A 144,179-nucleotide genomic window follows, 5' to 3' on the forward strand; every position below is an offset into this window, starting at 1 on the left:
TTCATTATATTCTGTTCATATTTCCAAGATTTTAATAGTCTTCATATATTCTTTTGTAATGGAAGAAAATAAAATTATTTAAAAATGGAACTTGGAAAATATTAATCCTAAAAACATTTTTAGTTAACTGGTACTAATAACAAACATTTTCTGGAAAACAGTAAAGATATTAAAAAGACAAGAAAAAAAATAGCTGAACAGGTAAATCAATTTATGGAATAAAACCTCAAATATAGGGAAAGAAATAATATTAATGCAGTAACTGTGATATTTTTCTGATTTTGTTTGTGGAAACTAACTTCAAATTGGTGTATTCCATAGTTTTTCTTATGACTTAACAATACTTTTGAAAATAAAAAGAAATAACATGCATGAAAGGATGTTCTTTGTAAAAAATAATACACAAAGTGTTGTTATAATTTTTTAGACAATAATAATTTTAGAAATATGCCTCTTATCCTCAGGTGGTAAGATAGTGGAAGGGTCCATCTCCCCTTGTCATCAGGCACGACGTTTTATACTGCACAGAGACTAAAAAGACAATTAATCTCTGAGAGGACAGTTTTATAGTTTCTCCAAATTCTAGGATTTCATGGCTTAAAATTTCCCCAAATATCTATCCTAAATATCCCTTAGGACAATAAACACTACCTTCCCCCTGTTCCTCCGTATGGTCTCATTATAATATCCTGTTTCTCATCTGAGAATGCTATTAAGATATTCATAGAATTATATAATGAGACAATTATTTTCATTAAACTATTTACAAAAATGATGTTTGCTTTTAAGATATAGTCAATTAAACTAATGGGAAAGGGGAAATGAATAAATTCAGAAGGGCTAAATGTTAGGTCTTCAGATTTGCATCTAAGTAAAAGGAGTTTGGACATGCGAATAGAAATCAAATTTCTTCCTTTTGCCCATGTGCTTCATTTCTTGGTACAGTTTTCCTTTATTCGATATCGTAATGTAAGTAATGTTTGCTATGCAATTTGCTTTCATTTTAGCTTTGACTTTTTTCCCCTGAGTTCCTAATTTCATTTCCATATGTGGATTGTTTTACCACCACTTAGTGCTAGATGACATGAATGAGAGTTTCTTAAAACTGTTTTCAATTCTTTTTGAACTACACAGACACATTAACTGTCAATTAGTCTGAATTCTCCCCTCATCCTCTACCCCCTTATCTCATCTTCTCTTCATGGAGCAATAGATTACCTTTGGGATGGCCAAAATTTAAAGTAAAAGAAATAAAAATAATAATTACAAAAATTGCTAATGGACCACGATGAAATCATTTATTTCTTTTAATATTTGTTAAATATAGATGGCTTGCTTAACAATGCTTTCTTTATTCTATAATTATCTTCTAATGATTCCACAGCAATATTGCAATGTTAATAGTAATTTCTTTCTTCCCTATATTAAAAAAAATAAAAATGCTATCACCACATGGCTTTCAAATAGCAATTTATAATCTTCAGGAAAATATGTCTTTGATTATCTGGAAAATAGTACCACTAATAATTAATAGAGGTGCTACTTGGTTTAAATATGCTTTCACACATATTATCTTATCAGGACCATAATAGAGTTCACATGGCTAATACTATCTCCATTCCGCAGAGGCAAATATAAGATTGAAAAATTTAAACAACCTCTGAGGAATCTCAAGACCTAAAGCGTGTCCACGTGTTAGCTGACCTTTAGCACAGTAGCCAGCACTAGAACAAAATGTCATTAGTTTCGTCTTCAAAATTGTTCGCTTACAGTGTATTTCCCCCTTCTCAGTTTTAAGTTCCACAAGAGCAAGAAAAGTGTATTTCATGAATTAATAGCAAACAATGACATGTATAGTGGGTGCCTAATAAATATATTTTGAATCAACCCGTAAATTTCTAATTGCTGATGCATATGTTTATTTTGCCATTCCACCATAGTCTCGCATAAGGAGTAACAACACACTGTCCCCATAGTCTGTTTCAGCAGCACTCTTAGCCTCCTCCTTCATCCGGGTCTGTGAAAACTCTGGAGACCTTAGGACTACAGTGTATTAAAATGACTGCCCCCCAACTCTCTTCCCTCCCACTCTGACATGGATCCCCTTGCATCTTGTCCTTGACGATTCTGATTCCGCCTTGGATCAGCCAGTGTCAGTGGCATACTAGCCAGGGTCTGGTGTCAGAGTAACTGTGCTGATGGACAATGGGCAACATTCTGACTGGTATGTCAGTGAGAGGAAGACATCCCCCTGAGCCAACCAGGGCAGCCGCGGAAGGACAACGCCTGCAGCCTTCGCTCCATGCCCGCCGTTGGACTGAGAGCCTTGGAGACCAAAGCAGATTCTAAACCACGCTTCTGAGGTTCCAGTTTCGCATTTTCCCTACCAAAGGAGATTGGAGAGGTCACTCTAACTCTCTGAATTAGTTCCCCACCTATAAAATGAAGATGATAACAGCTATACCAATAATCAGAAGGCTAACTGAAGAATTATATTTATATTTGTAAAATTATATGCAACATAATGTACGAACAAGCATAATAGTATGTTAATACCACTATTAGGATTTTTGCCATCTAGTTTGTAAGTGATAATGGTGTATAGTTATATTTCTGTGTGGGGTGTGCGTGTCTGTGTGTATATATGTATAAATATATAAATATTTAATTTATCTGAAAAGAATTGATGAGATCTTTGTAATTTTTTCTATACCCAGAATAATTGGTATGATTTAGAAATTATCCTAGAAAATTAGAACTCATTCTAAATCATTCTGGTTTTGGTATCATTAAAATGCAAAATATTTAATAAAATTTTTCTACAGTTTTTTATTTTATATTTTTATTTTTTATTATCTTTTTTTGTGTGTGTACAGGAAGATTGGCCCTGAGCTAACATCCATGCCCATCTTCCTCTATTTTATAGGTGGGACGCCTGCCACAGCATGGCTTGATCAGCAGTACGTAAGTCCAAGCCTGGGATCCAAACTGGGGAACCCCAGGCCGCCAAAGCAGAGCACATGAATTTAACCGCTGAGCCACCGGGCTGGCCCCTCTAAAGCTATTTTTAAAAAATTTATTTAGGTTTTTCTTACCTCTTCTTGAAGCAATTTAATTGTGTATATTTTATAGAAAAATCACCTATATTTTCAAATGTATTAACATAAATTCACACAAAATCTTTTGTAATTCAAATGACTCTTTACCTGTGGTTAGATAGATCTGATTTCCTTTTTTTTTTTAAGATTTTATTTTTTTCCTTTTTCTTCCCAAAGCCCCCCGGTACATAGTTGTATATTCTTAGCTGTGGGTCCTTCTAGTTGTGGCATGTGGGACGCTGCCTCAGCGTGGTTTGATGAGCAGTGTCGTGTCCATGCCCAGGATAAGAACTGATGAAACACTGGGCCTCCTGTAGTGGAGTGTGCGAACTTAACCACTCGGCCACAGGGCCAGCCCCGATAGATCTGATTTCTAATCACACACGTTACATATATATATATACGCATTTCATATTCAGGGGTATAGTTAAATTGTCTTTTTGATAAACTAATTTTTTAATCAAACAGACTTCTTAGTTTCTTGTTCAATTCATTAATTTTCAATTTTGTCATTAATATTCTATTGTTTTCTTTGGGTTAATATTGTTATTCTCTTTATAGCAGCTTGTGTTGAAGAGTTAGTATATTTATTTTCAATATTTTTTACTTAATAACACAAGTTATAAGGCAACACATTTTCCTCTAATTAAACCTTTAGCGACATCTCTAAGTTTTGATATAAACTAGATCGTTTGTTTTGAAGAAACAAGTGGTTAAAGTCACTTGGTGATTACTTTCTTGTTCTTTTCTGTCTGTACAACATCGTGGCCAGATAACTTAGACTGTTAGCTCTCTACTGTCAAAAATGTATCGAGATTTCCAATTTGATCATGGATCGATTTTAAATTTTTCATATGTATGAAATAACGCATATTTATTTGATGACTAGTTTCATCTAGAAGTTTGCATCCAATAGATTGAATGCATTGGTTCTACAATTGAAATTCTATATACCCATATTTATGTTCTGTCTCTTGGTCTTTTAAATTCTTTTAGAAGTGAATTAAATTTTTATCATGATTATGGTTCTATCAATTTCTCTCACGTTTCTAAGATATTTTGTCTCCTATCTTTTACCGATTTTTTGGGGGGCTGTATAATTTATTGTCTTTATTATAAATATTGTGATTATTACAACATACACTCATTACTTCCATCCCTAAACTTCTATTGTCTTTACTTCTAAAAAAATCACAGTTTATTTCCCTCAATCACAACTATTTAATCTTGTAACTAACATTTGCTGTCTCAAAAATTCACCCATTTCACTATCTTCCCCCCCACCACCCAGTATTTCTCACATTAGTCCAACACAATGCTCCAAACCAAGACTTTTATCTCCTGTTCTCATATGTTCTGTGCTCATATATTCTGGTCTGGTATAATTGTAGGTATCCAATACACTGCCCAGTTCCATTATTCATCTTTGCCATCTAATCTGAATTGGATCTTGACCTACTTCCCAGTCATTAGTCATTGTTTTCATCTTTTTCTCCCATTTCTCATGTTAGATATTCTGAACCTTCTCCAATCTTCTCAGTCTTGAACCTCATCCTTCGCACATTTACTCTTAAAAGATGTCTCAACTTCTAAACTTGCTGAGGCTACTTATACCATCCAAAATGACCTTCTTTGGGGCCGGCCTGGTGATGCAGTGGTTAAGTTTGTACATTCTGCTTTGGCGGCCCGGGGTTTGCCAGTTCGGATCCTGGATGTGGACCTACACACCACTTCTCAGGCCATGCTGTGGTTGGTGTGCCACATATAAAGTAGAGGAAGATGAGCATGGATGATACCTCAGGGCCAGTCTTCCTCAGCAAAAAAGAGGAGGATTGGCAGCAGATGTTAGCTCAGGGTTAACCTTCCTCAAAAAAAAAAAAAAGAAAGAAAAGAAAAAGAAAAAACAAAATGAGTTTCCTTTATTTCCATCTTATCCACTTAAAAATTTCAGGATATATGTTACCCTTGCCCCTTTCTATTCCTGCTGCTTCTGAGAAGAAATAGCCTTTCTCCTTCCCACAGTTAACCTCTTTGCCCCTGGCATCTTCTTTTAAAAACTTTCCCACTTCTGATTCATTGCAAATCTCTCCAATTCTTCTGGATCTTCTTATCAGTATGCTTAGAACTTATGGTCCTATAATTTGCTTTAAGGCGTATTACTGTTTTATATTTTATTGTCTCACTGTTTAGTTGTACTTTATATATTTTACCACTTGATTAGTAACTATTTCTGACAATCTCATCAAAAGGATGCTCAAGATTAGGGCTACTGTTTGTTCTAAACTCCCCACTCAATCAAATTACCCAAACTTACATTTCCTAACGCAGACCTTGGCTCATATCTGTACGTTCTACCCTGGCCCTCCTTTTGTCTCTATTCCAATAAAATCATTCCTGGCTGTAACAAAAGTTGTTAAAAAGAGTATCCACCTAGAAGTCAGAAAACTCGAAACCAAAATGCTCTATTCTTAACATAATTGGTGATTGTGCCCAATTAGTGTATTTTCTTGTGAAACAAGAATACCAATAACTACAATGGCCCGTTAGGTCTTTGAGAGGGACTTTAAAATAGTAAAAGGCTGTAGAAATATATTATTATTTTCCAGCATGATAACTTTCATATTACTTGTCTATTGCTTTAAAATATTGTGTGTGTGTGTGTGTGTCTGCCTTATCAATAAAACATATGGAGCAATGCCCTTGCTTATGAGTTCTTTGGCAATCATCTCTCTACATGACCTACATGAATGACACGTAATTTTGGTAAATTGTCTTTCTTAGTAGACTCCCTCCCATACACATACACCAACACAGATTTCTCATTGTATTCATAAAACTATTTTACAATCATCTGTTCATATACCCATTTTCCACATCAGATTGGGAGCTTCCTGAAGACAAAAAAAAGTGTGTTTTATTCAATTTTATATTCTCAGAAAATAGAATAGCAAATAATAAGTGCCAATAAATATGTGTTGAAAGACCTTTGCTAGGTGTAAGTCACTCTACCAGGTGAGAGGAAAAGACTGGAAGTCTTGTCAGTCCCTAAAGTAAGGCCTTTCACTTGGGAAATCAAGCACTTTCTCATCAACAGTGTGCTAACCTGCTTATCTCCTTGAATGACATTATCTCCTTAAATGCCATTACAACCTTCCCCTCACTGTCCCACTGATAATCTAAGTGATCTAAGCTAAAATAAACTACACTAGGATTTTTTGGGGGGAGGGGGGGCGTGAGGAAGATTGGCCCTGAGCTAACATCTGTTGCCAATCTTCCTTTATTTTATATGTGGGATGCCACCACAGCATGGCTTGATGAGCGGTGTGTACATCTGTGCCCAGGATTCAAACTTGTGAACCCCAGGTCACCAAAGTGGAGCATGCAAACTTAACCACTATGCCACCAGGCCAACCTCTAGGATTTCTTTTAAATACAGTTTTTTTCAATTTAACACCTAAATAATGAAACTATTTCTCTCTCACAAACAAAACAAAACAAGGAAAATATCTCCTGGCAGCTCAACTTCCCCCATAGAGCTACAGAATGCCCCCTGAAATTGTGTATGAATGCATAAAACTCTGCCGGAGGGTATATAGATTTTTTTATCTTGATTCCTTTTGTTGTGTTTTATAAATTGTTCAAGGACCACTGGGCCTCATTTTTAAGAGAAGAGGGAGGACTTTTGAATCCTTTCCAAATCCTCATTTCAGAGTAGGGGGAGCTGACCAGGAGATATCCTCAGCAAAATCTCCTCCCTATTTGGCTGACTAGGGGTGCACCATCCCTGGGCTCTTGCGATCCAGTTTGTAAGGCTGCTTGTGGCAGCCAAGTTTCAAAAACAAAGCTGTGGCTGGAAAAAATACCCCAAAGTTTCAAAGGCAAAGGCTGTTGTCTGAAGTTTTCTAACATTTCTGTCGGAAGTAGTGAGGGAGGAATGCTGAGAATACCCTGCAAATTATACAAAGGCGACTTGAAAAGCTCCGGCATGTCAGTTTTCAAAAGTCCTCCTGAGGCTGAGAGCCTGTGAAATTCTCATGTATGTTGATTTATGCAGTGATTTGCTGTGACCCCAGGGAAAGCTGCTTTATGGTTTGGACATCTATGCCTGCCACCTTCCACCTATCTGCAAGGATCACCAAACAAACGCGCAAGGGAAAGTGAATGAAGAAAAAAGGGAAGCAATCGTAAAAATAATATCTACTCAATTCAAAAGTTAAAATATATTTTTCTTTGTTTCTGTCTGAACATCCATGCACAGTGGGCCATATATTCCACTATAAACTTTCTTCAAAGCTGGATTTTTTCTGTGTGTGTGCATATACTTACATCTTAAAGAAAAAATGACATGGACAAAACGGAAATGTTTCAGGAGAGATTGAGAAGGCCATTTTACTTGAGCAATCTTCCCCTTTCCTCTTGGCCTTGTCCAATCTTGACCGTGTTTTAAGCCTTGTCTAATTTACTAATTTCTAGAGTTTTTTCTGACCACTGTTGTTCAAAATTTGGCCATCTTCAAAGTTCCCATATTGCCTATTATCTAAAACATATTTTGAAAATTAATCAAATTATGACACTAACTGTACTTTTTTCTTTGTTATTTTAAATTTTTCACTGTGATTTCAGTGACAGCTACGTTTCAAGGCTTCTTGACCATAGGATTTAAACATCTATAATAGAATCTAGCTCCCTTTTTTTGACCATGAGCTCTGGCAACTTTTAAGCCTCATTCCTCTCTCTTGCTCATTCTACCCTACATCTGCCCCGACTGATAAGAAAGGCCAAGTGCTCCCCTCTTTTGTGCCAGCAAGAGATTCAAATCATACAAACTCCTGCCCACACAAGGGAACTTTCACTCTGGCCCCTCCCTTGACCATAATAAAACCCCCAAACCATCCTTGCTCATTGAAGTCATTTGCATACCAGTTTGGGAGGCTGGCTCTGCTCTCCTCAGGAAGCCTCTTTGGATGAGTAATAAACCTTTTCATAATCCCTTAGTGTGAGTCTGAATTCATCAGTCTTGACATCTGAAACAAGTTTGGGGTTGAGTTTATCCTCCCTATGCAGAGCGATTACAATCCCTTGCCTGGTATCTAACCTGAGGGCTGTGCACACAGAGAGTGCTCAATATTCACTTGTTTAATGTCCTTCTGAAAGGACTTTCATCCCTTTAAGTTTTGTTTTAGCAAGCTGGAATTCAAATTATGTGGGAGGGGTACTAGCCAGTTATTCACCCCATCCCTCAGGTTACCCAACTGCTAAATGGATAATCAAAATAGCCTTTTGGTCTTCTCTTTGAAAAAGATCACATAATGGATAAAAAAAAAAACTAGGGAAAAATGTCAAAATGTGAGCTTTTCACCAAAATACCAGCTTCACGGCCCATGCCTTGGACCAGGGTCCTCAGGTATCAGCACATGATCAATACCTCCTGAAGCCCCTTGCCCACCTCACAGGACAGTCACCTCTTGAGCTTGCATTTCTCATCTGAATCTTTCAGTCAGCACTCTCAGAAGCCACTAGCAATCAATTGAAGAGTCACAAGATAGAAAATATGTTTGTCATCCTGGGCATAGTCTCAGTTTTGAAGTGTGGTAAAACAACTTTGTATATAAGACTGAGACATGCGGGATGGAGCGTGTCTCCACTTGTCCACTGCAAGAAATGTATCTCTATCAACAGTCATGCTTTAAACTTTTTATCATTTAAAAAAATATGAAATACACATTTGTATATTTACTTGTTTATAACCTATCTATTTTGAGAATAATTTGAAGTGTCCCTATTATTATTTTTTTTTACTGTTGGATCTTCACCCACACCCTCATGAGATAGACTAGTCAATTGAACTTGATATACGCAGCTGCTGAGAACCACAGAAGTCATGATTTGCCCAAGGTCAAATAGGTAATTTTCTGATCTTTGATCTATTACACAGCATAGCTTTCTCAGCATTAATGCCAATATGAATAGTAAGGTATAAGATGTACATGAAATGTCTGACATGTAAATGATATGGAAAGGGTAAGTCATGCAGCTACTTATGCTCTGTTCTTGTGACGTTCATGGAGTTCATGAATCCTGTTGATGTGAGTATTCTCGTCACCCGGCTCTGTGCTTGGCATGAGTCTCAGTAGGTCTCTGTTGAACTGAATGAGGATGTCTTATAAAAGCAAACAAAAACACACACAAAAACAAACATATATGGAGATTCATAATAGAGATAAATTGCTTCCCATAAAAAATTATGTGTGTGTGTGTGTGTGTGTATGTATTTCTCCTTTAGGAAGCTAGAGAATTGACATAGAGGAGGAATGGGGAGAGGAAAAGAGAGAGGGGCAGGGAGAAATCGGAAGAGGGAGAGAGATAAGAATGGGAGAGAAAGTTTATAGAGCTTTTGCTTTGCTTAACACACAAACTTCTTCCTCTCTGTATCTATATGAAAAAGACTTGCAGCAGCGACTGAAGTAAAACATAAACAAACATAAAACAAAAAATCAACAACAAACAACGAAACACACAGGAATTTTCAATTCAGGAGACAACTTAATACAATAGATTTCACAATGAGCAATGGAAGTTTACATCCCGTTTATTCCTGGGATAGGAAGTCTATCCAATTGCTAAATTTGTTGACAGGGCTATACAATCATCCTAGATTAGATAAATCAACTCAAAATGATTGGCGGTGTTTGCCAGCAATCAGTTAAACTAAGTTCTGAGTAAATATTATCCTTTTATTTATATCAACTCCTTGGGGGCGCAAATAAAAAGGCAGATACCAACTCCCTCTTGGCTGTTAGTCTAGTGTCCAACCATCTTGTCCTCCTTTACACTGAGCTCACCTGGCCACCGTCCACTGCCCACGGCTGGAAACTGTTTTCCCTGCTCGATGTATGCACTGAACTGGTTCATGCTTCGAAGCAGTTGGTTAATGATAATGATAATGATTTAGATTCCAGTGGGCAGTAAATATAAAATATTCCATCGTTAAGTGGCTTCATGAATGTAGGAGATTGTTTACTAACTGTGTGGGGAGGGGAAGGTGATTGAAGCATGCTAAAAAGTACAAGCAAAGAAAATGAGAACAGAAAACAAGGCAATGGGTGTTATTCCTGGAATGTAAACAGTGTAAAAAAAAAAAAAATGGGAGTGCAAAAAGCTTGATTCCCTCCAGGAAATTACATGCATGATGTAAATATGATAAAGCCAACATATTCCAAAATGATGCAAGGAGTGAATTACAGGTCTTTTAATTGGTCAATGTTTCGGTTACAATAAAGGAAGGTGCGCCCAAAGACTGATGAATCTACTGGCCATAATCATTTGATTGTGATCTCTTCCTTCAGAATGAAAACTATACATTTTTAAAAGTATGATTATTCAGACAGATCACATGTTTTGTTGCCTTAGCCATAGGAAGGTTATATTAGATCAAGAGACGTGTCAAATGTGGCTAATATAAGATGGAAAAAATAACTAAATAAACCAAATCCTTGATCTCAGTTTTCAAATCCGAAATGTTGAAATATAAATTTAGACAAATTACATTTTTACATTTTCTGTATTTGTCTTTCTTTCCTAATGTGACTCTAATAGCCCTTAGCACATGGTTGTGTTTCACACACAAGGTATCTCCAGGACCTTTCTCTGTGCCCTACCTATAGCAAATGCTCACTAAATGTCTGTAGGTGGCAATGCTGTCGGATACAACTCTCTAGGATTAAGTTTACTAATGTCTTTGGGACTGCAAGGACTTCAGTCATCATTTATTTAAAAGATGTAGCAGTTTTAAGGAAAACTCTTCTCTAGCTAAAGGAACCAGCCTCTACTCAGGATGTAACCTCAAGACCCAGTGAGCTTATATGCTTTTAGAGAAGAGTTTTAAAGCTGTCTTTGCTGTTTCAGAATCCCAAAGTAAATACTCAGAGAAATATCTCATTTTAAGGACCTCCCCTTCCAGACCTTACTTGGAGCCATTAACTGGGGGTGTTCAAGGGCATGTGCACCCATCTAAGCCACGAGTTCTCAAAATGCAGTGCTTCTCAGAATTGCAGATTACAGAGCCCATGGCCGAGACTGTGAGAAACCTGCCTTTTTGGCAAGTGCCGGAGGTGAGTCTGATACAATTCATGCTGAAATAAACATCAATCTAGACCCCTTGTAAGCCCTTTTGAATCACCTAGCCAGCTAAAAATAGAGTAAAAATACTACTAATAATAACGCCAAACCCAAAGATTCTGATTTAATCAGCTTGGGAACCCCCTACCCATCATCTTTTTAAAAGCCCCTTTGGTGGTTCTAAAAGGCAGTTGGGGTGGAGAATGATTTGAGTCCTCCCTGAATATGCAGGCCTCTGACAGCCGGCACTCTCTCAGGAAAGATTCCCTCACTTAAAACGCAGCAACATCTTTCTCCGTGGAATCAATACTCTTAATTGGGTAGATGCTTAAATAACAAAAGACAATTTCATGGAGAGGGCCTGCTAATATGGAAGGTGCCCTCATGAGAAAGCAGCCTTTAGCAACCATCCTCCATTGACACCAATTAAGCCCTGGGAACTCCTGTGACTGTTGTCCTTGACCTAAGCACAGCTCTACCCTCTTCTGCCACCGCTGAATGATGCTAGTCCTGCTCATCACAACCCTGACCTCCCTACCTTCAGTTGCTCTGTCTCTAGGACCTCATCTTTGCACACCTCCCAGGGTGCTATTCCATCATGCAGCACCAAAGGTTATGCTCAGGCAGTGGGCTTTTTCTACCTCCTACAGCAGTCTTCTCAAGCTTTTACTTTGTAATTCTGCACTCCTTAGCAGGTCTCACACAGGCCACTGAGCCCATTTTGTCTGACGTCAGAGCTTGGGTCTACCAGAGGAGGGAAGGCTGGCCAGGATTTGATTGCTCTCACTCTTTGCTTTTTCCTCTCACTCTGCTGGCCCTACCATAAATCAGGCCATCACTCCTTCCTTGACTTATAATACTGTATTCTACACTCAGTTCTCTGAAGGTGGGATTAGTAATTTGCCTGTTCTGGTGCTTGGTTTGCACCAGCATATACCAAGGAAGTAATTTCTAACTGACTAATTGGTGGAACCAATATAACAGTAAAAACAAATAAAGTTATCAGGAAACCTGTAATTAAAGCCAAAAGAAAATGTTATGCCCTTATGATAATATATTTTTATGTCATTGTTCAAGCCCAAAATGGAGATTTTAATCCGGAAACGCCTTTTTCTAAATAAAGGGAGCTGGTCTCATGCAATTAGCTCTCTCTCCTCTCTCTGTGCCCGCAAGGAGCCCAATGAGAGGTCTGAGTTCAAACCCACAAAAAGTGTTTGAAATGTTACTTGTTCACATCTGAGAAAATACTGCCTTCTTTGCCTCCTACCAGTGTAATCAACTGTAATTTCAAATCACTATCTTGCCTCACCATGGATTTCTCTGTACATACAGTCTTCTTGTTCTTTTCTGCCTCATTACTTATCTCCTTCACCTACTGATATTAGTTTCTCTAGATATTAATGCAATTTTCCCAGCGGTGTGAAGTAGATTCAGCTCGTTGACAGTCAGATCTGAGTTTTCCAGCATGTTACAGAAAACGTTTATTTTCTGGCTATTTGTTCTAGACTTTCAAGTATATTATTAAACTTAGTTGGAAAATGGGAACTCATCTTCCCATTGAGCTGGGGATGCTGCTCCAAATTAAAAGACTTCCACTGATCCCCATGGAGTCATTTCAGGGCAAAAGAGTGTCTGATTCGACCATTTTAGGACATACTGGGGATAAGTTGAAAGAAAGATTGTCTTTCACTAAATTGATTTTCTGCTCTTGCATTATTTATTATCATCTAAATATATGTGGAAATATTGCCTCTCTTTCCTTGAGAAAGTTCTCATCCATTTCTGGAGTTTTATTGTGGCCTTGGACTGATTTGGCATTTTCTTGGCACTGACTTTGTCTTTCTTGGGATAAACTCTTCCTTTTCCTAATCCTACCTCTAGACCAGGCCCAGCTCAGTCCTGCTTCATTCAGGAAGCTTTCCTTGATTACTCCATATTTCCTTCATTTTTTCCTTATCAAATCTTCTATAGCTATTGAGAGTCTTATCTGAATCCTAGGATTTAACTTTTGATCATGTTGCCTTATCTTGTTCTCTCACTGTCACATACTTTACGTCTGGTTTTCTCACCTGAACTATGTTTTGTTTATACAATCATCAGTCACAATTCTATAAAATCATTATCTGTTGACTCCCTCTATCTGTACATAGCCCTGTAATTATTATAATAAGTTAGCATTAATATGCTTTATATTTTTCTTATGTTCCTGAAGTAGATGGTTAGCTCATTACAGTCAACAAATTCTTCCTTCTGAAATATTTCCTCAATCCTGCTGCTTTTTCTCTGCATCCACTGCAATATCTTCATCCAGACATCATCTCTCATCATGAGAATCACAAGAGTCTTCTAGAATGTCTCCTTATATTTATCTCATGTATTCTCCATTGTGCCTCTGGAGAGGAATTCTGAAACACAAATTTGACTCAATTCCTTTACCGTTCAGAACACTTGGTAGACAACGTGAATGAACCTTGAAAACATGCTAAGTGAAATACATTAGACATAAAAGGACAAATATTGTATTATTCACTTATATGAGGTAGCTAGACTAGGAAATTGCATAGCAACTGAAAGTAGGATGAAGGTTACCAGGCCCTGGGGGAAGGAAGGACGAGAGAGTTACTATTTAATGGGTACAGCGTTCCTGTTTAGGATGATGAAACAGTGTGTAAATGGATAGTGGTGATAGTTATACATACTGTGAGTGACATAACGCTACTGGAATGCACACTTAAAAATAGTTAAAATGGTAAATTTTATGTTATATAAATTTTATCACTATATAAGCTAATTCATTGATTAATTGAAAAAAACACTCAGTGGTTTTCTCATACTTTCAGGATAAAGAACATACTCCTTATCATAGCCTTATCCCTAGATAGTCTGCGCTCTATGTACCTCTACAGTAACCCTCCATTTCTGCACTACTGGGTCTCCAGTTTGCTTCTAGTCTCTCAAACATACCTAACTCCTTTCCATTAAAGAAACTTCCCACATAACAGTCCCTCTTTCTGGAAGATTGCAAACAGAACTCTCTTGACCACCATATGCCCTGTGGTAGCCAGCACAAATCCCAGCTCAACCATTATTACTTCACAGAAGCCTTACCGGAGTACCCATTCCAGATTAAACCCCTCTGTGACACTCTCTTTGAGCACCATGTCATCCTCCTTAGTAGCCCTCGTCACACCTGGAATTGTATTTTTTTTTTAATATTTTTTTTTATTAAGGTTATGAAATTACAGTTGTGCATCATTATTAGTCATGTTGTAGGTACACCACTTCACCCCTAGTGCCCTCCCCACAGCCCCCTTTCCCCTGGCAACCACCAATCAGTTCTCTTTGTCCATATGTTAACTACCACCTATGAGTGGAGTCATACAGAGTTCGTCTTTCTCTGTCTGGCTTATTTCACTCAGCATAATACCCTCAAGGTCTATCCATGTTGTTGTGAATGGGACAACTTTGTCTTTTTTTATGGCTGAGTAGCATTCCATTGTATATATATACCACAACTTCTTTATCCAATCATCAGTTGCTGGGCACTTATGTTGGTTCCATGACTTGGCTATTGTGAATAATGCTGCAATGAAGATAGGGGTGTATGGAGCTTCTGAAATTGCTGATTTCAGGTTCTTAGGATATATACCCAGTAGTGGGATGGCTGGGTCATAAAGTATTTCTATTCTTAATTTTTTGAGGAATCTCCATACTGTTTTCCATAGTGGCTGCATCAGTTTGCATTCCCACCAACAGTGTATGAGGGTTCCCTTTTCTCCACAGCCTCTCCAACATTTGTCACTCTTGGTTTTGGATATTTTTGCCATTCTAACAGGTGTAAGGTGATATCTTAGTGCAGTTTTGATTTGCATTTCCCTGATGATTAGTGATGATGAGCACCTTTTCATGTGTCTATTGGCTATCCGTATATCTTCTTTGTTGAAATGTCTGTTCATGTCCCCTGCCCATTTTGTAATTGGGTTATTTGATTTTTTATTGTTGAGTTGTGTGAGTTCTTTGTATATTATGGAGATTAACCCTTTGTCGGATAAATAACTTGTGAATATTTTTTCCCACTTAGTGGGCTGTTTTTTTGTTTCAATCCTGTTTTCCCTTGCCTTGAAGAAGCTCTTTAGCCTGATGAAGTCCCATTTGTTTATTCTTTCTATTATTTCCCTCATGTGAGGGGTTATGTTTTCTGAAAAGATTCTTTTGAAGCTGATGTCAAAGAGTGTGCTGCCGATATTCTCTTCTAGAAGACATTGTTTCAGGCCTAATCTTTAGGTCTTTGATCCATTTTGAGTTTATTTTAGTAAATGGTGAAAAAGAATGGTTGATTTTCATTCTTTTACATGTGCCTGTCCAGTTTTCCCAGCACCATTCGTTGAAGAGACTTTCTTTCCTCCATTGTATGCCCTCAGCTCCTTTGTCAAAGATTAGCTGTCCAGAGATGTGTGGTTTTATTTCTGGGCTTTCAATTCTGTTCCATTGATCTGTGCATCTGTTTTTGTACCAGTACCATGCTGTTTTGATTACTGTGGCTTTGTAATATGTTTTGAAGTCAGGGATTGTGATGCCTCCAGCTTTGTTCTTCTTTCTCAGGATTGCTTTAGCAATTCGGGGTCTTTGGAATTGTGTTTCCATTGGTGTAACTGAGTACTGGCTGCTCCTTCCCCTAGGCTGTAAGTGGCCAAGAATGGCGGAGTGTCTCTGATTTTATTTCCAGGATGGTGCCTACCATGGTGCGAATGCTCAATAAATATATAGTGAACGAGTGAAGCCAAAGATTTTATCTTGTGCTCCCTGTTATCTTCTTTCTGTGGAAGCCCCAGCTCTTGTTTGTATGACAGCAAACAGATCACTTTTACTGGATCTTACTTCCCAAAATGTCAAATAAGGAACAGAGAACAAAGAATTTCTTCAAACTTTATTTTTTCTTTTTAATGATTGGCACCTGAGCTAACAGCTGTTGCCAATCTTGTTTTTTTCTTCTTCTTCTTCTTCCCACCAAAGCCTCCCAATACATTGTTGTATATTCTAGTTGTGAGTGCCTCTGGTTGTGCTATGTGGGATGCTGCCTCAGCAAAACCTGATGCGCAGTGCTAGGTTCATGCCTAGGATCCGAACCAGCAAAACCCTGAGCCACCGAAGCGGAGCGCGCAAACTTAAGCACTCAGCCATGGGGCCCGCCCCTCTTCTAACTTTAAAAGGTGAGATCTAAAACTGTTTTATTAGAGCAGAGTCTGCTTCTTGATCTGGCTTCCTCTCACTTAGGCAAAGACTAAGAGAAGAAGGGGCATCCTTGGCAATTTGTCTGCAATCAGAAGTCAGTGCACAAGGCATAATGCTTTCAACAGTCATAATTGTAAAGTAGTAACAATGGCTACTGCAAAGCCTAACACACACATAATGCCTACTCCATGTGAGGGACTCTTAGTTATCATAACAATGCTGTCAGCTTGTTGCCACTAGTAAGTAGCAGAGCTGGGATTTAAATCCACCAACTTAGATCCAGAATCTGGAAGAGAGGAAGTATTTATCTATTTATCCCTTTCCATTCTAACATATATGCGTTCTAACATATATGAAAAGAAAACATAAAATGAGGCAAATGAGTTTGTTTTTTCTAACTTACCATGTAAATCCATTGCGTTTTAAAAACAACTATTGCTTATCTAACTCAACTGTGAATTAATCCATTGCTCAGAAAAAAATATTGAAAAATGCATTAAGCACCTACTGTATGCCTAGCAACTGTGGGCTATGTATAAGGTAGATACCTAATCTCTACTGTCAATGAGATTACAAAATAGATTTGGACAAATTAGATTCTCACAGGTGAAACAATTAGAACATATGACAAGATATAGTAATATATGACCAAGTGTCACATGCATGCCACCATACGTGGAAGTTTTGCAAACACAAACTATGGTCTCAGTTTTATAACTTTGTCTATACTTAACTTCATGTTGCCTGTACAGCATTAATACATTTCTCTGTCCTCATCTCAGGAATGCTGCACAAAGTATTAATGCCAAAAATTAACATTTAAATCCTAATGAAGTTCTGGCCCCATGGCTGATTGGTTAGGTTCGTGTGCTCTGCTTCGGCAGATCAGGGTTTCACCAGTTCAAATCCTGGGCATGGACATGGCACCACTCATCAAGCCATGCTGAAGTGGCATCCCACTTGCCACAACTAGAAGGACCCACAACAAAAATACACAACTATGTACCAGAGGGCTTTGGAGAGGAAAAAGGAAAAAAAGAAAATCTTTAAATCCTAATGAAAAGCATTCAGCAAATATAAAATATTGCCAGTATCACACTATTTGCAGACTGGCAAATCCACTGTGGCATTCCTATTTTCCACATGTCTAAATTTTGAATTTTGATGTCCATTCTTGAATTTCCCAAGATCAGAAAGTGAGTGGCAGGACCTTTTCCACATTTCTGAAATAAAGTCATCCACAATTAAAATAGTTTACTGGAAACAGATGGACTTCCCGCAGAGATTAACCCAATTATCTTTGGTTTAAGAGCCAGAAAAAGCCATAAGATCATTATCTTACAAGACAAGAATTTTATCGTGATGCCAATCTCATTACATGAGTGAATGGAGGTGTTTAGTGATAGTTTTCCTGCATAAATATTCTTAATAGATTTAGTTTTTCAAACTCTTGGCTGCTCATTATTTTCAACTGAAAGAGCTTGACAGATGAATGGTGTTGTGCGTTACAGAAGGCCAGAGACTTTACTACATCAAGTTTCCCCACAAAAACAAGGGCACTACTCTCAGACAGGAGGAAGAGCTTCAGCTTATACACACTCCTGAAAATATTCAAACTTGTGTTACCTGTATTTCACTTAGGAACAAAGCTCATAGAGTTTAGATAGTTTACAAAAATAAGGTTTTTCCAAACACACAATGTATTAATAGGCCAATCCCATAACAATTTGAAGCTTTGATATGCATTCAGTTTTTCAAAAATAAATTCCCCTAAGGAAAGTTAGAATTTTTGCTTCCACTTTTTTGGAGGGTGGTGGGGTGGGAGCGCCAGTTATTGAAAATAAAACGCTAGGCTCATAAAGAGTGTTCTGTATGTTTGTCTTTACACTTTCAATAAATATGTATATTTTTGTGTCTGATCAAACACATATGAGGGAGAACAAAGAGCCTATGTTTCATATAAAAAGGGGAATTAATTTGTCTATAATGTGACAAAATGAGATGACCAAGCATAAAGCAGAAGCAACTCTGAATCTAACAGTGATCCTACAATGGGGAAAAAAAATTACTCTGGATCTTTAAGAACTAAGACATGAGTTTTTGTAACATTAACTTGCTCACTGATTTCTAGTTGCAATAGCACAACAACTGGCAGAACTTCAGTGTCAGCATTTCTAAAACTGGTGCCATAGAGTTTTTGTAAGTACCAAATAAGATAATGCCTAAATGTTTTACAAACTGTAAAGTATCACGGTGAATTGTTGATGATGTTGTAGTGTAGATAATCATCTCCTTCCCCTCACTCAGGGATGGCTTGTCTGTTGGGCAGAGTAGGCACAGTGCCTAAGGTCAACGACAATTTTAGGGGCCAGGAAAATGTTTAACTTTAATTTACTTTAAAATCAGAAGAAAAATGAATGTAACTGTAATAAATATATAATGAATCCATCTTGGATTATTATATTAAGCTTATGCCAAGAGAATCATTAAATATAATATATATTGTTGGTTGGTCGCTTTTTATAAAAATGGAGGAAAAGGCCCACAAAGGCAAAAATGCTTAGGGCACCCAAAAGTCATAGTGCAACCCTGTCCTCACTCTATATGAAAATTATTTACATATTTGAAGTGGTCTCAGTTCTGAACCTCTCAGAATTTGCACATTTCTTCCAGCCTGGGATGGAGGAAGGGTCAGATGTTGACCTTCTGCTTTCATACCAGGAGTGTGGGCAGACACAGACACCAACTTTTCCAAAAGCCCATTCATTCTTTTTTGAGTCATGTAACTTTCCTGGAAACACCTGACATTTACCAGCCAAGGATCACCCAATTGTTTGTTTGTTTGTTTGAAGTTTAAAATGAGGACTAGATAGTGAACAAGACAGTTTGGTTTTAATTGCTTTCTGCTACCCCACTGGTTCCACTAGTGACTTGAATGAGTCTGTGAGGTTTTTCCTGACATATCTATCTACTATCCATCTACTGTGTGCTATCCACCCATCTATCCATATCTCATTTTCTCTCTCTCTCTCTCTCTCTCTCTCTATCCACCTATCTCTCTATCTCTCTATTGATCTATCCATCTATTTATCATCTATTTATCATATAGCTATCTAATTTTTCCTACTGATTTAATGTATAATAACTTGTAAGAAGTAAAATAAGAAATATCACAACACTATATATATATTTAAAACTCATATACCCACAAAATAACACTCTAAAAATTTAATTGGTACATACATTTTTAAGGTTATAGATGAAACACAGAAAATTGGGTAATTATGGGGGAGATGAAAGAGGGTAGAGAGGATGAAGGGAAGAAAATCAAATAAAATATAACAAGATCACTTCTTGCATCCTCGCACATAAATAAATGAACACAGTATATTAAGTTTCAGGATCTACACTGGGTCTTGAGAATAATATATAGCAGTTCAAAAGAAGGAGATAGTATTGTGAGACAGTATAGAAGGATTGCATCAGAGAGAATGCAGAATTTGAATTATGTCTTGAAGGAGAACTACAATATGTGGACGTAAAAGGAGGAACAGGATATGATTCCTGAAAGGGAAGACCAGAGCAAAATCTGAGGGGTGGGTCAGTGTAAGGAAAGTTTTGGGGCAGTTAGTAAATGTATTGCCATTCTAAGTATGAAAATGGAGCCCCAGGTATGCTATGGACAGTGAGAGTGGCATTAGAAAGGGCTCGTCATCATTGTGAAATCATATAGGGCCTTTTCGAATAGAGCTTTTGTGGACAGACGCATAGATAATGGGGATGTTAAAATGGGCCATGCCTTTTTTCTGAAGGAAAAGAAAGAATATCCGCGATCCTTCCTCTCCTCTTGCTGTAACAATTCAGGGAAAGAAAAGAAGTCTATCATTCAACTGATCCCAGGGAAAAAGACAGGCAAGGTCATGTCCCCTCACACAGAGAGATACAGCCTCAGAGAGACCTGGCCTGTGATCTGCTCCCCATTAGGGCGGTGTGGCTTCTCTTAATAGGGCCCTGATCGTTTTTCAAGTAGCAAATCTGTCCAGCAGAAGGCAGTGAGCTATTGTTATCATTTATTCTGATCCATGGAACCCAGTTGATAAAAAGGTTAGAAATGCCACCTCCAGACATGTACTACATCAGATGTGCTTAAAACTGCAATTCAGACAGAGCTCCAAATAGTTTCTGCGTCTCCTGTCATCTCTTGGGCAGGAATAATAACCTACAATAACAGCAGCCCTTTTTGCTGCTAGGTTAGTGTTAAAGGAATGAATGTAATTTACAACCTATTTAGAAACACACATATCTACATATACTGGCAATACAATAGGATACCTATGAAGAGATTGAACTGATCAATATGAATAAATACAGGATATTATGAGAGATAACAGGGAGGAAGAGATAAAAAAGAACAGACTTTTAATTAAATTTCCTAGATCATGTGTTTTATTCTTATCTTTTCATAATTTTTTTTCTTTAAAACACTCACACTGACCTTTTCTGTTCTTTAAATTCATTAACTCCTCACATCTATATTCCATTGCAGACAATCAAGATATTTTCTAGGTGCTATTTAGTATTTTCTAGTTTATATACATATTCTCTTTTTTCCAAAACATTTCCTAAATACAAGGACTTGTTCTATATATTATTTTCATTATGATTCCTGAGGACAGGAGTAGGCAAAAAATTGAGGTTTACATAATAGATTTCTCTACAATATCACATATTCATTTCATAAGAATTTATCGCTAATCTATAATGTTGTCCAGCTCCATTGAGTATGAATTTTATGCTAAATTCTGCACGAGCTTGTCATTCCATGAAGAACATACACTCCAGTGTCTGACACTGGACTAATAAAGTAGAATAGAGCTATATAAGAGAACAGGCAATACACTGAAGGCTTACAGAAATACACACAACCACCCAATTAACAAGAAAGTAACCAATGCAATCAGATTGCCCAAATAACTGCCATTTTCTCCTTGATGCTGTTTCTCCACAAAATGTCAATAAACAAGACGCTGAAAAAAAACAGAAATACAGAAATAGAAGAAGAAGAAAATACTGTTCTGGTGTGAGCACACAGCTGGCCCAATCTTGGATACTTTCTCTGTTTCTGCAGAGATGTGAATTGATGTTACAATCACTAATCCTCAATCCCAGCAGGATGTTAGAGAACATATCCTCCGGCATGGGGGAGATGTTTGAAGCTGAGGAGCTTTCAGATGCCAGTTGAGATAACCCATGAAGTTTTTATTAGTTTCCGCAGAAAGTCAGTCAGTTCTTCCCTCTTTTAGCTTACTGCTAGAACAACACAGATTATTCCAGTTGGGTTATATATATAAGATTTGATCACTTACCCATGATAAAGCATTTTGAATGCAAACCAGGAACCTATTATGATGGGCTTGTATTGAGTGGATAGCCATGGGAATAAAAAAGGAAGAAAGAAATAGAACATACTACCGAGGTATAATGAGAAGCATTAGTATTAGTTTTCTTTTTGTGGGAGTTTAATGAGGTGTACAGGACGTAGCAAATCTAGGATTTGCGGCCCAGGCAACCTGGAGAAAGACAGAACCATGGACAAAGGAAAGTTGAGAAGAAGAGAGGACATGTTAAGACAAGAATATAAATCATTTTATTTTGGTTCAATTGTGGTTCATGTCATGTTGAGAGACAGAAAGACAAAATTGGGAAAGAAGGTTAAGAAATTAACATGAGGAAGGAAATTTTGAAACTAATTTGGAAAAGTTTACGAAGAAAGTTAATTTTGATCAGGTATGTAAAAGAAAGTTGATAAGCAGCTTGAAAGTTAAATAAAGATTTATGAAAGCTTATGTATGCAGCCTTAGATTCAAAAGTGAACCAGGCTTATAGAGATTGGAAGCCACAGTATCTTTCACTATAAACTTTTCCTTCATTGAGTCTTTTACTTAATCAAAACTGGATAAGGCATAGTGGACACAAGACCTAGACAGTAAGGAGAAGACAGTTAGAAGAGAGCCCCCACGGCCTCTGATGAGATTATTCTTTTGTATGAGGCCTTGGTAATACCTGAACCATCAGTAAGAGTTAGAGACTAAAGTCATCAAATATCATAAAAAGATCATTTTCAGTTTGTGTGTTGGACGGGTGCAGGCGAGGAGGGTAGACTTTGTACGTGCCTGTGAAATAAATTAAGATTATGCTGTTATATTTCAGATATGCTTTTTAAAATTCATATGACTAGTTATGTCATACTAGTAAATGTTTTCCATAAAAAATGAGATACATGATCCTGAAGCCAGAAGACAGCATCAAAACTTCAATACTTCTGAGTTAGATTCTTTGCTTTTCCAATGGCACCCTCCATTTCCTTAGAAAACTTAAATAGATGGCTGGCATCCATTTGTGACAAGGTAATAAGAGCAATAATACATACTTAGAAAACTCTTATGAGTGTTTGAAGAATTAATTAGCTAATATTTGCCAAGTACTTTGAAGATGGGAAGCGCTAAATAGTATTACTATAATGTCATGCTTGTTGAAGGCTAATGAGCTCAGAGGGAGATAGTCCCACCAAATACAACGTTTCTGGAAAAAGCATAGCATCCCTTCTCCTCCTCAAGGAGGAGATGAGAATCACACGCATAAATCTCCTCATCAACCAGCTGAAACATGGTAGGTGCCCCTGAAATTGTAGCAATTATCACCATCACCACCACTATCCTCATCGCTCTTGCTCTGCAATTAATGTCCTACTGAGGCTGGAATTTGGTTAGAACCAGCTGTTGAAAAAATCAATAAGGTATACCAGAAAAAGAGCAATAATTTTTGAAAACAGAAAGTCTTCAATAAATCAATTTGTTTTATCTCAACAATACTTAATAAATTTATTGTTTTATACATTAAGAATACAGACTTCTAACTAATAGGGGTAATTGATCTCTATGTTGGTATCCTATAGACACAGCATGAGGCACATTTTATTCTATAGCCAACGCTATTTTTGGTAAGATTTTAGGTGTTTTAGAAATCAGTTTTCCACTGCCATTGTTCATCACTTTAGAAGAGGATGGGCCTGAACTCAATTCAAATTAAATGCACAAAGTGAAGGAAACCACACACTACTGGTGCTGGGAGCTTTCTTATGTCCAAACTGCTAGCCCCTTTGCAGGTGGAGGACTGATCGAATCAGGTATTGCATTGATTATTTATTTTTTTTTAAGATTTTATTTTTTCCTTTTTCTCCCCAAAGCCTCCCGGTACACAGTTGTATATTCTTCGTTGTGGGTCCTTCTAGTTGTGGTATGTGGGATGCTGCCTCAGCGTAGTTTGATGAGCAGTGCCATGTCCGCGTCCAGGATTCGAACTAACGAAACACTGGGCCGCCTGCAGTGAAGCACGCGAACTAAACCACTCGGCCACGGGGCCAGCCCCTATTGCATTGATTATTGACCAAAGATTTCTTAATCTCTCACAACCCAGATTTCCCCTAAGCCCCACCATTCAAGCCACACACTGCTCTTTTTGAAGGCTATGACACTCTTAAATGTAAAAGATATTTTTCTCTTTTCTCTTATTCTCCATCATTCTTAATCTTTCTGTGTCCTTTAATACCTACCAACTTATATATATATTTTTTCCTTTCTCTCTCTGACATTATTCTTTCATGTTTCTGGCACCTTCTTTTTCCTCTCTATTTCTCCCAATGCTTTAAAATATATGATTCCTCAAGATCTGTCCCCCTCCTTTTTTTGTCCTGCACTGACTATATGAAAAATATAATCCACCCTTATAAATTCAAAATCACTTGTAGGAGAAATGCTGCAACTCTAAGCTCTTTCTTGAACTATATTCCTTCATTTCTAATCTTCCCACAAGAACTCTTATCCGGTGTGTTCTACAGACTTTTTCAACTTAATACATTTGAGAATAGAGATATAATTTCACCTGCAAACCCTTTCTTACTTGTGCATTCCCTTTCTATGTAATGACACAACCCTCCTCCAAGGATCTCAGATTTAAATTCTCACCTTTGTATCATTTTGATTTTTTTCTTCTCCTTGTCCATAACACTGGCTTTGTTTCCAATTCAATAGTTTCAGCCTTCCTAAAACATCTCCCATTCATTGTCTGCTTTCCATTTTAACTGCCTGAGTAGCATTTATTACCTCTTTTTCATCTGTATCCTCCCAATGGTTTCTTGACTGGTATCTCTACTTCCAACCACCGCCTCGTTCTATTCATCTTATGCTTTGCTCCCATAATAATCTTTCTGATGAGGAATTTCAACTGTGTTGTTCCTTCTGGCTCAAAAATGTCATGCGTTTCTATAACCTTTGCTCTTACTTTAGCCTTCATGTATCCTTTGCACTACCCAAACTAAACTCTTTTCTGTGCCCTGTAAATTCTCCAGGGTCATGGCCATTCTATTCTTTCCTCTTGGTGTTCTACTTGCTTAGAATATTTATGCTCTTCTCTCTGCTTGCTCGATTCTTATTCATTCATCAGGGTCCTGCTCAAGAGCCATCTCTCTTGAAAGTCTACCTTTGGGAAATAATGATTCTTTCTTCTAAAAGCCTACTGTGTGGCCTAGGCCAGTCTAACGTAGAAGCCGTAGTAAACTACTTTTGCCTTTTTTTTCTGGATTTTTTTCTCCCATGAATGTGGACTGCATGTGCATTTCTTCAATTGCAATTGTAAAATTTCAAATGCAAGTCTAAGTTTTGGTTGGTAATATAAAGTGTAGACTTTTAAGCTCATTTAGATCTAGATTTTTAAATCTAGAACTAATTAGCCTAACCAGAAAGGGGGTGTCTTCTTGAAGAAGCAGTGAAGGCCAAATCCCAAAAGAGCAATGCACATTTGTTTGGTTATATTTGTCCCCTCTGTTTGCGTATCTGTCCCAGTGTTCTTGCCCAGACAGGGGTGATGGTGGGAGGTGGTGGTGGCAATGTTTTGGAGGGGAAGAGAAAGAAAGAACAGGGGAAGGAGTCAGGTCATTTGGCTCAAGGTAAATTTTTTTTTTTTTCTTTTAGGCTTTATGCAATACAGCATTGTTCTAAAGTAATTAATAATCCCAGCATTCTTCTAGAGGCTCTGTTGTTATTTCCTCAAGTGACAAGCATGCTGCAATGGGAAAAGACATGACTGATATACATTAAATGCTCAACAAATAATTGCCAAATAAATGAATATACTTCTCCATTTTTTCTTTCCTCAGGCAAAACAAATAGGACCTGAAGACTGAGAGAGGTTCACCATAAACTTAATCAGCTAGTTATCCCAACAATGTCTACTATTTTAGATGTACTTTCCTTCTTGGAATAGAGTCACTGTAGCTTGATTTTCAACTATCAATATTTCTAGCACACTTTTTCTTGGTTTCTCATTTTCCCTGATTACCAAAGGCTCTTTTCTTCCTTCACTTGGCATGGGTGGCTCACTTACATCAGAGACTTTGCAAATCTCAAGTTAGTTCTGTGTCATAATCTGATTCTCCTTACCCTAGGGCAATTCATAATTCATCCTTCCACAGGACATCAAGATGTATAACTCCATAAATTTTTATATATATGTATCCTCTCTATTTTGGAAAATATATTGGTCTATTAAACTTTCACACAATTCCATGTCTGAAACACCTAAGGCGGTAGAAGTGAGTCGGTGAGTGGGTGGTTTTTCCACCACTATTGGAAGGGCAGCCTATCACACAGGTGGCAGGATGAATTTTGAAGGCCAATGAGTGTTCCATATTTGTCAATTTATCACAATTATAAAAACACCTGGGTCCAGTGATCATGTGCTCACCCACAGAATCCACTGGGGGGAAAATTCTCCTGTCATTATTTGGAGGATTTTACACTGATACTAAAAGATTTTACAGAACTTAGACCAGCTCTCTTGTTTTACAGATGAGGAAACAGAGGTGCTAAGATGTAAAGTGACTCCCCTAGGCCACATAGCCAATTAGTGGCAAGTCAGGAAAACAGAACTGGATATTCTCTGGACATGCAAGCCTGAACTCTTCTCAAGTCATTTACTCAAATGGTGTAACCAAATATGATTGACTGTAGTCCTGTGGTTCCAGACACTAATATCACCAAACTCTTTCTAATCAGGAGAGAAGAACTAGCTAATGGTCATGTACTTGGGCCTTTCCTTGCACATGCTATTAATGACAACTATATTTCCTTACATCCTTTTTCTCCCTGGTGAATTACAAGTAATTCCCCAAGTCCTAAATCTAATAACCTTTCCTCTCTGAAGGATCTCCAGATTTCCGAGACAGAATCCATTGTTCACCCCTAAAAGTTTCATAGCCTTGCTTGACAACTCTATTACAACATTGTGTCATTATGATTTGTACCTGTATCTATTTTACTCACAGACTTTCAAATCCTTAAGATCAGAGATGATGGCTATGATATCTATTCACTTCTGCAACTAAACTCTGGCTAGTACAGAGCAATTGCCCAAAGCATGTTTGCTAAATGAAAGCATTAACATTGACACTGAGAATAATCAAAAGAGATTTTCATTATTTTGTTATTCTGCTACATGGTTTGCCTTTCACACCCATCTACATACCCTGTAAGTCTCAGCCAGTGGTTACTGGTAGAGAAGTATGGAAGAGGAATGTCTTTTTTTGGGTATATTTCTCAGACATGGATCAGAATAAATGTTAAGAGAATGTAGAATTATCAAGAGATTTGAGTCATATCTTCATTAGCTTTGACAAGTCCTTTACTCTTTCTGTGTCTCAGTTTCCTGATGTTTCAAATGAAAATAATGTTAAGTATCTCAAAGATACATAGTGAAGGAGAAATTAGATATTGTACATGAGGCTATTTAAAAATATATAAAAGGCAAGGCTCATTAGGTTATTGTTAACAATGCCGATGACTACAGTGATGATAACGGTGCTCCAGAAAATTAGAAAAAAGTCACGGATCTGAACTGCTAATGCTACCCTTTTTATTCAGCACCAAAATTTCATCAAATTGTCTTATTGAATGTCATTGACCAAGAAGCTCTGGTTTTCTTGAATCATAGACAATCCCAGTTACCATTTAATATTTCATCCTGTTCAATCATTGTGATTTGAAATGCAGAGGTTATCATTTTCTACAGGAGACACTTTGGGCAGAATTTGGGATCTATCGAATAGGGCTGTAAGTTCCACTTTTATCATTTATCAGCTCTGTAACTGTATGTAAGTTAAAAAAAAAAAACAACACCTCATTAAAACTTAGACACTTTATCTGTCAAATGGGAATAATAATCCAAGATACCTTGTAGAGTTCTTTTTATAATAAAATAAACTAGTGATAATTTCATATAGTGCTTGGCACCAGAGTAAATAATTAGAACTAAATAAAAAGTAAAAGATATCATCAGTAACCTAAAATCATATCAACTATCTAAAATATCTTCTGTCACCTGTTGTCATGATACAAATTTTAATATTGTAACTTAACTTCTTTGTAATTGAAATACTTACATATTGAGGAAAGTACAAGATCTGGAAATAGACAGACCCACGTTCAAATATTGGCTTTACCTCTTATTAATTTGTAAACTGGATGATAAGTGAAATACATATCATAATGATGTTCTTCAGATAAAATAAGCAACAAAGGTAAATAGTTCACACAATACCAGGGATACAATGACAGTAACAATGCCGTGATAAATCGCAGCAATATGTAACACCCACGTAGTGAGACTTAAGATTCAGGCTCTTTGCACTGAATGATCTAAACACTGAAAAGATATTAACTCGCTGCAACAACCCATTTTACAGATAAGGGAAAAGAGGGTCTGGGTGGTTTAATGATTTGTCTAAAGTCTCATAGCCAGTAAGTGGAGGATCCACATTCAAACTCAGGCCCCCAAACCCCAGAGTTCATGTAGGCAGTGAACACTATGCATGTTATCCTCTCAATAAATGATAGCTGTCATTGAGTTGAATCTCCTGTAATTTTCACATATTCATAGGAAGGCTAGCACCAGCCTAGCATTATGGGGCGTCCCTTAGCAGTAAACAGAAGATGCACCTGAAGGAGAAGGCTGCCTACATATTTCAGAGTTAGGGAGAGATGAAAGAAACGGGAGGTACAAGGACCCCAAAATGAACTTTACCTTGGTCCTAACTTCTCTAACTCTTTACCTCTCTTTACCCCATACATTGGAAAATAAGTGAGAACCTCTCAGATTGGGACAAAGTAATTTTTATAGAACTGGCCTAAGGAGCCAAGCCCCAAGCCCCAAGCAGCCTTGGAGGCCCAAGGCCTTGGCTGCACCCTGGAGATGTGGCCTTGGGGGCAGTAGGACCAAACCTTGGCCATGGGTTCCTGCCTTCCGCATGTGCCCAGACTCTGAACAGCTTGTGGAAAGGAAGCAGTGAGCTGTAGGAAAAAAAGGCAAGGTTAGCCTGGTGGCGACAGACCATTTACAGTAGACAATTCCATGCCCCAGTGTTTATGACTTTTATATTCCCCTTTTTCTGTAATTGAAATACTGTTCCTACAATGAAGAGCCCAGGGCAGGGGACCTTAACAGCTTAACTGGCAGTCTATGGAGAGTCGCCAGCTCTGTCCCTAGATGAGCCTGGGGAGTCTCTGCGGGTTCGTGGAGGCCAGTCCAGCCTCCCCGCCCGGCAGTCTCTCCCCTTTGCTCCCGGCAAGCAGGAACGCAGGAGAATTAAGGCTGCTTCCACAATAGGCCGCCCACGGATAAGTGCAAACACTGGTCTCGATGATTAATATGGATTTCCAAAATACTCAGTTCTTGAGGGAAAACACATTATTAGTGGTAGGAGCAGCCGGAGGAATAATAAACTATTTAATTTGAGTTTGCTTCTAGGGCTGCAGCCCGGGCACTAACACCGTGCGTTCTCACTGACGTCTGTCGCTCAGGTTTTCACTTCTTTAGCGGTGACCCGCTATTCAGTGTATTAAATCTCCTTCCTAAATCCCCAGACTCATGCGAGGCCTCCGTTACTTTCTCCCTCCCCCTCCTGCCTTCAAACCTACCTTTTTAAAGCCCCTTTTCTTCCACTTGTTCTCTAAACAAAACTCTGCAGCCGTCGCCACGCTTCCTTTCCAGATGCTGCTAACAACAAATTATTCCCCACGGGTTTTAGTTAGGATTTCACCCCTGTTCCATTTGGCTCTCAGGACACATTTGTTGAACTCAAAAGCCTTTTAACTGCCTTTTTTTTTTTCCCTCCTCGGGAAAACTCATAACAGCACACTGTTTCTCTCCCCAGAGCAACTGACAGGCCCCAGAAATAATGAAACACAGGAAAAAAAAAAAATCTATCAAGCAAAGCTTTGACAGTTGACCTATTTGGCCACTATCTTTAACCATGACTCCATATTTTTTTTCTTTTCTACTTTTTGTTCCATTTAAAGATCTATATTTATATTCAACTAGTAAATAATAATGATAGGGCACCATATGATCAATGCTGAATATATAGTGACCCTGAACTTAACCTCAAATAAATATTCGTTTACATTTTAAAAACCTGAACAAATTTTTTTAAATTTTTTCCCAATATTCTCATAGTACTATAAATAGATAGCTCTACAAAAAGTTTTGTTGTTGTTGCTTATATTACATTTTCTTTTTGTTTATTTGTTTTGTTGTTCTGCATTTTGGTACAGACCAAAAAGACAAAGCCGCAATAAGGAGCAAACTAGTTACTTGAATAGACAGTTATTGCAAATAGAGTGGGGGCAGCTCATGATCACCTCCTGTTTGTCATGGTTCTGTGAAGCTGGTATTAGCATTTATTTTCTGATGAAAATTATGAACACCCTCACTCTCAAAAACTTAGCATACACGTTAATTTGGGTGTAATTTTTGAGACGGTTAAATCATAAAGTCCAATTGCAGACATAATATGGATCTGTGGCCCTTGGCTGAAGGACTCTGATATAGCCAGATATGATCCCTGCTGAGTGACAAATTCAGGGTCTGAGGTCAACATGGTCGTACACCTGGCTTTTTCCCTATGAGGTAGACATTCAGTCATATATGCATGTGTACAATGGGAAATAGAATAGTATAGTTGTATCTTAAAGAATATTTAATTAAAACATCTCTAACCTAAGCCCTAGAGATTTTCAGAAGAGATATGTCGTTGACCTCAGTAGGCTGCTCCACACAGTTCATAGAAGGAGACTAAGCATGAGAAATTGAGTGTTATGTTTTATATTCGTCTTTCCTTTCTCTTTAGTGCAAGCCCCTGGAAGAAAAGAGCCATGATTGTCATGGCCACTGTTGGTTAATATTTCCATTGAGCCTAGAACAGAGTTCTGTCACAGCAGGCACTCTGTAAGTGTTGATTAACTGACACAAACTAAGAAAGTAAAACGTGTCAATGGCCAACATCCAACAGGCAAGTTAATCACCTGGAGGGAGTGAGTTTGAGCCTCTAGTGGTGCAACAGAGCAGAAACTTGCAAGGAAAGTAACTGACTACTTCAAAGACTATTAGTCCTCGCCCTTTACCTTGGGTCACATAGAAGCAAAAATAGGATAGGAGCTCAGTCTGGATGCTGTCACATTGAGTTTGAAGCTCACCTCAACCACCTTTCTCTAAAGTGAGAGTTAGGATTTTCCTAAAAGATTTTGCAATTCATTACATGTTAATTATTACTTATTCTAATGATGTTCCAGCACCAGGAAGTTATAAGATGACAGACTTTTGATCAACATAAAAACAACTTTAGAAACATTAAAATGCCTTAAAATGTTTTAAGACACAGTGTGAGCTCCCTCACTGGAAGCATTTAAGTAGAGTCTGGAAGCCTATCAGGGAGGAAATAGAAGCCTGTGGTAGAATGTGGGATTAAGAAACCTGAAAAATCTCTACATCTAAAATCCCCCAATTCTATAAACCCCAGCAGGTCCAACCAGAAATATGAATGTCTTATGATATGATTCACCACTCCTTGTAGTCCCATAGTACCATGAAAATGTGTCATTTTCTAAAGGTCTCCTTTCACCCTTTATTTCTACTTCATTTACTTGGAAAGAAAATTGGTTCATAATGGCTTACTCCTAAGGAAATATCCTAGAGGACAAGAATAATGGAAAGATCTGAATTAAGTGCCCAAAACTTATTTGATAAATGAATGAATGAATAATTTTACAAACTCTGTGAAACATAAAGTACATAAGAGGACAGTAGTTTGATATCAAGGAATGCAGATAATATTAATGTATTTAGAATAAGGAGCCCATAAAAATATACTTATTCAAACAATTCATACATCAGGTAACCAGTGAGGACTTTATTAAATAACAGGAACCATGCTAGGTCCATGGGACATACAGATGACTAGAATAGGGTCCATCATCAAGATATCTCTGGTCTAGTGGGGAAACAATATACTAAAAAAAATTCACTGGAGTATTACATGCTCACCATGGTATCCTGAGTGGTAATAGTGGACCTGGCACATGACAGTTACTCAACAAATATTTGTTAAATGAATGATGTACTAAAATTGGGCACAAATGTGGTCTTGTGGAAGCAAAAGTACTAAGCCTAATTGAAAGAACCAGAGATATTCTTTAAAATGGAAGCAGTGTTTGAACTGAGTCCTAAAGATAAGTTGGAATTTGATAACAGAAGAGAAGAAAAAGAAAAAGAATTCTGAGCAAAGGTAACATGGTGTGCAAAGGCATGGAAGTTTGAAAGTATGTGTAAGTTAAAACAGCAGCAAAGATTTCATCAGAACCGGACCGTCAGATAGATACAGTAGGAGCAGGAGCAGTAGCTGAGGTTAAAGGGATAGGGCCTGGTTACCCGGTGAGAAGTCTCAAATAGCATGAAAATTGGATTTGTAGTTGAAATGCAGTGTTGAATGGTTTGCAAATGATTAGGAGCTGCAGTGGTCACAGTGAAGAGGGGCTAAATCTGTCTAATGCACTAAGATGGTGGCCCTTTCAACTCTATTTGCTGTCATTTGAATCTCTTCTGGTCTGTCTGGGCTATTCTGAAATTCGAATCAGCTTAAGGATCTCATTCATATACTAACAATATGGAAGTGTCTTCAGACCCATTGAATTGGATTTTGCCTCTGATCTTATCATTGCTATTTTATGAAGACAAAGATTGGAGATGGCAATCTCCTGTTCAAAACTGTGAATGGGTCTCTGTAGCCTAAGTACGTTGCAAACTTCTTGACATGGCTACTTCCAACCAAACCTTTGATGCTTCATTCTCAGCTATAGCTCCCACCTATCTTAAATCTGTATATCTCTTCTTTCTTCAAAGATGGAAAAACAAGTGTCAAGGGAAAATACATTTCTCAAATTGAAATCCTTCTCTAAACCCCTCACATCTCACAAAAATAAGTAGTCATTTATGTTTTACCCTCATTTACATAAACAGGTACTAGTTCTACCATGGTTATTCTATTAAGCAATCTAGAGGCCTTTTATTACAAGCTGAACCATATCAGTGAAGACAGATAAGTAAAAGTGCCCACTATTTCCTGGACACTGGACAGGTATTCATATGTATGAATAAAACAAGGTGCATATAGAGAGTCCAGATCCAGACATATAGATGAGTCATTTTAAAGAAGCAAATCCTGCCTTCTGGGCAAGGTATAGACACCCAGAACTCCCCTGAGCCTCAGTCTTTTTCTTTTGTTAGGAGAAAAGTATATTCCTGGTTTAATCTCTCTAATTAAATAGCAACTCCTTCCACAGCTCTGGAGGTGGTTACGTCCGAAAGCAATAAAACTCAGGATTCCTTCACTCAAAGAATCCCCCTAGTTATCTGTCTTCTAGGTCACATATCACAGGAGAGACCCTTAGGGCTGAATTTTTAAAAGGCATCTGGGCTTTTTCCTGTGAAGATGACAGGTGCGTTATGTATTACATTGGACAATGACATAAGAATTTCCAGCATGAAAGACTCCTCCTATCCCATCCTACCCTCTTCAAATGATCAAAGGTTTAAAGAATATTCATGTCCAATCCCTTAATGGTGCTGAGGCTGAAATATATGTGGAGATACCCAGGAGATTTTTAAAAAGTGCTGCAGGTGAAGTGCTCACTGTCAAAGCTTGGTAAAGCTTGCATCTTCGATGGTGTTCTTGAAATGAAGACAAAAGTTTGAGATTGATTGGCTCCCCAATTGCCAGGAAGTTGAAACTTTTCCTACCCAAGTTCTCAGGCATTGTTCATTGACTTTTATTTCAGAGCTTCGCATAAATATTACTTCTCAGAGTTTTTCCTGGTTTCTGAGAGCAGGCTAGAATTCTCTTTCATATGCTCTTATGTGCACTAGTTTCTATGCCTATACTCAGTTATAAACTTCATGAGGATAGAAACTTTGTCTGTCTTGTCTTTCAGCGTCAAGCACCGGACACAGCATATGATAAGCACTTAAATTTTCTTTGACAAATGAAGTCTTAACTAAATTGATGGTTTCCATAATGCTTTAGGTAGGTTTTCCAGTTGAATATAGCTCTTCTAGCGTGGAGTAACAAGGGAGATAAACAATTTTTTTTTCTCCTGATAAGAATGCTAAGGTGACTTTTTGCTCCTTCTGTAACATGAAAATAAAATGACATTATCACCAAGGATGTTGAGGGGGCCTTTGGACATAAGCTGTGCAGTAACTAAGATGTCTTCACTTCAAAATGACCACGTGATTTACATAAAGCTTTACCAATGTGTTCTCTCTTTCCCACATCTGATTTTTACAAGTTCTCAGTGGTTTGTACTAGCCAAGGGTTTCCTAAAATCATGCATACTAGAAACATCTTCATCTTCATATATATCCAACTGGGGATCAGATACCAGTCACCACTGATCAGAAGCCAGCTCTACTCACTATATATACAAAGCTCAAAGGGCTAGCTGGTGTTCGTGGAAGCCAGGCTGGAATTTTCCTTGTGGGCGATTGAGTGGTCCCAGTTTCTTTGTCTGCCTACAATTCTGTGATTGCTTTAATTGAGGGGTTTTTTTTATTATTATTATTACTTGAAAAGAGATGCTCCATATTTGGAATTTATCTCTCTATTTCTGTATTTTAAGAAGTTTGAGAGAATGTATGGATTGGCTTATCTAGGGATAAAGCCTCTACTGAAACCTAGACATTTATCTATTCTCATTAATAATTACATTTTACTGCTACAGAAAGATTCTACTTTACTGTTGTTTGATTGAGTGAACTGGCACAATTATTGCCATTTTCCTTTAGAAAACAAAAGCAAAAAACAAAACAAAACAAAAATTTTGTGATACGCTCTTCGATTATCTCCTGGATGAATCTTCTGCACCTTTTGAATCTGTCAATAACCTTAATATTCAGAATTGTAGAGCTAGAGACAATTTAGAGAAAATATACTTAAAATTTCTGATTTTCAAGATAAAGAAACTGAGAAACAAAGATGATATCTGGTTTACCAAAGTTCACGGTTACTTTGCAACTGAGCTGATATTGGAACTCAGATAATGTCCCACACTGTCCAATGGTTATGAGGCTGTGGAAAGTTCAATGAGCCTTTATCTGATACCCTTGTTTAAAATGCTTCCCCCTGCACTGAGGTCAGTGTCTCCAATGTGGGTCCCACAAGGCCCAAGGTCATGTGTACTCAGGGCTCCACCTCTTCTCATCCTGCTTCCATTCTTTGCTACTCTTACTTTGTATTCCAGTCAGACTGGTTTTTCACTCTCCTTGGAGAGTGAAAATCACTAATCACTTGGCTCACAGACCAGCAAACACAATCTGCTTAGAATCTACCCTCAATGCCTCTCCTGAGCTAGTCAATTCTTAGACTAGACTCAATGCTTAGTCATCACTTAAATCTTAGCATGATAATCAATGTCTTGGTGAGGCTATTCCTTCTCTCTATTGTTTCCAAACTTTGTCACATCATGTTGTACTTAGAAAATGAAAAGAACAACAACAAACACTGAAGTAAAATGAGGAGACTACTCACAGTAGGGGCAATTGCCTCTGGTCTCCATCCAGCCTGAATTCTAACCACTTGCCCTGAGGGCAAAGGGATCAAATTCTGGGCATGCTTGTAACCCATTTATACCCTACAGCCCAGATGTGGGAAATAGTGCAAACCACTCACCCTTATCGAGGAGGATAAAACCCAATTATCCTGTTTCGTGTTGTCTTGTACCCTTTAGCACTTCATAGAGTCAGGATTTTACATTTAGGCTGTTAGTCTCATGGAGGCAGGGACACTATCAATTTCTGTTCACTGTGTTAGCTCTAGAAACCTTATACTCTTAGAATTTGTTGAATAAATTAATGAAAGCTCAAAATACCCAGGGTTCCACAATGAAGGCATAGAAGAGTGGGGATATAAACCTGGGTTGTCTAGATTTAGAGACGATATTCTTAAAACTATACTATGTTTCCTCTCCAAAATATTTTATAGACATTATTAGGGAAACAATATTAAATTCACACTTTCAGTATAAATTTTTAAAATCAAGTTATTTTTCAGTTACCTCGGAATTTTGGATAACCAGGAAATCCCATCTATGACTATTTCTAGTCCTCAATACACCCTTGTGCAAAGTAGTTTGCTTTTTCCTGTGTCTCAGGCAATGTGCTATGCCATGCATCCGCAATAATGTGTCGTTATAACTCACTGGCATAGATTCTGTCCATCTGTAGTTGGACTTTATTAATAGCAGTGATCATTAAGCAACTATGATTTACACCCAGTCCCCCAACTCTGGAGACTGCCTTTATGGGAATTTATTCCCATCTCTCTTTCTTGGTGCTGTTAGGAAATATGGAGAGTTTACCCTTTTTGCCCCTCTCTCCCTTCTGCTTTTCTGTGTCATTTCTCTGTTTAGGACAAACCAACCTCCTCTGGGCCCTTAACCACTGCACCCCCATCCATTCTGTCAGTACTCTCCTGCTCTCTGAATCCCACTACGACTGCAGAAGGAAATCTTTATGTCAGGTGTAGATGACTGATTAACATATAACATACATTACTTTTAAAGGGCACATGAAAAAGATGACGCTTAATACAAGGATGTAAAATGAACTGAAACCTATTATGGAGTTGTGCTCATTATGGAGACCATTTTAAGGATTCATTTTAGGGCTTAGGGTTGCCTCCCTAGTGCCTCTCAAATCAACTTGCACCAACGGCTGGCCACCAGAGGCAGTCAGCACTTGCATGTCCTAGAGATAATAGAAAAATCTCACAGTGCATTCCCCAGACTCTTTGAAGGAACTCAGATCCATTGTATTCCTTCTTTGACTACTGCTTACTTTCAAATTCCCTTTTACACTTTAATTAAGCTCCTTTTGGACTCTGAGGAGTTAAAGAGCTTTTTTGAAGAATAATGACAGAAAGGAGGAAGAGAGGGAGAACTCCTTTTGAAGAGAACTTTTCTGCCTTTTTTTTTGTTATTATTCCATAGGAATCCTAGCTGTATCCATACTCTGCGTCTATATATACACATGTGGGAAAGGGGCAAAGTTAGATGTTGGCATGGGCAGAAAATGGTGCTCCCTGGGACAATGAGGCAGCTTTAATAAAGGCCATTGTGTTTGGAGCTGAGCATATGTGTGTGTCAGAGAGAAAGAAAAATAAAAGCAGAAAGATTATGAAAGGAGAGATGAAAAAGATTAAGACAAAGAAAGGAAAGGGGAAGGAAAGAAGAGAAAGGAGGGAGGGAGGGATGGGGAGGAGAAGAGACAGAGAGAGAGGTTAGCACCAGCTCACCTGGGATGCCCCTAATGGTAAATTTATAATAAGGAGATGAGGCTACTGAATGATTTACTGCTAATCCCATAGCAAGAGCAGGAGGAGGTGAAGGAACAAAGGTTTACAGTCCCTTTGGAGATTTGTTTCATCTGCACATCAGCCCACAATTAATGGCCATTTAGCTGTTGTTCTCCTGCTGGACACTGGTGGATTGATTCAGTAAATAAAAGTGACAGAGCGATGTCCCATGGAGGCAGGCGGCAGAGTCTCTGCACCTGTTATTTGTGAATCTCCGCTTGCCAGGTCGTTGACCTTTAGAAGCTGGCGAAAATTAATAAGTGAAAGCACAAAGCTGCTTGCTTCTAAAAAATGCAGCCAGAGGACCCTGGCAGCAGTTAGGCTGCCATTCTTAGGACCTGGCCAGTAACCTCTGAAGAGTTATCACCTCTCAGTCTTTAGACCAGTAGCATCCATGGGAAGTGAGACTGCTGGTCAAGCCTCTCAGCCAATCTCACCGTGTGGTCCAAGAAGGCCCGGGGACGTGGAAATGTTGAGATCCTCTGGGAGTGGAAAACAGTTCCTCCTGCCAGCTTGGGGTCTGCCCTGCCCTATTCTTCCTAAGGCACTTTGGGGTCTGTGGGGTGGGTGGTGTACCGCCCAGCCAAACTGGGCTGGTGCATCTGAGCAGCTGTGCTTGGCATGGCGATCTGGTGAGCAAACAGCTGCAGTGGGTAACTGATCATTTGCAAATAGTTAATGACAGATTTGTCCTTTGTGTTCACTGCCATAGGAGGAGAGGAAAATAAAAGGGAGGGAGAGTCAGGCCAGGGGATTTTATGGCTGCTGCTACTGCAACTGCTGTTGTTGTGGTTGTTTGAAAGTGATAGGAAGGTCAACTGAAGTTAACAAGGTTTGCTTCTTTCCTGGGCCAGCTGCCTCCAGACCACAGGCTGTGGGAAGACCATAGTGGTCAAGGAACGTGAGACCTATAAGGCCTAAATAAGGTTGCATCAACCCAATGTACTTTTATTTTCTTCTTTCTTTATTTCTCTCTACCCATTTTGCTTCTGTTTTTGTAACTTGGCTTTTTGTTATTCATTTCTCAGTAAAGTGCAGTCATTTAGCAAGCATAATTAGCCTTTGTTTGCCATGCAGATGAGGAAAAGGCTGGATTTGGTTAAGTGAGTTACTGAGCATTAAATAGTGCACTCTATCCACCTATGGATGTTATTTGAGGGATTATAAAAGACACCTGCCCTAATATGCCCCTAAAGAGAATTGCACCATTTGCAATGCATTCATCTGAGTTATGGCATTTCAGGCTTTAAGAGGCCTCCTTTAAATAGCTAATTCCACTGGGATGCAACTCACTTGTTTTATTGTAGGGCATCTATCCATCAGCAGGGCCTAGGAACCCTGTCACCAAAATATGTCGGGAATCTGGCCATTCCCATTTCCACCGCTATCAAACTAGCAAAGCCATCATTGTGTCTGGCCTGTATTTTTGCATTATGCTCCTAACTTCTCTCACATTTTTCTGTTACCCCTTTGTCATCTCCCTCTACCAGTAACCAGAGTGATCCTTTAAATCAAATCATGCCACCTGCTGAAAATTCTTTAGCAGTTTCCCAAGTACATAGAATAAAATCCAAACTACTTACCTTGACCTGCAGCCCTGACTCTTGGCTCTTACACTCCCTTGCCTCCCCATACTTACTATTCTCAAGCCCCCGGCAGGCTTTCTGACTTTTCCTTTTACATGAGAAACTTGTTCCTGCCTCAGCAGCTCTGACCTTGATGTTTCCACTTCCTGGACTTCTCTCCTCAAGAGCCCCACATGGCTGACTCCTTTTCAACATTCAGGTCTCATCCCAAATGTCATCCTAGAGAAAAGGCCTTCCTTGACCCCCTCTGTGTAAAGTGGACTTCTCCCTAAGGCTCTCTTACCAGGCCCCGACTCTTGGAGTATCCTCGTCACTGAGAAAAATACCCTCCACGAAGTGGCGTTCAATATGTCCTACTTGAATGAAGAAATTAATAAAATTTGGAAAATTACTTTATTAGAATTTGACAAAACTGACACTGAAAGATGGAAAGAAAGAATTAATTCTTCGGATAGAAACTGCAGGCAGAGAAGAAGGACAAAGAAAGACCTAGGATATGGAATTTACCCGAGAGAACTGGATGTGGAGAGGGCCTGGCTGTGCACCACAGTGGGAGGAAGGATACCTAGAAATCCAGGGGCCTTCAGAGGAAATATGTGATGTGTAAGAGGGTATAAAAAGTGAGAAGCAGTATGAAATAACTTGCGAGAGAGAACTAAGCACTAACTTGTTTTTGTGTGTGTGTGTCTTTGTGTGTGAGGAATACTGGCTCCAAGTTAACATCTGTTGCCAAACTTCCTCTCTTTACTTGAGGAAGATTGCTGCTGAGCTCACATCTGTGCCAATCTTCCTCCATTTTTTGTGGGATGCCGCCACACCATGGCTTGACAAGTGGCGTTTAGGTCCAAGCCCAGGATCCCAACCCACCAAGCCCAGGCTGCAGAAACAGAGCTCACAAACTTAATCACCACACCACTGGGCTGGCCCCTAACTTCTTTTTAACTGTAGTATTATTGGCAAAAATTGTTTAATGTGCAGTCTACTCAACATTAAATGTTGAATGGCTAGTTATTCCTTTTGACTAAGCCAGGATTAATAATATCTAGGTTAGGAACATTGTAAAAATATCCAAGTCATTTTCCAGGCTTATTCAATCTCTAACTTCCTGCATTCTTGAATAACATTATCAACCAACAACATAAATGGGAGCAGGGTCATAAAACCGGTCCCAAGCCAAGAAAGATGGGACCATTTCATGGCCTACAAATAGCTAAATAGCATCATCTACTCCTAAGTGCCTTTAAAGGTACTGGTGAGATCCTGGCTTCCTAGTTCAATGCTGCCAGATGCTTTACAGAACCCCAGAGAAGGCGAGAGGTGTTTCTGTGAGCCTTGGAGCCTATTACCTAGTAATTATCAAGGCTAACTCAAAAATATGCATAGTGGAGAAATACTACTTTTAAATTCAAAAGAGTTAAGGGCTGAACTTATTAAAAAAATAAAGTAATATATATAATATATTCTCTGCAATAAATTCTTCAACTTTGCTACCAAAGACACACCAACACACTACACACTCACACCCCCCCACACACCCCCACGTCAAATAACCTTTATCACCATACCATTACTCTTCTGAGAGTCCTGGGAATCTGGGGATTTTGAATCGGCTTGAGCAGTGTTTAAAGACTTTATCAACTACAGATCATCAGGTAGTTATTTTGAAGGTAGCAGAGGGGTAGACACAGTGAGCTGACACAGGGAGATGAGACCCAGTGATTTTTCAGTAGGAAAACGGATTTCAAAATATGGCAGGAAATAAACATCCCTAAAGTTTCTGCTCTAATAACTCTGGGGTGGGACCTATGAGTGGGCATTTCTAACAAGTTTCCAGGTGATGATAATACTATTGTTTTCTGGGTCCCAGACTTTAAGAATCACTGGTCCCACCCAGTTCACCCTCCTATTTTGACAATCGAAGTAACTAAAGCCCAGAAAGATTCATAGTTTCTGGAAAGATTCAAATATTTGTGTGGTAAAAGTATTTACTCTGCAGATATTTATCAATCACTTACTAGTGCCAAGGGAGTGTTCTTTCTACCCTTCCCATTAACAGAATGTGGCAGAGTGACCATCCAAAATTCTGAGAAGGAAATTGTGCTTTTGCCAAATGCCCTGTATGGACACTTTCAGAGGGCATTTGTCTGTCTTTCAGGTTAAGGAGGGAAGATCTGCCACCCAGTGACTGACCTCAGTGGCCTGGCTTCCTGCCCTTGACCCATCTGCAGGCGAACACGGCTGAGCCTGCTCTGGCTCTAGTACATTCTCTTTTCTTGGATGCCTCCACCTCAGCCAGGGAATTCAGCTGACAAAAGAGAATTTGTTTAATTTTATCTTCGAAAATATTATCCTTCCTTTTTATGACAGGAAACTTGGTTAAGAGAGGAGCATGTGACCCAGCTCCCCAGATGGGTGATCATCTCCTTCCCTGTAGAAAACTGTGGAATGACTTGCCGGGTAGCTGCCCAGCTTGGGGTGCTTGAATCAGTCCTCAGTGAGGAAAACATCAAGGCAAAGATTTGGGCAGGAAAGCTTACGTCCAACTAAGGAAATTGCTTCTAAGAAGGCTTCACTGTGGGGTTTCCTATTAGGATGTTTCCAGACAACAGGTCAATTATTTCTCATTCCGATGCTGAAACTAGTGGAAGGAGGAGATCAAAGGGTTACAGCAAGAGGTTAATGACTGAAATAAGTTTAACAAATAAAGACAAAAATTTGTTCTCTGCACACAGCATGGAGCCAACCCCTAAGAGTCACTTTAAGAATAGGTCACAGAGTCAAACACTGCAGAGCTTGCTATAGAGGGTTAGGCAATTTTATAATGAATAATGGCGTTTATATAAGATGATGGTTTGAGCTGGAAGCTGAAGGCTGCCGACATCAACAGTAAGTACTGACCTTACCACCCGTGAGAGAGTCTTATTGTGTTTTGACCAGAATGGGAGGCTCAATGCCCACACAGGCTCATCTCCAGATATGCAGTAATCTGCTCTCATTATCCAGGCTTCCTTTCTGATTAGCCAGAGGTCAAAGAATCTGGACTTGTACATGCTGACTCTCTGGCCTACTGACAATGGGTGGCAGGGACAGGGCAGCCTTCAGCCCTAAGTTAGAGAAAGTCCCTCTCCGTGTCCTCGGCTTTAACTTCAGTGACAAATTGCGGGGATAAGATCTGCTGATCGGAGTGAGGTAGGATTCTTTATAAAAGTCTTCTAGAGCAAATGAGTGCATGAGAATCTGACACAACCACTCACGTACTTTGACACAGAGAGAAAGATTGGAGCAGAGTGTGTGTGTGTGTGTGTGTGTGTGTGTGTTTCTGCATGTGTTGGGATTGGAGGATAAAGGAACAGACTGGTGAAAGATGCTTTCCCAGAGAAAGAATCACTTTTACAAGCATGAGAGAGATGACAAAGGTGGTGCAGCATTTGTTTTTGAAAATCAAATGAGGCCTTATGCATCCACAGGAGTGTTGTTCTTAAAAAATGTGACCCTGAGAGGATATACACTTCTAAATAGCCTCTGTTGTTCCAAACAGATCTGGAATGCCCCTTTGGATGTTGCCTTCAGAGCTGGTAATGTATTCCTTTCAAATATTCTTTATTATAATACAGTGTCAACTTTTTTAAAAGGTAAAATTAAGGGAAAAACCCTATGTTTATCTTGTCTTTGTTTCTTAGGATTGGGATGAACTTGGGCATGTCACTTGCCTTCTGTGGGCCTCAATTTCCCCATTTGTAAAGTTAGAATAAAATAGTATCTACCTCCTAGAGTCTTTGGGAGAATTAAGGGAATCAATATACTTTAATGGCTTCAAACAGTGCCTGTGATATAGTAAAAAATAGCTCTGTAAAAAGTTTGCTAATGCTTGAGTTGAGACTTGAAAAAAAATGCAAGTAACTAAATTGAGCAGTACATTTTTTGGTGCAAAATGATTAATGAGACATATGTCATGAGACAGAAACTCTTGGCATTCTTGTGTCTAGGATCATTATCTACCACCTTCCCCAATATTTTTATCCAGAACCTTTCTGTCAGACTTATGCATGACCTCAAGGGGTGAAAAATTCTCTAGCTTTGGGGAAAGTACCTCCAAACTTTGTAAATTTACACTGAATACCCTCTTCAAACTCATTCAGGAAACAGCTTCACGGGTGTCCAGAATTCATGACATTTTTCATTCCCCACAGATAATTAAATGATAACTTTAAAATTCCACAGAAAAGAAAAGTTTGCTTTTCTTTAAAAGCCACTGCCAGTTACGCTGACCCAGTATTTTAAAACTTATTTACCATGTAAAGAAAAGCCAGAGTCACAATGCTCATCTGAGTATAGAGGAGTCAAAAGAATGTCCTTTATCTTTAATAAAGTATTGCTAGGACAGAGGGCTAAATCACAAATTTTCGGCTATCCAGGCTACTATGCCCCCTTAGCAAATAAGAGTAATTTAAAACCAATGGAAAATCTCATATGCAGTCAGCTATTTTATATACATGTACATACACAGTTTAAAGAGAGAAGTAAAAATAAACAACTTAGATGAAATTTGGCTGGCTTTATAGTATACTCTGACCTAATCTCCTGCAGTAATAACTTCAAATCCAGCCTAATAGAATAGCATGAGTAACAGCATTTCATCTCAATGAACTCAGCTTGGCACTAAATAGGCTCGGGGCTATTCTGTAAAATTTTAAATACTTCCTCTTGACCACCTGCACACATTCCCTTGATTTGCATTTATTTGATTTTAACGTTTTTGTTTTGTTTCATTTTGTTTTGTATTTTTACTTTCTAATAGAGAAGGATGAGATGTATGGAATGGAAAATTGCTCCAAATATGCCCCAAATCTCATCCCCCGGGCATAGCTCCAAGTATCCTCAGTGGGAGAAACAATTGCTGAGGTCTATGGAAAGCGATTCATGTTTTTCTAAACATTCCTCTTTCCTTTTAGAAGACTAATACATGAAAATTTGGCAAACAAATCTCATAAAATAAAGCAAAAATGATTTGGGCACAACACTTTTGGGATACAGATTGCTAAACTTAATGGTCTGCAGTATCCTTCATGAGAAATGAAGTCAGTATCCTAGAACCAAGCAAGGAAACAAGCTATATAAATCAACGTGGAAAGAAATCACACTAATGACTTTCCCAATTTAAAGAAATGTCAAAGGCGAGCATATAAATGGAATGCAATCAATATGAATAATAATAAATAACTATCATGAGTACTGAACTTTCCATCAAAATTTTGTTTTAGTGTTCTGGCATATTCTAGCATTTAAATAATTCTAAAACTTTTTAAACATGTACAAACAGGGATGAATTAAAGTACTCCTTGTTTTGGAAGGGGGCAGATGTTGAAATGATGGAAGAATCACACACACAAAAATCATGAACATGTCATGGCAAGTTGACAACTTTTCCAAAAGTTTCTATACACTTGAAGATTGCGCATGTTTAATAAAGGATATTAACTCATGTGAAGCTGATTCATTGAGTTAGTACTTAACCTGTCACTAAGTATTTGAAAGATGATAAAAAAACAAAAAATCCAGGATGGTATTAAGATGATATCTTTCCAATGTTTTACTAGATTAACAAAGAATGTTGACAAAGAGTTATCAGAGACCAAAGATGCCACTAAAACACAGCGTTTACATATGTAACGTTTAAATTTACCTTCTCAATTTCTAAGAGTTTACTCTTCTTTCTGTGACCTAGTTTCTTATGGAGCAGATAAACAGGGAGAAATTAGGAAAAGAAATGGAGAACAAAGAACAGAATTTCTTCGTTGCTTCCATGTTTTTTCCCCGTCTATATAAATAGAACAATGAAATTCAGTGTGAAAGACATGAACATATGGAGGTCTGAATCTGAGTCTTGACTCTGCATTAATAGGTTATGTCATTCTGAATGAGTAATGTAACTTCTCTGAGTCTTATTTTAATTCTATTCAACATGTGGGTTTGGAACCTAACATAATTACCTTTTCACATTTTAATCACGAAATATTTTAAGAATATGGAAAAGTGCACCACATGATATTACAATCATACATCTACTGCATATTTTTAACAAATGCTAATATTTTGCCATATAATTTGAACATCATAGAATTTATCTATCTTAACTTTACAATTCAAAGAATTTTAGTAAATTTACAGAGTTGTGTAACTGCCACCAAAATCCAAGTTTAGAACATTTTCATCACCCCCAAAAGATCCCTTAAATGCCTTTCATGTCAATCCTCATTCCAGATGGGAATTTTCTGGACATCTCATGTATGGAATCATATAGTAAGTGATCTTTTGCATCTGCCTTTTCCCACTTAGCATAGAAATCAGCAAACTGCCACTCACAGAACAAACCTGCCTGACTCCTATTTTTGTGAATAAAGTTGTGTTGATTACAGCTGGACCCATGCATTTATAAAATATCTGTGGCTACTTTCCCCTACAAGGGCAGAATTGAGTGTTTGCAACCAATTGTATGGACTGCACAATCTAAAGACTCTATGATCTGACCCTTTAAAGAAAACGTTTCCGTATCCCAGACTTAGCATGTCTTTAAAGTTTATCACATTGTAGCACGTTTCAGTACTTCCTACCTATCTGTTACTGAACGGCATTCCATCTCATGCATGTAACACATTTCCTCTATCCATTCACCAGCTGATAGGATCGTTTCCAGTTCTTGGCTATTATGAATAATGTTGCCATAAATATTTGAATATAACTCTTTTTGTGGACATATGTTTTCATTCCCTTGAATAGATACCTACAGGTGGAATTGATAGTCATATGGTAAATTTGTGTTTAACTTTTTAAGAAGCTCCAAAAATTGTCTTCCAAAGTGGCTACACTATTTTACCTTCCCACCAGGAATATTGGAGGGTTACAGTATCTCCAGAGCCTCACCAATACTTGTTCTTTCCTGTCTTTTTTATTTCGGCTGTTCTAGTGGGGGTGAAATATTACATCATTGTAATTTTAATTTGTATTTCCTAATGACCAATAATGTGAACCATTTTTTTCATGGGTTTATTGACCTTTTGTCTATTGTCCTTTGTGGAGTATTTATTCAATTGTGTATTAAATTCAAATTCTGGACACAGTCCTTTATTAGATTTATAATTTGTAAATATTTTCTCTCAATTTGGCTTATCTTTTCAATTTCTTAATGATGTCTTTTGAAGTGCAGTTTTTAATTTTGATGGAGTTTAGTTAATTTTTTTCTTTTGCTTTTTTTTTTAATGGATTGTGCTTTAGGTGTTGTAGTTAAGAAATTTTTGCCTAACCAAAGGTCATGAAGATTTTTCCCTATGTATTCTTCCAAGACATTTATAGTATTGGCTCTTACATTTAATTCTACTATCCAAAGTAATTTTATATTTTGTGTATGATGTACGTGTTTAAATTCATCTTTTAGGATGTGGATATCTAATTATCTTAGCAAAACTTGTTGAAAAGGTTATCCTTTCTTCATTGAATTACCTTGATGTCTATGTCAAAAGTCAACTCTTTGTGTAACAGCTGATTTTTAGACTCTCAATCCTCTGTGTCTATATGTATGCCAATGACACACTATCATAGCTACTGTACTTTTATAAGTTTTGAAATTGAAAAGTATAAGTCCTTCAACTTTGCTCTTCTTCAGTATTGTTTTAACTATTTGAAGTCTTTTGTATTTACATGTAAATTTTAGGATCAGCTTGTCAATTTCTGCCAAAAAATAAAAACACTTGCTGGATTTTTATAAGGATTGCTTGAATCTGTAGATTAATTTTGGAATACTTGCCGTCTTAATAGGAAGTCTTCAAATCCAGGAATATAGGATGTCTCTCCACCCATTCAGACTTTTATTTCATAGTTTTTGGTGTTCAAGTCTTGCACTTCTTTTAAATTTATTCCTAAGTCTTTTATTCTGTTTGATGTTATTGAGAATAGAATAACCTACTTTTGTTTTCTGATTGTTAATTGATTAAATATAGAAATACAGTTGCTGTATCATGTACTGTGTATCCTTGCTGAATGTGTTTACTAGTTCTAACAGTTTTGGGGTTTGGGGGGAGGGTTGTTTTTGTGGGTAGCCTAGGATTTTCAACATAGTGAATGATGTCATTGTCAAAGATGGCTTTGCTCCTTTCTTATCTGAATGACTTTTATTTCTTCTTTGCTCCTGGCTTCACTGGCTCTATTACGATGTGGAATAGAAATTGTAAATGTGAACATCCTTGCCTTGTTTCTTATATCACAAGGAAAACATTCTTTCATCATCAACTATGATGCTAGCTATAGGTTTTTCATAAATGACCTTAATCATGTTGAGAAAGTTCCCTTCCTAGTTCCCTAGTTTCCTATTCCTAGTTTGTTGAGAGTTTTTACAACTTTGTCAAATGCTTTCTCTGTATCTATTGAGATGATCATCTGATTTTTGTCCTATATTCTATTACTATGCATTACATTAAATGATTTCCAGATGTTACATTCAATTCTCTAACATTGTGTTGAACATTTTTGTCTCTATATTGATAAGAGATATTGATCTGTAGTTTCTTTTTTTTAATTACTGTTTTTGTGTGACTTTGCTGTTAGATTAATACTGATCTCATAGAATGAGATGTGAAATGTTTTCTCATATTCTATTTTCTGGAAGAGCTTAAGGAAGATTGGTATTATTTCATTTTTAAATATTTGGCAGAGTTCCTTACCGAAGCCATTTGGGCCTGGGCTTTTATTTGTAAGAATATTTTAAATTACTGTTTAACTTCATTACGTGTTTAAGATCAGTCAGATTTTCTGTCTTCATGGTTCAGCTTTTGTTAATTTGTTTCTTTCTAGGAATTTGTTCATTTCATCTAAGTTACTTCCTTTGTTGATATAGTATTTCCTTTAATCCTTTTAGTCTCTGTAGGGTTTGTAGTGGTGTCCTATTTTTCATTTCTAATTTGGGCAATTTAAATGGGTTTTTTTTTTCTCTTGTTCTGTTTAGTTACATGGTTGCAATTTTGTTGATCTTCTCAAAGAACCAATATATAAAAGTGCCTCCTTCCCTAAAGTCTTATCAATAGATGTTCCCCAGTGTTTCAAATTTTGGCCTTTTGAGTCACAAGAAAGCATTATCAATATGATTTAATATGCTTTTTCAAAATTATACATAAGGTTAAGTATTTTTTTCACATGTATAAGATTTTTATTTCTTGGGGCCTGCCTGGTGGCATAGCGGTTCAGTTCACATGCTCTACTTTGGTGGCCCAGGGTTTGCAGGTTTGGATCCTGGGTGTGGACCTAGCACCACTTGTCAAGCCACGCTGTGGCAGCATCCCACATAAAATAGAGGAGGATTGGTACAGATATTAGCTCAGCAACGATCTTGCTCAGGCAAAAAGGGAGGGTTGGCAACAGATATTAGCTCAGGACCAATCTTCCTCACAAAAAATAAATAAATAAATAAAAGATTTTATTTCTTGTTCAGTGAACTGCTTATATCTTTTGGCTACTTTATATTAGATTATTGGCCATATTTTTACTAGATATTTAGAAGTTTTGGTATATAAAGACATGAGCCTTTTATTTGTACTATAAGTTGCAAATATCTTCTGATTGTTTGTCTCTTTTCCTCGGATTTTGCATGTGGTCTTTTTGCTATACAAAATTTTCCATTAAAAAAATGTAGTCAAATGTCTCTTTCTTTTTTATTACCTTCTTGTTTGAGTCACAACATTTTCTTCTCCCCAAAACAATGATATAATTTTCTTATATTTGTTCTAAAACTTCTTTATTTTCATTTTTACATTTAGACTTCTGGTTTATTTGAAATTTATATTAGTGTATAATGTGATATTTGGATATGATTCTATATTATTCCAGATGATTATTCAATTTTCCAACGTTAAACTATTGAGTTGAGATGGCAGCTTTATCATATACCAAATTGTTAAATGCACTCAAGTTGATTTCTATGTCTGGACTTATTCCACTTCCCTGGTCTGCCTATTGATAAATGCATAAATATTGCACATTTTTAACTTAAAGAGGCCCTATAATTTCCAACTGAACATAGTGCCTTGTTTTTTAAAGGATTTTCTGGCTATTCTGAGTTTTATGTCTATATAGATATAAATAAATATATACACATAAACTTTATAATCAACTTTAACTCCAAAAAGAAAGTTGACATTTTTAAAAAGATCAAGCTTAACTCAAAAAGAATTTACCTTTTTTGGGTACTGTTGAGCCATGATATAGAAAGACAAGCTTTCTTTCCATTTTTTTCAAATATAGGATTTTTTAACAGTGATTTAAAGTTTTCATTATATAGGTTTTGCACGTTTTTGTTAACTTTTTTTCTAAATATTTTACTAGAATACTTTGGTGCTCAGATTGATAAATATGTAAGATTTTGTGAAGTACTTTGTAAGAATTTATGGTGATCTCTATGCTATTTTTCTTCATAGATCTATCAATATAACAAATAATTTTATTGCAATCTCCTAATATTGAAAATGTCTTGTAGTCCTGGCATCAATCTCAGTTTGCTAAAGTGTATTTTTAATGGTTGTTGCATTGTCTTTGCTTTTATTTTCCTTAATACTTTTGCAACAATATAGATATTTGAGATCTCTCATAAATTTCATATTGTGTTCATTCTCAATCACATTTTTGTATCCACGGTTTATTTGCTTTATAAAAGAATTTGGAAGCTTTTTTTTCCCTCCTCTTTGGATTATCTGATATTTATAAAGTTGATAAAATTTCCCTGTGAAACTGTTTATGCAACTTACTTGTGAGAGATGCATTTTATAGTGTAATTCCTCAAATTCCTTTTGGTTATTTGTCAGTTTAGATTATCTCCAGTGCTGCTAGTTTTGGTCAATTATATTTTCCTAGAAAGTAATCTATTTTATCTCGATTTTCAAACGTGTAAGTAGAATTGTGCAAGAGAAATCCTGTTAATATTTTTGTAAATAGTTTTCCTTTTATATTTTATTTAAAATTTCTCTAATTTGGTTAATTTGTTTAGTCTCTTCTTTTTCATTATTTAAACTAGAATTTTGCATTTGGTTGATGTTTTTAAATGTCATTTTTAATGTATTTATTAAATTTAAGCTTTGTTTTTTTCTACTTATAATTTCTGCTTTTGTTTTTATTAATATATTCCTTCTGCATCCTTTTAGTTCCCTATTTTATTCTTTTCCAGATTTTTGAGTTGGATATTTAATTTATTTTTCATTCATTGATACAGATATTTAATACTAGGAACTTTCTTTTAACCATTACTTTAGTAATATTCTATAGATTTTAACATGGCTGTTTTATTATCGTTATTTTCTAGAAATTCTGAAATTTTGTTCTTATTTCCCTTTTATTCCCTGGGGGTTTAATAGAGATTTTATACAGTTCTAGAAGAAGTACATTTAAAATTTGCTGTTAATTACTATTTTTTCCTGACTGCTATTTTTATTGTTCCCATTTTTAATTCATTGAGGTCTTCCTTATGGTCTGATGTGTGAAATATTATTTGCAAATATTTTCACATATACTGAAAAGGAGTTGTACTCTCTATTTTTGGATTCCTAGTTTTAAAATATATTTAAAAGATATCAGAGGAACTAAATTGAATGGAAAATGATGTAACATGAGAAAAAGTATTGTTATAATTCAAAACACTAAAAGATTAAAGGCAAGTGATTATAAGATGTCTTTGAGAGATACAGAGAACTATTTGATAAAATCCAAACACTTTCATGTAAAGCAACACATATCCCTCAATAGAGCAGGAAACAAATTCTTAATATGGAAAAGAATATTTACTGTTTTCAAGCATTTTTAGATCCAATTTGTTTAATCACTTTCAAATTTGTCATTATCATGTGCATTTTTGTACTCAAATGTACATATTTGATAGATAATATCTTCAGTAGGGTAAATACTTTACTTCACCCTCATTTTTGAATATTGATTAGTTAGGTATAGAATTCATAAGTAAGAGGGTCACTCACAATTTTCAAGGTTGATTCTAATGCAAATTATCTTGTCATTTAACTGTTGTCCCTTTGTAAATAATCTGTCTCTGATACATGATAAATTTTCAGAATTTCTTTTTTGTTTCTTGATTTGTTTTGTTTTGTTTTTGTCTTTGCAATTCTTATTCTGTAATACTGTAATGAGACAGAAACACTTTGTATCCAACAAAATTATTCTTTCCTGCTTTGATAGCAATTATACCATAGTCAGGCAAATGGATAGTCTATATTCCCAGGCTTCCTTGCAATTAAGGGTGGCCAAGGGGTAAAATTCTCTACAATGAAACAGCTTTTAAGAAAGTAGGCATGGTAACGTACAGCTTAGTGACTATAGTTAATAATACTATGTTGCATGTTTGAAAGTTCCTAAGAGAGTAGATCTTAAAAGTACTCATCACAAGAAAAAAAATAGTTTATAACTATGTATGGGGACAGATGTTAACTAGACTTATTGTGGTGATAAACAAGAAAAGAAGGAAAGAAAGTACACATGTTTTTGTGACCTTTTCCATTCCACTGGCTAGCAATGGATGGTAGCAAGTCTGCACAAAGGTAGAACTATAAAATGTCAGGATTAGGGGTCTATAAATCGCTACATAAAAGAGAGCCACTCATAAAAGAGAGCACCTGGCCTGGATGGTTTTCCAAAGGAGAAATAAGCTTCAAAGCATTTGAGCCATTATATTTTAGGATTTATTTATAGAGTAATTTAATCTACCCTAACTAATAAAATGTATTTACAAAGGCATTGTTTTTATTTATCCTGCTCAGAACTCAGTGTAATCTTTCATCTGAAAACCCATGTTGTTCTTCAATTTTTAAGTTGCAATTTACACTATATTTTCAAGCACTTCTCCCTCTTTCTGTCTAGTCTCATCTTCTATGAGTTTTTTAAAACATCTTTCAACTTCCTTCTTTTTTTTTCCAGGTCTTTTAACTACTTTAGCTTGAGACTCCTCAAAAGCAGAGTTAGGCAAACAGTAAATAGCAACTGGTTTATTAGAGAATGATCCCAGGGAAGCATGCCTAGGCGCGAGGTGAGTATGAGCTTTGAAAGCAGTGTTAGGGACTGAATCTTGTCCCCCTCAAAATTCATATCTCGAAGTCCTAACCCCAGCAGCTCAGACTGTGACTGTGTTCGGAGATACAGCCTCCAAAGAGGTAATTAAGGTAAAGTGAGGTCATACGGGTGGGCCCTAATCCAATATGGGACTGATGTCCTACACAGACACTGTATTATTTTTTTACTCAGGCTGCCATAACAAAATAACACAGACTGGGTGATTTAAACAACAGAAATTTATTTTCTCATAATTCTAAAGGCTAGAAGACCAAGATTAAGGTGTTGGTACTTTTGATTTATCCAGAGACCTCTCTCCTTGGCTGGCAGATGCCTCCTCACTGTCCTCACATGGTCTTTCCTCTGCGTGCAAGCATTACTGGTATCTTTGTGTGTCCAAATTTCCTCTTCTCATAAGGACACCGGTCAGACTGGATTAGGACCCACTTTAGTGGCCACATCTTAACTTAGTCATCTTTTAAAGACCCTGTCTCCAGAACGCAGTCACGTTCTGAGGTACTAGGGACTAGAGGTTCACCGTAAGGATTTTGGAGGGACACCATTTAGCACAAAACAGATATACACAGAGGGAAGACCATGCAAAAACAATGGAAGAAGGTGACTACCTACAAGCCAAGGAGAGAGGCCTTAGAAGGAACTACCCCTACCAACACCTTGATCTCAGACTTCTAGCCTCTGGAACTGTGAGAAAATAAATTTCTGTTATTTCAGCCACCTAGTCTGTGGTACTTATGGCAGTCACAGCAGTCTAAAACAGACAGGAAGCCATTACTGGCTGAAATCAAAAGCAAATTACCACTGTGAGCAACTAGAGCTCAATACTCTTGGGGACTTCTAGGGAGGTATTGTTGAACATGGCTCAAAATTTGGGGCCTTTACCCACCAACTCCCATATAATATTTATTGAAGCTGCTCCCATGGACATTGGTTCCTTGACACTTGCAGCATTTTCTGTGTATGGTCTAGGCATGTTCTAGCAGCCAGGGAATGCTCGCAGGCAAAAAGCCGTAGGAGATTGCAATAAAAAAATCATCCACATGCAAATGCATGGTGTTTGTCGGGGGAGACATGAATGGGGAATTCACAGTGTAGGCTTCGCCACTCTCCAAATGTGTCATTAGTTTCTCTCTTTGTTGCATTTGAGTAAGTATGTAGCTATTGTCAAATCTGTCCTATAGTTCTCACCTTAGCTGTTTTGTATTTTGTTTATTATATCAATAATGCAACTGATGAGGAAATTTGGTTGTTTTTCTGGCATGCAAAACTAGAGAGTAAAATCAGTTACAAAAACAATTATACACAATATGTATAAATATGATTAACCTTGTCTTCATAAAAGAGTGGATATTATATCTAAATCTTGAAAATGTATAAAGTTTTACAGAAAAAAACATTTAAATATAATATAAAGTAATCATGAGACATAATATGCCGTGAATATAGCATGCAAACAGTAAGACTGTACACCTAGAATATAGCAAAAATAGCAAGTAAAGAGGCTCATTAAGTCTAGAGTAGGTCCTAAACATCTCTGCAATAATAAAATAAAAATAGGTAACTGATGTGGATCTGCATTTGAAAACGAATGACCTAGAAGATGCTAGATTCATGTTAAACAAATAAAGATGTGACTAATAAAATTTTGAAAAATAACTGAAATTATGACATAATTTACACTGTTGTCTTCTAATATCAGGCAAAACAACACCATGACTGATAAATAGAAACGTATCATGGGCAGTAAGGGCACTGACGAACCTCTAGGAACTTCCCATATGGTCTACAATTTATGAACTGTTTATATTAATATCATTTCATCTATATAAATGTAACCTACGGAATGCTAAGCATGTCTTTTAATTTGACACCTCCTCCTGTACAATTCATCAATCAGAACATATCAAATAAACCTAATTATTTCTAGCACCTCTCTTTTCAGACGACGAAAAAGCAAATTTTTGTAGTTTTCCAGGAACCCTCTGGGATATCTAAAGGACAATACTAGATGAAAACATATCATCTAGGACTTTATTTGGGGAAGGCAAATTATCAAAAGTTCTCAGGAGATTTGAACATTTGATTAAGAGAGGATCATGGGTTGCTGTACAATAAAAATTTACTACACGTTTAACCAAAGTAACAATAAAATATTTTAAAAAGTAACATGATTTTTAAAGAACTTTAGTCTTTCTTAAGTGAGAAACCTCTGTTTACTTAAATAATCAAGGATATAATTAAATAAATATATACCATGGAAAACACAGAATCTTTGTTATCCAGGCAGATTACACAGAAGGTAAATTATATCTTTTACAGCGTCGTTTAAGCAGAGACCAATAATACAAAATTATTTATCCATTTTAACAGAAAGAAAACCAAATTCTAGTTTTACATTGTATAATATTTGACACTACAGCTCTTTTTGAATGTCTTATAAATAAACCCATCAAATTCTAGCCAGCTTTGACCATAATAAATAAAATTGCCTTTTCACAAGGCTGTACGAATTTCTACGTCTATATACATTTCCTATGACAGAACTTTTCAAGGTCCGAAATGAACATGTTCATTATAAAGCCCAAATGTATATAGCCACTCTTCGCCAAATAAAAATGAGGCCAAAAATATGTAACTTAAAATTATGCTTAGCAATTAATGTTTCAGTATTCTATTCTAGTTTATTCTTCTAGGTATACACTGAATATCCACCAACTAACTCAATTTAGCATCAGTTCAAATTTTTCAGTTACCTGAAGATCTTCAAAATTATCTTCAAGCTAACATATTATAAAACATAATTGTTATTGAAATAAAGTTTATCAGAAAAATGATTTAATTTGGTTTCATGAATTTACATGTTTTTTTTCTTTTTCTGAGGAAGATTAGCCCTGAGCCAACACCTGTGCCAATCTTTCTCCACATTTTCTTTTTTTTATATGTGGGTTGCTGCCATGGCATGGCTGACAAGTGGTGTGGGTCCAGGCCCTGGATCTGAACCTGTGACCCTGGGCTGCTGAAGCAGAGTATGCCTAACTTAACCACTATGCCACAGGGCTGGCCCCACAAAGTTACATTTTTAATAATCTTAAACCCTTAATAGAAGTAATGATAATTTACTTAATCAGTAAGCCTATATAAGTTTAGAAAGAATAAAGTAAAACATAAATCTTCTTGTATGTTATACTTAACACTGACAAATCAGAGAAGATACAGCTGCTGTTACTGGACCAAACATATTAAACTAGTCTTATATGCCAAAAATTTGCATAAATTATGTGAACTTGAACTCTTAAAACATTTCTGAGTTAACAGTAACTTTTATTTTTCACGTTAAAAGCATTAGAAGTTTAGTTTCTTTATATTGTGGAAAGTTTAGGAATATTCATTAGTTAGCATTAGTGCTTATTTATTTCTACACTAATTAAAATAGAACTCCTTTAAAGGATTGTATAATTGACTTTGGGAATGCCTTTAGAGGTAGAAGAATATTATGCACTTATGCAATGAGAGGTAAGGGCCTTTCTGAGTTACATATAAACACACAGAAATATAGACAGAAAAAGCCTATGACTTCTATTGTAAAATTTAGTCATGGGTCAAGCATAAACACATAAACACAAACTTAGCCATTCAGATATACACTTCCTAGTAGTCATGAAATTCTTAACTTATTTGTGCTCAAAATAAACAAATAGACATGGGGCCACCTGGTCTCTGAATTGCTAAGTTCACACATTCTGCTTTGGAGGCCAGGGTTTCGCTGGTTCAAATCCTGGGTGCATACCTACACAGGGCTCCTCAAGCCACACTGTGGCAGTGTCCCACCTACAAAATAGAGGAAGATTGGTATAGACGTTAGCTCAGTGACAATATTCCTCATGAAAAAGATGAAGATTGGCAACAGATGTTAGCTCAGGGCCAACCTTCCTCATACACACACACACAAAACACAAATAGACAAGACTAACAAACTAGATTCTCCGTCTTTCTCCCAAGAAATGTAAGATTGCTATAAAACATCAACCAATTTTTATAGATATTGCCAAATGATCAGACAAGGAAGCCAAGAGATGCTGGTACCAGAAATCAAGTGAGTAACCAGAAGGCATCAAAATCAATTCCTTATCATGAAGGAGATAAAGAAAACTCAAGAGGGGCCAGCAGAGTGGGGCAGCAGTTATGTGCGCACATCCTGCTTTGGGGTCTGGGGTTTGCTGGTTCAGATCTGGGGTGCAGACCATGGCACCACTTGGCAAGCCATGCTGTGGTAGGCGTCCCGCATATAAAGTAGAGGAAGATGGGCACAGATGTTAGCTCAGGGCCAGTCTTCCTTAGCAAAAAGAGGAGGATTGGCAGCAGTTAGCTCAGGGCTACTCTTCCTCAAAAAATAATTAATTAATTAATTAATTAATTTTAAAAAAAGGAAAAAAAAGGAAAACACAAAACACAGGTAAAGAATTGGGTTCACGGTTGAGTCCCCAGATCACCAGTCAGGGGCAAGGCAAAGGGGCTCCAAAATGCCTCATTCTCTAAGCTGAAGAAATAGTGTTGCGAAGCCAAGGACCCAGCCCACCTCACTCACGGCACCAAATCAATGAAAGATAAAAAGCAATAGACAATGAAGGAGATAATTTTATTCAGGTTCTTACAGTAGAGAGAATATTCACTAATGACAAACTTCTCAAAGAAAAGGAAGGGGCTCCTTATGGGCGTCAGGAGGAAGAATAGAGGTCAGTCTTATCTCTGAATATGGAAGGAAGGGCAGGGCAGTCCTTTGCCGGTAGCTATTTCTTAGAACAAAAAGAAGTGGAAGTGCTCCTTGACCATTGCTCTTTTCTGGGAATGAGTCATTTGAAATTCAACATTGTCAGAGTTTTCTTTATTTCTTCATGTAATATTGAATTTTTGATTGTGTGCCTTTCTTTGGTGAGGTTGTTTATTCTTTGAAAGTCCTGTATGCCACGGTATATGAAAGATTCAGGACACAGAGGTTTCTTATCTGTATCAACTTGGGTCCAGAGATTTCATTCATTAGAGAACAATTTTAAGATTAATTTATTGTTTTTGGTTTACTCACTGCACAGGTAGCATAAACTCAAACCAAAAGTAAATGCAGGGCAATGTCCTATGGTTTCAATTTTTTATCCCTATTTTCTTTCTCCTTCTCTCCTTTTTCTTTTCCTTCTTTGACATTCAACGCCTAAACTAAAAAATAAAACGCAAACTTGCTTGTACCTTTGTGAATCTCTTTGTGTAGAGTTGTCTAGTAGAAGTGTTCTGAAGGTGGCATTCCCTGGGAAAAGGTTTATTAAGGAGTGCTCTTGGAATCAGCACCAGTTGGAGGGAAAAGAAGAATGTAAGATTGGGCAAAGGGAGGATTCAGGCTATGCGCTACCAGCAGAAGACTTGGCTGCCCCTGTGAGGAGTTCTGGGGGTGGGATAACCCACAGATTTGTCCTGAGTTGGGGTGAGAAGCCAGGCGTTTATGCCCCTATGCCCAGCCATTGGACGTGGGTCAGCCCAGGAAGGGGACATGAGTTTGGGTAAAGTGAGTCTTCAGTTGAGGCAATACTCGAAGGGGACTGATAGGTGAGTTATCTGCTATAGCTGGGGAAGTAAGTCTTTTATTCCTAAAAGGATCTTGACAGCCCAGTGCAGTGTCCACAAAGTATTTTCCAAAAATAATGGGGAAAGAATTTGGATCCCTGGGATTTATGCAAGAGACTCAGTTCTAATTTAATCACTGTGCTCAGGTTCAAGCTCTTATTTCCTGCCCCTGGTCTCTGAGTGTTAGAATCTTAGTCTGTAATTTTGAATCCTTATAGTTTATTGTAAATTTTAGGGGTGTCAGCTTCCTCTTAAAGCTTTTGCCTTGATTTCTCTCTTCGATTTTAGTCCATTGGTATTTCTCTTTTTTTAGAGTTCAATTCAAAATTTGTATTTTACTCATAGTTATTTTATAGCGTCTTCCAGATCATTTTATTACTTTATGTTCCTCGGGTTCTAAAACTCCAGCTTCCCATACGGACTCTGTGTCACTGAGTCTGCTTCTCGGTATGGGTTGTACTTGTTGCCTGTGACTCATTTCCTGTATTTTCAGTCATAGAGGGTCCTGTCCTCATCAGTTCAGTCCACTAAGATGATCAGTGTTTCTTTAACATAATAATGTTTACCTCTGATATGTTATGATTTTAATTGTGAAATGCTGCTCTAATTTCCTTTTTTTCAAAGGATTCCTTGAGAAGTAATGTGTTCCATAAAGTTTAGGAGACACACTATTTCAGAGATTTTACTGATAAAATCAGAATTAGAAACTTGCATTGTTTGACCTTGACATATGCCATTATTACTAAATAGGAAATCTCCATCATGTTAACATCAATTTTAAGTAAAAGAAGAGGGCACTATTTATCTAAAAACCAAGTTAGTCCCATGCCACAATCACATTTATTATCATTCATTCTTTGTATATATTGTTAAGTGTGACACCTGTCTTTGCCAATAAAATCTATAATCCTGGAGAGTAGATAATGTATTTTCAATTTTCTTTGGCCTCACCCACATTATTTGGGACAAAGCCCAAAAATATATGGGTATTTAGTCCTTATGGAGGCACAGAAGGATGCAGAGAAGAGAGAGGGAGAATGCCAGAGTGAGAGGTTGCCAGATATATTGGCAAGCATCTTGGCAACATCTTACCTGGGGCGGCAGCATGACGCAGTAGCTTCTGAATCAGACAGACATGAGTTTTCATCCCAGCTCTGTTGTGCACTGAGTAACCTTGGGCAAGTACTTAAAGTCCTTTCACCTTACTTTTTTTTCCACCTGATAAATGCAGTTAATAATAATACCTAACTCACATGGATTTTGAGTATTAAATGTGATAATGAATATAAATCGTCTTATCCCATCCTGAGAAAATTAGTCATTGCAGAAAACATACAAAAAACAGATTTCCTTCCCTTACAGCAGTATTACTCCAAATGTATTCCTGATTATGGTACTTGGATGGATAAAAATGCAGATTCTTTGACACCCTCCTGACTTTGTATCAGAATATTTGTGGATTAGGCCTGAGGAATCTGACCCCCAGCAAAGTGGAACCCTAGCTGCATCTAAAATGGTGAGAGTTGAAATAAAACTTTGTCTTTCTGTTTAAAAAAAATGGTTAGAGAGACAGAGAGTGACGGAGATGGAGAGATGTGCAGGCAGACGGCTGTGGAGGTCAGCAGGAAGCCTGTGACCAGTGATCATCTCTGCAGGACCTGAGAGAAGAATTGAATGGCTGAGCCCTTGCTGTGGCTTGGCTCTCATGCTAAACAGCCCTGCCCAAGGCTGAAGCCTGATCTCCAACAATCCCAGGAACAATTTGGAAATTAATATGCTTGGCGTTCCAATGGACTTTAATCAGTTGAATTACTTTAATCATTGTATTACTTGGCTTTTAAAAAAAATTGTTTAGTGGAAAAATTCTTATGGATAAAAGATAGGGATAAATGACCAAAACTACTGCAGAAAGAAAACTGAGTTCTTTTCTGGAATGTGAAAGAAGAAAGTTTTGTTTTTCTTCTTTGCAAATAGTGTTAAACTATCGAGACCATTCTGTCTGGAAGTGATGCTGCTTTGTGTCTCTGACCTTTATAATATCCAGGGCAACATTTCCCATCATGGAATATTATCCTTGCTGAGCACACCTCCTCACAACTACTCTTTTTTAACTGTAGGCTACAACAAGACACCTAACCTCATGGTTTTCCTTCAAACTACAGTAGATTATGACAATGCAAGGCATATGTTAGTGTCCAAAGTCAAGCTGAGCCCTAAATTCTGTCTCTAAGACAAAGAGTAGTGATTCCTAAACAGCAAACAAAGAGAGAAACAGGTTCAAAGATACTAAATAATTAAGTATCCAAAAATCTGACAATTTACTCAACATAAGGTTGTATCTAATGTTATTACAAGCTAGCTGACATTCTTACTCTGCACACAACACAAGACAGGTGCAAACGAAGACTCAAAATGAACACAATGAAACAGCTCTGGTCCTTGGGGCTCTGTCTTGCCTGATTAATTGGTGGAGACCTGGCCCCCACTGACAATTGCCAAGAACCTGATAGCAGCACAAATCAACCCATCGAAATGCAGAACAAGTGACAATCAGACCTAGGAGGCTGATTTCTTCTAAGCCAGTGGGCAGTGACAATAAGGGTGGTTTTGCCATGCTGAGAGGCAAATAATCGGTTGCCCACCCCCTACCCTACTCTCCAAATGTGTTTAGATTGCTAATGAAAATGAGTCCAGAGGCTTCCCACAGGTCAACATTTTGCACATCAGAAAAACACTATACAATTCAGTTTGAGCGACAAGTCTCCTTAGACACCACACAGGGCTGCTGGAATAGGAGTAGAGGCTTGCAGGTCAAGAGAGGCATGAATTCTTAATGCCCTAGGAGTCCAAGAACAGAATAGCAGGGGCAGTTTCATATTCAATTATTTATGAAGTTCATTTATAAATATAAACCCAATATCTAGACTAGTTGGTACATATGAGAGAGTAGCATGTATATCAATAAATAATATGGACAATTTTGCACTCTATAAAATATTCCTCCCCTTATATCTTAAGGATAAAACCTAACTCATCAGGCAGCATACAATATCTAGTGCCATATATTTCTGTCTTATGAAGAGTGACCCCAGACACAAATATACATGGGTATAAATTTACCATCCAGATATGAAGAAAATTTATTTATTCTTCTTAATTAATTTTTTAAATAACAATGATAGCAGCTGCAATTTAATGGATGCCAATAGAGTATATTTCAAGTAATATAAAGAGAAAATACATCAACTTTATATGCATATACATACATACCCACTTACATATATTTTTTAATCCTCATGAAAATGTTGTAAAGAAAATATAATATCCCCATTTTATGGATGAGGATTAAGAAATTAAGTATTTTGTCCAAAATTAAACAATAAGTGAGTAGCAAAGCTGATGTTAGATCCTAGTACTTTACATTATTTAACCAGAAACTGGTATCTTCAGATATGTGGGTCAAGAGAAGGGATCTCATATTTAGGGGGAGGGGTCTCATCACATTACCCTATTATTTATCTCATGGGAAGTTATAATAATAATTATTTATATCTCAAACATTTTATAGTTTATAAAATACTTTAACATTTAACATTCATTCACTTAAAAGTTATTGAGTACCTACGATGTGCAAAGTATTATGTCGTAGGCTAGAACAAGTGGGAAAAGTGATAACCCCTTCCTTTAAGATTACAATTTAGTGAAGAAAGAGAGGCAATAAGTTTTGTAGTAAGGGCTATGATAACTAAGATGAGCGCACACAGCAGTCAGGAAGTGAAGATGCGGGTCCTCTAAATGAGCTCAGTGGTCAGGAAAATCTTCCTAGTACCTTGTGCTGATTTTGAAACCCAAGTAGGCATCTAATAAAGAAAAGGGGAGATGTAGGGAGAAAAGGTAGACATTTTGAGCATAACATATAGTTTGTGCCATGAAGGTGTGAAATAGGATCATATCTTTATTCAATTGCAAGTGGATGATTCTGACTTGAATAAAGCATACCCATGTGGGAATAGGTAGGAGATGAAACTGCAGGGGCAACTAGAGGCCAGAATATTATTTTTTTAATGTGATAATGGAAGAGTTTTGGAGTTTGAGCTTTAGGCTAAGAAGGAGACTTTGCCAAATGTAAAGACACTGTGGTGCATGGATAGACCTCTGCTTTAGGAAGATCCTCATGGCATTACTGTAGGGATAAAAATGGGTAAATATGGGAGGGCATGGTGATTGTAAAAGATTTATTTGAAACAAAGAATCAAGATAGAAAGCTATTCTTGTAACCCATGCAAGAATAAAGGTCTTATCCAAGGCAATGCTGAGGAATGCCAAGGATGGGATGGGCCCGTAACGGCCTTAGGACTGTACCATGAGAGGTCTGAACTAATGGCTGTAGAGGACTGAATGAGACAGGGGGTTCTGTCGTGACCCTCTGGCCTCTGGCCTGGGCGACTGAAAGTCTATATTTATAAGAACATCAGGACAATGATCTTGTGAGGTAGGGAGACCAGGTAGATATGTTACTGTCATTTTACATCTGAGGGAGCTGAAATCTTGGAAAACTAAAACTAGGGTGGTCTACTATGCTATGCTGTCTCTATTTAAATTTGATCAAACCAAGTAGAGAAGAAAGCACTTACATGACAACATATCTAAATAGATTTGTTTATACTCCCAAGTTAATGGATGGATACCTTATGATACAGTCAGCTTGATCACATAATTAAATTACCTCTAAAAATCTATAAGATACAAATGTAGTTCAAAGAAGTATTAATCAATTCTAGGATTGGTAATTATATTTAATCATCTGAAGCGAGAGGTAAAATACATTGACAACATCCAGACCTTACCTATATTAGGAGGGAATGAGATGGGAGTGGTACTACAAGCCGTTAATTCCAACAAATATCTCCTTCCTCAGCCTTGGTAGAACTTCCCCTGTTAATTAAATTATTATTATTATTAATTTTAATTTTAAGGGAATCGGGAGCAAGGATAATTTATTGAGCTAAGATAAACTGATCATCTGTCTAATTTCCTTGGTTGGATCATAAGATGGATTTAAGTGTGCTATCACACAATCTTTATTCCTTGCCTTTCCGACTCTTTTGATCTTATAGAGGAGATAGGATCTATTCCACTGAGAATGAGACAGGAGGGCAGATTATAGAGGCAGAGGTTGAGGCAATCAAGGAGGTTGGTATTGAGTAAAAAGTAATAGGCCAGAGGAGCCCTTATAGCTTTCTGGGTGCAGGATCCAGGAGTGACCTGATCAGAGCCTAGTCAGGTAACAACCAGCCAGGATGGACTCAAGATCTTCCTTGTTTCCACAGGCTATTTTTGGTAAGATGCCATTTCCAACTGACAACTTCTTAGCAAGTAGATATTATCATTGGGCACATATGTGTTAAAAAGAAAGAACATTCCCAGATGAGAAGACTACAAAATTCATCTCCTACACTTTGATTTTCTGAATCAAATATTGTTATTGTTTATCATCCTTTTTATTTCAAAAATGGTATGTAATAGAATAATCGTCTTTGGTTGTGCAATTCTATAAGATTTAATACATGATCACATTTGTATAACCACTACCACAATCATCACCAAAATAATTTTCTCCTGTTTCCCTTTGTAGTAAAACTCTCCCTTAACCTCTGACACCTGACAACCACTGATCTGTTACTTATCTGTATAGTTTTGTATTTTCCAGAATATCATATAAATGGAATCACACAGTATGAATATTTTGAGACTGGATTCTCTTAGTCAACCTAACGCCTTTGGGATTCACCTACGTTGTTAGATGTATCAATGCCTCATTCTTTTTTTTTTTTTTTAGAATAGCTTTATAAGTTTCAAATACCATACAATTCCCTCTTTAAAGTGTACAATTCAACGGTTTTTTTTGTACAGGTTTTTGCGTAAACATGAGTTTTCAGTTCTCATTTCCTTTGGATAAATACCTAGGAGTAGAGTCCTGGATCAAATGGTAAATGTAGGTTAAACTTTGTAAGAAATGGCCAAACGCTTTTCTAAAGTGAATACACCATTTAACATTCCCACTAGTAATGTATGAAAACTCCGGTTGCTTCTCATCCTTGTCGATGTTTGGTACTGTTAGTGTTTTTTAAAGATATTCTGAACTTGGTACTACACTGTGGCTTTTATTTGCATTACCGTAATGACAAATGCTGTTGAGCACCTTTTCATATGCTCATTTGCCATTTTAATATATTCTTTGGTGAATGTCTTTTCAAATTTTCTGCCCATTTTTTTAAATTGAGCTATTTATTTTCTTATTGTTTTGTTTTGAAAATACTTTATGCATTCTGAATACAATCCTTTGTGTGATATGAGATTTGCAAATATTTTCATCCAGTCCATAGATGGTCTTTTCATTCTCTTAACAAAGACTTTGGCAGGCAGGAATTTGCTTATTTTTACATTTGATGAAGTTCTATTTTTACATTTATTTTTTATGATTTTTTCTTTTGTTGTCATGTTAGAACTATTTGTCTAACCCAAAGTCACAAAGATTTTCTTTTCTTATAGTTTTGCTTCATATTTATGCATATTATTTATTTATTTTGAGTTTATTTTGTATAAGTTTGAGTTACAGGTTAAGATTCTTTTATTTTTTTAATATAGATGTCTGATTGTCCCAAAACAATAATCTTGGAAAGTCTTTCCTTCTCCATCGAATTGCCTCTGCATTTGTCAAAAAACAATTGACCATAGTTGCGTGGGTCTAATTCTAGACTATATTCTGTTTCATTGATTTATGTGTCTTGTTTTCACAATGCCACACTATCTTGATTATAGAAGCTTTATAAGATAAAAATAGGCAGTATGAATATTCCTATTTTCTTCTTTTTCAAAAATTATTTAGTCTATTCTAATTCCTTGTTTTCCATATAAATTTTGGAATCAGCTTATCTATATCTGCAAAAAAGAAAATCCTTATTATCTTTCTTTTTATTGTCATCACCTGCACCATCCTTATACATAACAGAATTTGGAAATAACGTTTTTTTGCTTTTTCTTTTAATTATCATTTCTAATATATCAGAAAAGGATAATGTCCATGTTAACTATCTCTCCCTCATTTAAACTAGATCTCACTACACTTTCTTCCTTAGATCTAACTATGTTTTTCAATTTTCTGTGCATATTTAGATTATTAATTGTCTATGCATTTATATACAAATGTATGTACCTTATATAGTATTTGATGTGTGTGCCTATATATAAATACATAATCACACATTATCACAGTGTATAGTTGTATAGTATTCTTCAGCTTGCTTTCCACTCCCTCTTACATTGAAATCTATCTATATGAATATATGCTCTGATATTGAGCTCTATCGATATGAATATATCCTACCACATGGAGATCAAACCATATGAATATATACATATATACATTATATGTCTTCTGTATCTATAAGTATCAGTAGTCATTCTAAGGATTTTTAATCTCTTCTTTTTAGTGTTCAATAAAGAAGATACCAAAAGAGGATATGCTGGAGTTTTCTATCTTCTGTCCCAGAATGTAGAGATAGGAAAGAGTGACACTCCCACCCATATAGCATAATGAAACCAAACTAACTTCAAATTAAGACTTTTGCAAAAACCATTGAAGAACAATCATTTGTGCCCAAAATAAGAGGAAAGTTCCTTCCTGAGGGCACAGAGGAGACTGGAGGATTTCTTCATCTGGAGTAGATGTAACCTGACACTAGTAAGAAAATTCTAGCTAACAGATTTGACAACTTTATGAAGGCACAGTGTGGGCTGGTGGGAGAACATGAAACCCCTGGGGCAGAAAGTGGGAGTCACGTTGTCACACAGGCTCTTTCCTATAACCCCACTTAGTGCTCAAAGAAAAGATCAGAAAGAGCTTGAAAATATATTTATGTGGCACAGTCCTGGGGAAAGAGAACAGCAGTCAGCTTGAAGAAACTCCACTTGGATTATTCTCAATGTCCCCTCCTGAATAAAAGTCATCACATGTGGAGGGGAGGGCAGTAGCACTGCTACCCTTGAGGCATTGGTAAATACTGTTCACTGAGAAGGGTTAACGCACTGAGTCCCCCAGAAATCTTCCTGCTAAAACAGGCAACATGCTCACAGTATCCACTTTTATTTAAAATTTTGCTAGATGGATTAATTAAAGATATGGATAAAATAAAATAATTATAATTTAATGAGTTGAGAAGGAAGAAATATAACCAATTGGTGTGTGGGAGCCTGTCCATACCTGGTCATACTGGTTGGCTAGAGCCAAAAGTTAAATTTTCAGGAATTGTCGGAGTTGATTGTTAAACCTATGGGTAACATGAAATCAATTGTGGAAGGATTTACATTATGAAATTTGGCAAATCCTACAAATCAAGATTCTGTGTTTTTTTGGTTTTTTTTCTTCCTGACAGTCAATTGATAAAGGTTTGCCAGTATACCATTGAGTAGAAGTATCTCCATTTACAGATAATATAATAGCATATATAGAAAAATCTAAGAAAATAAATGATAATACACGTACATGATAAGTGAACTAAGTGAGATGGCAACATAAAGAATTAACCTACAAAAATCAATAACCTTCATATGTAACAACAACAATGAACTTAAAAATATGATTAAAAAAACTCTATTTACACTGACAACAGTAAATAAAATACTTAGGAATAATAAAAACTAAAAAAATGAAGTAAAACCTATATGAAGAAAACTTCAAAACATTATGGAAAGATGGAAATGCAGATTTGAATAGAAGAAAGACATGATTTTTCTTTGAATAGATTTTGATTCTCTCTAAGTTAATATCTAAATTTAACAAAAATTTAATAAAAATATCATTGTTTGGAGGTAGATAAATTAATTCTAAAGTTTATATCAAAACATAAACATGGAAGAATATCTAGGAAAACTTTTAAAAAGAAGAGCGACGAATGAGACTAGCCGTGTTATATACTATTAGAATATGTCCTAAAAATTCCCTATAATTAGACCAATTTGCTCCGGGAACATGAACTGACAGACCAGAGGAACAGAATCAAGAGGCCACAAATAGTTTCCAATATCTATAAATATTTGGTATATAGTAAAGATAGCATTTCAAATAACTGGGAGAAACATAGTATTTTTAAATAACAGTATTGGAACAATTTGATAACCATTAAAAAAAGAATAAAATAAGATCCACACTTCACACTACAAACAAGAATAAACTCCACATGGATGTACAATTAATGTTAAAAATAAAATTTATAAATACCAGAAGAAAACATGAGGGAACTGTTTATAACCAGGATGTAAGCAAAGGCCTTCTACTCAAAAATCTATGATTTCAGTCCATGATTTAAAAACTTTAAAACATCATGGATTTAATTACAAATCAATAAAAATAATTTACATGGAAATAAAACAATGTGAGTAAAGTTAAAAGACAAGTGACAAACCAAGAGAAAATATTTGCAACTTATGAAATGGGTAAAGAGATAATATCTTCTAACATAAAGAAACGAGGAATAAGAACACAAGCCCTATAGAATAATGAGCGGCAGACATGTGAATTGCACCACAAAGATATGTAAAAATTACCTTTAAACTTAGGAAAATACTTCACTCAAAGTAAGAGAAATGCGTACTAAAACTCATCTTTCATCTGTTGGATTAGCAGAAATTCAAAAACTTGACAACACACTCTATTGATAAGCCTATGAGGAAAGAATCACGCACTCAAACTTATTATCGGTAAAAGCATAAAATGGTACAACTCCTAAGGAGGAGAATTGGCCAATATTTAACCAAACTGCAAACTACATACGCATTTACATATGTATTTATCATTTGATCCTGCAATCTTCCTTCTAGGAATTTATCTTGATTATATAACTTCACAAAGAGAAAACAACATAAGTTCATTGCTTGGTATTACAAATTACTCTAGACCATAAGCGCCCATTGAGAGGTATCCATTTGGACAAACTTTAGTACATCTCATAATGAATACTAAAGAGCTGTAACATAGAATGAGAATCTCTATGATGTGATGTGGAGTGCTTTCCAGGTACCTATGAATATATATATATATATAGCATACTACCATTTTGTGTAAGAAAGAAAGAGAATTACATCAACAAGGTTATTTGTAGGCAATATTATATATTTAGTTATTTTTTGAAAAAGAAATTCAAAAGGAATAAGAAATAGTTACCTACAAGGGGTGGGTAGCAACACCGTGGAAGTGACATGGATAAGAGTGAAATTTTTCTGAATGTACCTTGTTATAAAACTATGACTTTTAAATAATATATGTTTTAGATTTTAAAAAAATATTACATAAAAGAGTGAAAGAAATGTTAACTTTAAAACTAAATAGAAACAAAACAAATGAACAAAATAGTATATCAATTTTATAATATCTCCATACAGATATAAAAATAATTCAAGTAATTAGTGAGCACTGTCCTATGACTGTGTTTCCTTTACGTGATATATTTTAAGGACAAAAAAAATCTAGGAGGAAATCTTAAATCTCACCGAAATGTTTATTCTTGGTGCTGGTACTTAATTGAAACTACTTTGTGAGTAATACAGAATAGATCAAATGAATGTCTATTAATGTTATTGGGGCCATGTTCTCACTATGATTGAAAGGTGATAGAAATATGGAAAAAGGAAAATGAGGAAGAAATCTGTGCTGATAGATTTCAATTGGTGATATCACTATGAACTTATGATTTAAGAAATGCCTACCTGTATTCATTAAAAGAATCTACCATGAGCGACTTAGCAGCTATATATTTATTTCTAAATGCCATTCTTCACTAGAAGAAACCAGGGCTTCTTAACGAATTGTCTGCTTCTATGTAAGGGCTGGAAGAGTACCAGAAAGCAAGGAAATGTTTGGACACTAACTGGGAACATAACAAAAGAGGCAAACAAGTCCCATATTTGTGACATTTGAGCATTAAAAATAATCATGATGATGATGCTTACAATACACTACATATATCTTAAAAAGCATGTATGAGTCCATATGATATCAGAGAAAGAAAGAGATAAAAATGAGGAAAAATAAAGGAGGAGGGCTCTAATTTTCAAAAGATTGACAGTTAATAAATGCAAAACAAAAACAAAATTAGAAAAATCATTGTGCAACATTTACCCTCCTCCCATCCATAAAGTAATTGCTTCAGGCCTGACATAGTAATAGATTCTAAAATCCCTTGTTTGTACAGGAAGAGGACTTTAACACAGTCTCAAAGTATAACTCCACAGATTCTTCTTAAATTACAAAGAACAATGATATTATTACTCTGGAGATCTCTGACAGATATCACCTTAAAAAGTAATCACTTTAAGTATCATCCATAGTAGAAAAAACTGACATTACAGGATTCCTAATGTGATGGAGTGGGAAGTACAAAATATCTATGAGGACTTTGTTTTAAAAAAGTTTAACCTGGGGCTGGCCCCGTGGTCGAGTGGTTAAGTTCGGGCGCTCCGCTGCAGGCGGCCCAGTGTTTCGTTGGTTTGAATCCTGGGCGCGGACACGCCACTGCTCATCAGACCACGCTGAGGCAGCGGCCCACATGCCGCAACTGGAAGGACCCACAACAAAGAATATACAACTATGTACCGGGGGGCTTTGGGGAGAAAAATGAAAAAATAAAATCTTTAAAAAAAAAAAAGCTTAACCTGAATGTTAGCATGAAGAAATAGTCATTTCAGACGAGCTAAGAATGTAGGACATTTTACTAGGCTACCAGTCAGAATTTTTCAAAAATAGCAATGTTATAAAAAACAGAAATGATTGGGGTACTGGTTGAGATTAAATAAATATAAAGAAACTTGACAAGCAAATACAAATACATAGTCCTTTCCTGAATTCCAGATCAAAGGGAACTATATAGATATAAAGGGTACTTTTTTTTAAACAATTAAAGTAATATGAATATGAAAACTATATTAGAATTTATGAATAATATTTAACATCTGGCATATAATAATGTTAACATGGTTGTGTAGAAAACTATACTTGTCCTTAGAAATAGCATAATGAAGTATTTCAGGATGAATGATTTTGTGATTTATTTTTAAATAAAAGTTCTCATCACAAGAAGAAAATTTGTAACCTTGTATGGTGATGGATGATAACTAGACATTGTGGTGATCATCTTGCAGTGTATACAAATATCGAATCATTATGTTGTACAACTGAAACTAATATAATGTTATATGTCAATTATATCTCAATTTAAAAAGGTCAGCAAGAAGAAAGAGAGAGGGAGATCACAAATGTGGCATTATCGAACCAAGGTGGGTTCGCCTCCAGGTGAGTTAAATCAGAGTCTCCACCAGAAGTAGTTGTCTCACAAAGTAAGGTATATTTGCAGCAAATAGGAGACCATGAGGAACCATTTCCAAAGTCGTGGCCCCCCCTAACAAAGGGATGCAGGGACATTTATTTCGGATGGAGAGGTGGGTATTCACTTGTGCAGGCTCAATTGGAAAGCATGCTTCCACAGGCACTGCAGGTTACATAAGGGCTGAGCTCCTCCTGGAGAGATCTTAGCGTTAAAAATGAGGCACGGGTCTTAGGCATAGCTATGTGGTGAGGCTTGGTCTGGTTCAGGGAGGCTGGTGATTGCATCTCCTTAACACAACAAAAGGAAAAAGAGCAATTTGGAAAAACAGTTAAAATATCCAAACTCACCCTTGCGTTCCTGGAAGGGGAGGAGGGGGTAACTAGTCAGTGACTGTGGTATAACTTTAACGCTTAGTGAATGTAACTAAAATGTGCATGGTTAATAACTGAACCATTCTTTCAGACTCTTTGTCACTTTGGCATTATAAAAAAGTGAAATTAACCATACAAAAATACAGCTCAATAGCCTTTTCCCAGAAATGAAACACACACACACACACACACACACACACACTTGAATAAACAAATTGAAAAGGCATAACTTATCCCAGGAATAACTGACACAGAATAATTAACTAACAAGTCACATTTTCACAAAATTACTGAAATTCAGGGGTAAAGGAAAGTTCTTTGAGTATGTTGATACAAAATCAATAAAGAAAATCAAAGGCTACTACCAGACAGCAATATTCATCCCTATAAGATAATGGAGTAAATTCTACAAACTGCAGAAAAAACAATAATAGCCCAAAGTTTTATACATAACCAAAGAATACTTCAAATATAAAGACAAAAAATAAGCCTATTTAGAAATTCAAGAATTCACATAATATAGTTGCCATAGACCCTTCTGGAATAAACTACCAGAGAAGACACTTGAATTAGCCAAGAAATAATAGTAAACGATGGCAAAAGGAATAATGCTGAGTATTGAACTGCAATTAATATAAAACTAAAACTAAAGTAAATGTGGGCATGATAGTTGCACAATAATATCAAAAATGGAGAAATTGAAAAATGAATAACAGGAAGGAAAGATGAAAGAAACAGAAACGTAGTATGCAAAATGGGAGGGTCAAAATATACAAAATTGATATCAAAATTAAAAATAGACATATTTGAAGATATAAAGAAAACCATAAGAAATAATATAATCAAATAAAATTGGGTAATGGAGGAGAAAGTAGGAATAAAGGATCAAAATCTAAACATTTGAATTTACCAGAATAAGCACAAATATAATAATGTAAACGGAACACAGCACAATATAAAGAAACAGCACATTTGTACACCAAATAATTAATAAAGGCAGAATGAAAAAACACAAAGACTGAATTATGATTAAACATTTATTCCATATCAATGCATATAAATGTTCAAAGCTTAAGTATTAAAAGAAAAAGATTGTCAAAATTGATCATAAAGTATAATTCATATAAGTCGTGAATTCAAGAGGCTGCAAATCTCAGGACTTTGGAAAAGTTAAAAAAGAAAAGAATGAGCAAAAGCCCTACTCACAAATGGAAACAAAAGAAAGTAGTGAACAAAGTCATTCTATCAGAAAATATAGAATCTAGGTAAAAAATGTTAAAAAGAGATGAAGCTTGCTTTATAATGACAAAGGGTACAGTGCACAAATAAGATTGATCAGTTATGACTATCTATATAACAAATAGCATAGTATCAAAATTCATAAAGCAACTAGAGAGAAACAGACAAAAACACATGAGGTGATTTTAGTTCACCTCTCAGTTCACAACAGATAGAAAAGAATAAAAATAAGACCAAAATAATAAAATATAAGATCAAAATAAGATATTAAAATGGTAGGTATAGTTAATTATCTTGAGCAGTATTTCTTGAAAATCAGAAAATACTGTTTTGAAATAACAGTGAAACTGACCCATATTAAACCATAAACAAAACTTTGAAAGTTGTCTACTTTGTTAGAAATAGTTCAGAGTCTACTCTATGATCATAACTCAATAAAGCTAGAAGTTAATAACAAACAAAAAAACAATAAAAATAGCAACAACAAAGAACTATACCGTATCAAAATGTTTTTAAAAATCTCTTAAAAATTCATGAAGCTAATCAAGAAATCAAAAGTGAATTTCCTAATAGCCAGAAAATAAGGATAATAAACGTATTACATAGCAGAATCTACAGGATACAGCTAGTGGAAACATATAGCCATGAACGTTTTAGCAAAAATTGATTTAAGCATTTATAAAGTAAAGTTTTACAAATCCAATTGTATGTTACAAACATGAATAAAATCTAATGCAAACAGAAAGGAGAACTGATCATATATTAAAGCACAAATTAATGATTAGGAAACAGAAAATTAATGGCACTTCGGTCCTTTGGAAGACATAATATACGCCTCCCAACAGGGTTGCTATTGGTGTTTGGGCAGGAGTTCATTTGTTTTATGAGGCTGTGAGATGCTAAATGAAGACCATTTAGCATTGCTGGCCTTGGGAAGTAAATATCACTCCTCTCAATTACTGTGGCAATCAAGAAGCTCTACACATTTTCAATGTTTTCGGAAGGAGAGAGTTTCCCTAATAACTGTTTGGTTGAAATAATAAAGATGAGGGAGCTAGGAAGCTGATACATTAACAAAATAAACCTAAATTTAGGGAACTAATCAGAGATACTGATACAAAGATAAGAAAATTAATCTATATGTTAATTTGAGTTTGCCCAGAAACAGAGCCTCAGAAAAGAATTTGGGTCCAAATAGTTTATTTGGGAGGCTCATGGCATTTGGTGGCAAAGAGAAAACAGTTCATAAAGGATTAGCATCAAGACTGCTATCACCATGGGGAAGTAACTAGAGGTTAATCTGAGAAATAATTTAAAGCACAAGGTTCAGATTTACCTTGCACATGGCGGGAGGGAACTGGAGTATGTACACATCGACTTCTGCCAATCATTGTTTGATGCTGCTCCGAGAAGTTATTAATGAACTCCTAGGCCTTTCCTGGCTGCCTTCCACAGCTTAGACAAAATTTCATGCAAAGAGAGGCAGACGCTAACTGGAGAGTGCTAGGAGATACAGGCAGGGTAGTGACCGTGGCTGCTCAATGGACTGCTTTGCTCAAATCTGTGTGAGAATGTGAAAAAAATGGATTATGTTCAGGACAAATATAAAATTATTAAAGTTGAACTCAGACCAACCTAAACAGACCAATTGCCACAGAAGGAAAAGAAAATAGCCAAATGATTTACTATCTCCATTACCAACTCCTACACTTGAAAACAAAACAAAACAAAAAAGAAAAATAGACCCAAGTTTCAAAAGAAGAATTTAACCAAATCTTTAAGGAACAAGTAACACCAACATGATTTAAAAAGAGTGCAGAGGAAAAGCAAAGACTCAGAAAAGCTTCTGAGTAAAACAAAAGAAAATAGCAAATGAACAGATATTGTGTTCCGAGTAAATATACTCAACTTCCTAAACATGCCAATCTCCCTAAGTAATCTATAAATTTAACTTAATCCTGGTGGAAAAAATAGCACAGCAGCTATCAAGAAAACTAGAGTAAAATTAAAAAAAAGTAGTGGAGAAAATTTTAAAGCATTAATGTCCAGGAAAAAATCTGAAAATAGAGAATAATGATTTGTGATTCTCTCATGTAATATTAAAACATCTTATAATTAAAATCAGTTGGTATTACCAGAAGAGACAGACAAAGAAAGAAATCTGAACACCTGGAAATGTATAGACAATCATATACACACGTACATTCATATACACTTACACACATATATATAAACATATGTATACATAGCATATATATAGGTAGAAGGACATAACCATGAATATATACGTAATTATAATTGTGTTGGTAAATGTTTAACAGGTTCACAGAGGAGGAAAAAGCCTTGACTTTTAACATTTGCCAATTCATGTGATGTAAATACTGCCATTATGGTAAATTCCAAGCTATAAACATGATGTTAGCAAAGACAGACCTGGAAACAGATATGTAGCAGCATACCATTATTTAGTATTTCTATCATATATATCTATAGATGTAAATAAACTCTAGTATAAATAATAAAATAATTAGAAAGAAATGAGTTTTTAATATTTACTACTTTTGTTTTTACTTGTTTAATTTTTTGTTTACTTTAATTTTATGTTGATATTTAATTTCTAATAATGACCATGTTTAAGAACTGACTTAATAAATCTTAGAAATTTAACAATTTGCTCTTGGCAACCAGTACAAGCTAGCTCCAACATATCAGGACATACATAGAAATTTAGAGTGGGATGATTTTGAAAACAAAACGAGCTTTTATATGGAAAGTGCTGAGGGTAGGCCTAGCCCACAGTAAGTATTCTTAAGTACTAGCTTTTACATTAGCATTTGGTATATGGTAAAGATGGCATTCCAATTTAGTAGGAAAATAGATAATTCAATATGTGGTTCAGAGACAAATGATTAGTTATCTGAAAAAAAATAAGCTCAATTTCTATTGCAAGTTAATATCAAAATAAAAACCCAATGGATTAAAATTTAAAAGTAAGACGGAAAACCACACAAAAGTACTAGAAAAACATAATAGCCTTTTTAATGCATTATTGGGATGTGGGAGAATTTGGGAAGCCATAAAAGAAAATATTGATAAAATTCAGTTAGATAAAAATCTAAATTTTGTGGAAAAGCTATATACACAGTAAGAAAATAAGACAAACTATAAAAATATTTGCAACTCACTACTATTAGGGATTAATTTCTTTAACAGATGAATAGCTTTTAACATATAAAGTGATTTCTTAAAAATCAATAAGTAAAAAACCAAGAAACTAATAAGAAAAATGGGCAAATGAAACAGTTCAAATTCACATTAAAACAATGAGATACTACTTATAACCTATCATATTGGAAAAGAACAAAATGCTTTATTAGTCTAAGTGTTGGTGAGATTACCAGACAATGCGATTCTTATAAATTATTGATAGAGTATAAATTGATACATTCTTCATGAAGTGCAATTTGACAACATTGAACCAAATTTTAAAAAGGAAAACATGCATACTGGTTGACCTAGCAAATGCAGTTCTATTTATTTATCCTACTGATATCTTCACACATGAATAAAATATAATTTATATAACAATTTCCTTCACATTGTTGATCATAGCAAAGATTAGAATCAACTTAACTATTACATTCACATAATAGAATTCTATGTACTTATTAAAAATGAAGCATCTCCTCACTTATTATATAGAAAGATCTACAAGATTTATTGCTCAATATAATAATCAAAGTTCCAGATAGTGTACATAACTTGCTTCCATTTATGTAACATAAGTGTTTATGTATATACACCTTTATATGCACAAAGTGTCTATGATCACACACATGTGAAACTGGGAACAGTGGTTGAACTAGATGACACAGGAAAAGGATAGGAGAAAGACAATTTTCTCTACACTTTACAGCTTTTTTCATCTTTTGAATTTGATATGGTGTTTACATAATAACTATTAAAAAGCAAGTAAACTAATTTTAAAAATAGGTGGGAAACTCCCTCAGACTCATAAAAAAAACAAAAGTAAATTAATTAAAAGGAAGAAAAATGAGTGGTTATTTCAGATGTATCTGTATATTGCTTTATAAACGCAATTGAACATTGCCTGAAATAAAAATTTTGCTTGAGAATTCAACATCTTGTAGCACCTGTATGGCTAGCGATCTTCTCATTATTGTTGAGGATCAACTGCATTGATGATGGCGTCCTGATGCTCAGAAGGCATAAGTTAGTTTGGGCACAGCTCAATTTTTCTTGGTGGAATTCCCTATGCAAATCTTACATGAATAGAACTGATTTAAATGGAACACTACTGAGAGGAAAAGAAAAGACTCCATGGTCTCCATAGTCCTCTTACTATGTGATGCAGTATTTTGTAGCACAGATCAAATATTCCGAAGTTTAAATTCAGGAAAAAAAATTATTTCCAGACTCCATCATTACTGGCTAACAGGAAGCAACCCACATCTGGTGAATTTATCGAATGTAAACCCCCAATTTTCCAAGCTGTGAAAGTTATGGTTGTCTCCATTTTAGCACCCAAGCAGTTAGACTTAGAGCTAACATACTTCCCAGACATGAAGAAAACTCCTCAAAGGTAGTTATTGTTATTAATAAATTAATAACACTATTTGATTCTCTACTTGTGCTCATTTTTCTCTATTTTCATAAATGAACTTTTAAAATAGCATCTGATTTTCTCAGGCTCCATTCTATCAAAATGGCACATTACTTTGCAGAATTAATGAAAAGCAACAGTTCCAGTAGATGAATAGGAAAAGTCCAACAAATGGGAATGGACAAGCTGGTTTAAGCAAAAATAAGAATTGCCCCAATCTCATTTTTATCCTGATGAATCTTAATTAGACTTATGGTAAGCTGCATTAGTGTTAATAAGGATTAATGTCATAGTGATAACCAGAGTCTACAAATCAATAAATGCTGCCGTATCAATATATGAACAGAGACACAAGCAGCCATTTTGGTTCTTAACAGTGAACTCATTACAGAGTTAAATATTTGCCATGTGGATTTGAAAAACCTCGAGAAGCACGAGTCATACTTGCACTGAAGAGTAATGCAGTGAAACTTCACAGATAGATGTAAACCTTAAATGGTTTACAAACTTGCCCGAAGGTGTTATTGTACACCTCTGCCACAGTTTGGAGTCTTGTCCTCAGGCAATTTTGGAGTAAAATGATGATCAATCGATCTAATGAGTTTTTATTAATTATTCCTACGGAGTGGGTATTGAGTTGTGCTCCCTTCTGAGGGGGGACAGTCACTTGAGCTTACAGTGTTGTTAAGGAAGAAAAATAAAAGAAACAGGAAAGTAACAGGTATCAATTAAGACTAATTTTGGATTCAAGGAAAAGAAGAGCTAAAAAATAATGGCTTAAACAAGAAAGAGATTTCTTTTAAAAAGAAAGCAGTCTGGAGACTATGAGTTCATGTGGTGGAGGGAATCCAGGAAACTTCCACTTCTCTGCTCAGCCATGCCTTTGCTGTGGCCTCCGACTTCACAGTCTAGGATGGGTCCTGTTCCAGGCAGTAGGTTGGGAGGGAATAGAAGGATGCGCCTCTTCATTTTGAGGAAGCTCCTTGAAGTTGTATACACCACTTCTACTCAAACCTCCTTGAACCACACAGTTATGTGGTCAGGTCAAGTTGCAAAGAGGCTGGGAGATGTAATTTTCACCTGGTTAACAATGTGAACAGATAAAAATGGAAGATTCCAGTCCTAAGGAACGAGAGGAGATTGTATACCAGGAAAAAACTTGCAGCTTTATGTGTATTTATCACTTTTTCCACTGATGTCCAGTTTTTGCTGTAAGATCCAGTTCAGAATACCACATAGCATATAATTGTCACATCTCTTTAGTCTCCTTGAATCAGTGACAGTTTCCCTGTATTTCCCTGTTTGTCATGAACTTACTTTTGAATAGCATTGGTCAGGTATTTTTTTAACGTCCTTCAGTTGACGTTTGCCCTTGATTAGACTGGGGCTGTGGATATATTTCGTGAAATATACTGAGAGGTGACGTGCCCTTCTAATTGTGCCATATCAGGGAATACGTGATATCAAAATGGATTATTCCTGGTGAGCTTAATCTTGATCACATGGCTGTGGTGGTGTTTGCCAGATTGCTCCACTGTAAAGTGACTGTTTTTCTCTTTCCATACTCTTAGTTTTTGCAAGCGAGACACTAAACCCAGCCCACAGTGAAGGGAGGGAAACTGAGCTCCACCTCCTGGAGGGAAGCGTATCAAAGAATTTGTGAACATATGTTAAAACCATTCAGTTATCAATACATGTTACGGGAAAGCACTTTAAGGATATGCAAATTCTCTCTCTCTCCTTCAAGTTTCACTTACTAATTTTAGCTTTCATCAGTGCATCTTGCCTGAAGTACTTATTACTGTGATGTTCTAATATTTTCTATTTCTCTCATTCCTTCTACATTTATTTACTGAAATTCTTCAGGGAGAAAGATTGTCACATAATTATTTACTTTTTCTAAAAGTTTTGTCATTTTCAGAATGTCATGTAAATGGAATCACACACTATGTAGGCTTTTGGGTCTGGCTTCATTCACTTAGAAAAATGCATTTATGATTCATCCATGTTTTTGTATGGATCAATAATTTGTTCTGTTTTATTGCTCAGTAGCATTCCATTGTACAGGTGTACCACACACAGTTTGCATCCTCATTCATCTGTTCAAGAACATTTCCATTTGGGGAATTATAAATGAAGCCATTGTAAACATCTCCAAACATGTTTGAACTTAAGTTTTCATTTTTCCATGGGAAATACCTAGGAGAGGTCGAGGTGGGTTTTATGGCAATTATATGCTTAATTTCACAAGAAGCTGCCAAACTGATTTTGAAGGTAGCAGCACCATTTTGCTTTCCCATCAGCAATGAATGAAAGTTTTTGTTATTCCACACTTGCCAGCATTTGGTATTGACAGTCTACTTGATATTAACAATTCTCACAGGAGTGTAGGGGTATCTCATTGTAGTTTCAATTTGCATATTCCTAATAACTAATGACATTGAGCAATTTTATACACATTTTTAATTTCTATATCTTCTTTGTTGAAAAGTCTGTTCAGTTCTTTTGTCCATTTTTTTGTAAATTGGGTTGTTTCCTTATTCTTGAATTATGAAGTTTGTGTACAAGTCCATGATCAGATATGTGATTTACAGTTAAGTCTATCACTTGACTGTTCATTTTCTTAACAGTGTCTTTAACAAAGCAAACTTTTTTTTATTCCTATACATTTCTTTTTTTTTTCAAAGATTTTATTTTTTCCTTTTTCTCCCCAAAGCCCCCCGGTACCTAGCTGTGTATTCTTCGTTGTGGGTTCTTCTAGTTGTGGCATGTGGGACGCCGCCTCAACGTGGTCTGATGAGCAGTGCCATGTCCGCGCCCAGGATTCGAACCAACGAAACACTGGGCCGCCTGCAGCGGAGCGCGCGAACTTAACCACTCGGCCACGGGGCCAGCCCCTCCTATACATTTCAATGTATAATTTTTTTTTTCTTTTGTGGATCCTGATTCTGATGTTATGTCTAAAATGTTATCACCAAACTTAAGGTCACAAGATTTTTACCATGCTTATTCTGAATGTTTTATGTTTTACAATTAGAGCTATGAACCATTTTAAGCTAATTTTTTGTAAGTTGGGACATATGTGTCAAGGTTCTTTTTTTGGCTTATAGATATCTAATTGCAATGGATAAGACTTCTGGTAGGAAGTCTAACATGAATCGTGACAGAAGACACATTCTTGTTGTGTTCTCAATATTCGGGAAAGTTAGCTGCAGAGGTTTTTTTAGTTTTCTGAGAGTTTTTATCATAAATGTATGTTGAATTTATTTATGTGCTTTTTCTGCAACTAGTGAGATGTTTGCTTGATTTTCTTTATATGGCCTATTACTATGGTGAATTTTATTAGCTGATTTTTGAGTATTGATCCAGCCTCAGGAATTCTTTAATTCATGCCTTGAAGATGTTTTTGTCTTTGAAAATTCTCAGCTATTTATTCTTCAAATATTGCCTGTGTTCTCCCTCCTTTAATTCTCATACTAAAATTAAATATGTATTAGAACTTTACATTGTATATCTTTTGTTCCATTATAGTGTTTTTGTTTTTTTGACCTCTGTGCTTTATTTGGGGTGTTTATATCTGACCTATTATCTACTTCACTAATTCTCTCTTCTGTTGCATCTAATTTCCTATTAATCCAATCATTTAGTTCCCACATTTAGTTTAGTTAGTTTTTCTTCAGTTCTAGAATATCCATTTTGATCTTTTTTATGGTCTCAATTTCTTTGACAAGTTCTTGGTCTAGGCTTTTATTTACTAGCACATAGTAAACAATTATCTTAAAATCATGTCTAATGATATTATTATTTAGATAACTGTGAATTTTGATATATTGTCTGTTATTTTTTCTGGATTTAATAATTTTATTTTGTCTCCCCTAACACTTGATTATTTTTGATTGACAATCAGACATTATTTGTGAAAAGAGTCTGAGATAATTTCAGGTATAAGATAATAATATTTTCCTCCAGACATCTCAAGAGCATTTACATTTTACCTTTTTTTTTTTTCTTGCTGAGGAATATTTTCACTGAGCTAGCATCCACTGCCAACCTTCCTTGTTTTGTATGTGAGCCATCACCACAGCATGGCCACAGAAAGACAAATGATGTAGGTCTGTGCCTGGGAATCAAATCCAGGCTGCTGAAGTAGAACATGCCAAACTTAATCACTAGACCACCAGGGATGGCTATACATTTTACTTTTTTATCTTGCAGATGGATAAGGAATTTTGCAATTCCAGTTAACCTGAATAAAATCAAGTAATTTTTCTACTCTGGGTTTCAGTTCCTAAGAGAGATTGTTTCTGCTCCATGTTCATTCTTACAACATAGACCCACAACCACTCCCTTCAGTATGAGGCCTTAAACTCTAGTTTTGGACTCCCAGCCACTTTAATTGATCAAAAGTTCTGTTCAGTTTCTCAGCCTTTCAGTTTCCTTCTTTGGGTACTGGCCAATACCTTAAGATGCAGTGGCTTCAAACACTTGTTTCTTCTTGCTGTATTTGTTTGTCTCCTAGATCTTGGCTCTGTAATTCTTCAATGTTTTGATAATTCTCCTGGGCCTTTAAACGTACGTTTTAAAAAACATTTTGTTTGGCCGGCCCAGTGATACAGCAGTTAAGTTTGCATGTTCCACTTCAGCGGCCTGGGGTTCACCAGCTCAGATCCCAGATGCGGACATGGTACTGTTTGGCAAGCCATGCTGTGGTAGGTGTCCCACATATAAAGTAGAGGAAGAGGAGCACAGATGTTAACTCAGGGCCAGTCTTCCTCAGCAAAAAGAGGAGAATTGGCAGCAGACGTTAGCTCAGGGCTAATCTTTCTCAAAAAAAAAAAAATTTTGTCAAGTTTTTATAGCAGTAAACACATGGTCCAAGTTACTTACCCCACCATTACTGAAAGCAGAATTTGACATATGCAATGTTAATACATACATAATGTTATTTTTCTTCCTAAAGTACTGAGTGTTTTATTAAATTTATCTGTTATCATGCAAGGTAACAGCCCATGTATATATATCTCTATTCCCCTCCTCTCTTCTCCCATTCCAGTAACATGCTAATATTACCTTATAGTTTATATCTATAAAACTATAATATATAGTTTTAATAATATTGAAATTATAATAATCACTTACAGTTTTATCTTTCTAGAGTATGACTTTAGCAATTCTTAGAGTCTGATAGCTGGGGACATTGACAATATTTTAAATTTTTGTCTCCCTTTAAATAACTTTATTTCATCCTTACATTTTACCAAATAATCTAGGGGAAGGTGGTTGTCTGGGTTTAAAATTTTTCTTTTAACTCTGATAATTTTTCTCTGTCTTCTTATATCCACTGTTACTGATAGAAAAATTAGTAGACAATCCTTGTATAGCATGTTTTTTGCTTATACTTGGGTATAAATGCTTATACTTTGCTTATACGTTACTTATACTTTGGTAAAAGTTTTCCTTTCAATATTCCTTTTCAATACACTGATTGTCTTTAAACATCTTTTGGTTCTTCTATGTGAGCTCACATAGATTTAGGCAATCCTTTAAGAATGTCAACTTCCTCCTCTTGGGCAGTCTACCTGGGATATGAAACAAACTCCATTGGCAGGGCAAGTGATCCTCATTGAGTTCCAAAATATTCAGGAAAGGATTGATTATGTTATTGTGTGGATGACTCCATTGGTGCTCCTTTAAGATCAACTGCTTCTCATTCCTTCCAAGGAATCCCATAAAATAGACCATGGCCCCAATGCTGTATCTGTAGTTCCTGGCAGACATCACACAATCTTGTTGAAACTGCTTTTATTCCAGCAATTAACCATACTTTGGGACTGGTCAGCCTGACTGCAACCACTATGGGACCCCCAGCCTCAGATAGTTGACCATCAAGCCCCTCATACTCATGACTTATACTGCCTGTAGGCATGAAATCTGTTGGCTTTGTTCTTGTCTTTACCATTCTTACCCTCCTGAAATGCCTTCAAGTGTTTAGGCTGTTCGCTTTAACCAAATCCTGTCTGCTTAGTTTCTGTCCTCTGATATTTCCCATCTTGTCTTCTTTCTACACATGATCCTTTCTTTGCCAAAATGCTTTTTTGCCTTTTCCAGCATATAGGGTGAGCCTATAGCATATATTTAGTATGCTATCTTGTAACTGGACCCATGAATCTAGGCTGGTATCCTATGCACATCTTTATTCATTCCCACAGAGTTCTAATCATATTGCACATAAAATCCTGCACCTTCTTGTTTATTATAAAATTGTGCCATTAGGCATATCATATTTTTATGTAATAAATATTTGCAAAATATCTGCTGGGTATTCAATTTAGGAGCTTACCTTAATTAATCTGGCAAGTTCTCAATATACTAGTTGACAATTTCATTTTCCAGAAAGGCAAGACAATGATAGGGGAACTATGGCTCTAGTCCTAATTCTGCAAAATATGGAGGAATAACTTGGTAAAGTGGAAATGACAGGAAGCTTGTGGGAAGTGATCATGACATCTTTTACAGCCTGATAACCAGGGAAGAAATATAGATTTACTTTAGCCTTACGAAAGCAAATTGCAAATGATTTAAATAAATGGTGGGCAGTTTTACATTTTTTTAATTAGAAAAACTCAAAAGAGTAACAAAATTCTCATGAAAAGATTTATGAATATTCTATTAAATAGTTCAGAAGACCCCATTTTAAAGTAATACTTACAAGCAGAATGAATTGGGAGTGGACTGTGAAGACAATGCAGTTCTACTGGCAAAAAGATGTTTTTAAAGAACATGTGTTCTACATGGAAGCAGAAAAACAACAAGATAATTTCATAAGAAGGTAGCACATCTCTCTCTGTGCTGATATGTATCTAAATGTTGTCTGAAATGTGCACTGAATGGTGTTGAGAAAGATTAAACTCAAAATGAGATAAAATTTGGGACAAAAACTCTCAGATCTTCAAAGTTAAATCTTAGAAATATATTCAGAACAAGAACATTTTAAATAATGAACAACGGGGCCTGCCTGGTGGTGCAGCGGTTAAGTTAGCACGTTCCGCTTCTTGGCAGCCCTGGGTTCACTGGTTCAGATCCAGGGTGCAGACATGGTACCACTCGGCAAAAAGCCATGCTATGGCAGGCCTCCCACATATAAAGTAGGGGAAGATGGGCATGGATGTTAGCTCAGGGCCAGTCTTCCTCAGCAAAAAGAGGTTTGGCAGTAGTTAGCTCAGAGCTAATCTTCTTCTTCAAAAAAGAAAAATGAACAGCAATCACAAAAACATATTAAAGTGTAAAACTGATCGGAAAAATAAATATAAATTTAATTTATTAAGAGTGAGATAATTTCATTGATCTTTTTCTAAAGATAACTTTTAAATCACTTTTTTAGGCATGCTTTTCTAAATTTTATCTTATATGATCTCTATCCTTGATTGTTTTTCCCTTTTATTTTTCATCTCAATTACGTCTTTTTTTTAATCCAATGTATTTATTGAGACGTGACACATTTACCCTAGGGAGATGTTACTTTATATTTGATTATTCACTTTAATTTTTTTTGTTATTCTTCCAGAAATTTCTACTGTGGGAAAGCTCAGTGCTGAGAGCTAGCATGCCCACTTATAGGACAGGGCTGATTTACCCCTGCTTGATAGTTCTAATCTAATAGAGCTTTGATGCTCGTCTATGGTTCCTTTTAGCATTGTCTCTTCCTTTCCATTTTCACCTCCTACTAATACAATGAATGCTGAGATTTTTAAAGGACTGCGTCTTTATGACTATAACAATGTTTTTGTGGTATCACAAAATTCTATTTGGTCACATACTTGAGGAGCACTCATAATATGGCATTGAAGACAAAATAGATGCATTTGGCTTTTCAATGTATTAAAGAAAGTGAAATGTGCAGAAACCTATTCTATAACTTTGATTCAATGGGCTCTCATTATTTAGATGAGAGCTTTGCCATTTGTTAGATGATCTGGCCAGGGTGCTGTTGAGTTATCTCTATGACCAGAATCTTTATCCACTCTTCAACCACATTACAGACATCCTGGGAAAGGCAAACTGAAGAAAAAGTGTATTTCATCAATGTTTCCTGCTCATAAACTGTGAAGTAAAGTCTCCTCTGATGTCATCTTTTGCCAAATTTTTTTTCTGGAAACTTCCATAAGTCAAGGATTTGAAGAAAGGCAAGTTAGGCTTCACGCATGACCAGATTCTTTCTCTCTTGCTTGATTAAAATGAGAGTAAGAGAGAACCCTGAGGAGTATTTTTAATACATTTTCCCCTGACACTGCATAAATCTAGGAGCATTTATATGCTAATCAAATCAAAATAGGAATTATTAGTGACTAGAGAGCCCCAACTAGGCTGTTATTTTTCTATCAACATATGATAACAGTTCTGACGCTGAATTAAGGAGCTGAATATTATATAAGCCCCAAAAGCTTATAGAACATGACAGGTTTAAGCAATATTAAAACCTAGAAACTCTGCCCCACCCATTACATATTTATTCGGTATTACAAATTGTAAATATTTAAAAATACACAAAGATACAGTGTGGGTAAATTCTTAATGTTTAATGAAATTATTCATGATATACAAAGAGTTGAATAACTCAACAAATACCATGAAGGTTAATGCATGCGAATGAATCTGAAGAGTCCAGCAATGAGGATAACACACGGTGTCCTTTCCTGGGATGATCATGAAATGGAATTAAAGTAACCTGATTTTCATAGTTAGGGGATATCTTTGGAGATAAAAGGAAGCAACCGTCACTGAAGACCTACTAGCAGCTAATTGAGATCCAATGTCAGGTCTCCATCTCATGGGCTGGAAGCCATGGATTCTTTGTACTGTTTTCATTTTAATAGTTTTTAATGATACAAACCCGTTCCCTGTCAAATATATGTATATTTAGCTTGTTTTTTGGCAGTTTATCTTATCACCTCTTAAGAGGTCAGCTACAGGTTGGGAAGAGCTATGTGATATGTAATCTCAGATGAGCAAATAATAGGAAATTCAAGAAAAAGCCAACAAAAGGAGCTGGTGTAATGGGCCCAGTGGGGACAGTTTTATGTTGATTCCTAGAGTTTCTAGTATTCTTATTTATAATGATCACAGATCATAATATAGCAGGTCTAAATTTACACTTCCCATTTTTAATGCTGCAATGCCCACACCAGAAAAACCTTGTCTGCATTGAACGGGTAAGCAAAATTTCCTTGGGAGAATCAATTTTCATCTACATTCAAAATGCCATTTTCAAGTTTCTGTTCTCAACAGCGATAGCAGAATCGCTCTGATGTTTACAGAGCCTTAAGGAACAGAGACAGATAAGACAAATGTGAATACGCTTTCAGCTAATGCCCTATAAGGAGTCCAATATTTATAAGACAAGATGAAAATTATTGGGAAAAGTATCTGTTGATAAGAGAATGTTACAATCATTACTGGATACCTTAATTTCTAAGTTTTCATCTTTTCAATGTCTACCCAACTATCTATCAATCTATACATTCCCGCTACATATATAGTAAGAATTCTTATTTTTTACTGAAAAAGAAAACTAGATATTTATGTGAAATTCCACTTTACTTCTAGAATCAAAACAGTTATGTTGGATTCACATGCATCTTCTTGTTTTCTAAGAAGATACATCCCTTCTTATAATTCTTCCATTAGGTGTATGTTGTTTTTCAGCATAATAAAATCAGTATCTTTGCTCTCAAAAGAAACATTATTGATTAGCAAAATTTTTCACTTAATTGAAAGAATAAGTTTAATGTTTGAATGTTAATCAGACAAGAATTACTCAGATTTCATTAAAATGGGTAAGATTTTATGAATCTTTCGAGACACTGTTTTCTTTTTAAAAGGAAGAAAGAGACTTGGCTTTATAGAACAGATTTTATTGGTTTGGCAAAAATTCTCTCTCATTTCTTGAAGAAACAATAAAATATCACATCACTTAGATTCCATTGAATCTCTATACTTTTGAGGTGGATTAATAGGTGTTTGATTCAGATTTAATAATTATTTGATTACTAGCACTCATGTAGATATGAATGGAAAGACCTATTCCCATAACTTTTGATGATTTTTTCAGCTCCCTGTGTAACACATGAACAAATAAATAGACACAGGTATATACATTAAGTGTTAGGGTTTGGTCTTAGGGTCCAGACAAATTTGAGTTTGAATTTACTTGCAGAAATTATCAACTACAAAGAAGCCAACTCAATCATTCAGAACCTTGGGTTTCTGAGGTACAGAGTGGAGGTAACAATACTAAACTAACTTATAAGGTTGTATTAACTAAATTACTAACAAATACAGGCCTGGTTTCTAATAGTCATGCAACAAATGGTAGGCAGCTATCTGTCCTAATACTTTGGTAATAGTCCATACCTCTACTGACCAATGGATGTTGAAAATTAGTCATACTGCTTGTTGACTCAGCATCAGAAAGTTGGCTCCACAAATGCCAAGTAGAATGGGGTAGGCAAACAGAGAGATCATTTTTAAAAAATTCCCCAACTTTCCCCAAATCTTGAAAATTTAAGCCAAAATCATTCCATATAGTTAGATGAACACTCAGAATAAAATTTTGTAAATGTTGCGAAGAATAATCTTGTCATGTCATAAACCTTGCCTGTGGTGTTTCCCACTATACTTCATTACCTAGAAGAATCTGAGGGACAGAGGAAGTACTGAAAAATATTTGTAGTATAAATTAATTGAACAGAGAGTTTTTATTCAAAAGTTACTCAACCGAGGATATTCTGTTTTTACTTAATATCCAGAGTATGAATCAGAATGAGATTAAAGTCCAACTTTTTGTGAGGCTCATACATAAACAAGGACAATGATTAAATACTTCCAGTGGAGCCAGCAACACCTATTAGATAAATTTCTGAAAAGTTAGCTAGCATTCAAAGTTCTTCACAATTTATCTTTCACTAAATTTTTAATCCTTATTTCCTACCATTCTACAAAATCCACTGCATGCTATTTTATCAGACCAATATTCATTCCCTCTGTGACTTTTAGCCATATTTTACTTAATGCAGGGCACCCTTTTTAACTCATGTATATAGAAAAATTGCTCTCATAATTCAAAGTCCAGATAAAATATCATTAGTTCTGTGAAGACTTTCTAAGTTCTTGCTGAAAATTAATCACTCTCTCTTCTGTTATCCTATAGTCATTTTGTACCTATCTCTACTGTATCTATTATCACATTTTATCATAACGAGTTTTATTTATTGTTTTCTTGGGACATAGCCATAAACTCCTTTATGGTAGGACCTTTGTTGATATGTCCATGTTTGTATGGCCTGTACTTAACACTAGCTGGTATTTAATTTTGGTTAATAGAGTTTGTTGATTTACTGAATTAGATTTAGGAAGAGGAGGCAAGTAGAAAAGAACAAAAAATGAGGTCATAGTTTAACATTTCACACTTCTAAGTACTCAACTAAAATTCTGGTTGCTTGCAGGATGATTCAAATTTAGCCTTTTTCAATTAAACTGTGAGAGTTCTAGTGGGTAAATAACCACTCTATCATAATTTTCAGCAACAGACTTATGGGATTAAAATGTAAATCAGAGCATCCATCAGACTTCCTGCTGCTGATCGCAAAACATCCTGCACCTCTGGATTTCTCTCAGAGTAACAGATATGCCCTCATTGTCTTTCTCTTTGCTGAGGAAAAGTGTAGCTTTGCTCTGAAGAATATTCTCAGCAGTTGAATGTCATTAAAATTAAAAATAGTGATGAAAGAAATGAGTGGAAATAAACAATGAGCAATTCACACACTACAAACAGTGACATAAGGTGGAGAATAATGGAAAATGAAAAAAATATATAATGATGACTAGTTGACAGATTGCTGTCGTTTTACTCTCTGGGGTTTTGTCACAACCTTCAGTAGGGAGATAACATTGAACATCTGGTGGACAACCAGTGCGGAACCTCAATGAAGCTGAGCATGTGCAGTAGAAGAGGAATGAGCTTGGGACTGTGGCTTATCTCCTCATACTTTCCCAAGAAAATAAAATGAGCCGAGAGTAGTACTAAATAATAACGGTTGCCTTCTAGGAAAGCATTTGAGTCATAATAGACAGGTCTTTCTCTGGCAAAATGCCACTCTTGATTTTGTTCTATATCAGTTATCTGACCTTGGGCCACATTTAACCTCAATGAGCCTCAGTTTCCTCACCTGGAAAATAATAAATTTCGATATAATAATTTGTACTGTTGTAACAAGTGAGATGATACTGTTTCCTGTGCTCTGCATACGGCTATTTGAGGATCCACAGTGCAATAGAAAGACAACCATTGCTCTTTTTCTTACAACTGTCTAATCATCCACTGTTTCTCTTGAATTATTTATTTACTTATGTTTGAAGAATAGTCTTCTATATTAAACATTCTTCAGGTTACTTATAGGCCTGAGCTGTCTTTCCATCAGTGACCTCAATTTTAATCTAGGCTTTAGTCATTGATACATCTGATCCCTTCTAGCTGCTGTAACTATCATCAGTTGTGTGCTGGTAAACATTTAATAACCGACTCTCTTTCTCCAGGGGGAAACACTGAATTGGAGCATTTCTTAATTTCTTTGGTGTAAGCACTCCTGCTGTGACTGACTTCAAGCTACCAACATGACATCGTGTTGCAGAGTTGGAAGAGTTGTGCACGGTCATTTCTCACCAGCTGGTAAGACTTAGCTGTAGCACACCACTGCCTGATGCTCAATATAAAATAGTCTCTAAGACTCAAGGAAAAATTGGGAACTTTTCGAATTTCCTATCTTGCTGTCTCTGAAACAAACTCTTTTGGGTTTTTACTAGTAAATACTGAAAAAAAAGGAAACGTGAGAATAATAAATAATTCAATATTACAAGTGCCAAGTTTCAAGAAACTTGAAGATAGTTGTGTCTGAATTTCATTCAAACATAAAGTAAACCAGGCTAAAGTTTGTTGAAATTCTGGAGCCGGATGACCTGCTGAGCCCCCCAATGGATAAAGACCTTGACTTTGTTTTTGCTGCTTTGACCACTGTATAACTCTACCACTCTTAATTAGAACAACCCGCCTTAATGAGAAATCTGTTTCCAGGGCAAAAAAAGGAAATCAAGCCTAGTGTTGGCATTGAGTGATCCGAAATGCACAGGGTTCGGTTTGACAGCTCAGCAGTTTTCACTCTGAGAGCCCCTGGAGATAGAACCTCGAGAGAGGGGCAGCGCTCTCACAGAGGAGCAGTAATAAGCCTCACCTCCAGGCTGTTCTCTCTTGGATGGTTCATTCTGTTTTCTACCCATTAACTCCTCAACACAATTAAGCTGCCTCCCAGGTGAAGAGGAGAGTTTCCTATACAGACTCCAGATATTTCTACTCCAGAATTTAGGCAATCCCACGTTTTAGTAGCATCTTTAACCTTTTTCATGGCCTCCGTTTACTGTAAACCCAGGAATTCTTTCCCTCATTTCTCTTTGATTCTTTTTGCTCCATTTTCTTTTGAAACTTGAGGAAATATTTTCTCAGGAAACGTATTCAAAAGCCAATTATTAAGGTTGATTCTAGCCTGGGTATATTCTCCCCAGTGCCTCCTTTGACAGGCGTCATTATTTCTGTGGTTTCTTTGCATCATATCATTTTCTCTGGGGAAAGTACAATAGATGCCAGTCCCTTAAATTCTTAAAGATATTGACTCTTTTGGAATCCCCCATTGTGATTATTTTTCCTTTATTTTCAAGGTATATATGGCTGATATGTGAATCCAGTAAGCAGACAAAACTTTCTTGATCTGATTTTTGAGTTCCTTTCCTCTTCTGAGCTGAGCAATTCCAACTCTCCCACCATGAGCTCCTCTTAAAGGCTGCTAAGCACCATCACATTAGACAAAACAGAAAACAACACTAGACTACATTTGCCCCCTCAAGAGCAATTGAAAACTTGCTTTATGCAAATAGCATTTTGTGTTCAGGACTAACTGGCAAATATGTTCCCTGAATGGTACTGTTAGTTCTGACTCTAGAGAGTAGAACAGAGGAATGGCACACCTTCTCCTCATCCCCAAAGACTAAAAGGCAATAGGCTTTGCTGGGATAATTCTACTCCACTGAAGCCCTTCAGGCTCACTTCCCAGAGCACAGCAACTGGAGATGAGTCACGATCCAGCTCTGCCAAGAGTACAACCTACCGCATACTCTTTTACGGTTCTGAAGTGAAAGTAACAAGCTTGGTGTGGGATGCTAAAAATGATAACGGGTATAACTTTCAGAGAAAAGTATCAAATATCCCATTGAATTTGCCCATCTTCCATTGAGGGATATGAAAGAAGATTGTGTTTAATTAAAACAGCTAAGGATAAACGTGCTTGTCAAAGCTGCCAACTTTTAACTCCTTGTGTGTCTACTTAACTTAGATATAATAAAAAGTTCAGGCAAAGATTTATATCACTTTCCCTTCCAACTTACACTTCTGTGATTTTGCTTTAATCATTCAATACTTGAACGTTTATCATGTCTAGTATATTTTTAAGTTCCGGGACTCTGCAGATTATGTTCATGTATGTATCTTAATGGATCCTTGCAATAAACCCTGTGAAGAAACTTGGGCTGGCACTAATATGGTCAGTGTTTAACACAAGAAGGAGCCTACAATCAAAATCTACCAATGCTAAATTCAAATTCTAAGCTTCTTTCTAGATGTTCAAACTATAATTTGTTTTTAGTTTACTTTTTGTTCTAACATATTGATTGTGCTGCCTGCCCCACATTGGAGATTGTTTTTAAGCTATCTAGTATTGACTAACTTATTCTTCTATATGAAATTTTGCATATTCATTTAACTTTAACTTTGAGGCAATCCTATTCTCCAAGAGCTGGTAAGATCCACAATAAACACATCAAATAAAGAGGGCCTGGGGGCCAATGAAAGTTGATGAGCTCTTAGAGATACATGGGAAACTTGTAGTCGTCGGAGTAGGGAGTCTTAGGGGAGCATTTTTCTTGACCAGATCTAGTGAAAACCTAGAGTATGGGGAAAAACAAGAAAAGGAGAAGGATGTGTTTTCTTTCCACTATAGTCATAAAATGTAATGCTTGTGCCCTCTGTGAGGTGGAATGGAGAATATTGATAAATACATTAAAAATGTTCATCATCTCAATAATCAAAGGAAAGTAAAACACTAATAAAATAATATTTGTACCTTTCAAGCTGATGATTTTCAGAGGAAAAGACTATGCCCAATATCCTTCAGGCTGTGAAGAAAATTTACACTCTAAAGAATCATGTATTTATTGATGTAGGTCAGAATTCTGAAAGAAAACAAGTTCTACTTAGTAATTTCATACGGTGGATTTTCAGTAAATATTTCATGATTGATTAATTATAGTACAGTTCTATTTGTTGGCCATTCAGTCATCTCAGAAATATTTGTTGCTTGTGTGTATGTGGGAAAATCATGCATACTCAAAACCATGAAATAAATAAAAAGGCAGTAAATAATAATGACCCATGCATAATATGGGTAATAATATTCTGGATTTTTAGAAGAGAGAAAGAATTCCATGAGGATAGGTGGCCAGAGCAGGCCTCTCAATGTCTGAGTGACATTTGCTGTGTCTTATATGTGGGTAAAACTTAGGGAGATAGAGAGCAATGAAGAGGGAAATCCACGTGTAACACAGCTACTGGGGAAGAAATGTGGGAATATTTGAGACAGTGCACAGTCAATTTGAGTGAATGGAGCATACAATATGACAATGGATAGGAGATAAAGAAACTTTTCCTTCCATCTTACTCATGTATCATCACTACCCTACCTCTAATGTGGTTTTGATGAGATTTTAAAAATCCATGATAAAAACATGAGCTTCTAGCTTCTTCTAGTTTAGTTGATTTAGATTGGGTCCTTGAATAGTTTCATAAATAGAAACCTAATTCATTTTATTTTCAGTAATTGAATTTTGTGTTGCAAATTAACTGAGTGCCTTTTCATTTCAACTATTCTTAAACTAAAAATATACGTGGCAAGGATTGCAGTGAGAGGCTATTTGAATGGCCTGACGTTCCTGAAAGAGCTCGATGAGTTCAATGTGACTATTGCAATAATATATCATTTGTGTTTACATTTATTTTCCAAACTGGAGTTGGTTGTATTTAAATGCTTTTCTTATTTAAAGTATGTTCTCCAATACTACCTTCAAATATACTTCAGATTATTCAATAAAATAAAACCCAGATGCCCAAGAGAATGAACTTTAGGACTGAGGAGTACATTTCTGCCCCCTAGAAGAATGTGGATATGAAGAGCCATGCATTCTTCTCTGAAATTTTATAGTTATAATTACCAGTGAGAAGCTTTTAGTTTCAAAGATTCAGCATGTTTAAATTAACATAGTTACATTTGTAGTTTGTTTTGTTATCTTATATTTTCTGAATCCTCCAAATGACACACTTATAAAGAAAATAATAGCAGAAGCTATGTTGTGTAGAAAATGTCTATTCTTTAAATTCCCAGATACAGTACATTTTAAATTATCCCGGGGTACAGACCCACTTCACTGACATTTTTCATGAATTTCAAAAGCTTCCTGCTTGTTTACTAGCAGCTTTTATATAATCTCTCCACCTAGGTCATTTCTTATCATCTGTCTAAGGAAACAGTATTCTTCAAGACAAGAGTGATCTCCTCAAACCAAAGGCTTTTTGACACCAGGATTCCTTATAATAACTTTTCTTCCTGAAAATTATTTTTTTCTCCTTCATTTTGGCAAGGACAATACATTCTCAATTCAGAGGCTTCTCTACTTTGCTGCACCCAGTACTGATAATATCTATTGTATACAGATGCTCAGATCTTCAAGGATATATGAGAACAACTTAATGTAGTAGTTTCAACTTGGCCATAGTAATGCCTTGTATCTATAATTAACATTCTGAAATCTCTGAATCATCTCTTATTTATTATATGTTATATTCATGGATAACTGTCGTGTAATCTGCATTGATACCAATGCCTCACTTGTTTCCTTTACTTCCTGAATTGCACGTCTGTGCTGTCTATGAGGAGATCTGTCCATTTTTATGAGCTTCTTTCTTGCCCTGTCTGCTTATCATCCTGGAGACAGTAGATTCATCCTATTCCCTACCTCCTAAAACTAGGCAGTTTGCATATTGCTGTATGACAAATTCAATGGCTTAGTATAGTGCCAATATTTAGTTTTGTTTATGAACCTTCAATTTGGGCAGGGTACAGTGGGTGTGGCTTATCTCTGCTTCATATGACGTCAGCTGGGCAGTTTGACTAAGGCTGAATCATCCGTTTCTAAATGGTTCACACACATGCCTGGAAAGTTGATGTTGGCTGTCAGTTGAGAGTTAGGCCAAAAGTCTTGGTTCTCCTACAAATGAGCTTCTCCATGAGGCTGTTGGAGCTTCCTTGCAACGCAGGGGATGTACTCCAGTCCTGTGACCTAAAAATAAAGTTTTCTGACCCTACATACATAGCATATAATGAGAGATAGGATAACTACGGGAGACCCTCCCATTGAGAAAGTGAAGAATTAGGACATACATAAAAGTCATTGGCTCATAGCATTTCTGAAATATAGCTAGGCACATGCTGTCAGTTCCTTAATTAGCACTCAGGCTTTTTCTTTGGGAATGATTCACCACAGCTCTTGGGTCTTCACTCTGAATCATCCTTTACTTTCCATCAGAAACACCTCATCTTTTCATCTGAGTAGTTTTCTTAAGCTTCTTTTGGTGGTGTAAATTAGGGCCCAAAAGATTATTTTTGTTTTGTACTATCTTTGTACTTTTCAGTCCATGCTAGCTAATTACTTAAAAAATTGGCAAGGATTTTGTGTATCAAATCATAACTCACTCCATTGGATAAGCTCTATTCAGTGCTAATCTCAAGATAATCTATTTTCTATTTAGGCTCCAATGAGGCTACTATGGGATACTTTTAATATTTCTAGAATCTCTATTGCTTAACTGTAAGGCACATTCTTAAGAATATTAGAAGCCCTATTAGACATACTCTTAAATCTTTCTGCGGTTGAAAAAAAAAGAATGTCTTACAGTCATGTCATGAAAACCTTTAGCCTTAGGCCATCCTGTTCTGGAAGCCCGCTAGATTTAGCGTTTGCCCTAAAGCCATTTCTTTTATTTTTTAATTGAAGTTATGATAGTTTACAACATTGTAAAATTTCAGTTGTACATTATTATTTGTCTATCATATTATAGGTACACCACCTCGCCCTTTGTGCCCACCCCCAACACCCCTTTCCTCTGGTAACCACTAGTCTGTTCTCTTTGTCCATGTGTTTGTTTATCTTCCACATATGAATAGAATCATACAGAGTTTGTCTTTCTCTATCTGGCTTATTTCAGTTATCCTAATACCATCAAGGTCCATTCATGTTGTTGTGAATGGGACAATTCTATCCTTTTTTATGGCTGACTAGTATTCTATTGTATATATATACCCTATCTTCTTTATCCAGTCATCAGTCAACGGGCATTTAGGTTGCTTCTACATCTTGGCTATTGTGAATAATGCTGCAATGATCATAGGGGTGCATGAGTCTCTTTGAAGTGTTGATTTCGTGTTCTTTGGATAGATACCCAGTAGTGGGATGGCTGGGTCATATGGTATTTCTATTTTTAATTTTTTGAGAAATCTCCATACTGTTTTCAATAGTGGCTGCACCAGTTTGCATTCCCACCAGCAGTGTATGAGGGTTCCTTTTTCTCTACAACCTCTCCAACATTTTTTATTTTCTGTCTTGGTTATTTTAGCCATTCTGATGAGTGTAAGTGATATCTTAGTGTAGTTTTGATTTCCCTTTCTCTGATGATCAGTGATGATGAGCATCTTTTCATATATCTATTGGCCTTCTGTATATCTTCTTTAGAGAAATGTCTGTTCATATCCCCTGCTCATTGTTTGATCAGGTTGTTTGACTTTTTGTTGGTGGTTCATGTGAGTTCTGTATATATTATGGAGATTAACCCTTTGTCAGATATATGATTTGCTAATATGTTTTCCCAGTTCGTGGGCTGTGTTTTTGTTTCAATCCTGTTTTCCCTTGCCTTGTAGAAGCTCTTTAGTCTGATGAAGTCCCATTTGTTTATTCTTTCTGTTGTTTCCCTTGTCTGAGAAGACGTGGTGTCTGAAAAGATCCTTTTAGAACTGATGTCAAAGAGTGTACTGCCTATATTTTCTTCTAGAAGCTATGGTTTCAGGTCTTACCTTTAAGTCTTTGATCCATTTTGAGTTTATTTTTGTGAATGGTCTAAAACAATGGTTTACTTTCATTCTTTTGTATGTGGCTGTCCAGTTTTCCCAACACCATTTATTCAAGAGAATTTCCTTTCTCCATTGTATGTTCTCAGCTCCTTTGTTGAAGATTAGCTGTCCATAGATGTGTGGTTTTATTTGTGGGCTTTTAATTTTGTTCCATTGATCTGTGTGCCTGTTTTCATACCAGTACCATGCTATTTTGATTTTGATAGCTTTGTAGTATATTTTGAAGTCAGGGATTGTGATGCCTCCAGCTTTGCTCTTTTTTCTCAGGATTGCTCCTAAAGCCATTTCTTAATTTGAGAATCTATTTTCTGGTAGAGATCAGAAATGAGAAACATTCTTATTTTGAGCCCTTAAACTCCTGGTTCCTTTATATTTCCTCTAAATTCTGCTCAATAACTTAACAGTTCCTTCAGTTCTCTCATATTTTATCGTAGGCAGCTAGAAAAGGTCAGTCAGCCATTTCTACATTCTGTTCTGAAAATCTGTCCAATGAAATCCATGAGTTCATTAGGTCTCCTCTCTATCTCCCATGTTGCCACAGGCAATAGTTTTGGCAAACATTTGACCACTTCATGGGGAACCTCTTTTCTCTAGCCTCCAGTCCACATGTTTTAGATTTTTGTTACAGCGGCACTCCACTTCCAGGAACAAGTTCTGTCCCAGTTGTCTATTGCTGAATAAGAAACAATCCCAAACCTTGATGACTTCAAACAACAGTGATTTTATCTTATCATTCTGTCACTCGGGAACTTGCGCAGGGCTCAGTCGATGTTGAGCTGACAGCCAGGCTGATCCGGTAGGTACCTACTGGCTTTGCTCACATGGTTAGCATTGAACCAGAAGGGCTGGAAGAATGGGCTGATCTGAGCCTCTCTCCCTTTCCATGTAGTCTCTGGACATCTCTAAGTAGTCTCTTTAGCAGGGTAGTTGGACTTCTCACTTGGTGGCTCAGGACTGTAAGACAGTGCTCTGAGAAACAGGAAGGAGAAGCTACCTGTTACTTAAGGACTGGACCTACAAACTGGCACAATATCACTTATGCTGTATTCTCTTGGTCAAGCAGCCATGGAGTCTGCTCAGATTCAAAGGTAGAGGGCATGTGGTCCCCTCCCCCCATTTCTCAATGGGACCAGTATCAAAGAATTGTGACTATCTTTAGTTAACCACAGGAAATGTGCAAATACCAATATAATTTCTAGCACAGGTTTTTCAAATTAGATTGATTTAGTTTCTACAATCCTCCGCAAGGCTATAAATAAAGGTGGTGGTCTGTGTCATACATTTACATATCTTTGTATTGGAGAAGATTTAGAATGTACATATTTTGATCCTTCAAGAGTTTTTTTTTTTTCAAAAAAATGACATAGTTTTGAGGAAAAAGCATAACTCTTAGGTGGTAACACTTGGAAATTTCTATTTTCTTCAATTCTTGGACATCTGCCAATAATTTATCCTTAATACACCTTTTGTTCTTTGTCTTTTTCTCTTTGTGGCTCTCCATTAACTATAGAAAAACTTTCCCAGTTTTCCTGCTCTGAAAGTCCATATTTATTTTCTCTGATCATTTCACGTTTTACGCTTTCACCTCCTATTAGTGTCTGCAAAGGCTGACAACCTTCATATGCTATTCTTTGCTTCAAGCTAAGAGATCTTTCTGTCTTTTCCTGAAACTTTTGATCTGCTATCTCTTGCCTAGAAACCATCAGCCTGCTGTTTTTATATCTTAATTGGTTTTCTTAATTTACCCATATTTATTCCCTAAAAGATGGCAGGATAAATTTTTCAATTTCCTCCAACTCTTTCAGATTTCACAACATTTGCATTTACAGTATACTAAAAAAAGACGTATTTCATTTCTAATATTTTCTAATGAGGTTCCATTAACTTTCACTCTCGGTTTCTCTCTCATCCTTGAGCATGATAACTATATAGCCAAGAAAAAAGTTGTAGAGCAGAGAATCATATTTTTTCCTTGTAAAAAAAAAAAAATAGTTTGCGTGACCAAAGCTTTATTTTCAGATGTTATTGCTCTCTTTTTTTCTTGAACCTTAGTTTATCAAATCTAGAAATTGTGTGGGATTCTTGACCCACTATAATCCAGAAATATATTTAGACTGGGCAAAATGCTTCGGGAGAAAATAAGACTATGACCTCTTCTGAACTTTTCCTATTTGTAGAATGAAAGCAAGGAGCAAACACAGGAATACTGAAACACTGAAAGAAAGCCTCTGAATTAAACCTCAACTCAAAAAACTTCTCTATAGATATGGGAAGTGCATTTTCTGTTACTTTTTTTCAAGTCATCTATGGTTTACTCCATTGTAATCCAGTATAACATTGTCAAGGACTAGAATAAACTATTTTGTGATTACTTTATCCAGGCTGTAAGACTAGGACTAGAGAAAGAGAAAAGAAAAGGGGTAAACTTGCCCCATAAAAAAACAAATCAGTGTCCAATTCCCTTTTAAGGATTGGTCTCATTGGGCAATAATGGGAATGAAAAGAAAAGGCCATGTTTTCACCAGACTATTGTATGTTGTCTCTTTTCTCTGATAAAACACACACACACACACACACAATTGAAATGTTTAAGCTAAAGGATACGGAATGCTTTTATCATCGTCACCATCATTAGAAATTCATTAAGGCATGCACAGTCACATAGTTGAATACTTGGATATATTGTTTTCATGATAGAAATTAAGAGATATTTGTTGAACATTTATTGAATGCCCAACCTTGCATTAGGTGTGTTCATTTGTGTTATCCTCATTACAATGTGGCAATATCAGGCAGAATTCACCAAATAAATGGCATAGATTATAAATGAAAAATCTACAGGAGTTCAAAAGAAGGTCGCCTTGATGAATACTTATTCCTAAAATAGAGATTTCATGAGAAGGAAACTAAGCGATATGTTCATTTTACAAAATGCCCAATTGGAAGGAATGACATTAGTTTGGACCCCAAACAAGAACCCTGCTGGAAATCAAAGGGTACATCTTATTTATGAAGTAAGACCAAGGCCAAGAGAGGTGTTCTTCACATTATGTCACACAGATTTTCTTTTTGCTGGAACATAGAGAATACTTTCTTCTCTCCAAGTTGAGCTACTAAGACAATGAATGGTCTTTGGGGGAAGTCTGTGTAATCCCTGGGTAACCGTGTTTTTTCTGGAGATGAGAGATTGGTTCAGGTAACTACTCCAGGCCCTTGCTAGTGTCAGGGTTCAGGAGTCTTCATTTCAACCTACAAACCTACTTTTTTGCATAGGCATACTTCTTCTCTTTTATTATACAATGTACCCAAATTGGCCTTTATTTTTACAGCTGCTGTATAGTTTACAGCAAGAAAATTTTAATACACTGCATTAGAAACATGAGAGGTTGGTAAACTATGGTCCACAAGCCAAACCTGCTGACTGTTTTCATATAGCCCATGAGCTAAGAATATTTTTTACATCTTTAAATGGTTGAAAAAAATCCAAAGAAGAAGAATATTTCACAACACTTGAGAATTTCATGAAATTCAAATTTCAGTACCCATAAACAAAGGGGATTTTTTGGAACAAGGCCATGCTCATTTGTTTACCTATGATCTATGCCTGCCTTTGTGTTACCACAGCAGAGTTGAGAAGTTGAGACTGAGCCATATGGTCCACAAAGCCATATTTGCATATTTACTATCTGGCCCTTTACGGAAAAATTTGCTGACCCTGGTAATAAATGTTTAAATGATTCTTTCAGAAATGAAAATTCTCTTACACGGATTTGCATTGTCAACCTTGGACAATGGAAAGCCTTGACGAACTCTTCACTGGGCTTGGGAATGAGGGTACTCTCAGATACAGAACTTATCCTTGCATTTTGCAGACAGCTTCTGCTGACAGTGACATTGAATTGATATATTTGCCAATCAGATGAAAAAGGTGAAAAGTTGCTTTGGAATATAGAGCAGACTACTATAAAGTTTCCTTTTGATTCTGTATAAACTGCCCAATGGAAGGGATTAATAGGCTTGTAAATTCAGGGACAGGAGGCGTTGTCAATAGTTTTGCAACAAATTTCCCAGAAACACTGATGTTGGTGGAAAACAATAATATTTACTTCTTTACAAAAAAGCTTTTCATCTGCTGATTCCAAGGCCTTGCTCTACAAAGCTTTAAAACTCCCACGTTTTGGATAGCATATTTTTATCCAGTGGCATAAACAGGATGCTTTCTCCTAGTTCAAAAGTAACTATTTCTGTTTCCATGGGTGCAGTGCCTCCTCAAATTGTTCCTGATTCATCAATCCTTGATCTTTAGAATTCTCTTAAATTTTTTCCAACAAAACTGAGGTTCTAACATTAGCTTCCTGAGAGAATTTCCTATTGGCAAAGATGTCCACCAGATGCCTTGATAACTAATAGCCACCAAAGTCACTTTGCAATTTTCAGCTGACATCGTATCAAACAATTCTGAAGGCACAGGCTACCAAAACATCTTGGAAAGTAGCAATGCCAGGACCCAGATAATATTAAGGTGATATTTATAAGTATAGAAAAAAACAGCGTGATGAGCTTGTATATTAATCCCTTATGGAAAGAACATTGTGATATCATACTTTCAGCTTCGGAATAAAGTCAAGAATAGTAAGTCAGCTCAACTATTCTAAGATAAATCAAATCACTACCATATATCATTATAATGCGGAGATAGTGAGGGGGAATAAAATTTATCCCGTCATATTTCTATCTGCACTCATCTCAAAGCAGGTGGGATACCTCTCAATTACATCAATTTATCCCACCATCCATGCATTGGCTCCTGATGTTTCCTATGCTAGGAATTATTCACACTTTTCCTTTCTTATTATATCCAACAAAATGACTCTCAGACATTTAGGAACAGTTAAAGATTAGAAAAACCAGAACCAAATGGTAAACCAAAGAGGCAATTGTTCAGGTCATGTTCCAGGCACAGGTAGGAAGCTTAATAAATACAATCGTGAGTAAAATTGTATGGTAAATAGAAATAGAGGGAATAAAACAAGATTAGGTATGAGGAGGGATTTTGATACCCACAGACTCAGTCCAGAAACACAAAGGAGAAAGTCATGGGGAAAGCTACAAGAGAGACAAATGGAATTGAAATGTACACATCAAGAGTACACATTCTCCTTATTTAAATTCCCAGTACGGGCCTGGGCCTGGTAAATTCTAGCTAACAAATTTTGTTGAGATTTGTGCCGCATACTTTTGCTGAGGTACTTGGTAAACATTTAATTTAAACGTTTTTTGCTGGTAGTCTTGACAACTTTCTTTCCCTTGATGTCATAACATGCTCTCACATTCCAGGTGGCTGACAAACAGTGGTGGGATGATCTTTCTGCAGGAAATGCTTTTCAGTTGTGCTAAAGAACATGGGCCTGAGGGAGAACTAACCCTGCCACTTGGACCTGGAAAACTGTTTTCCATTGGAATATTAAACTTAAATAGAAATAGTTCTCATAATTACTGTATTGAACATGACAGTCATTATTTAGTGGACTCAATACAGTGACTGGGAAATTCAACAACATACCTAAGACTTTTGATAAAAGACGGTGAAGCAAAGGCATTTTATTGTCTCTTCACTAACATCTATCCAAATTAACTGTAAGAGAAATGCCGTTTGAGAACCTACCTTCTGGTCAATTGTAGTAAAACAATTCCATACTCTGCAAAGCTTTTAGTGTCTGACCGTTATTTCTATGACTTGAATGCTAGAGGAGGTGCTGGAGGAGTGGCTATGTTTTCAAGGATGCTTCTGATCTTGGATTATTCTTTCTTATTCTATTTCTGACCAGCACTGCATCTTCAAAATTTGAAACTCAGCCAACTATCCTGGTTTACAAAAACTTATTAAAAACCACAATCCACCCACATCAAGCATTCATTAGGTGATAACTTTTTTCAATCAAGGAAAATCATCTTACTGGCTCTTTTCACCCTCTTTCGTTATCATTTCTCTGTCTGCTCTACTGAACAAACCCCATCTTGTTAGCTCCTGTTCCTAAGGAACATATCAAAACACATTCGCACAAGAAGAAAACTGTAAAAAAAAGTAACAGGATTTGCCTGTTTTAAGACACTTTGAGCTTTGGGTTAAATGACACTACTAGAAAAAAAAAGAGGGAAAGAAAAGAAAATATATAAGAAAACAATATAAGAAAGTAATATGTATTAGAAACAAAGATAGGGTCACAATCTCAAAGCACAAACAATGAGAATTTAGTTATATAAGAACATCTGAACCGTGAAATAATATATGTTTCCATTGATTTTGAGAAAGATTCAGATTTCTCTGAAATTAAAATTGTCCATTCTCCTGGTTTCTACAAACAATACTTTACTCAGTTTGGGGGGCCCACGTGACTTGCGTGAACCAGGAAAGAACTGAATAATACCTTAGAAGGAACAGAGATAGGTGAGATGACCTGACCAGGGTCACACAGTTGATAAGCAGTAGAGCTAGAAGTTAAACCAAGTTCTGTCTAGTACTGAGTGTACATTCGTTCCACTTTTAGTTTCTATTTAGGTTAATGGCTGAGTTCTCACATATGGAAAATTGACTTTTGTCTGCCTAATGTCTAGCTCTTTAGTTGTCCACCTCTTTAATGTTGAACTCTGCATAACTCTTTAAAATGATATTAACAATAATGATGATGATGGTGGAGATAACCCATGACAATAAATGAGAACTTAGTTCACATATTTTACCAAGACTGTAAAATCCATCATTTTGTTTAATATTCAATCCAACAAGGTAGATAGTATTGTACCCTACTTTATGGATGAGGACAGTGAGGCTTATGAAGATCATACAACGACAAAATGGCAGAGCACTTCTTCATCTCAAGTCAACCCAACGCCAAAAGGCATCTTTCTTAACACTATGCTCTGCCTCTACCTATGGTTAAACTTCCCTTATTCTGATTCAAATAATAGTTCACTCTTCCGAGTACTCTCCATTCAGCTATCTAAAAATTATCTTCTTATCTCATATCTCAAAAACCTTTAGTAGTTACACAATGTTGGAAAAATTAAGTCCAAGTTCCATAGTTTTATTTCTAAGATATTCCACAAACTGGACTTGTGCTAACTTTCTCTTACTCCCGACAACCCCACTGTGTAAGCCCTCTGCTACAGTCACAATGGCCCTTTCACTGTTTCCCTAGGGCATCGTGTACATGTTCACCCTGGCCGCATTTGATTACATCATATTCCATCTGGGATATTCTCTATGCTCTTCTTGTTTTAAAATACAACTTAGTCTTGATGATCTAGCTGTATAATTCTCCCCATTCCAAGGAGTTTCATAGACTATTCCAACCCTGAAATCACAGCATGTAATATTGTTACGTTTTTGTTCAATTTACCTTGTAGCACCTTGAGATTTATAAACATCTTATGATATCATTTAACTTTAAAAAATATATAAAAATTCAATTCCCTTCTCGATTATAACTTCATTGAGGATGAGGACACTTATGTGTCTAGACTTCCCTATAGCATCGAGCACTGTGGCTTTTTGCCAGTGAGTGCATTATAATTATTTGCTGATTTAATTTTATGTATAGAATACATGAGTTCAGAATTTAAACGTAGGGGAAAAAATCTGTAGTTCCAAATTTGCATTTGTTAGAAAGCAGCTATAACATTGTGTTTGCTTAATTTTAGCAGCAAATGAATTTTGAAAAGAAAAATATAGTATTACAATTATGATTATATTACATAATCATAATATTTGTAGCAGGGAGCTTCTGACATGGTTTCAAAGGATCCCTGACTCTAGGTATTCATGTCCTGTGCAATTCTCCTCCCTGAGTGTGGGCTACACATGGTGACTTGCTTCTAATGAATGGAATATGGTAAAAGTGATGAGATGCCGCTTCTGTGATTCAGTTATGTGAGACTGTGACTTTCATTTTGCTGGTAGACTTGCTCTCTTGCTGGCTTTGATGAAATAAGCTGTCATGTTGTAGAGGCCCACATTGCAAGGAACTGAGGACAGCTTCTGGCCAATAGCCAGCAATGAAACTATGCCCTCGGTCCTACAATCTGTGCAGAACTGAATCTTCCCAACAACCAGGTCAGTGAGCTTGGAAGTAGACCCTTCTTCAGGTGATCTGTCAGGTGAGACCCCAGCCCTTGACTGCCATCATGTGAGAGACCCAAAAGCAGAGGATTCAGCTAATCTCTTCCTGACCTCCTGACCCACAGAAACAGAAATGATACATGAGGGTTATTTTAAGCCATTCAGTTTTGAGATATTTTATTCATTAAATAATTTTATTTCTTCCATATACATTTCCATGTTTTAATTTCCATAAAATCAATAACCGAGACTTTTAAGTCTTGATTTGTTGTAGCCCATATCCTCTGCCTGAGCAAGGTAGTCAGACATATATCCTGATTCTAAGAATACAAATTGAAAACGGTTTATGTCTGCTATATCTCATTTCAAAGTTACAACAATGTTGTGAGGTAGGTTGATAAAGGGGGGCAAGTGTCTACATTATTGCCATTTTTTAGAAGATACTAACATGAATAAAGGGTTAAAGTCTGTAGAAAAGAATGAATCATGTTTATTGGAGTGTAGGTGAAGGTGAAATTATATTTTAAAGTCCTCACATTATATGAGCAGTTGCCTCCTTCACAAATGTTTACCATTTCTCCTGCTCTTTAATGGGAAAATATAAAAAGAGAAAATAGAGTATAATTGTGTGTGTGTGTGTGTGTGTGTGTGTGTGTGTGTAGCTGGCAGAACATCATCATCTTTTTTTTGAGAATATTGCATTTCCTCTAGGTGAAAGGGTCCAATCTTTCACTTTCCAGGGAGTTGGAAGAATCAAACCATTTGCCGCATGCTAGACTGGGTGCATTTGAGATCCCCACAATGATTTGTTCTCCTGAGATTGCCCCAGCATTGTTGCAGGTAGAGGCTGAAATATCTGCCCACTCCTTGGGTGACGTGTAAAGTCACAGAGGACTCCTGGGAGTCTCTATAGTTTTCCCCAGCATTTGCTTTCACGTGTTTTTGTGCCAGTGAGCCAATGTTTAACACAGAGAGAAATAAGAGGAATTTGTTCCAAACGGTGTGAAACTCAACACATGATGCCGAGTTATAGTAGCTATCTGGACAGCTAAATATACTCAGCTGATAGTGTGTGCATGCATGTGTGTGTGTGTTCTCACACACTTCATCCACCAAAGACCGTGGCCTCGATTTAGGTATTTATGAGAAATGCCACAAAAAGTTTAAAGCTGAAAGAAATATTATATGTAGCATGTATGTATGTGTATGTAGATAGGCATATACATTAATATATATAAATATTTATATCAAATTTATTTTTTAATCCATAGTTTATTAACCCAGACATTATTCCTGGGACTAATTATGATGAAACAATGAGAAAGCTCTCTGATACTATCAAGGATTTCTCAAGTACTAAATAGTAAGGAGAGAGGACTAGCATGGAGCAGGCAGTATGGGCTACGAGCAGACATGATGAGCTTCTTGGGTCCTACACTAAAAGAGCTCAAACCCACCATTCTTGTTTCCTTTCCACATCCCTCCTCAGGGAACGGGGAGGCAGCACTCTTTGTCTTGGGAAAACTGTTTCTAAAACAATCACCACCTCCCCATCCACCTCATCCCCACAAAGTGTATATTTCATTTAGATTTTGTGCTTTATTTCTTCATCTTTTTCTACATTCCTTGAGGGCAGGACCTATATTATCTGTGTTTTCTGCATTGGGTCTTGCTCTAAACTATTCATTTAGCAACTAACCTACACATGTCTGCAATACTCAGAGAGCCTTTCAGAGGGGCACTGCAGTCAAACTTGGGAGGGTGGTTTACCAGAACTTAGAAAGGAGCCATTGTAGCAACCGAGAATTTTCTACTTTACAACCTACTCAGAAGATTGTTAAAATAACTAAATTCTGGATTGGACGTCGATTTCTTAGTTACTGTCTGAATCATAATAATCCCTACAGCTATACCTTCTTTTTGTGCAAGAAATATTTCCCTCAAACCATCAATTTTTGTAAATTGGCTAATGTTTTGTTGCTCTGTGAAAATTAACTCTTTGGAATAATTTCTTTTGGGAATTCTATCTAATGAACGATTACTTACAATTTATTTTGCGTTTAACAACCATTGCATTAGTTGGGGTAATCTATCCATTATACAAACAAACTGCCAAATACGCTAGCCTAACACAATAAAAGACGATTTCTTGGTTAGGAAGGAGACTTGCTAATAAATATGCTTTTGATTTGTATCGTATTTGTAAAGTGTGTTTTACTTTTCAAAGCACTTCTGTAGTGTTTATTATATCTAGTTTTTAAAATTATCTGGTCATATAGGAAGTTGGGTATGATTGTCTCCAATATAGCATGAAGAAATTTTAGCCCAGCATGAACAAATCAGTTCTTCATATTAATGTAAAATAGTGCTAAGATCAGGAGTAGAATGGATGTTTTGAGGTTCACAATCTACATGTTTTTCACAAAATGCAACAAATTATAAGCTTTTTGACAGTAGGGAAGAGTGTGTTTCAATTTTCATCACCTGTTTGTACTTTGAAAAAAAAGTTCTTTTTAATCAAAGAAACAGTGTATATAAAGTCAGTGGTGTTAGTAATTACTGTTTATCATGTCTAGTACCTGTTTGATCTTTCACTTTTTCCCCTCATAAGCACATAGTGAAGACATCTCCTGTTGTGTTGCTCTATCATCTCTTTCAACAGACCTTTTCTACAATACGAGGAAGATGAGAATAACATTACCATGAATATATCCAATGTTGTTTATTACTCAGAATTTTCTTGTTGCACTATAGGATGGTCCATAGGTTTTTCTTCTTGACCTGAATGCTAAGATCAGAGATAGGTCCTAGATATTTTAGCACCCTTTAGAACCTTATTATGAAAGTATGATCCAAATTTGGAAGTTTTCTCCCTTTTCAAATTGCAATGATTTTTGCTTAATGAGTGCCATGTGTTTAGTCTTCCTTTGTGGAGTAAGACTTATCTTTAATGTTTGAAATTTAAATTGTTTGAGTTTCAAGAGAACTTTGGCTTGTTAATTAGTCTTCCAGGATTCAGTGGTCAAGGTTATATTCCCTCAAGCCTATCCCTTCACCATTTTAGAAGCAGTGGTTGTATTCCCCTCTCAGCCTTCATTTTCCAGACTAAGAGTCACTAACTCTTTAGTCTGTTCCTCTGAGGATACGCTACACACATAAATCAGGCTTCCAAGGAAGCTAAAAGAGGTAATTATTATTTGCATTTTGGGCATTTAAAAACCCAAAGCTCAGAGGTGAGGGTACTTCATTCTAGCTACTTCACCAGATTATAAATTTCTCCTGGGAACACAGCTCCTTCTGTTTGTTTTATCTGCATCTCTACTTCTTAAGATTCTGGTGATGCAACCATACAAATAACCCTGACTCTAGGGCTCTGAATAAGAAATACATTAGGATCCATCAATTTACTAGTCCCAATTCTAGTTTCTAGGTTTCCCTCAGCCGGGGAAAGTAGACTTGTATTACTGTCTAGGGGATTATTTTACCAAAAGAAAAAGTCTGTTTAAATCACTGAGGTGAGAAATTTACTTTTACCTTCTATATTATAAAAGTATTTCCATCTGAATTATATGGATCCATGCCTACCTCTCTTGAGCGACGTAGGTACAATCCAGATGTACTGAGAAAAATCATCTCCTCCAACCTGAAGCGTTTCCTGTGGTTTAGTTGCTACCAAAGGACAAAGCAGAAGTTCTTTACAAGGTCTTTTTTAGTTTAAACCAAATTTAAACCCTTTTTTTCTTCTTTGGCCTCAAAGTTACATTTTAATTACAGTACAATAATTTGAGGAACATTGGTAATAGGGAAAACTTTTAGACCTTTTGTTCTTTAGTGCAGTCAAGGGAAACCTCATTAGAGAGGATTTTCTTAGTTAGCAGGGCTTCGAGGTTAATGAGCTGTGAGTGATAATATATAGTAGTAATCCCTCCTGGCAGTAACAGGTTGTATTTTATACATTCCTTAATCTCAGTAGGAAAAGAGGTGATGGGAGAGGGTGAGAAGGAAACCAATTTAAGGGGCTTGGGGATGTTCTAAAAATCTCACTCCTGGTATGAATCACAATTGAAAACTTCACATGTTCAAACCTGAGAAGCTGAAAGATGAGTGAGTAAAAACATTTCTCCATAAACTGATTTCAGTGACAAAATGGGGACCTGTTGTGATTCCCAAACTGAATTGAATGGGGTTCCCCAATATCTGGCATCACCGGGAGCTAATTTTCTTTGAGTGTCCCAAGAAGGAGCCAACAAAGTTTGGAGTCATAAATCTTGGACCAATCTGATAGAGTCGAGGGACAGTAGGAGGGTGAAAGGAGATGAAGGTGGTGTTAATAAGGGGACATCCTGAGCTGAATGCAATTTGGGGGTACAATTTATATAACTTAATTCCAAAGTGGCTTATTTCTGAAATGGACTGAGACCTTTCATCAGATGGCCTTATTTTCACTGACATTACAGTGGTTCTTTAAGAATCTTCTTTTGCTCATTCCAATTGGCACTTTCTTTGTTGTTGGGGACCCTCTCGAAATCAACTCAGTTCACACTATTAGTTTAAAGAGACAGAACCACCTTTCTAAGCAAAGTTCAGAGTTCAGTTGGCTAAGCCGCAATGTCTTCTTATGTCATCTCATTTGAATGACTGACATGAGACACCTTTATGAAAAGAAAGGAAAGGAAGAATGAAGTTCACTTTCTCTTCCTTTGCCAGTTTTGCTTTTATAGGTTTGCATCCCAGAATTGCCATTAATAATTTCTACCGTTAACAAAATAAAGTTCAGAATTCTGCTCCTGATATTCAAGGTCAGCCATGATTTGGCATTATCTAATTGTTCCATTTTATTTCCTATTTATTTCCTCCACAAACTCTCTGTTAGAAACAAGCTGGAATACTCATTTTCTCCTAAATATGCAAAGCCCTTTACCTTCACTCATTAAGTTACTGCTGCCTAGAATGTTCTTCTACTTCACTCTAATTATCTACTTCCTATTCTTAAGGATCTAGTTTAAAAAAACAATCAAACAATCAAAACAAACAAATACACTTACACTCTCCATGAAATAAATCTTCCTTATAACTCTGTTTAGAAAAAAGAGAAAAAATGTCTCCCTTCTTTATCTCTTGAAGTAATATTTTTGTGAATATGTGTGAAAATATTTTGGAAAAAAATTGAGAATGCTGTATAATTTAAAGATACTTCTAAATTTATTGGCATGGTAGTTTCTTTTTCATAAAATAATAATATTTTAACATTGAAAAAATATCATCTCAGAATGGAAGACAATCGTATAAATTTGATAGATTTCACATGCCAGAAAAGCAAACTTTTTTTTTTAACTTTAACATTAATGAATGAAAATTTAGTTCCTCACCAGTCCCTTGCACCATTCTTGAATGAGTTTTAGAATTCATTCTTTGAGAGGAAGATCAAGCTGAGAAATGTTTCATCCAGGTCACGAAAAACCCAGAGGAAGCACCCCTCTCCAAAAGAGGTCTTCTCTCTGAGGCTGGATTACTGAGCATGCTCATCAGTGTTTTCTCTCTCTTGGCATGAACTGAAGAAACCCTGCCGAATGCTTCTTCAAGTATTTGAAACCCATTGTTGAGGCTCCCCACTGACAGAAAGCTCCCTTTTTGTTTATCTCTGAGGAAGTGATAAGACAAAGAATCACTCTAATGTTTTGTTTTTCCAGCTCACGGCCAGATACCAGAGACCCCGAAAACACTCTAGATTGAAATGCCTGTCTACTTTGTTTACCCAAGGAGACTAATGAGTGTCTGGGCGCATCAGGGCCCTTGAGCCCTGCACTCCAGCTCCTCTCACTCCAGTTCCTGGGATGCAGAGGCTGGCCCTGAGTGTGCTGTGCTTCTTTTAAGATCTGAATTTCAAAATAAATTACTTGTGTTCCACCATCTCCTTGAAGTACCTCTTCTGTTTCAACCTATACGTATCCTTCTTTATAACACTCAACAGTTTATATTAACTTAGATTTCTCGTGTCTGTTTTGTCGTGTTGATTTGGAACTTTTGGTGATTTCGAACATACTTTAGATGCACTGTAAATGACTGCTTCGGGAGGAGTTAGGTTGATAGCTTAATCCTTTAATTTTACAACCTCTTGTTTTTGTTCTCAATATTTCCCAGGTCAAGATTTAATTGAGAGGATAAGCTTTGGTTTTTCTTTTGAAAAGAAACCTATAGGCCCATAGGAAATACATATAAACCATTTTTCTATGGCTTTTAATGAGACACAGTTTTAGAGATCAAAATCTGGGTGATTGGGGCAACTTCTGCCTTTTTCCTCAGAATCAGAATTTTGAGCCTTTTGGTGCTGAAGAATGAAATTTCAGGTTGAGTACGCTTAAAATAAATAAGAGTATCTACATAAATCTTATACTCTTTCTTTAGAAGTTTAAGTCCTTAAGAAAAGTACATATTGGCAATAGGATAGAATCTTGTTATCATTGCAGAGATGTTCTTAAAGAATTGTGTTATTTCTTCAACCTTTCTTAGATAAAGCAGTTACCTAGCATTTTGTAAGCAAAACGTTGAAAGTAAGTTCCAGAATTTTGCTAGTGGTTAATGTTAATACGATCTTTTTCCTTAACTAGATCAATACTAGAATATTTTACTGAGAACTCTAAATGGCTGAGCATACTGAGGGTGATGCACTGGAAGACACACTTCACCAGAGCTGTGAGGCTGGAAAGTCCAGCAGGGAAGAGATGGGGAGAAAATGCATGAAGCTGTCACAGATCCTAAAAATTGTGTACACTCTACTCATAATCCCTTTCTTTAGATTCCTATTATCTGCTCTCATACTTCTCATCATAAATAAAAACCTATAGATGTTTCATACACAATCTATCTTTTTCTTTTGAGCATTGATTAAGCTGTAACACTGATCTTGATGTTCACCTTAATCCAAAGTATAAGAACAAATATGTTTGGAAAAGGGAAGGATGCAAAGGGTAAGACCACTGTGCTGTTTTCTCTGGGCCAAGTGGTTCAAGTTTGTCCTAAGCTTTTTTGTTCCCCTTCCGGTGGGAATAAACTTGTTACCAGAATGGTTTCCTTAGATAAAAGGAAACTTTAACATTTCCTGAAATTAATCCATTTCCAAACTCCATTCTGTTTACTTCCCAAATTACCAACATTAACGAATAATCTGTCCTCAAATTCCATTTGGATTTACTTCACCAAGTTTTCTGGATTAATTCTTATTTTATTTTATTTATGTATATTTTAAATTACTGCAAACACTGCATATAATGAATTGTTAAAGCAGAGATTACTCAAATCTTGTTTGATTCAATCTTCTTCTTTACCAAGTATCTACTATGTTCTAAACTATCTGCCAGGTACTACAGAGAAGTAAAAGACATGTTAAATGTAATGATTATCCCTAAAGAAGCAGGATGTCGTCATGAATCTAGGTTTTAGAGAGGATTTCTCCCTCCCACACACTACTCACACCAATCCATAATCGACTCCTGCCATTTTACTCTTTAGAATATATTTTAGTTCCTGTTACTTCTCTACAACCTGACCACTGCCATACTTATGCAAACCACTATCATTGTTTGCCAGGACAAAATAAATACATGAATATCCTACCTCCTCTCACACCTGCCTACCCTCCACCATAGTGTATTTGTCCAAAAATAGAGTCACTTGAAAAATTTCAAATAAGATCATAGTCCTCCACTGGCTTAAATTTTCCAATGAATTAAAATAAAATCCAAAATCTTTTCTCTGTCTACTTGCTTGTTCCTCTGACCTCATATACTATAGCACTGATACTCAGCCAGAACAGTGTCGCCTGAGAGCTGCATCACTTGAGGTCAGAAGCTTTGAGATGGGCCCCAGGACTTGGTGTTTTAGCAAGCCCTGCAGGTGATTGTGATCATGCTAGAATTTGAGATCAGTGTTCCACAGATGCTTTTCCTTTGCTGGATTTTCCCCAGCCCCACAGGATTTCTTTCTGCTCTTTGAACCTGTGAATCCAATTAGGTTGCTGGGAACTTTAACCTTCTATCGGCCTGGAACGTACCTATCCCTGATCTTTGCATGACTTTCTCCTAGTCAACCAGGGTCCTGCTAAATATTATCCCCTCAGAGATGTTCTACCAAACACACCATTTAATGCTGTCTTCCTCATCTCTTTCTTCCACATTAACTTCTGTTTTCCTAATAGTGATCATTCTCATTTGAATTGATCTCTTTGCTTATGCATCTATCATGATAGTTGACTGGAACTGAGGTCCTAAGACAATGAATGCTATATCTAAAGTGGGGTGCAACAACTTGCAAAAGGTTAGAGAAAACTGATTTCTATCCTTATGGAATCATTCAATTCCAGGATATAAAATAAGTTTGAGGGCTTAGAAAAAGGCTACGTAATATAAAGTTTGAGTGTGGAGGTGGCTGATGTGCTCTGGGTCTCATTCCCTTCATTAGGTGAAAATAGGCATGTCTTCCTCATCATCTCAAATTATAGCAGAAGTCCCCCAGCCAATCCTCTTCCAGAGTTACTATGTACCCCCTGCAGTGTGTGGAACATTGGATTTGTGTCTGAGAGAATCTCAAGTGTGAGAGATGGGCTGGCTACCTGTTCTGAGAGTGAAGTGTAAAAGGTGGCTAGCTGCCTTGGGCAGTCTGTGCTCCTAGATTTTGAAGAGGGAAAGGATGCATCAGAAGTGTTTCCCTTAGGCCACATGGTGTCTCTTAAATTCCACCCAAAAGTTCTATCGGAAAGGGCAAAAGAGCTTGCAAGAAGAAGCAGGAGACCCTCGTGGATGGCTGCAGTCAAAGGAAGTTGCTTTGAGCAACCAGCTATAGGAAAGTGAATCAACCACATAAGGTCTCCCAAGAGGCCACTTGAGCAAGTCAGTTTTACCAACTAGTCCAGCTCAGAGACAGTGGAACTACCTCAGATTTTTAGTCAGTTAAGAACTCCACTCACCTTTCTGCTACCTCATTCCTAGCTCTGACCCTGGAAGGACATGCATAAGTTGAAGTTAACCAACTGGAAGTAGAGTAAGCTATTGACAAGCCGGGTCATGAAGATGCCAGCCATGCCACTCTTTTCCCATTGCAAAGGACATGCCTGCAGCCTCCTGGATTATGAAAGAGGAGTAACTACTACCTTGAATAAAATGTAAAGTTTTGATTCTTACTGTGCCTGGACTTATTAATTATCTACAAGGGTGTTTTTAGGGGCCGGCTCTGTAGCCAAGTGGTTAAGTTCGCACGCTCTGCTACAGCGGCCCAGGATTTCGCTGGTTTGGATCCTGGGCGTGGACATGGCATCACTCATCAGGCCATGTTGAGGCAGCATCCCATGTCCCACAACTAGAAGGACCCACAACTAAAATATATACAACTATGCACCGGGGGGATTTGGTGAGAGAAAAAAAGCATAAAGAAAAAACAGGAAGATTGGCAACAGTTGTTAGCTCAGGTGCCAATCTTTAAAAAAAAAAAGAGTTTTTCCATATAAAAGATCATGTTGTCTGTAGACAGAGATAATTTTACTTCTTCCTTTCTGATTGCATGTTTTTTATTTCTTTTTCTTGACTAATTGCTCTGGCTAGCACGTCCAGTACTACATTGAATAGAAGTGGTAAGAGTAGGTATCTTTCTCTTGTTCTTGATCTTAGAGAAAAAGCTTTTACCTTTTTACCATTGAGTATGATGTTAGCTATAGGCTTATCATATATGGCCTTTCTTATGTTGAGGTACAATCTCCTATACCTAACTCATTGAGAGTTTTTAATCATACAAATGTTGAGTTTTGTCAAATGTTTTTATAGCAACTATTGAAATGATCATATAATTTTTATCCTTCATTCTGTTAATGTGGTTTATCTCACTTATTTATTTGTGTATGTTGAACTATCTTTGCATTCCAGGGATAAATCCCTTGTAATCACAGTGCATATTTTTAATGTGCTCTCAAGTTCAGTTTGCTAGTATTTTGTTGAGAATTTTTGCATCTATGTTTATCATAGCCTGTAATTTTCTTTTCTTGTGATGTACTTGTTTATCTCCTGGATGTAAACAAAGTCAGTATCTCAAAGAGATATGTGCACTCTCATCTTCACTGCAGCATTATTTACAATATCCAAGGTATGGAAATAACTTAAATACACTGGAATGGATAATGGATAAAAAAATGTGCCATATAGTACAATGGAATATTATTCAGCCATAAAAAGGAAGGAAATCCTGCCATTTCAAACAATGTAGATGAACATAGAAGGCATTATAATAAGTGAAATAACCTAGACAGAGAAAGACAAATACTGCATGGTGTCACTTACATGTGGAATATAAAAAAAAATTAAAATGACAATTTCATAGAAACAGAGAATAGAATAGTGGTTGCTAGGTGCTGAGGTGAGGGAGAAATGGAAAGTTGTAGGTCAAAGAGTATACACTTTCAGTTATAAGATGAATACCTTTGGAGACCCTAATGTATAGCATGGTGACTATAGTTAATAATACAGTATTATATACTTACAATTTGCTGAGAGTAGATCTTAAGCATTCTCACCAAAAAAAAAAAAAGCTAATTATCTGAGATGCTGGATACGTTAATTAACTTGATCTTGTTAATCATTCCACAATGTATATGTATGCCAAATCATCATATTGTACATTTTAAATGTATACAATTATATTTGTCAATTATTCCTCAATGAAGCTGGCAAAAAGTTTTTAGTTTTCTACAAGGGGACCTTTTATTACTTGAAAATCACCCCCAAATCATGGAAATTTATATACATTTCATCCGGGGTAGGAAAATAAATTTAAAGAGCCACAGACAGAAAAACAACAAATGTGCTTTCCAATTACGTTCTGTGAGTAGAACTTGCTCAACATACAGGTTGCATGCACTTGCTGCTCAGCTGTAAGAACCAAGAAACAGATCTTGAATATTATTGTTCGCTAAGGTATACCCAGCACAAGATCAAGTCTGGAATCAAGACCGATATTCAGTTGATGAATATCAATGAATGAATGAATCAACGGAAGAACAAGTGCATGAGAAAAGAAAGGATTACAACTGGAAGACTGGTGTTTAAATTATTACTCTGCCCTTTATGTTACTGTCTGATAATTACTAAACTTCAGTTAATTTCTTAGTAAAAATAAAATAAAAGCATCTACCTTTGAGGCAATTGTAGGAACAAAATATAGTAAAATAATGTGTATAAAATGCTTAGTACTGTACCTGACCATAATCATTATTACGATTATAATTTTTTTTAGGAAACAAGACATATCCATGTGTAATTTTACATTACAAAAACAATTAATCTCTTAGTGATAAAAGGTGACACAGGATTCAAGTTCTAACCTTTTCGAAGTGGTTAGGATTTATAGAGTTGGAGCAGAGAGGACTGGAGGCCAGGGCTCTGTGTGCAATGAGAGGAAGGAGAGACAAGGAACACCCCAGATATTTATGAACTTCTGGGTAAATACCATTAGCCTTCACACTTTTATCATCTCACACCTAAATTAACTCATTAGCCTCTTAACTAATCTTGATGTCTGTCTCTATTATTTTATTTTCCTCAAAATAATGCTTTGATAATGGCACTCCCATAAAAAAAAAATAATCATAAAGGAAAAACAAAACAAACAAAAGCCAATCAAAACTACCCAATAGAAACTCTCTCTACACAGAGTAAAGTTCAAAGTCCTTATATTGGTGTTCTTGGCCCACCTTTACGTGGCAGGATATCTGGCTTCAGGTCTTTCTATTCCTCAGCAAGAAAGTTCGTCTAGCTAAAGTCATTTGTTTACTGTCTCTTGACTATATAATAAACAGTTATCATTTGAAGTCTCTGTTCATTTCAAATTCTCTTCAGGGAAAGCCCTCCTCTCCATTCTTAGCGTGTTCCCATTGCCTCCTTTTCCAGAGTTCAGCTCAAGCCAAGTCTCCCCTCCTACTTCACTTTCTCCTCCCTCTGGAAAGCCTTTCTTCTAATTGGTTATAAAGCTCTTTTGTCCATTTATCATATGTCTTGGGACACCCTATTCACTGTGCTCTCATATAATTATTTCATTCTTATAGTTTAGTTATGTATAGATGGTTATTATTATTTTTAATTGTTTTTTACATATTTCTTTTATCTCTACTACTCAGAAGAATGTAAATGCTTTAATAATAAACACTACATCTATTACTTCTCTGCATCTGCCTAGTAACCAATACAAGATTTGGCACATGACCTGTTTCATAGACTTCTATTGTGATGTGGATGTTATGTATCCTGATGGCTTAGGGGAGTGTGAGAGTTAAACATGTCACTGAGTCTTTTCAAAGAGACAGATACAGCCCTCTTTTTGAAACTTTGGATCACCTTAAGGAAAACCAAGGGAGGTGTTTGCTCTATAATAACCCCAGCCACGGTGAGCAATATCACCTTAAAGTATTCAGACTTATTACACTCAGTCAATATTGAGAATATCCATTTCTGGCTAATTGAAAGGAGGTGAGTACGATTTGAAATATTTTTCACAATTCACTTGGTTTGCTGGTATAAGGAAAAAATAAAAGTTGAAAGAAAAAATGAAAAATTTGTCTTGGTCACATAACCCCAAATAGGCTCTAAGATAGACAAAGGTGGATAAGGAGGGGTTCAGGTCATTTATTTTATTTAGAATGAGTTATTTAAATATCTCTGATAGAATCAGTAGAAATAAATTTGGAAATAAAATATAATATTACCACAGAGTCATATTGTTGGTGACAAGAGAGCTAAAAAAATAGGGAAAAAATAACTGGATGGTAATATTTTAAAGGGTAACCAATGCTCACTAGCAGCTGCAGTAAGACATTAAGTAATAGAGCACAGTAATGTTAACTGCTCTCCTGGTAAGAGTGGTAAATGAAATAAACCCCAGCATCCGGGGTATCATTAATCTATAGTGAATAATGGCAGTGGTAGTGTAAGGAGATTAAAAAGGGCATTGTAAACATTTGTGGCTGTATAATACACAAATTAAAAATGTGAGAACGCTTGCAGCTGCATAATCTACAAATTAAAAAGTGTAATAGCATGGCATTAATTACTGGCTGATCAATTCCCCCATAATTGCTGGCATGTAGATGAACAATTATAGGTCCGAAATGTTATTTGAGAAAGAGGCATTGACCTTGGAACTGTAAGGAATGATACTCTGTTATAAGGTAATACAGGATCCTATCAAATTCGGTTCCAGTATTTGTAGCAGCCGCCAGCTCAGCACAGGGCTGTAATCACCACACTATTTCTTTCGATTATGGTGCCAGAGGGGTTACACATTGTTTTCTCTTTTTGAACAGAAACACCCAGTGACCTTCAGCCTTCTGAAAATGGGACCATCAGGCGTCATTTCCAAGTTCAAACAGTTTTAATAAAAATGAAATAGCAGGAGATAACGTACTTTACCCTTCTAGACCATTGGAACAGTTTGGAAAGTTGAAAAGACAAACTTCATTCAGATGTGAACCTTCCAACTGGGATCGTGGCTGTAGATCTAAATGTTTCCAGACCAACCATTTCGAGTTGACAGCTGATAGTTAAACAACCAGAGACTCAAATATTTGATTGATACTGGAAGTCAGAACACTTACCTTCATTCTCTAGCCTTCCTTAATAACAGACAATACAGCAAAGCTATTCTCTGATTGAGCATTTGCTGTTACAGTGACCAATAAGATAAGTGAGTTGAGACTTAGCAGAGCAGTTGCTACATCAGATATGTGGCCTCAGACAAAGCTAGCTCTGTTAGTGCCATTCTTGACGCTGAATTTAACTTCATGTTCAGGAGTTAACAACATTTCCAGTCCCTTTCATTTACTAAACGTGACAATCTGGATTTTGCTCACTACCCTTCTTTTGAAACTGTCTTCATCAAAGTCACACTAACTGTCAGTCCAACGGACACTTTTCACACCTAAACTCATCTGACTTTCTTGTCGAATTGGATTCTCTCTTCATCTAAAAACTCCTTTTTTCTGTCCTTCCCTCCATTCTTTCCCAGTGCAGTTCTATCTATTTTCAGTATATCTCAGAGCTAAACCTCTGGTCCAGACCTCTTCTCTGGGCCTCAGAGTTCACAGCCAAAACCCTACTGAGCATAAAGAAATGGAGGGACCCTACATGTGTACCCTCACACTGGCCATGGAGTTAAAATCACTCCTCCTCTGGTACCATTGACTGTGACTGACAGCCAGAGTGCCCACTCCATTTTTCACACTCCCAAATCTCTCTTGCCAACTCAGTTATTACTATCTGTTTATATTATCCTCTAATTTTTTTCTCAAATCTTCCTCTATCATTCCAATGTTATTCTCTTTTTCATCTTTTTCTAGGATTTTTGTCATAGTCTCGTAATTTTTACTTTAAGTACTGCCTCCACATGTCTTTCAGCTCATTCTCTGTACAGCCATCCACAGTCATCACTGGCCCACTTGTAACTCTTCAGTTGCTTTGTGTCTTTATTGAGTAAAGCTAAGCCTTTCATCATGACCTATGACTCCTTCCGTAACCTGGTCCCAGCTTCATTCTCCAAATGCATGTCCTACTGCTTTCTGATCTTGCATGTTTTCTCCAACTGCAATTAACCATGACAATGAATGCTTTAAACAAGACCAGCTTTATTAAAACTCCAGGCGTTTGCATATAGCGTTCCCCTACCTGAACTCCTTCTCCCTGCCTTGAACACTTGAGCTCCTCATCATCATTTTTCAGGGATCAATTTAGATGACATTTTCCCTCAAAATCCTTTCATAGCACCCTCTACAAAAACTACCCTCTCTCATGTCTCCGTAAATGTGATTTCTATCAGAAAGCCTGACATCTGATAGGCACTCAGTAATTTTTATTTTATGAATTGTGTTGAGGTTGGTAAAACCAAAAGAAGTACTTGAAAATTAGAAATAAAAAGGTAGACACAGTGCTGCTCCTTTGGGAGTACTTTGCTTATGCCAAAGCAGTGGCAGTGGAGATAACAACAACAACAATAATAGTAACATCAACTGCTAACACTAGTAACAGTGTAATTAGTAATAGTAACACAAATGCTAATCACTTTCTGTGTACCAGATGTTGCATTTTGTTTGTTTTTGGCCTGAATTATCCCATTTGATCTTGACAACAGATAAGGTAACTGAAACTTAGAGAGGTTAAAATAAAAGCCTGCTCAGAATCACGCAGAAAATGGGGAAGCTGGAATTCAATCCACAGCTGTCTGATTCCAGAGTCCATTCTATTAACTATTAATTATCCCACCTCCCTGATCCAAGCCCCTTCCAAGTACTAGTTAAATTATATTTTCATTGAACAGCTCATTTTTTCTTGAAAATACTGAATTGATGTGTTATTTTGGATTTGTTTAGACCCAGAACATTTATTTCTGTATAGACATACTCTTAGCCTACAAATTTTCCTTAAAAAACAAAACTTTGAAAAGAGACTGACCTCAATGAAGCTTTCATTTGAAGCATTTTAAACAATCACATATCACACATACATACCAAACAAATTTTCAAATAATACCAGCTCCTTCTCCCAAAGTAATATTCATCAATTTCTCCTCTTGACTGTTCCGTCTATTCAACACAATTATGGAGATTTGAAATACACAGTAGATATTGATTCAGTCTCTCAGAGAGAGACCATTTAAAAATAAGAACTTGGGAAGACATTTTGAGTGAAACTGTTTACATAAAAAATAAAATCCTGACATATAGCATAAGTTTGGTCTTAAAAGAAGCCATAAAACATAGAAAATTAAAGAAGCAACTATTTTCAGGAACTTTTAATAGACTCTCCCCTTTGTGCTTATCAAAATAATTAGCATTTCTATTATTCCTTTGGAAACTCACTATAGAACACTTCTCTAAAGAAAAGAAATTCAGTGGTTTAAAAAAGTGATTAGCATTTATATTATTACAGGGGCAACATACTAGAACATTATTTCCTACAAATTAGAATTCAGAGTTATGAAGACTAACATTTCTACCCCTGTGCCGGAAATTTGTGTAAACTTCTTATGGAAAGGTATTCACTATGGAGTTCATGAGACAGGACCTACAGAAGAAGAAAGAACAAATGAAAAATAGAGAAACAAAAATGAGAGGAGAATGCTTTTCAATATCAAATGAACTTGCTCTAAGGTGGTCCTACCCACATAGCAGGCAGTCAGTGACCCCTCAGCATGGCCCCAGAGCATGTCTCCATGGGACCAGCCTCATGCTCTTGCTTGTGCCCTAGAGAAACTGAGATTGTCAGCAAAGCTAAAAGAGTAGAGACAAGAATGTCAGACATCCAGTTCTTTATTGATTTCTCCAAGGGAAATATTTTAAGGAGAAGAAAATCTCAAATTTAGAAAGATAATGGGGTGTTTAAAAAATCATCAGGCAATCTGGTTGTTACTGCAATCAAATAATATTCACAAAAAGTCTGTTTCTATGAATAAACTAACTCAGTTTGATCGATGCGGTACAGACACAACTTCCATCAAGAAGAAGATAGTACTTCATGTACATGGCATCATTATTTTGTTTTGTTTTTTGATGTATTAGAAATACTTACAAATATCTCTAGCCTTCCATGTCTCTTTACATTATTCATGTTATTAGGGAAAGTTCCAGCCTGTTCCTCCTCTCCTGCTCCTAACCAACTCAGATGTAAAGAGGAAGTGCATGGCCAAATAAGTATCAAAGTCAAGATCACTGATTGGAACGAGGTGTCAGAGTCATGGTCTGTCTCTCTTTCTTGGTTCCATCCACAGGATCCTTCTTTCAACTCTCCCACAGCTGGGTCACATGGAATCAGCTTTCACTTCCTTTTGCAAGGAAAGGTTGGTCCCACTCAAGAAAGATCTAGGAAAGACAACTTAGAGCTGCCTGCACTAGGCTCACAACCAATTCTTTTTTTCCCAAATCATTCTCTTCCTCTCTTCCATATTTTTTAAAAATCACTTTTTATTTTGAAATAAATTTAGACTCACAAGAAGTTGCAAAAGTAGTACAAAGAGCTTCCGTGTATGGTTTACCCCATTTCCTCCAATGACAACATTCTACATTACTGGAGTACGTTATTGAAACCAGCAAATTGACATTGGTACCATACTATTAACTAAACTGCAGATCTTATTTCGAGTTCACCAGGATTTACATGCACACATTTTTTGGGACGGGATGTATAGTTCTATGAAATATTATCACATGGTAGATTTGTATAACCATCACTACTATCAAGACTCTAAGGTGTTCCGTTACCACCACGACAAAGAAACACCCTCTGGTTACCCGTTAATAGTCAAATCCTCCCTGAATCCTAACCTTAGCAACTATGATAGAGTTTTTCCTTCTTCCCTTCATTTCTTCTATTTTCCTTTATTCTATCCAGACCGCCATAATATTTTCCTGGATTCCTACAATTGCCTCCCCTCTGCCTTTCATCTTGTCTTCTGCTATTCTAATCGCCACATTGCAGTGAGATAGAATTATTTAAAATGCATGTGATCATGTCATATCACTGTTTTATACCCTATTTAGTGACATCTTCAGTACTTTTAGGATAAATTCTGGATTCCATATTTCTTCTTGATTCAGTCCTTCTCTGCACCTCTTCCATGATCTCTTATTGCCTTATTCCTGTGTATGCTAAATCCCAGCCCTATGTTATGTCTTTCATTTTCTCAGTTGGATTACATTCTCTCTGAATCTTCTCGGCTCTTGCACATACCAACTACTCTTCAAGAATATGCTTATTTCTCTCCTTCTTTTACCTGGATTATTCCTAATCTTACTCAACCTCTCTCTGTTAGCTTCAGTGTTATTTCCTCGATAAATCTTTCTCTTATCCTCCAAGTTTTCATTAGGTACCCTTTCAGTCAACTGTCATAAGACCTTGTACTTCTCTTGCCACAGCATTCGTCAGATCCCATATTCTAAGTGCCTGTTTATTTGTGTGTATTCTGTATTATGCCATACACCTTAAGGATGAGACTGTGTCTAGTCTGTTCATAATTTCATCCCCAAAGTCTAATTCAGTGACTGAAACATAGGCAGTGCTTAATAAATATTTGCTAAATGTATTAATGAGGGAGGCATTTTCTTTGGACCACAGATAGAACCAGGGAACAATACAGGGCAATAAACTGTGGGCAAATATGTAGGGTTAAAGCACTGATGGGGGAATAATGGAAGACAAAGTCAACATTTTTCCCACCACTTTGCTTTTGTATGTGCTAGTATTAGTTATATATGTGGTGAATATCCCTTATAATAAAGATCTCTATTATGTCACGTTGTCTATCACCATCTCAAAATGTTCAGTAAAAGCAACTGTGTGCAGTGAAAAATGGTCCTTAAACTGGTTGCAACCTATTTCCTATCATGAAGGAACAACCCCTGATAAAGCTTAACTTCTCGACTGCAGATGAAACGGTACCACATTTGCACCAGGTTGGAGCAAAATAAAACCCACCCAACCTTAAATTTGTGAAGCTAGTCCTCACCCTCAATCTGAGTCAATAAAGTTAGAAAGCCTTTCAGTTCAGAATACAAAACACCCCATTGCACATTTTATATTCCGTATTTCTGAACCAACTTATTAGAGATGCGTACACCATTTGCTGTTGCTTTGTGACATTGGCAAATGCTTTTAAATCTTCTAAATGTTTTTTAAAATGTCTGAAACGTGTTCTTTTCAAGGACGTGGAAGTGAACTGAGGCCAAGTGGCAGTGGGCGTGTTGGCTATAAATCTACTCAATACATAAATATATGCATATTGAATTTTTCATCACTAGGCCGACTGTAAAATATCTACCTTGTTGAATGTGTTATTTGTAATGTGCAAAGTTCACAGCGCTAAGAGAACCATAACTTTTGCATTCATATTTTGTTCTGTGACATGCAAAAGTGAGTTTATTTTTCCTAACACATAAAACCAGACTTTTGCAAATATAACACTGCGTCAGATTAAGAGCTAGATGTATGAAATATTTTGGCTATTCAAGAATCAATTTTAGTATGTTATTTTATATTAATTGTAAAGACTGTTCTTTTGTTGTTTTCCAACCTGCTTAGACAATACCAAATATTATTGTTCTTTCAATCTTCTGCATGAATCTAATAGTTACGGCAATTAATTTTTCAAAATTTTAGTCTAAAAATTATCTATTTGCATTTTATACATTATATGTACACCCTCTATTCTACATATATATATATATAAAATGCTGAAATTTGTAATATTTAGACATTTAGTAGATGAACTGATCTGCCATGGTTATTTGCCACTTGACTTCTTATAAGAAGAAGGGGGGGAAAGGCTCTTATTTCAGTTAAGCAGGTCTCAAAGAAGCTGTCTCCTCTTAAATAAGTAAAAGAACAAAAAATCAGTGAGGACAGCACTGTCCTTTGGAGAATGGACATTGCCTTTAGGTTTTGGTAATCTACAACTGATTTAATAAGATTTATTCTTTCTATGATTTATGAAACCCTACTTCTAGTTGAGAAATAATTCAGCATTATTCTGGACAGGATATGAAGAATGAATCTTTTCAGCCTTTAAAAGTAGCTTATTCTGCTATTCTTTTAGGCAAAGAAATAAGACTGCTAATCTTAGGCACTATTCCCCTGCAGATGCTACTGGTCAAATCTAGTTCCTTCGGATGAAAATGTGAATTTTATACCTTTATTACAGTGAAAGGATTGAGCTACCGCTTAAAAACGAGTATACGTTCCCAGGTAAATGGCAAACCGTTTGGCTTCACTCTGGACTCCAATACTTGCTGGAAGAAGTTTTTTATAGTTGGCTATGAAAAATAAGAAAGACTCAAATGCATAAATTGCAGCAGATGCTTCCTTAACTTACCCTAGTGAAATAATTTTGATGGGTGGTTATGAATTTGTAAGTAATGTTTACTTCTGAAATGCCATAATTGCCTTTGGAACTATTTGAGACATTTTGAATTGTATCTGTTTTTACTGTAATATGGAATTGTATTGCCATTTTATGAAGTGGCATCTTTTTGATGCATGGAAGTTCTGGATACATTTGTTATCCATCATAAGGAAACTAGATAAGTAAATATTACAACTATAACTGAAATGCTTCTTTTTTACATAAATAAATGAAAACCATTTTGAATATGAAGGCAGAAACACTCTATCTGCAGACTGACAAGTTGGATATTTGTTTAGTTTCAAAAGACTGGTGTCTGCCTTCTACACTGTGACTGAGGGAAATGTCTGTCTACAGCATGACAAAGCCTCTGAGATGGGGGGCTCTCTCCTTGGTGGAGGTAGAAGAGGTCAACTGAATGAACCATAAGGGAAAAAGGCCCTTGTCTATTTAATTACTATTGAATGGAATAAGACTATACAGTCTTTCCATCTGAAATGCTGTGCCTTATCTATATTGCAACATCCCTAAATCCCTCTCAATTTTCTAATTCTTTCCATAAACATTTATTGAGCACATAACTTTGCACAAAACATTACTAAGAATTTGTTTGTCATTAAGATCCTTTGAGCACTCACAACTTATAATTATGTGATTAATTTGCCTTTAACATAATCCCTATACATTGAGCATATTGAATGATATTTCTTCATATGTGGTTTAACCTAAAGATGTGTGACTGGGATTTCTAAATGGCTAAAGCAGAGCAACCAACCTTTGCAGAAAGAACTATATCATGTAAAACTGGTCAAGCAATTCAAAAGATCAACCAAGTCTATAACTTCTGACATGTACTTGAGATTAAAAGAGCTTCTCTGGGAGGTAAACATCAAATTAATTATGCAATTAGGATTATATCCAGTAGAATGACTTGTTCTTTTTGGGGATTTTTTGGATAGTATATGGAACATTTTATACCATGCAGACATTTTTGTTGCTCTGATACTACATGGATCAGGTAAGCAATTTATTGCAGGGATATATAGAGTGAACGTAACAAATTTGAAGACACATTAAGAGACCATCTACACAAGTGTTTCTCAAGCTTTAATGTGGATATGAATCTCTTTGGAATCTTGTTAAAATCTAGACTCTGATTCAGGATTTCTAGGAAGGGACCCAAAAGTCTGCATTTCTAAATGATATGATGTCAAGAGAAGTGAATAGTACTGACCCATTGACCACACTTAGAGAAAATAAGACAATGTTACAAAGAACTTAAGATCCAAGTACAAGATCTTCACCAACCCGGTGAATAGGACAAAATAATGAGTTAATAAGTAAATTTGACAAAGTAGAAACTATGTTCCATTTTCTTTGCTACAATTCCAATGTCTATCCACAGTCAGAGTTCATGTCTGTGTATTGACGACAATATCAAATCCCTATTCTTCAAGTGCAATGGCATTATTATTTTACTTTCTCTTAGGCATGCCTCCATTCATACAAAAACAGGAGATGAATAAAATGTCATCACCATTTTCAAAAGAGAGATCAAAGAAGTATTAAAAACCATACACCACTAAGAATAATCTAACTTCCAGACACAATTCTAGAATAATTAGTAAAGGGTTGGCTTGTAAGTACCTAACACAAGGCAGTCACAAAAACAGGACCTCTTGAGCATTTGCTAAACACAAGTCATGTTCCAATAGCCTAGTTTTGGTGTCCTTCTTTGGCGGTAGATGTAACTGGTCTAGATTTCCATGACACATTTGACAGTGTCTCTCACATTAAATTTAAGAACAAAATGCAAAGATATAAATTAAATGGAAAGAAATTTGTTTTTATCAATTATTATTTGAAAAACAATATAAAAATAAGACTGATTAATTTGTTGAGGTACATTGGGTAGAAGTTTCTAGAATTATATTAATGAGTTATGTATTTTCCTTTTTTATTTAACATTGTATAAATGTATTAGATAACAATTATAATAAAGAAGACATTGGCATTAAAATTTTATATAGCATTGAGCTGTGAAAGATAGCAAAAACATCAACAGGTTAAAGTGACAATTGAATAACACCAATGAATGCTTTTGTGTAACAGTCCTTATCTTAAGATAAACAATAAAGTTTAAACATATTAACTCACAAACCCAAATGCATAATTTCATGAGAAAAAATCATATTCTCAGAGAGGTTTCTGTCTTCTAAAAATTAAGATTCCTTCCTTATGCAGTCTAAGATATGGAGAGAAAGGAATGAGTCAAGAAGTGTTTTCTCAAAGAGGTGGGCTGGAGTTTGTCCATTTGCAGGTATTGGTGGACAGGTAGACAAAATATACAAGTGACGGTGCTTGTTTAGATTGGTTAAAACTGAAAGGAATATTATAAGGAAAAGTATAGTATCAAAAATGTGTATGGCCTCTGTAGAAACGTGTAAGAAACTATTTATGAAGAGATGCAAAGGTTGTGTTGAAGTAAGACAAAACAGGGCAACCTGAAAAATTACAATATTGTCACATTTGAATTTCACTTTATAGATCTCAATTTCTTTCCTGTTCATTAACTATTTTCAAAATGCAGTTAATAAGCTTCTCAAAAACCCATAATACAAACCCTTAAAAAAAAGTGAGCATGTAAGTGAATAAATGACACAGGGTATTTTTTTCTTCAAGAAAAAAGTTCCAAGTTACACAGTGGAAGAGAATTCTTGGGTACTTTAGTCTTGGGGTCAAGGGCAAGAACATGGAATCCAGGAGCCCCTTTCCTCACAGTCCTGCAGACCTGGAGCCCTTAATGCCTCTGGTCACACTTGCCCGACCTCTTTGACTGACTTCCAGTTTCTCTCCATATACTTGCTGGCCCCATCTTGGCTTTCCTTGGCTGAATGTTTTAATATAAAGTAAATTGGATTAGGAAGACTGTGAAAGAGTGTGTGTATGTGTGTGTGTGTGTGTGTATCTGCTGACTGAAGTACAGCCTTGAAGTCACAGATGGCACATTAGAAAAAAGAAATATAGTAAAATATATTCTCATTCACAATTTCCTAGAGGCCCCTTGGTTGTTAATTGAAACTTTTGTCTACTTTATTGAACAATAAAAGTGGCAGCAACTACTCCCAGGTGTCCTTCAGTATTAAAAAGAGGATAAAGGGTTCCTGGCAAAGGTGACAGAAATTAATGCGGTGAGCCCAGCCATCAAACACTCTGATATGTGAATTGCCTGATATTTCTATAATGCTGTCTTATGATTGGAAATGTTATCACTTCTATTGAATCAATAGAAAATGTTAAAGCTCCACAGAACCCCAATTACAAACTAAAGCTGGAAGGTTAACATCTGGGAGCAGCAGAGATAGAAACAATCTCTATTGTCATACCTTCCTGACAAGTAAATGTCAGAAACATAAGGCCTTTGCCTGGTCTCAGCACGGAGCACATGTAAAAGAGTGATTGTAAGGCTGCCTCAAGTCAAATCGCCTGTCATCTCAGCTTTGACATGGAATTACTTCTGTTTTATGCATCTATTAACCTTGAACTATCAGCATTTGTTTTAATGTTCCAGGCTGAAGTGACCTAAATGTTCTTCTCTCCTACAGAGGGGATCTTTGAGAGGAGAGATGGTGCGACCCGAGTTGGACTAGTCTTTATGGGACGGCAGAGTGAACGCAACTGGAAAGATCACTTTTCTCCCAAGTGACAATGCTCTGTTTCAAAGTTCACTATTAAAAAGGTATTCTTTTGTGTTTTAAACAGTTGCCCTTTTCCTAAGAGTCTCCTGTGGAAATGTGAACATCACACATCATGGAGAGGATTCCGTATGATCTTTGACGATAGTTATCCCATAATCTCTTTAGAAGTCCTTGGTACAGTCAGTAGAGGGAAAAGATGACCTCTGTTTCTTATTGTGGAAGATGAGGCAGAGAGACATTAAGTAACTTGACTTTGACCTGAATCCTGATGTCTTCCAATTTCACATCTCTTTCACTCTTGCATATTAAATGCTCTACATCTCCCATATTACCTTGGCTAGCATCCTTTAAAGAATATCAGTCTCAGGTTCCTTTTAACAGATAAAGGCACATTGGGCAGTTTTGTGACTGACTCCAGGTCTTATGTTCTAGTGCTTTTTGGGTGTGTTTTCATTTGTTTGTTATTGCTAAATCTCGGGGCAACTTTAGTTTCATCTGACTCATGTTCCCAAATTATGAAGTAATTACTTTTCTTGGCTTTTTTTTTTTTTTTAATCTAGCATGGTGTATCTGAGTCTAGGCTCCAGAAATCCTACTTTGCCCCTGATTCAGCTCTCCATGTACCCAAAAGCATATTTTTGGGTGTATTTTGCTCAAAGCTTATTGTCAGGGATAAGCTCGCTCCTTTTAGATCTCACTTCTTCATCTGACCTTCCAGGCTGGATGCAGCCCAGTCTTCCTAAGGAAAGAATAACTCAGTGGAAGGTTTCATCTGAACTGGAGCCTATTTTCAATACGTAAGTTCTTTACAATGAACTTCTGAGTCATCCTGTTTGCACTCCCATTGAACCTTCATTAAGGTAAATTGCCCACCTTTGTAAAATCTTGAATTCTCAACTCATTTGCAAAAAAAGAGGTGACTAACATACTCTCCCTCTCCTGGTTCAGGATCCTCACTCTATTCAGTTCCTGATCTTCTCCTTCAAGACTCACCATGGCACCTGCACATGGCAGCTCTAACTGTTCCCATGACCACAAACTCTGAGCACCAGGGTCCCAGGACACATACTGATCCTCTTAAATAGCAAGCATTTCTATGGCATGTGCTATGTGCCAGCCACTGCTATCAGCATTTAATACCTATTACCTCATGGGCTTTCCCTAAGAATCTTATAACAGAAAGTCTCATGTTTCCCATTTTATACATGAAAAAATTGAAGCACAGAGATGTGAAGCCCTAAATCTTAGAGTTAATAGGTGGTAGAAGCTAGACTTGAACCCTGTCTGCTCTAGAACCTGGAATTTTAATACTCTGCTACACCACTACCCCACTAGTCACATAAGGAGCTAAGGGTTAAAAAAAAAAGAAGAGGATAAAGCAATTATTGAATACCTATCATAAACTAGACACTGCAAGGATTTTATATAAGTATTTTATTTAATCCTCACAAAAATCCTATTTTCCAAAGAGTCAACAAGGTAAAGTGACTTTCACCAAAGCATACAGTTATTAAACTCTGAGTTCAAAGTCTACCGTCTTTTCAACCTAAGTGAAGAGTCAGTACATTAATATAGATAAAAAGATAACACTTGGTGGTGTACTCATTAGTGATGCTGTGGCATAGAAATTACATGCTAAAGCAATGTAGAATTTTCATCCTAAAAACTGGAGGAGTAAGTAAAACCATACAGCCTTTCCCAGTGAGCCTTATTCCTGGACACAAAGACACAGCTCCCTGCCAACTCTTCAGAACATTTTCTTGTAACCCTTTCCTTTTCTAGAATCATTATCTATATCATCACATCACTTTAATAAGCCTCTACTCCCAGGAGTGACTAATTTATAGCATGGATGAGCATTACATGTACAGATAAGGGAGTTTATAGACAATAGCTTTGAAAGATATGACACCTTCAAGTCAAATTAGATATGTGTTTAGTAAGTTCAACTTCATAAAAACAGATTTCAATATTCATGGTGTGGCTGTATATTTTAGAGTCTTGATTGCCCTATAATCAAACCACATATTTATGTTTCTTTGTGTCCTTTGCGAGAACACCAGCTTTCGTGAACTGTTTCAGATGAGCTCAATTCTAAAAGCAAGGTGGCTGACACCAACCTCTATCGAACCATAGCAACATAAAAATCAAATTGTAGTAAGTAATTTCACTTTTTCTGTGAGCAACTACAAAAATACTGTCCATCAGTCTGGAAAAGTACTGTCTTGGTGAAATAATGCCGGTGGCCCAGAAATGAATAATTACTGTAGCACTCATTCGAAGAAATTCTCTTTGAAGTTAGTAAAAGTTTACATGGTGGGAAAGTGGAGAACTAGATCTGATCATGACAATATTTCTCTGTTTCAGGCCAGGGGATATTTAGGAAGATGTGTACTGCAAGAGTGATTGGGTAAGTGTATCACCAGATAAGGTGATTTTAGCACACAATGACAGGGATAAATGTAAAAAGACAGAGTGTTACTCATATCACAAAGCTCTAATTCACGTTTATGCCAGCAGTCCTGCGCACTAAATTGCTTATTTTCTCCATTATATTCATGGACCTTAGGATCAAAGAACTCTAGTCTTGCTGGCAAGTTTATGAAAACCCAGAATTCCAAACAGTTTGAGGAGAATTGTGTCCCAGGGAGGTCACACTGAAATAAGGGCATTGCTGATTTGCTTTCTCCCTTTTATTTTAACTCAAAAAGAGCACTGATGATTGTGAGGTGAAGTATTGTCAAATGATTGAGTTAAATTTATCAAGTTTGTGTTCAAGCTGTGTGTACATATATACAAGCATGTATTTACATATGCTTGTGTATGTGTGTGTCTGTACGTATAGATAGAGAGGGACAGAGAGAGAAAGGCAGAGAGACAGTCAGAGAAACAGAGAGACTCAATCGATGAATTTATTAACATATGGTTAGCATTGTATGAGTTTCAGTGGGGTAGGAGATGGAGGAAAGTTCATCGCTTACACTCAACGCCCCACAAAACTTGCTTATTACTTAGGAGACAATTGCATATATATGAAACAACCAAAGAACAGTGTAAAATAATACATAGCTGCATAATATATTTAGTGGTACAGACTTGCTATTTCAGAAAGTCATAAAAAGCAACTGATCCAAAGCCTTGGAAAATAAGAAAGAGGTGTGGTATAAAAGCCCAGCCAATTAAGTAATTTGCTTACTTATTTATGAAGACAATATTTATTAGCAACTGCTGCAAAAGGTGAGGGAAATTAAAAAAGTGAATGTTGCACAATTTCTTTCTTCAAAGCGCTTACAGTCAGTGGGAGAGACAGACGAGAAACAGGCATCCAGTGTCCAATACAGTTACTTTGTCCTAGGCACAGACTTCTGTGTATATTATTAGATTCATAAACAAACTTTGTACCAGCTGTATCTGATCTCCATCTGGACATTATGTTTACAAGAAACAGGCGACAATGACAATAACAATAAAAGAGTAAAATAAAACAAAGACCCAGGAGAATAGAAACTCCGCAGTATCACTTCTACTATGAAACTTCTACTAGTCTTCATGGAATGTTCTCATGCAAAAGATTTAGGGAAAATTGAACTTCTATATTATAAGCAACAACAACAATGAATTCGTTAAGTAATGCCTTGCTCATCTTGATATGACAAGCCAGGCACAACAATATAATACCCAGGAAATGAGTGATTGGATAAATGAATAAATGAATGAATGATGCTATGATGCCTTTCTCTTTGAAGACACAACTCAAAACAGTTAATGTTACCAAGATTCATTCCTTAATAAGTTATGCATTGCTTTTTCTTTTTCTTTGTCTTTTCTTTTCGGCCTCCCATACTGTAATTTAAATGTGATATCTGTTTGTCCTTGCTTCCTCTACGTAGGCTCTTTGAGGACAAGTTCTGTTTCACAGCATTTGGAATCTTATTCAAACCATAAAATACTACTATGCGTATAATAATTGCAACGCATCTCCTAAGAAAACACACACAAAAATATCTTGATATGTCAAGAATTAAGATAAATCTAGGTATAAAACCCACTTTCACCAAGCACAAAGCTGTGCCTGTGGCCAAGAGATGATATAACCCTCAGAGTTTTCATCTGTTAAATGAAGGATGTAATATCTACCCAGTAAGGATTTTTGTGATCATTATGTAGAATGGCATCTGTAAAAAGCCCAGAAAAGTGCTTTGCCCAAGAAATGCCAGACTTCTGTCTTTGGCATCCCGAACACTCAAATGCACACATATAATGAGAGAGATGTTGCAGTCAGGGTCACCACCTACCGACACACATGCTGTTCAGTGCTCAATCCAAGGGTGTCGTACACGTAGAACACAAGATGAGTGATGCCCTATGGAACTGCGAAAAGCAAGAGCACTGAATAGGGTCTGTTGGATTCTGAATTATTGAAATCAGCAATGGTCACTATTCTATTTAAGTGGTGGAATTGGGGCTTGGTCTAGTGATATGAATAAATATCAATTTGGCACATTTTCATTTATATATGGCCTATTGATGGTAAATCATATAGCATGTGTAACATCAGTGCTATGTGTGTGTATGTATTTTAAAACAAAATATCCATTTCGATGAGATGCTGCTAGATGGGGTCAATTTTTACCATAAATTCTTTTATGTTCTAACCTTTCAGCAATTACACGTAAACAATTTCTTTGCGCTTTGTGTTTTACTATCTTCTCATTACTCCTAAACATATGTTATATGCATTCTTTTTCTCTGTTCCTTTGCTTATGCCATTCTCCTGACAGGTATGTTCCCCCACATCTTCTCTGCTTTTCAGAACTCTGCCAGGCTTTCAAAGATCAGCTCATTTCCAAATTCCAATCTCATTGGGGTGTCTTATTCCTCCTGCCCCCACAAAGCTGACCTTTCCCTGGGCAGCTTCAGAACTAAACATCCATATCTTATTTAGTTGTTAAACAACAATTCAAGGCAGCCCATTTATTCTATTTTTATATATCTGGTTATCCTATATTATAACTGCTATGACCTGCTTTACAACATCGAGCACAAATACAGTTAGAGAACTTTAACATTTCTAATTAATATTTTCTTTCACTTAAGAGTTTCTAACAGGAATTTATTTCCTTTTTGAGACTCAGCGACTCTGTCTCCGCACAACCCAAGCCTGGAGGTGGAGGAGGGAATGAGTCTAATAAGACTACCTCCAAGATACTTCTTGCTCTCATGTGATGTGACTGTTAAGTGGTGACCCTTCAGAGCCAGGTCTTGCAGCAATATATCCCTGACTGGATCGGATTCCTGTGTAGGCAATGGGATTCCTTAAGGCAAAAGGACCCCCATCTTTCAGGACCAAGTTCCGTCAACAATGTACCGTGGTTGAACTCTCTATGTACTACATGCCCATGTCTACCCATATTCAGACAGAACAGAACATACCATATTCAGAACAGAACATACCCTGTTCTGTTATATGACAATCACAAAATTATGAATCACTCTTAGTTACCCTGGTTTATGACATATATTGAGGTCCTTGTTTGCAAAAGGGACTGGCTCAGAGATAACTTCCAGTCTCTGCCACTTCCCTGACTGGAACCAGCTCTCCTGGCAGTACTTCCTACACCTTTATCTTAAACCTAGATCTAAGATTAACTTCTCCTTTTTCAGGTCAATTTACATCAGAGAATTTCATTGTCTTTTCCTTCTACTGAGCTTTGGTGAAGGTCACCCTGCCCACTGGCTTGTTTTACTTCAAATCATGGGCATTAGGAGTAATTAGGAGTAAAAAAAAAGTGAACAGTCTTCACTTCTAGAAGACCTTTAGGAAAATAAAACTCTTATTTTTTTAAATGGTAAGTTTTATGTATATTTTACCAAAATAAAAACGACTTTTGTTGATTTAAGAAAAAATCTCTTGCTATTCTGCCTACCTTGGGTTTGTGAAATTCTTTTTTTTTCCCCATAGATGATTTCATTTATATAAAATTCTTTTTTTTTTTTAGCTCTCAGATGTACACCATAATATATTCCGAATTCTGTGTAGATTACATCATGTTCACCACCCAAAAACTAATTATATTTCACAACTTTTGCCCTTCCCCACCTCCGCCATGGTAACCACCAATCCATTCTCCATTGCTATGTGTTTGCTTGTAGCTGTTTTTATCTTCTACTTATGAGTGAGATTATAAGGTATTTGACTTTCTCCCTCTGACTTATTTCACTCAGCATAATACCCTCATCCAAGTTGTCACAAATGGCCGGATTTCGTCATTTCTTATGGCTGAGTAGTATTCTATCGTGTATAAATACCACATCTTCTTTATTTATTCATCCCTTGATAGGCATCTAGGTTGCTTCCAAGTCTAGGCTATTGTGTATAACGCTGCGATGAACATAGGGCTGCAGGTATCTTTATGTCTTTGCGTTTTCAAGTTCTTTGGATAAATACCCAGCAGTGGGATAGCTGGATCATATGGTAGATCTATTCTTAATTTTCTGAGGATGTTCCATACTGCTTTCCATAATGACTGGACCAGTTTGCACTTCCACCAGCAGTGAACAAGGATTCCCATCTCTCCACATCCTCTCCAACATTTGTTGTTTCCTGTCTTGTTAATTATAGCCATTCTGACCAAAGTGAGGTGATATCTCATTGTAGTTTTGATGTGTATTTCCCTGATAGCTAATGATGTTGAGCATCTTTTCATGTTCCTGTTGGCCATCAGGATATCTTCTTTGGAGAAATCTCTGTTCAAATCTTTTGCCCATTTTTTTAATTGGGTTGTTGAGCTGTATGAGTTCTTTGTATATTTTGGATATTAACCCCTTATCTGATATATGGTTTGCAAATATCTTCTCCCAATTGTTAAGCTGTGTTTTCGTTTTGTTGATGGTTTCCTTTGCTGTGAAGAAAGGAAAATGAAACTCTTTAGGCAAGTGATTCACCTTCTTTGCAGTGTTCGGTTTCATTTAACATGAGACTCAGAGATGGTAACCTAGATGTAGACACAAAATTTTCTGTTAAAACATAATCTTTAAATACTGGAAGCTTACTCATCTTACAGTAAGAAAATTTGATTACTCCCACAACCTTTCCTGGAGCTCATAATATCAATTTCTCTACCTTAAAAAAAACGGAAAAGAGAACTGGAAAATAAAAACAACAAAAGTAAGAAAACGTATATCCTACCTAAAGAACTGAGGACAAGCATCTTAAGTATCTCCTTCTTATCTCCAGAAATAAGCACAGGAGTTCAGATATAATATTCTATTTTAGGATATAAAAGCATAAAATCATCAACATTAGGTATGGGAGGAAACTTAGAGACAGAAAATTGAAATGAGACTTGAATTCTGACTAGCCCAAGGTCATCACACTAGTTTGTGTCAATGCAGTACACATCATTCATTTATTATGATAGCATATAGTATATATACTATTTTGCAAAACTATGAAGACCTCAAAGTTGAGGGCCTTGACATCAACTTCTCTGAACTTTCCTATAGTATTTAATGCAAGTATGTATGCAGTGAACATGCAGTGGTTATTTCACAAGTTTGTGTTGAAAGAATGAAGGAAAAAATATGATCTTCTTATATGTTGTTCTATTCCCTCTCATATAATTTCTGTATGTCATCTTGAAGACATGGACTGGGCTTACTATGAAACATTACAACTTGATTATAGGGAACAGACTTTGTTAAATTATTTCTTACTCTTTGACTATCTAGATAAAGTGAAAAAGCTAGAGGCAGGCAGAAAAATTATGACAACTAAAATTCATTTTCTATCTATTGTTGACATATTTATTGCCATTTTCAGTGAATGTAATTATTTTTAAATAGCTTACATCATTTCCATATGCATCATTGCTGAATTGCAGGAAAAACAGCTAGCATCATTTAAGAATGGCCCCGGGTATAAATGAAGTAAGAAAAATATGTCATTGGCCATCCTTCAATCTTCCCTTTCCATGTTCCTTTGCCTGGTTAGTGCTTATTGGCTGCCTGAAAACCAGTTCAGCACGCAGGAATGCCGTTCCCCCGAGCATGATCTCTTCGGCATGGAGCAATGAGAAGGTCTTACAGCACGCTGTGAGTTAACCTCAAGTCACAACACAATCACTTGCCTCACTGTCCTGCCAAACCAGAAATGGAAACTTTCAGAAGTTTCTCCAATTGAATATTGTCATTATATATATTTGTCTCCAAATTCAAACCTAAATCAAGATGAGTATGAAGAATTTTAAGTAGACAGAAGGCAGCTAGAAATTCTGGAGATTCTATATTCATTTGGGAAAAGAATTTTTTTTGGATTATAGGAATAACTACATCTATATCCCAGTGGTTTTAAACTTTAACAATTACAGAAACTGTGCTCACTCTGAAAACATGAATAATATTCCTATGATTGAAAGCAACCAAGGTTTATAGTAACTTTAAGGGCTATTAAGCAAGTTTCTATATGAATCCAGAGAGTGAATTGTATAAGCATTTAGAATGTGCTGATGATAAAGGGATTCATAAAAGTTGTTATGCTGATTTTATGTTGATGGATGTTTGAATATAAGGTGAGTTATTAACCAGAAGCAAGTGAAACTAATGTTTAAGTGTTATGATATATGCGTAATTGAAAGTGAATTTTCTTGGCAAAATGGGGAGCACAGCAAAAGAGAAAGAATGAGTGAGTTCAAATGAAGATAATAACAGATAAATCCATTTGCAGTGCCAGTACAAGTAGCCAAGTTTCACATAAAGCCAAGAATTTTAACCCCTAAAGAAATCTAGTCCAACAATATTTGAAGTGTTATGTAGATTTGTAGTATGTTCAGTAGATGACATTCAGTTCTGCTTCTTAATTAGATATGTGCAGTCTTTCTTCACCATATGTCTTTTTCCACTCTTTGAAGCCTGTTGCCTCCTTGCTTGCTTCCTTTTCCTGCTGTATATTAGTAAAACTATGTGGGTGGTTGAACTTCTCTTTGGATGCTGTCCTAATTATTGAAAGAATAGAGCTCTGTTTCTACACCGTGGCAACTTGTTTAGAGTTGGGACTCTAAGTCTTAGTCTGACAATCCCACAACATAACCTTGGACCTAATAATGATTGCACAGCGGAGACACAAAGACCCATGGACATATTTCTGATTCTCCTCTCCTGATCCCTTTTCCTCTGTGGTACTGCTTCTTTTTCTGTAAACTTCCACTTTATAACAATGCCAGGACAGAGAATAGGAAGGAAATGCCCACCTGACAACAGATACCCAAAGGAGACCTTTCATTTGGACTTTCCCTTTAACACTGTTCATAGTAGTGCTGTCCACACGCTTCATTCACATTTTCTAAGCATTTTTATATTGTTATCCTAGTCACCTAATCTGTGCAAGTAGATATAAACGATCTTACTCCTTTACTCTTCCCCTTGTGTTTATAGATAGAAAAATAAACGTTAAAGCTGGCTGCATAAGGTATTTTTCTTCCTATTTCATATTTCATGCTCAAATAATCTGATATGAAAAAATTATTAAAAAAGATTAAGGGACTTATTTTTGAGCATTTCGAGCAAGGCTTAATAAAATAAGTGTGGTAATCAATGAACTCACAAAAATGTTGAGGCGGTGTAGTTTTTATTGATTGGTTAGTTGGTTAAAGGCCAACAAGCCTATACGAGAGGGAAGAAGAAAACGTTAAAGACACTTGCTAACACTTCAAGAAGACAAGGTAACTTCAAAACATGTCAGAGAGAAAGCACAGTCACATGGATCTCTCCCAGTAGGGGGTTTTTACTCACATTTTACATATATTGTAGGAAAAATTTAAGGCCAGCATCTAATCAGTTTAAACTCTCCAAATTAAAAAATAAAAACAAAAATAACTGTTAAAAATACTATACCCATAGAATAATGGACCTATATGTTTAAAAATCTTGAAGAAAAAGATAATTTTCTCTAAAAAATGTTTAACTAATGACCAACAGAAAATGTCAAACAATAAATAGAATTATATCACTTACTTTCACCTTGCTCCACTCTATCCCCTGCCAAAACAAACTATAAACAAACAAAAAAGTGGATACTGGGAATTAGAGAATTTCTTTTGTTGTTTTATTATATTAAAATTCTATATATATTTAAACAGATAATGAATTAGTTTAGATTTGTCATGCTAAAGCTGTCATTGCAAACATTTTACAAAGTAGTTTTTTAGAACAAGTGAATTCCTGAGATCTAGGTTTTGTCATTTTGTATAACTTCCCTCAAAGTCTCACATAACATCTTTCTTGCGAAATGGAAAAACATGCATTATATGATAGTGCCTATACATGGATTCATAATTAGTGGAAAAATTACTCCAGCTGGTCTCCCATTTAAAATATCATATAAAAGCTCTTTATCAAACTGAAATATGATGTTGCCACAATTCTGCCTTTTGCAAAACACAGAGATGCATCAAAGATTTAAATGACAATATCAAAGGTTTGTTTATCAAAATTGTGATTCGTAAAACTAAGAAAAATAAACAACGCCATAGTGGATTCTAGATTCAGAATTGTCTTCCTGACTGAAATAATCCTTTATCATTGATAGAATAAAATAAAATTGGGATAAATTTTATAGTTTTGCATTTAGCTTCAAAAAGATTCATTTAAGAAGTTTTGGGTAGGAAAAATCTGTCTTAAAAGCTACCGTGTAAAAAGATCTAGGATTTCAGCACACTGCCAATTAATAGGAAGCCATAATGTAATGCAAATAGGCTGAGATTTCATTAATGCATGGATTTCGTTGACATGAGTCACTGTTCTGCTGCATTTTGCATAGATCGTATCACCTCCAAAGCTCATGCTTCACTAATGTTTCTGCATTTTTAGGGAAGGACTTGCAAAATGAGGAGTGGGAGTCAGAGGGAGTTGCTCTACATTGCAAACTGTCTAGAAGCTATATTGCTCTAAGAACTATCAAAGAAACTAGCTATATTTAGCGGGAAGACAAAACTAAGTGTCAATAACATCAAATACACTGACAAATAGAAAGGTAATAGATTTTATTTCTTCTCTTTCAAACAACTCAATTTAAATCATTGAAAGGAAGTCACAGGGATGCTAGTTTTGACTCAAATGAAAGTTTTCAACAATTGAAGGCCTTGTCCTCTGTATCCTACAGCACAGAACTCCTCTTACTGAGATATTCAAGCAAAGATAGAGATTTATAAGGGAAAAAAGTTATAACAGAATGTTGCTCTGGGTAACAGATTATATGAGAAGGCTTCCATGGTCCTTCTTAATTCAAAATTATATGATTCTACCTATGCATTGACCATAAATATAGTGTGTGCCTGTGGTGAACAGGGTGCTAAGGAAGCACCCTGGATAAAAGGAAAAATGGAAAATTGCCCTCTGCCCTCAGTATTCTTATCCTAGCATTTCTGTACTCTTTCCAACACATTATGAAATATTGACTTTTTAAGAAAATAGAATTGTCTATAGTCAATGGTAATTAATTTTAGATAATTATTCCTCAACTAAACAATTTTTACGTGTATAGAAATCGAGCCAAAAGAGTTAATACAGTCTTTTCTTATTTGAAAAAACTGACCTATATTCACTTATTAAAATATTAAAAATTTTAAATTAGTGTAATTAATCATTGATTATCATTAGCATCACCTACATAAATAATAAGAATTACACACACACACACTCACACACACACACACACACATACCCATAGTAGAAGAGAGTTACAAACATGTATTAAGATTCATCCTTTCAATTGGTTTATTACTCTCAAAGTGACCATAGTGACAATTTTTAATTGGTGTGGCCTTTTTTTTTTTTTGTCCTGTAAAGGATCAGAAGAATCAGAAAAGGGGGACTGGTAAACCGCTATAATCTGGCATAAGCAGCTTGGTGATGAATTTGAATTCTACGGCACACAATTTTACATTTCCAACATATTCTAAGGTAAATATCTTACTAGATTTTTGGAAGTGTTGTACACTATGAACACCTGCTATTTGTGAAGGACTAAAATGGACTATTCTTGACTTTTATAAATCCTAGAAGAGTAGTTAAAATGCAGTTGGTATCTGCAAGGTGTTTGGGAGCAACCCTCCAGTACTTCCCTGAGGATGAATGGCAGAATAATGTGAGACAGGCAGCAGCTTCAGCATGAGAAGAACCAAAGTGATGTTCCAACTGTACCATTTCATATAGCGAAGCTTTGAAAAGATCCTTCTATGAATCTGTTTCCTCATCTAAAGTCTCAGAACAGTTCTTCTTCTCTACCTATCACCCAGAGTTATTTTGAGGATCAAAAATAATGTTTTTGTTTTACTTTATTATTATTATTACTTTGCTTTATTTAAAGACAGAAAAGAATGAGAGACATTCTTACCATCAATGCATATGCTTTGCTTTATCATGTCTTACATTCATTTGTATGTCTTTTGTTTTCTAAAGTGTTTGAAATATAACTTCAGTTTGCAATGGCTCAGAAATTGCTTATTTTCAAGAACTGGAAAAGGCATAACCCTTAGAAGTCAGAGGAAAATAGAGATAGGGTAGGGTAGGAAAAAAAGGTAACTAAGCTCTTCCGGCAGCTATAGAAAACTGTGCCTTGTGTTTGTATTATATAAATATGGTGAAGCAGTCACTACAAAGAGAAATCTCAACTTCCTGCTTAAGACATCAGTCTAAGTTGATTAGAGAGAGAAAAGCTTGCTCCAAACTGACAAACTTTCAAAACCTCATCCTGAGTCTTTTCTAATGAACCCAACAACCTCTTGTCATTAAATAGCTTTATTTCCAGAGCTTAATAGTCACTTGGGGTAAAATTATCTGGTCAAGAACAGAAGCTATGATGACTGTGTCTGGTCCGGAGTAAATAAAGCCTAATGTATATACCCTATAAAAGCAACTAACAGAAAAGGTGAAGTGGAATCAATAACCCACAACCTTTCCCCCTAAGTGAATTTAAGTAGTGACTTTAGAAGGTTTTATTTTTACTGAATTTATATTTATATTTATAGAGTAGGTTTCATGAGACGCCCCCAACTTAAGAATGCCCACTGAAAGCTATGTTAACTCTTTAACCTAACCTAGCTAAGAACTATTTGTGGGTGATGTAGCTGTGACATAATATGATAGGTAGGCTGATAGAGTGATGGGGAAGGTATGCTATATTTTTCAACAAATACTGACTGTAAAAAGATTCTGGAGCCAGTCCCAGAGGCCTAGTGGCTACGTTCAGTGCAATCTGAGCAGGGTTCAGTTCCTGAGTGTGGGCCTACACCATCCCTTTGTCAGTGGCCATGCTGTGATGGCAGCCCACAAACAAAACAGAGGAAGATTGGCAACAGATGTTAGCTCAGGGCAAATCTTCCTCAGCAAAAAGAGTGAGTTTGGCAACAGATGTTAGCTCAGGGCGAATCTTCCTCGTCCAAAAAAAAAAGATTCTGGTTGCTCTGGCACATTTCAGTGAAGAAGTCCTCTCATTTTCCTGCATTTCTGGATCCATCATTATTCATTTTTATTCTCTATGGGACAGAATGACCTTAAATAGAGTGGAAAAAAAAGTACCATATTTTTGCTAGCAAAACCATGAGTAAAAACCCCTTAATTAAAGGAACAGGCTGTGCTGGTAATAAATTTAGCTCACACTAACTGTCGCTTTTTCCTGAGAATCATTGAACTGTCTCTGAGTTTGTACAGGCACATTCGTGGGCTTGAGGTCATGGCAAAGCTTTCTCCTTTAGAGACCTTGTTTGAAGATCTCTTCAACTTGAGACCAAAGCAGTGGTAAGTTTAAGCGCAGTTGCTGTTGTTATAGTTCCAACAGACTTCAATGTTTATCATAATGGCTTTGTTTGAAAATAGTAAAATATAGTCAGTCATGAATTGAAGTAAGTCTGTAGTTGATAACAGATTAAATTCTTTTCACTGTAGGTGTTTTATTACTATTATCTTTATCAACCGCATCACAATCGTTATCATCATAATCATCAAGTTCTTACTACACACTGATCTAGTGGAGATAGAAAGAAGAGTAAGTTACATCCTTTGCCTCTGAAGAGTCTATAGTTCATTTTGATGAGATATCACATATGCATAGAAGACCCAGTAATAATTCTATAAAGAATGGGATAAAACAAAACACACAAAAGTTTACAGAAGCTAAAACTAGGAATGAATAAGCCTACATTTATTCATTCATTCAACAATATTTATTCATTATTTTATCAGTTAGAATACATTTGACTGAAATTAATGGAAAACCTAAGATAGGCTAAAATAAATAGATTTTTTGTTATTCTCCCATAATAAGAACCAATCGTAGGTCTAGCTGTGCCATCAGACACTCAGATTGTTTCTCTCAGTCATTTTATTCTTAGTTGGTTGGCTTCAGCCCCATGACTTACCTCTTCTCCAGTAGGTATTGCTGTAGGTCCAGATGGTACGTCTGAAACCAAGATAGGGTAAGGTAGTATGAGACATGAAATAGTAAATCTCCAAAAGTGGGGAAGGAGAATGAAGTAAGGAAGGGACTAAGTCAGGGGGAGAACAGATGAAAAGATAAGAAAGTTAGATAAACAAAAGGAGTTAAAAGAAAATTGTTTCAGGCAGGTGGAGTGGCATAAGCAAAGGATTAGATGGAGAATGATAATGATGTGTTTTGGAGAAAAAATAGCACAACAGGGGTATCTACTATAAGATATCAACTTAGCTAAAATTATTTATATATTTTGCTCTATAAAAGTGGCACATCTGTGATCTCAATTACCTTTTGAAGATTGCTGGGCAAAGATGAAAATAAAATGAAGGGGCAAACCATGAGAATGAACCCAAAGAGTCTGTAGGACAGTCTTAAATTTGGTTTCAGCACAGAATCAGGAGCAGCAGGCAGGCAGGCAGCATTAGAAACATATAGGTTTCAAGACTCAAAGTTAAAAATGGAATCAGAATCTATTCCTATTGATAAGAAATACTAATGTCTCAGAGTCAGAGGTCAAAACCAGGCATGTAGATGAGGAGTGGACAGGAATCTGATTGGAGTTTGCCATAATAAAAAGAGTAAGAATAAGGCATTTTTACCTACACAAAAAGTATATTTTAAACCTATAGTCTGTAGGTGAAGGTAAGAACAGCATGGTTGGAACTGTCTCAGTAAGTACAGTGTGACATGGACAGATTCTAATATCACCTATCTTATTTTCTCAGCAAAACAGTGTTCTCTAGGTTTATTTACTTTTTTATTTGGAGCCAGACAATATATGTTTGATCTAATTTCATTTTCAAATGGATCTAATTATTCTCCACCCCGTATTTTATCTTATCTTGTTTTGGACAAATCTTCTTGGCTTACTTCATGCATTACATTTATAGAATCTGCCAGAAATCCTGTGACATAGAAATATATATTAAGGGTTGTATAAAATTGATTCTACTCAACCATATCTAATAATTCACCAGGGCCTACTATTGCTTTTTTCTATTCTTTAGAGATGCATTGACTTTTCATCCAGACATTTCTTGCAATCTGTTAGAAATTGAGGGTGATAAAAATACGTATTAATTTTGTTCAGTGGGCTAAGATGTTTTGCTTAGTCATCTCAGTCCTTTTCTGGCTCCAAATGACGCAAACAGGAAAATCTCATTGATACTCTTGCAGTGTAAGCAGGCTGTTTTTCACTATCTACTCAAAGTCTTAGACTACCTAGCTGTGAAAGTCCACTGCAAATCATCTTTTGGGCTTCAAAAGAAAAATACTTCATTACCTCTATAAAAGGGCTTTTCCATACCTTATCACAATACCTTTATGGTGGTTTTCCTGCTTCTGAGTTTCAAGCCCCTCAGTAAGCACCACATTATATTGACATATCCAATGGAGGTTATAATTTTTCTTTACTCACATAGAAATAATCTCCAAAATAGAAAAAAAGAATCAAAATTTTCTCATTTTTTCTAGAACTCTGCCATTTTTATTATTGTAATTACATTTCTGTTAGTTACAGCAGCCTAAGTTTATGTGTTTTTTTGTTTCAGTATGGTTCCAGACACTCCAAGAAAATCTCTGGGAAAAAAAGTTTTAATAAAAGCCATGGTGCTGTCATGGGTGTTTATGTTTCTCCTACTGTTGATTAGCCAAAGATTGGTGACAAACATTAGCTCTCTTCCTGGAAATTAGCTCCCTTTCACATAATGCGTTAAACAGGGAAAAATTTTATAAGATCCAAAGGAAGTAGGTGAAAGTTAAAGATAACAGCATCCTCCATTCTAGATCTAGAAAACTGGGGATTAGGCACAGTCCATTCAACCTAAGATGTTTACTGAAGGCCAATTCAGAGCCTGGAATTTCCAATAAATCTAATTTGGGTTACAGAGGAAGAAGTTTAGAAGGGGTTTATAAGCCTATCTGTATAGTATAAGAGATTTACAATTAGTTCTGAACTCTCTGTTATTATTGCTTTTGTCATTGTTTTGGGGAGAGAGGAAAGTAGTTCTTAACTTCAGAACAGAAGACCAGAGAGCTGGAGCCCCCTTTTCGGTGACCATGTGACAGCGTTGGGGAGCTTGTTTAAAGGTACACGTGTGTTTGTAGATAGTTAAGAGGTAGGATGATTGTAACAGAGCAAACAGATATCCTTGCACATTCTGTGTTACATGAACATGGGATACTCTCCCCTGGGTGCAGGAGAGTGGGGAGTTCTTCCCTAAGGAAAGAGAAAAAGATGGATGCCATCAACTGACCAATTTGTATTGATGAGTTACCACATGATGAACTGTGTTCCACAGCTCAAGATAAATGAGACATAGCTGGGGAGGCAAAGGGAGGGTAGATATAATGAATAAACAGAGGAAAAAATAGGCAATACAAAGTGAAGTATCACAATGCTTGAACTTAACTAAATCATATAATTGAGTGGAATGAGGACAACCAGCATGTAGTATTGACCTTT

General features: G+C 36.2%; 4 long non-coding RNA genes across 4 annotated transcripts in view; 3 read left to right on the forward strand and 1 right to left on the reverse strand.

The window, feature by feature from the left end:
* Positions 1-28,654: 28,654 nt before the first annotated feature.
* Positions 28,655-29,591, reverse strand: LOC139084540 (uncharacterized). Its single transcript, XR_011541995.1, has 2 exons — positions 29,477-29,591; positions 28,655-28,849 (listed from the first exon to the last, which is right to left on the reverse strand). It is a non-coding gene; the product is annotated as an uncharacterized lncRNA (long non-coding RNA).
* Positions 29,592-41,759: 12,168 nt separating this feature from the next.
* LOC139084543 (uncharacterized) lies at positions 41,760-110,469 on the forward strand. The gene is made up of 5 exons (XR_011542000.1): positions 41,760-42,017; positions 42,367-42,403; positions 88,751-88,883; positions 109,303-109,557; positions 110,232-110,469. It is a non-coding gene; the product is annotated as an uncharacterized lncRNA (long non-coding RNA).
* Positions 110,470-115,929: 5,460 nt separating this feature from the next.
* Positions 115,930-117,039, forward strand: LOC139084545 (uncharacterized). Its single transcript, XR_011542002.1, has 2 exons — positions 115,930-116,115; positions 116,949-117,039. It is a non-coding gene; the product is annotated as an uncharacterized lncRNA (long non-coding RNA).
* A 23,880-nt stretch (positions 117,040-140,919) lies between these two features.
* The window catches only part of LOC139084544 (uncharacterized), a 7,603-nt gene continuing 4,343 nt past the window's right edge, over positions 140,920-144,179 (forward strand). The window contains exon 1 of the long non-coding RNA XR_011542001.1: positions 140,920-141,021. This is a non-coding gene — a long non-coding RNA (uncharacterized lncRNA). The remainder of the gene's footprint in view (positions 141,022-144,179) is intronic.

This window comes from Equus przewalskii, chromosome 7 (genome assembly GCF_037783145.1).
Source record: "Equus przewalskii isolate Varuska chromosome 7, EquPr2, whole genome shotgun sequence".
NCBI classification, from domain to species: Eukaryota; Metazoa; Chordata; class Mammalia; order Perissodactyla; family Equidae; genus Equus; species Equus przewalskii.